The 143,808-nt window shown below is 41.2% G+C and overlaps 7 protein-coding genes and 1 long non-coding RNA gene across 15 annotated transcripts in view; 5 read left to right on the forward strand and 3 right to left on the reverse strand.

The window, feature by feature from the left end:
* The first annotated feature begins 14,930 nt into the window (after nucleotides 1–14,930).
* On the forward strand, nucleotides 14,931–32,248 carry LOC105027645. 2 transcript variants are annotated; one of them, XR_002196091.2, is made up of 3 exons: nucleotides 14,931–15,138; nucleotides 30,673–30,855; nucleotides 31,228–32,248. It is a non-coding gene; the product is annotated as an uncharacterized LOC105027645 (long non-coding RNA). The 2 variants fall into 2 exon arrangements; XR_829312.4 differs by lacking the exon at nucleotides 14,931–15,138 and adding an exon at nucleotides 25,623–25,936.
* A 307-nt stretch (nucleotides 32,249–32,555) lies between these two features.
* ache (acetylcholinesterase) lies at nucleotides 32,556–60,675 on the forward strand. Its single transcript, XM_010899815.4, has 11 exons — nucleotides 32,556–32,910; nucleotides 44,350–44,760; nucleotides 45,202–45,306; nucleotides 46,276–46,489; nucleotides 46,891–47,154; nucleotides 47,461–47,643; nucleotides 48,065–48,163; nucleotides 48,433–48,628; nucleotides 49,418–49,610; nucleotides 49,764–49,942; nucleotides 56,917–60,675. Exons 2-11 carry the CDS (start codon nucleotides 44,423–44,425, stop codon nucleotides 57,033–57,035), a joined length of 1,890 nt encoding a protein of 629 aa, XP_010898117.1. The 5' UTR covers nucleotides 32,556–32,910; nucleotides 44,350–44,422; the 3' UTR covers nucleotides 57,036–60,675.
* Nucleotides 60,676–63,367: 2,692 nt separating this feature from the next.
* On the forward strand, nucleotides 63,368–74,695 carry si:dkey-6n21.12 (cilia- and flagella-associated protein 251). Its single transcript, XM_020043600.3, has 7 exons — nucleotides 63,368–64,090; nucleotides 64,696–65,019; nucleotides 65,687–65,865; nucleotides 66,139–66,232; nucleotides 67,938–68,084; nucleotides 72,613–72,730; nucleotides 72,866–74,695. The coding sequence occupies exons 2-7, from the start codon at nucleotides 64,741–64,743 to the stop codon at nucleotides 72,964–72,966; spliced, it is 918 nt and encodes a 305-aa protein (XP_019899159.1). The 5' UTR covers nucleotides 63,368–64,090; nucleotides 64,696–64,740; the 3' UTR covers nucleotides 72,967–74,695.
* Nucleotides 74,696–78,229: 3,534 nt separating this feature from the next.
* Nucleotides 78,230–81,878, forward strand: si:dkey-6n21.13 (P2Y purinoceptor 3). Of its 3 annotated transcripts, none has more exons than XM_010899817.3 (2): nucleotides 78,230–78,504; nucleotides 79,952–81,878. In XM_010899817.3, exon 2 carries the CDS (start codon nucleotides 79,985–79,987, stop codon nucleotides 81,302–81,304), a length of 1,320 nt encoding a protein of 439 aa, XP_010898119.1. In that variant the 5' UTR covers nucleotides 78,230–78,504; nucleotides 79,952–79,984; the 3' UTR covers nucleotides 81,305–81,878. The 3 variants fall into 3 exon arrangements, with proteins under 3 accessions (XP_010898119.1, XP_010898121.1, XP_010898122.1); XM_010899819.3 differs by having other exon boundaries at nucleotides 79,955–81,878; XM_010899820.3 differs by lacking the exon at nucleotides 78,230–78,504 and adding an exon at nucleotides 79,730–79,811.
* A 14,230-nt stretch (nucleotides 81,879–96,108) lies between these two features.
* Nucleotides 96,109–101,451, reverse strand: zgc:92664 (uncharacterized protein LOC436695 homolog). Of its 5 annotated transcripts, none has more exons than XM_020043503.3 (6): nucleotides 101,363–101,451; nucleotides 98,921–99,015; nucleotides 98,131–98,232; nucleotides 97,414–97,637; nucleotides 97,201–97,308; nucleotides 96,109–96,908 (listed from the first exon to the last, which is right to left on the reverse strand). In XM_020043503.3, the coding sequence occupies exons 2-6, from the start codon at nucleotides 98,956–98,958 to the stop codon at nucleotides 96,844–96,846; spliced, it is 537 nt and encodes a 178-aa protein (XP_019899062.1). In that variant the 5' UTR covers nucleotides 98,959–99,015; nucleotides 101,363–101,451; the 3' UTR covers nucleotides 96,109–96,843. The 5 variants fall into 5 exon arrangements, with proteins under 5 accessions (XP_019899062.1, XP_010898123.1, XP_010898125.1 ...); XM_010899821.5 differs by lacking the exon at nucleotides 101,363–101,451 and adding an exon at nucleotides 99,527–99,865; XM_010899822.5 differs by lacking the exon at nucleotides 101,363–101,451 and adding an exon at nucleotides 99,527–99,863 and having other exon boundaries at nucleotides 96,110–96,908; nucleotides 97,201–97,305.
* Nucleotides 100,216–102,192, forward strand: LOC105027652 (ribonuclease kappa-A). The gene is made up of 3 exons (XM_010899826.5): nucleotides 100,216–100,481; nucleotides 100,875–100,957; nucleotides 101,394–102,192. Exons 1-3 carry the CDS (start codon nucleotides 100,404–100,406, stop codon nucleotides 101,536–101,538), a joined length of 306 nt encoding a protein of 101 aa, XP_010898128.1. The 5' UTR covers nucleotides 100,216–100,403; the 3' UTR covers nucleotides 101,539–102,192.
* Nucleotides 102,193–102,199: 7 nt separating this feature from the next.
* Nucleotides 102,200–119,094, reverse strand: alox12 (arachidonate 12-lipoxygenase). Its single transcript, XM_010899825.5, has 15 exons — nucleotides 118,729–119,094; nucleotides 112,676–112,822; nucleotides 112,383–112,584; nucleotides 111,891–111,969; nucleotides 110,836–110,958; nucleotides 110,503–110,609; nucleotides 109,779–109,951; nucleotides 109,323–109,466; nucleotides 108,933–109,136; nucleotides 108,576–108,662; nucleotides 108,199–108,368; nucleotides 107,748–107,869; nucleotides 106,752–106,852; nucleotides 105,242–105,412; nucleotides 102,200–104,954 (listed from the first exon to the last, which is right to left on the reverse strand). The coding sequence occupies exons 2-15, from the start codon at nucleotides 112,820–112,822 to the stop codon at nucleotides 104,775–104,777; spliced, it is 2,010 nt and encodes a 669-aa protein (XP_010898127.2). The 5' UTR covers nucleotides 118,729–119,094; the 3' UTR covers nucleotides 102,200–104,774.
* Nucleotides 119,095–123,913: 4,819 nt separating this feature from the next.
* The window catches only part of pelp1 (proline, glutamate and leucine rich protein 1), a 22,551-nt gene continuing 2,656 nt past the window's right edge, over nucleotides 123,914–143,808 (reverse strand). The window contains exons 4-17 of the mRNA XM_010899827.5: nucleotides 142,776–142,847; nucleotides 142,611–142,670; nucleotides 142,248–142,404; nucleotides 141,933–142,065; nucleotides 137,621–137,708; nucleotides 137,399–137,487; nucleotides 136,435–136,548; nucleotides 136,064–136,214; nucleotides 135,601–135,760; nucleotides 135,150–135,205; nucleotides 134,814–135,059; nucleotides 128,247–129,104; nucleotides 125,186–126,199; nucleotides 123,914–124,622 (exon numbers count right to left, since the gene is read on the reverse strand). Coding sequence (XP_010898129.2) covers nucleotides 124,524–124,622; nucleotides 125,186–126,199; nucleotides 128,247–129,104; nucleotides 134,814–135,059; nucleotides 135,150–135,205; nucleotides 135,601–135,760; nucleotides 136,064–136,214; nucleotides 136,435–136,548; nucleotides 137,399–137,487; nucleotides 137,621–137,708; nucleotides 141,933–142,065; nucleotides 142,248–142,404; nucleotides 142,611–142,670; nucleotides 142,776–142,847 — 3,297 coding nt within the window. The 3' untranslated portion in view covers nucleotides 123,914–124,523. The remainder of the gene's footprint in view (nucleotides 124,623–125,185; nucleotides 126,200–128,246; nucleotides 129,105–134,813; nucleotides 135,060–135,149; nucleotides 135,206–135,600; nucleotides 135,761–136,063; nucleotides 136,215–136,434; nucleotides 136,549–137,398; nucleotides 137,488–137,620; nucleotides 137,709–141,932; nucleotides 142,066–142,247; nucleotides 142,405–142,610; nucleotides 142,671–142,775; nucleotides 142,848–143,808) is intronic.

A 143,808-nucleotide genomic window follows, 5' to 3' on the forward strand; every position in this document is an offset into this window, starting at 1 on the left:
GAGCAGGCAAAACACATCTCTTATTTCTTATGGGATTCACATTCAACTGTAGGTCATAACAGAATGGCACAAACATAAAACAAAACATAGCAACAATGAAAATAATTAACTGACCCCTGTTCAAAAGTCTGCATACCCTTAGTTCTTAATACTGTGTATTGCTCCCTTTAGCATCAATGACAGTGTGCAGTCTTTTGTAATAGTTGTCTATGAGGCCTTGAATTCTTGCAGGTGGTATCAGTATCTAGACTGCTCAGTGCATCCACAGGAGTGTTAACAAACTCATTGACTATTTATACACAGACACTAATTGCAATTTAAAAACCACAGGTGTGGGAAAAATTAATTAAATGAATTGAAATTTTCACCTGTGTGTTGTGTGTCTGTAAGGCCAAACATTCAAGGGTATGTAAAGTTTTAATCAGGGCCATTTGGGTGATTTCTGTTATCATTGTGATTTAAAAAGGAGCCAAGCAACTATATGATTATAAATGGCTTCATATGTTCACTATCCTTCAGTAAAAGTATTTTCCGAAATCCCCTTACAGGAAAATCCCACTGGAATCCTGCAGGTTGTCCTACAGGATTTTGGGGCCACTTTCCTGTAGGACAGATCATCCAGGATCCTGCATAATAAATATCCTGACAGAATTCTAATAAATGGCCTCGAAATCCTGAATGAGATCCTGGAAATTTTGGATCCACTTTCCTGTAGCACAATTATTGTTGGATCCTGTTGGTAGAATCATGCAAATAATCTTCAAAATGTCCAGCAGGATATTTTCTCTAAGACTTAGGTGTTTTCACTAATAATTCAGTTTTCTTCTGCAGGATTTAAATGGGCATTACATTAAGTGGTGTTTTAAAGCAAATTTTCTGTACAACCTGCTTCCTAATCCTTAAGACACTTTCCTGTAGGACAAGATACATGCTTTAAAAAGAATAGACAGAAAGCAGATTGCATGGCAATTTTATTTTTTAATTGATAGTTTGACTATCAATTTAAATTCCAACACTGCATAAAATATGATTCCTAAGAGATTTGCCTGCATGGCTGTTCAGTGTTGACTGTGGTCTAGTGGGTCAGTGTCTGGAGAGGACAGGAAAGATATAAGGGCACAGTTTATAGAATATAATAGCACAAACTTTGTGTGTGAATGCGTGTGTGTGTGTTACCTTTGCATCATGGCACCTTAGTCTCAATGTTATTTATAGCCTTGGTCTGGGGAGGAGAGGAGAGAAATGAGACATGAAGACAGAAAATGTGTTTTTATATGTATGTGTTACCTTTGCATCATGGCCTGCTGTGATAGTTAATCTCACTTGTTCCTAGACTCGGTCTAATCTGGAGAGGAAATAAGATGGGCAGAGTTCATAAGATATAAACTGTGTGTTAATTTTTCTTTCTCTAAATGATCTGTCATGGTAGGCATTGTTCCAGGTAGATCATGGTACACAGTAGACTCGATCTAATCTGGAGAGGAAATAAGAGGGGCAGAGTTCATAAGATATAAACTGTGTGTTCATTTTTCCTTCTCTAAATGATCTGTCATGGTAGGCATTGTTTCAAGGTACATCATGGTACACAGTAGACTCGGTCTAAACTTGGGAGGAGGGTAGCGAGATAAGAGAGGCAGATGTAATAGTATGCAAGCTGTGTGTATAAGTATATGTAGCCATTTTCCCTCCTGGTGTCATGTGACTCGTTAGTGTTACAAGGTCCCAGGTGTGAATGGGTAGCAGGTGTGTTAAATTTGGTGTTATCGCTCTCACACCCCCTCATACTGGTCACTAAGTTCACTATGGCAACCTCATGGCAAGGAACTCTCTTAGGATCTGAAAAAAAGAATTGTTGCTCTACATAAAGATGGCCTAGGCTATAAGAAGATTGCCAAGACCCTGAAACTGATCTGCAACATGGTGGCCAAGACCATACAGCGGTTTATCAGGACAGGTTCCATTCAGAACAGGCCTCGCCATTGTCGACCAAAGAAGTTGAGTGCACATGCTCAGCGTCATATCAAGGTTGTTTTTGGGAAATAGATGTATGAGTGCTGCCAGCATTGCTGCAGAGGTTGAAGGGTGTGGGGTCAGCCTCTCAGTGCTCAGACCATACGCCGCACACTGCATCAAATTGGTCTGCAAGGCTGTCGTCCCAGAAGGAAGCCTCTTCTACTTCCTTGCTAAAAAAGCTGTGGGTATAGGTGATGGACTGGCCAAGCATGTCTCCAGACCTAAACCTCATTGAGCATCTGTGGGGCATCCTCAAACGGAAGGTGGAGGAGCGCAAGGTCTCTAACATCCACCAGCTCTGTGATGTCGTCATGGAGGAGTGGAAGAGGACTCCAGTGGCAACCAGTGAAGCTCTGGTGAACTCCATGCCCAAGAGGGTTAAGGCAGTTCTGGAAAATAATGGTGGCCACACAAAATATTGACACTTTAGGCCCAATTTGGACATTTTCACTTAGGGGTGTACTCACTTTTGGTTGGCCGTGTGTTGTGTTATTTTGAATGGACAATACATTTACACTGTTATACAAGCTGTACACTCACTACTTTACATTGTGTCATTTCTTCAGTGTTGTCACATGAAAAGATATAATCAAATATTAGCAAAAATGTGAGGGGTGTACTCACTTTTGTGAGATACTGTAAATGGGAAATGCAGAAGTCAAAGGATATAAACTGTATGTGTATAGTTGTTAGCTTCTCTTAATGTTCTCTTGTAGTATTCAGTGTTAATTCTTGTTGTTTTCAAAAAAAAAGTTCTTATTAAACCTTCAATTGTGATATTTTACAAAATTACTAATAAGCTGTCAGCTGATTGAAATTGGTAATGGGTAAACTAAACTACTAAGAACTGCTACAAAAGTACACACATTATTATTTTGGATATTATTTTATTATCCCTGGAAAATGTGCAATGGAAGAAAAGGGTGTGATTGTAGGGGAAGAAGTAGTTATATGCTCCACATCAGGTAAATGTCAAACATGCAGAATGTTGTTTCCTGGCGATCCTCCCCACACCTCAGCAGCTTGTCTGAAAAACACAGAAAATTTGTCAAAAAATCTGTCAAGTAGTCAAAAAAATACCTTTCTTAAAAACATGCTATACATGTCTTTACATTGACAGGATGTATGTACATTTACCTGCTAATTAATTACCTGTTGAGAGTTTTATGTTATTACATTATTCACATTTCCCTCATTGCAGCTCTGATTAATTTCTTTGGTATTTTCGGGGAACTTGTTTTGCAGTTCCTACATATCCATATTGGGACTAAGTAAAACATTTTATGAGTTGACAAATTGGTTTTGCCAGTGAGACAGATGTGCTTCATTACGGTCTAAACGTTACCTTTACCAATTATGAGTTGACCTTTTGCCTCATTGAGTGTCGGCTTGGGGGTAGTCCCTTTATTGGCATTGCCGTACTGGTATTTTGATGTCCATAGATTTTTGTTTTTAAACACATAACTGTTGGTGAATCAGGGAAAACCTCCAGGGTTGCCCCAGGAGGGAAATAGGCAGGCCAGAATCTTCAGTCTCCAGGGTTGGATTCCCACTGTATTTATTAAACAATTAACACAACACAGAGGAGAACTATACGATCACAAAGTAAAGCTAAGTCTTTTGAGCTCTTTAAAGGGACAGGAGGATGTGTGGTACAGACAGGGCATAATAAACTGTGAGAATTGATAGGAACATGTGTTGCACTTTTGAAGTGCATTCCCTTATCTAAACAAACTGCTGTGCCTCTGTGCATATAATGTGTATCTGCATTTCTGTGGGGAGTCCAGAGTGAGTGAAAACTATTGAGGACAGAACAAGCTGTGTGTCTGTATTCTCTAAGACTATGAATAAATCTCACTCTCAAGTGCTGACTGCGGTGCCGAGACCCTGTTATCAACTGGGAAGGTGATACTTTGTTCTTCATTTGAAGGTAGACAACTGCATTGTTCTACACGCAAGGCATTTCTTTACAGACTTCCTTGGTGGAGGCGTGCATTTGGGACATCCAAGAGCTGGGACCGCTGTTCTGTTGGGCACAGAGCCAATTATGCCTTGGTGAGTCCAAAACTAATAATGACCTACCAGAACACCATTGAGCTGAGTCTTATACATACAACTTAGGCCACTCTGGTGTAAAAAAAAAACTTTAGGTTGTAGGACGTTTCTCTCTTATGCATAAGAGGGAATTGTAAGCCCTATACCTTGGACACTTCGGTGTTAATCGAAATTTTGGGTTTCTGTTTTTTCTCATGGCTGTGTGGGGAAACTAATGCAATCAAAATCAACTTCAAATCAAAGCCAGGAGATTAGAAATTCTGGGAGTGGAGTTGGAAAAGCAGCCGCTGGAATTGGAAACACGAAAATGGAAACTCATTGCTCAGACTGTTGTGATGGAAATTCAAAGGTCCATCCAGTAAAACCCAGTCAGTGTGAGACAGAAACAAATCCTGTAGTACACAATAGCAGTATTTTTAAACCTGCGTGGAGAGAGAGAGATCACAGTAACCAGTGAAAAATCTCTGACGTGGGTAAGAAACTCTTCAGTACTTACAGTACTTATAGTCCTATCCATTCCTACCTCCTGTTGTGTTTCTTCCCCCATTCTGCAGTAAAGTGGTTTATTTCAGATCCTGGCTGGGGTGCCTCTAGGCATCTCTGTGCTAATGTTTCATTATCCCCATTCAGAGGCAGCTGCTCCCTATTGTCTCTCATTGTGGATCCTGTTTAAGTTGCTTCAGTTCTAATTTCATTTCTTGGTCATCGTTTTGAGTTGGCGGTCTGTTTTGCTACTCTTGAGTTCGTGGTTGTACTCTCCTTTTGTTGTTTTTCAGTTGTTTTACTTGGAAGAGAAACATTAAAAGATGTTCCCTAACTCTGCGCCTCCTGCCTATCCAACATCGTGACAGTTTACAACATCAACAACTCATGTTCTTCCTCTTCTTGTCCAAACACAGACTCTGTACTTTCCAATCAGCTCAATAAGCAATCAAAAATATACACTGTAAAATTCATTAATACATTAGCTTAGTAAATTTCCATCAGTTGTCCCAATATGCAAAACTACTGGAGTTAAAAAAACAGGTGAAGGAATTGTAAACATGCATAAGGCAAATCATTGATACAACTCTCCCAGTATGCAAACTCAGTTCATATCCCAATGTAGGGTTAGTGAGATCTGCTTCCTTCTCAGTTGTGTTATGAGATAATTTGCCCCTTTATGTCTGAGTTTCATGCAGGCTACTCACATTGCTACCATGCAACCCTTCCCTGCTACTTGGTTACTTCCTCCAGATATGACAGATAATTGGTTTTGTACACAGATGGCTCCAGCATGGTCGAGGTGTTGAATGAGGAAGCCCAGATGGGCAATGATGTGGAAATGGTAGCATTAACAGAAGCATGTGAGCGAGCGCACAATTTGGGAACGGATGGGAGATGGTTGAAAATTACATTTGAAATTAAAAGACAAAAATTTAAAAACAAAAATGGATTGCACTGACACCTTATGTTGCAGTTACACTGACAGTGACTTATGGGAGTTGACAAAATGCTGGAATCTTAATGCTTGACAATCTGCAGAGTCTACAGTATAGCGTTGCACAATTTAAGAGAATAGCTAAGGAACTAAAACAAGGACAGGTCAGACGAGCACCTGCAGAGCCTGGGCCTTTTACACACACCAATTAGGGTACATCAAACTACCCAAGTGCAAAGGCTTCAAAGAAGTGTTGGTTACAATAGACAAATTCTCTTTTTGGGTTGAAACATACCCTACCAACAACGGTACTGTTCATCACACAGCTAAAATCTTAGAGCGATCATCCCATGATGGAGTCTGCCTGATATACTTGATTCAGAGCAGGGGGGTATTCCATCAAGGCTGATAAAGGAAAATCCATGCTCCATCGCAGGCTTACTGTCAAGCTTAATTTAGCTGTGTCGCAAAGAATGTCCAACAGGCTGAAACAGAATCCCAAAAGATCGTTACGTATATTTTCTCACTCGCATCACTTTTGTCCTGTCCGTGTTCGGAAACATGTTCAGACTTTTTTCTGTCATTGTGACCAAGCATGAATTGACATGTTTAATTTATTTCCAATGAACATATCAATAGAAATAAACAAGTTACGAAAAGCATGTCTTACCACTGTCCCTGTCTTCAAAAGCCAATAGTTCATTGACATACAGTGGGGAGAACAAGTATTTGATACACTGAAGTCTGTAATTTTTATCATATGTACTCTTCAACTGTGAGTGACGGAATCTAAAACAAAAATCCTGAAAAATCACATTGTATGATTTGCTTTTTATTGCATGACATAAGTATTTGATACATCAGAAAAGCAGAACTTAATATTTGGTACAGAAAACTTTGTTTGCAATTACAGAGATCAAACATATCGCAATATATGGCCCCATCCATCATCCCCTCAATACGGTGCAGTCGTCCTGTCCCCTATGCAGAAAAGCATCCCCAAAGACTGATGTTTCCACCTCCATGCTTCACGGTTGGGATGGTGTTCTTGGGGTTGTACTCATCCTTCTTCTTCCTCCAAACACAGCGAGTGGAGTTTAGACCAAAAAGCTAAATTTTTGTCTCATCAGACCACATGACCTTCTCCCATTCCTCCTCTGGATCATCTAGATGGTAATTGACAAACTTCAGATGGGCCTGGACATGCGCTGGCTTGAGCAGGGGGACCTTGCGTGCGCTGCAGGATTTTAATCATGATGGCGTAGTGTGTTACTAATGGTTTTCTTTGAGACTGTGGTCCCAGCTCTCTTCAGGTCATTGACCAGGTCCTACTGTGTAGTTCTGTGCTGATCCCTTTACATTCCTCATGATCATTGACGCCCCACGAGGTGAGATCTTACATGGAGCCCCAGACCGAGGGAGATTGACCGTCATCTTGAATTTCTTCCATTTTCTAATAATTGCACCAACAGTGGTTGCCTTCTCACCAAGCTGCTTGCCTATTGTCCTGTAGCCCATCCCAGCGTTGTGCAGGTCTACAATGTTATCCCTGATGTCCTTACTCAGCTCTCTGGTCTTGGCCATTGTGGAGAGGTTGGAGTCTGTTTGATTGAGTGTGTGGACAGGTGTCTTCTATACAGGTAACAAGTTCAAAAAGGTGCAGTTAATACAGGTAATGAGTGGAGAATAAGAGGGCTTCTTAAAGAAAAACTAACAGGTCTGTGAGAGCCGGAATTATTACTGGTTGGTAGGTGATCAAATACTTATGTTATGCAATAAAATGCAAATTAATTATTCAAAACTCATACAATGTGATTTTCTGGATTTTTGTTTTAGATTCCGCCTCTCACAGTTGAAGTGTAGCTATGATAAAAATTACAGACATAGGAAAGCCTGCAAAATCGGCAGTGTATCAAATACTTTTTCTCCCCACTGTAGGCCTAGACTATGGCTGAATCTCAAATTACATACTATGTACTTCAAGTACAGGACGTACTTAGCGGATGATGGTAAAGTACGTACTGTTTAGTATATAGTAAGCTAGCATGCCAGTACTAGGACTGAATGGGATCTACATTGTCATAATGTTGTCCCAACATTACGTTCTGTCGCGCATTAATATCACGCTAAGTTTGAGCATTTTGCTAGACATCATTAAGCATATTGTGTTAAACTGACCAACATTTCTTATGAAGTTTACTTCCACCATGAATAGCATCTATGAACTGTATGGCTTTTGCCACTGGCCATTTTAAAAGCTTATAAGCCAGTAATACTAGTATCTTAGTGCTTGGAACAGTCATAAGAATTGAGCCATTGCTAGCAAGAATGAAGACCAACTTTACACTGTCAAAGTTTTTTAATTTCAGGGCACAAGAAAGTTTGACATTGATACAATAACTATCCATATACAGTAGGTGACGATAACTGACTTTTTTGTCAAGTGAAAAGACAAGAGAAACATGGAAACCCCTCCTCTTTCATTGCGCAAGTAGTTGTGGTGTACCGTATTACCCCAAAAAGCATGGATGCATACTTCGAAAATCCACCAGAAATAGTAGACCATCCGGGAACGTTTGGCAAACTATTTTCAGTGGACAGTGGTTTGAGACATACTAATCTTCTCCCATACTATTTTGGCATACTATATATTATGCAAGCATGCGATTTGAGATTCATACTACATAAACAGTAAATAAAGACCAGCGAGTTGCAACGAAATTATGGCATGTCCATTCCTCAACAACCTTGTGGATGAAGGCGCTCAGATTCTACACAAAGCGTTTACACCACCAGCCCCAAGGGTCTTCAGAGACAGAAGTTCTCTACTGTGCTTCCCTGATTAGTGTCTGTGGGAGAGGTGCAGGTTCAATAGGGCCAGCAAAGTTTACCTATGCAGTCTGCTGGAACCACACATAAGGAAGCACACTCATCATAGCCAAGTCTTGACCACAGTATCTGTCTGCATACTGTAGCTCAGCATTTCTTTGTATATGGGACATTCTTGTGCAGTGTTAGTGATGCAGATGGTATTGCGAAGGCAACTGCATGCCAGGAAATAAGGGTACATCTTGCTCTAAATCAGTACCAGAATATTTTTATAACATTCCCTGGTAATCTTGAAACACAAAGAATCAAGGAGGCATTTTATTCAGTTGCAGGTATGTGACAGGTAAAATGTATAGTAGCCTAAAGGTTGACAAGCCCCTGTTCTACCATAATCCTATTTTTCAGGCTTCCCCAATATTATAGGCACTATAGACTGTACCCATGTGCATGCCAGTCCCAATCTGGACCTATGGAGGCAGACTATGTCAATCTGAAATCTTTCCATTAGTGAAGGTCATTCTAGGCTTCATTACCATTCTTCTAGCAGCAGGATATTACGCTAGCAGTGCTAACTCAGATTATCTTTTTAAAAATAAAAGCCATCAATGAAAAATAAAGTCTGTAAATTTTATGTTTAAAGTCTGTTCCAATATTATTCTTGTCTGTTCTTTTTCACAGACTAGATTGTTAACTATATTGCCTTAAACATTTCTATGTATGGCTTTTATTGTGATAAAGAAAATCTAAGTGTTGCCAGCCTAATATCCTGCTGCTAAAATAACGCTAATCAAGCCTCGAACAGCCATCACTACTTTCCATACCCTAAACATACAGGCATCTACTCCTGTCCACACACTGTCAGGAAGAATAGTAATAAATGGATTTGGATGAAATGTACACATATGTGAAAATAGATAAAATAAGTTTGTATGTCAACACTGATTTATATCCTGTCACCTTGGCAGTTGTTCACAGAAATGTTAATTTCAATGTCAGCCTCACACAAAGTAGTAACTGTACTATATAGAGATAATGTTTCACTTTTCCTTATCAGCACAGAATTAGTGGAGAGTGCCTGCCTCAAGTGGAGCAGTTTAAGTATCTAGGGGTCTTGTTCACAAGTGAGGGAAGGATGGAACGGGAGATTGACAGACGGATCGGTGCAGCTTCTGCAGTAATGCAGTCGATGTATCGGTCTGTCGTGGTGAAGAAACGTAGATTGATTTACCAGTCAATCTACATTCCTACTCTCACCTATGGTCATGAGCTTTGGGTCATGACCGAAAGGACAAGATCCCGGATACAGGCGGCCGAAATGAGCTTTCTCCGCAGGGTGGCCGGGCGATCCCTTAGAGATAGGGTGAGAAGCTCGGTCACCCTGGAGGAGCTCAGAGTAGAGCTCTTTTCTGTTGAATATAGTTGTGTTATGTTAACATTGCACAAATATTGGAATAAAATGGCTCATATGGATAGTGAGCTATTAAAAAAGAGTGGTTTTGAAAGATAAATTCCTTTAAATTCACTGAAATGGAAAATGGCAAATCTAAGGGGCGTACCCTTGACAAGGAATGTCAGTGAACAAAAGGAAAGTGGTTTTAGAGGTCCATGTCATCTGGATTGGAAGCTATTAAAATGTGTTCATGTGAATTAGGTAATATAGTTGTAACAATGCATGACATTTTTAAATAAAATCCAGATAATGAATTTGAGAAAAAGAAGAGGTGTACCTTTCAGAAGAGAGATAACGGAACACAACACAATGGTTTTTGGATCTATAACTTACATGGATAGTGAGCTATTTAAAAAAGAGTGGTTTCGAAAGATAAACTCCTGTAATTTTACCGAAATCTGAAATGGCACATGTAAGGGGCGTACCCTAAACCAAGGAAGGTGAGTGAACAAAATCCAAGTGTATTTAGAGGTCCGTTTCATTTGGATTTTAAGCTATTAAAAATAGTTCATGTGAATTAGGTAATAGAGTTGTAATAATGCATGTAATAAAAAACAAATACAGATAATGATATTAGAAAAAAGAAGAGGTGTACCTTTCAGAATAGAGGTAATGGAACACACCTTGTTTGTAGGTGTCTATCTCATGTGGATATTGAGCTTTTAAAAACGTATTGTATAGAAGGATCAATTCTAATATTAGCATCGAAATGTAAATGAGCAAATCTAAAGGTCAGTGACCAACATACAAGTGGTTGTAGGTGTATATGTCACCTCTATAAGAATACATTATAAAATGAAATATATAAGGTCTAACAACCAAAATGTAGAAAATGTGAGTGTTGTTTAATTACACAGAAAGTGTCTGTACCTATGATTTTCCCTTAAAATCAGAGGGTGTACCTTGCTCTCTACACTCCTCCAGTTGTATATATTCCACTGTCGTCTATGTACGATCTTTTTTGGAAGAGGTATTGATGATCAAACTCAGAATATCTAACATAAAACCAAATTTACCCGGTCCAATTGAGAACCAAATTTAAAATGATGACCTGGCCAAAGGCATAAAAATTGGACAGCAAAAGATGAATGTAATAAAAACAAAGACAATCAATTAAACATGTACAGTGATGTTTGCTTGAGTTCAAGATGTTACACCAAATAAAGTGACACATATTCACTGACGGATCAGGTACAGGATGGCACTGATACTGTTCATCAGGTACCGGATGGCACTGATACTGTTCATCAGGTACAGGATGGCACTGATACTGTTCATCAGGTACAGGATGGCACTGATACTGTTCATCAGGTACAGGATGGCACTGATACGGTTCATCAGGTACAGGATGGCACTGATACGGTTCATCAGGTACCGGATGGCACTGATACTGTTCATCAGGTACCGGATGGCACTGATACTGTTCATCAGGTACAGGATGGCACTGATACTGTTCATCAGGTACAGGATGGCACTGATACTGTTCATCAGGTACAGGATGGCACTGATACTGTTCATCAGGTACAGGATGGCACTGATACTGTTCATCAGGTACAGGATGGCACTGATACTGTTCATCAGGTACAGGATGGCACTGATACTGTTCATCAGGTACAGGATGGCACTGATACTGTTCATCAGGTACAGGATGGCACTGATACGGTTCATCAGGTACCGGAAGGCACTGATACTGTTCATCAGGTACAGGATGGCACTGATACTGTTCATCAGGTACAGGAAGGCACTGATACTGTTCATCAGGTACAGGATGGCACTGATACTGTTCATCAGGTACAGGATGGCACTGATACTGTTCATCAGGTACAGGAAGGCACTGATACTGTTCATCAGGTACAGGATGGCACTGATACTGTTCATCAGGTACAGGAAGGCACTGATACGGTTGCTTAACATTTTATGCTGTTGTGTAGCCAGTCATATGTTTTTGTGAAAAGTTTTTTTTAACTTCCTAGCATAGTAATGAATAATTGTTTGCCCCCAGAAGTCCTCACAAATAAAGTAAAACAGCCACACACACACACACACATAAATATGAATAACACTTAAATACACATGTTATTGTTACTAATCCTTACCATAAAACTATTTTGGTCCACATTTATATGGTTAAAATCACACATCCACATTCGCATTATTCTAGAACCTACTAGTTTTGTCTTTTCATTAATCATCAAATCAGTCTGTTAATCATTAATGTGTTTATGGCATAACTAAAGTAGTATTGCTTCAATTCTTAACAAGTATGATTGGAAAGTCATGCTGATAGAGCTGGTCAATTGTAACATTTACTCACAGAACTACATTTAGTATTTGGTATTAATCACAATTAGTCATGGGAGATCTTGCAGTTAAATTGACTATATGTCCTAATAATATAACAGCCCCATAGTCACGTAGCTTGTGAGATAAGAATAAGTCCATGCCCACAATAAACCAGATCGTAAAGTGACCCACCCTCTCAGAGCCTTAAGATCCACCCTCATGTTCCTGAACTTTTCATCCCATTCCTTCTCATGTATGTCATGGAGATTCATTGAATGTGACCATGGAAATATGAAAATCGTCATTTAGATGTAAGCACATGATTGTGTAAAAACCTCAGAAACATCACGAACACATGCACGACCGTTACAGAACTTTGCGATTTAGGTCAATGTGCCTGGCTGTGCAGTACGTCAGATTCATGAAGAAGTTAAGGGTGGAGACAAGATTATCATAGTTCACCCTGGGACATTCAGAAAGAATTGACGTCACCAGGTCTATGCCATCAGTTTTGTAGTCAACCGACTAATTGTAAAGGCATGTGCAGTACATTTTTGTTTTTTTGTGACCAATGCAACAGGGAGTTGTTGATATTGTGAAATATGCTCTTGTATCCATGTACTGATCATTTAACAAAAAAATCCCCCCCAAAATCTTAATTTATGTAAGGTTCCTTTTTTTGTTTCTCCTGTTCTGTTTCTATTTCTTTGTTTTCACTTACATATTTTGTTTGGTGTTTCTTGGTTTTCAGTATCTAGTCATGTTTATCTATGTTAACCATTCTAGTGTTGTCCTCACTTTAGGCCTGTCTTTCATTATCTCAATTGGTTTCACCCGTTTTCTAATACGTTTCTATTAAGTTCAGTTCTGCATTCAGTTTCTTTGTGAGGTATTGTAGATTTTGTGCGCCTGTTAATCCTGTAAATTTGCCTACCAGTATTTAATCTTGACCTACTGTACTTGCCTGTTCGCCGATTTAGTACCACTGCCTGTTTCTCGATATTGAACCTTAGCCTACGTGTGTTTTGATTCCACGCCTGCTCCCTGATTTGTACCTTTGCCTTCTCTTTGGATTTCCTGTTCTTGACATATCCCGCCTTGACAACCATTTTCCTGCCTTACCCTATGGAACAAATAAACAACCAAAACCTGTTTCCAGCGTTCCATGACAATGTATCTGTGGGCTTAGAAGTTGGCCTTCCAGTCACGTCCCTTTAGTCAGGGTTGGTACACATGGTAGGGGATCAGATTAGTACAGCACTGAAATAGGGAGTAATATAGGACGCACACCCATGGACCAATGCCCCCCTCATGGGAATCAAACATACATCCCTGGTCATACAGGCAAATTGAAACTTAAACACCACTGGCAAACAGAAACTTAAAGAAATGACACTTGAACCTCACCTGTTGGGAAGGAGTTAATCTCAAGGAAGTATTTTGGGATTTAGGGTCAAGGTTTAGACATCAGACCTAGCTATCATAGGCAATAACCCAGTCATACTGCACAACGTGTTTGGTCGATACGTAGGACACTAGTTTATTGTTGTAGTATTGTCATTGTTATATGTAGGTTTGCACAGAGGAAAGTATATTACCGTTCCAAACTAGCAGAAACGCCACGTATTGATTTGATAAGTCAGTAGAGAAACCAGGCAGCATACAATTTCTTGGCATGGGTTCTGTTCCTTTGGGATAACTCACCACCATTGCACGAGTGTGTATAGAATACTGCTAATAACAACATTGCGATTGTAATATTATTACTAACAATATTTATGGGCAACAAAGGTATGCATTACCAATCCCCCGCCAGAAGGAAAGACGGAACCTATCAGCTAGTGGGTGGGTTTAGTGTAAGGTATAGAAGACAACCTGCAAAAGCAGCAGACTGAGTGAGTACCCTGACCGACTTAAATAGGCCACCATATTAGATGAGACTGCAGTAGGAAGGATCCCGACATCAGCTGACACATCGATGAGCCTTTCTCGGGTTTTAGTGACTGAATGTGCTGTGCTCATTTGTATTAGCGAATATCTATACCATGCTCTTATCGCATATGAAATATATACGGTGCCTTACAAAATTATTAAAACATCAGACCAAGTCCCTCAAATTACAAATTACGAATAGCACATTGGAATGAAATGTTGTTTTGTATTTTATTTTAAAACACTGATGCTCACAATCAATTATGTGGAATTCGTACCATTGTGTATTTGTAAAATATTTGAACCTTTTTTTGTTTCCTTATTAAATGATTTAGGGTTATTCACCATAGACTGTGTCATACTGCTGAATACAACCCAAAGAATGCCCTGTTTTATTAAGCCGGATTTAACTATACTTTCATCTGTGTTAGACATCATTTGCAGCACTTCTAATCTCGCTCTGCCATAAATGATTAATAGAGGGATGTCTTGATTACCGGAATGTCTAATCTACTGGGGTTCTAAAAATAGCCACTGTGTGTGGGTGTGTGTGTTTGCGTTTGTGTGTGTGTGTGAGTGTGTGTGTTTGGGTGAGTGTGTGTGAGTGTGTGTGTGTGTGGGGGGTCTGTTTATGTCTGTATGTCTTAAAAGGTTGGTTTCCATGGTATCCAAATGTAACCATCAAATGTGTCGCCAAAACAGACCGCTGGCCCACCCTTCTAGATGACATCATTCGTTGAAACAACACTGTTAAGAAGTTTCTTTATGAGAGTAAAAGCTTTATTTTGGCAAGATATACTATTTTATACAACCCCCAAACCCGGTTGTATAAAAACTGCTGGCCAATTGCATTGCCCTCTGCTGGAATGCTGGGCTGATCCATGAGTAAGACTAAAACCCTGCTAATTATGTGACTCTACTGCGTATCTTAGGTGCCCTACTGTGCAGTTCAGGGGCCCATAATGATTTATTTTTATTGAGTTCTGAAAACTGCTGTTCCAGAGACCTCAACAGGAGGTCTGGGGGCACATACAACCCTCAACTCAAACCGTGTCCGGCTCGGTGTGTTTTGAGGCCTGTTCATTTAACTCAGCTGGGACGGTGTAAATGTGATGCATTGGAAGGAAGGCAGAGGCAGTCAATACCATTAAACAAGGTAGGCCGCTGTCTATGGCCCCAGACGTCTTAGGGCTCCATGAAAAATCAAACTGAAATACAATTAAAAAAAATACGATAATACAATAAGTTTTTTGTATTAAATTTTTCTCTTAAAATCTGATTGTGTTGCTCAAAATGATCAAATTAAATCATGCCTTCTAATACATTATTTGTTTAATTAAAAATCATTAAAAATCGAAAATGCTACATTAATTTCTGTAGGCTAGTCAGTCGTTCACGAGTGTAAGACCGCGTAAGCGGAGCCAGCCTAGATGAGCAAATGTCTCTTACTGAGTGACTGAGTGAGTGACTACCCCTTGTAAAATAAGGTAGTGTTTAGAGTTTTTATTAAGGTTTTTATTGCAGATTCATATTGGGAACATGGTTATCAAAACAGGCAGCATACAGTATATAGGCTGACTGAGTAAATTGAAATACAATTGCATTGAAATTGTAAAAAGTATTCACAACGTTTCATAGACTGTGCAGAGCTGTGCTGTCTTTGACCTCAGCTAGGCTAAGATTCCAGTACAGATGTTCGTGAGACAAGATCATAAAAATAAAAATAAAATGTGTTCTTGTGTGTTCAGCAAGTCAACATGAGTTCCTTGTAAATGTTTTCCTCCATATAGGGTAATCGGCAGCTGATAAGGCTGGCTTTATGAACTCATTGGAAATCTGACCTGTAAAGTTGTAAATCCGATATTATCCACTGGTAAGACTCAGGAGTGGAATGGCCAAATTATAGTCTGCAAAATATATTTTATAATCTATCTAATCAATGCTATGCAGGTTACAGTCAACAATATTTATATTTCACCCAGGTAGTGACAGAAATTTTGGCATGCACGGTTGATATATATGCTTGGATGTTGTGCAGAAGCTCAACTATTTTCACTCACCTGTCCATTTTTGGATAACTTCTGAAAACATAGATTTTTTATGGTAAGTGTGGACAGCACCGCCCCATCTCCCCACACACCCAGTGTTGCCTGTTGTGAACTAATGGTTGAATCATAATTTTTTTTATTATTATTTTAACAGTCACTTTGCCAAGGGTTACTTCATTGAGTAAAGTGTACTTACTACTCCTGAGTTGTACAGTTGTCGCTACTTTAAGAGAAATGAACTAACTATTAGTCACTGTGAGTAAGGGCATCTGCCAAATGGCTAAGCAATAAAAAAAAAATATATATATATATATCTTTTAATTGTAAGTGAGTCAACTGGCATGTCATAGACAGTGAAATCCAGATGGTGACTAATCCTTTATTCAAACCAATACTTAAAAGTTAAGCAGTAAGTTATTTCTCCCTCATCAGTTGAAATAAACATCACTTTCTTTCAAAGATGTTAACTGCCATCTAGACAGCAAAACTAGCTCTACTTGACGGGGCTATGTAGAATCCTGCCTCAGATTTTTCCAAGATTGAATTTGAACAATAACACATCTTGTTCTCTCTTCCCTAAACTAAGCTAGTCCAGGGTGGTTAAGGTTTTGGAAAAAGTACTGCAAAAGTTTTAATTAGGCAAAAGTTAAGGCACTCTGAACTGAATTTGTTGTTTTCTTAAATCTTAAAACAATAACTACAGATGTCTTCTGGTTATGTATGCTTGTAGTTAAGCTAGAATTGTCCGCATATGGGACCCGACGGATGAATGGGGTACCACAGTGTTTCTTCTAATATATCCATTTTATTCATGTTGTGTCGATTAGCCTTTGATTTTCTGTAAAAAACTAAAGCAACCATGCTTTCTGTTTGAAATTATTAATGTGGTTCCTTTTAATCAACATATTTGAAAAAAAAATTGCCAATACTGTTAATGACATAGTTAAAGTGACTTATGGCCAGTAGAGACATCTAACCTCTATGTTGTCTCTATAGCTGATGGTGATGTCAGGTGTGTCTGCGTGTTTGTTTCTTTTATGACTGTGTTTCCAGGTGCATGGTGTAATATTAACAATAGGTAGTTAACATTAAATATATATATACTGTAAATATATGACAAAATGAGAAGAGGAAAGGAGCTGCATATATTTAATGGGATACAGAAGGGTGAGTGCAACATTCTATAAGTCACTTACAAGAACTGCTTGGAATGTAAAGTAATATCAGGCATCGGTCTATTCAGACTATTTGCACTGTTACTTATCGGAACCTTTATACTATCTCATGTCATTCGGAACCTTTATACTATCTCATGTCATTCTTGTAAAAGTTTGTCAGAAGGGCTTGACATTTAAAAAAACATTGGTCATTGAGGTTATTATTGTTGCTATAGCCTTATCAGAATGTGATTGTGAAAATAAACATTGTAAAATTGATAAGAGATGGAAGATGGACAGAAGAGAGAATTCTGTGGATTGACAAACATAGTCTGTGTGTGATGGCATCCTGTCATTTCAGGGCCTTTGGCCCCGGTTACTCTATCACATATCCACATCCATACTTTACAACATCACATATCCACATCCATACTTTACAACATCACATCCACATCCATACTTTACAACATCACATATCCACATCCATACTTTACAACATCACATATCCACATCCATACTTTACAACATCACATATCCACATCCATACTTTACAACATCACATATCCACATCCATACTTTACAACATCACATCCACATCCATACTTTACAACATCACATATCCACATCCATACTTTACAACATCACATATCCACATCCATACTTTACAACATCACATATCCACATCCATACTTTACAACATCACATATCCACATCCATACTTTACAACATCACATATCCACATCCATACTTTACAACATCACATCCACATCCATACTTTACAACATCACATATCCACATCCATACTTTACAACATCACATATCCACAACCATACTTTATCAGCAAAGTTGAGGAGCAGATGTTTGTCTTCATGACAGTGCAGGATTTCTTCTGGCAAGATTTTCAAAAAGCTTCTTGGCATGGTTGTCACGTGTTGTAGTTGTTTTGGAGACTTGGTGAACCCAAGATTTAAACAACTTCTGCAATTCTCCAACTAGGAACCCTGGAGAATTTTCAACAATCTTCTCTGTGCGTGGGGACAAAATAAACTTGTTTTGTATTCAAGGCAGGTAAATAAAATAATTTATGTAATAATTAATTATAGTTTTTACCCTAATAGGTGTTTCAGGCATGTAGCTAATTGCCTTTACCTAATTTATGAAGGTTCATTTTGTTTGTTTGTTTCTGTGACCTTCCCTATATGATAGATGACCAGGGCTGGACTCCATTCTCTATGTAGACAGCCGCTAAGCATGTGCCCTAGGTAATAACTGTAGTCAAGATTTTAATGCAGGTGGTCGGGAAATGTCATATTTTTATCAACATGACTACATTTTTGTGTCAGACTTTAACCTCATTGGTCAGACTTCTCTTGAAATGCCTTATTAGTCATATAAACTCTTTAGGGAGTTAGCTAACTCTGACCATCGCTCTCTATTGCTTGAGCAACTGCACTTGGAAGTACAGTAATCCCTGGGACGGTGGAATTATGTTTAATTTAATGACACTGTCTCACTATCTGCTTAATAAAAAGGTATAAGGAAGAACTGACAATCTGTCATTGATGTTGCCATGGAAGAATCACAAATACATCAGTCATGTATCACTGTTTCCTTCTTATCAGAAAGTGAGATGATAAAAATCCTATAAAAGAACTGTTCAGTTTATAAGAGGAAGAACATAAAGGGAATTCCTTGGAAAGAATATTAGAAGCCCATCTCAACGCGTATGTTTAGTTTTCATAGTTGTATTGTAAATGCACAAAATTAGTACATATTTAGTATAACTTAAAGAAATACATTTAAAAAAATTCAATTGTGATTTCTTCTGTTTTAATTAGCCATTAACTCACCTTTACATAGAAGGAGAATATATAAGATATATAAAATGTACACAAAATCGTACATTTGATTGTACATTTTCCAGCCACGTCTCCATGTACAAGCTTACTGTACTGACCTTGTCCCCAAGACCAATGTGCGCACACACCAAGAACCTTGAATGCTGCATTCATTACAAAGCGGGAAGTGGGAATTCACCATATAAGACTGGAAAGAACACATCGGAATGGCTGTCTATTGGGAACCAGTCGATTTCTAACGCATTCTAGTCCACAAATAATTTAGGATTTTCAATCATGATTCAGATCAGATTTGGTTTTTCCGTTTCTTTGCTAGAAGATTTCCCTTCCAGGATTTTCATAAGAACACGCCGTTCAATATGAACAGTAACAATATTGAATTGTTTCATCTCATAGAAGATATCTTTTTTTTGTCTAGAGATGTTGTAGAGTTAAAAAAAAGCTATGGGCACAAAAAAGTATTTGACAGTTAATTGTAATAAACAAAACATTATTAATGAAAAACAATCTACTAATGTATTTAGTTTTTTATATAGCTTATTCATATTTATTATGATTGACAGAGTTCGTTGGCGATTACCATATTAGTGTTTCTCACTTACAGTAATCATGGCTGAATGCTGATCAGCCACCAAGACCTGGCCTTCTGTGGACCCCAACAGATTGTGTTAGTCATTTAGTTGGGTAAAATCATTTATGCCATAAAATCTTAGGCCAAAATTTTTTCAAATTGTAGGACATGAATTGCAAAGTATGATTCTGTTTCTCTCTGCCTTCAGTCACACATTATGTTGGCTGTCCTGTATGTTGCCAAATGCTGCTCTCCTGTAGTAAAAAGAGGGATGTAGCTAGATAGCCTAGCAAATACAGTACCAGGACAGGGTGGCTGCTAAACCATTTTTGAGATGTTCATGGGAAATATACAAAGAAGGAAATACGGCTACATTTTCAGGAACAAAATGTAACCTGAGCATTCCCTTATAAAATACACACTCCTGCATTTGGCAGACAAGTTTCACTGTCCAAATGCTTTTCGAGTTCATTGTAAATCATCAGTATGTTGGCCAAAGTTTCTTGCAGGGCTTAAAGTGGGTATTCAGTGAATTGCTGTTTAACAAATAGGCCTATGCTCTGCATTGGCAGATAAATTAAAAATATAATTCTGTCAAATGTAAATTTTATACCATTGTTTAAGAGATTTGATTGCCCCTCCAACTTCACTTGACATCTGTTGAACCAGTCCGCTATTTGACCTTTCACGTCAGATTTCAGTAATTTGCTGTCCTTGACATCACTTAGTGTGTCTGTTGCGATTGAAAATTAATCACATTTCTTCTCCCATAAAAGCACAATATAGCCTATATTTTGTTATTAATTGATGTGTCTTACATGGTTTTAATATGCTACTGCTATTTGGTGGCACAATAAATAATAGACATTAGAATTGCAGGTTGCAGTACATTGCAATCATGAGCTGTAGGCTATGCATTTAACAAACAACGAATGTTTGACTACTGTACATTAAGGTCGCTTCCCACCTGTCTTGTGCAGTCCGGTTTCCTGTCCAGTTGGGCTATTTTTAATGACAGTGTGCGGGCAAAAATGGGCTTGGGCAGGTCGATTTACAGATAGGGTTGTATAGAAAAAATTGTGCCAGCTAGCTACAGTCCTGGCAAGCTTGTATAAAGAGTGGCGGAAGACAGTCAGACATGGAGCAGAAGTGAGGAGCACATCTCTGAGATGTTGGAGAAAGTTCACAAAAACTTCTAGGTGTCAGACATTTTTTATAGATGAATTGAAAGAGAGGTCTTCAGCGAACAGCATACATCGGTGCTGCATCACAGTTTTCAAGTAGCCTAAACTTAAAAGTTACAGCCCTGGGAATGAAAAGACAAGTTCTGTGTTGTTTGATGACCTTGATAAAAATATTGGTAGTATGTGGCCTACTGAGGTCATGATATACACATGTTGGCGGATAGCGCATACACTTGGGATTATTTACTGTCTAGGATATTGCTTTCCTAGTTTTGCACCAACTATTGAATCTTGCTATTGAGTGCCAACGTTTTTCATTAGAATTTGGGCAGTTTGAAACCACATCGGAGTAATTAGGATTTTTATAATCAATTTGGCGTTGATTCAGACTAAGCAATCTGACTAAGTGAGAAAGCAACCGAAGATAGCAATTGCCTCAATGAAGAGAGAATCCCCTAATTCTAATATTATTTCCATCGGTTGCTCTTGGCGTCCTTCATTAGCATGTTGATTAGGGGATGGCCACCACCCCCTGTGGCCATCTCCACCACTCCCTGTGGGCATCTCCACCACTCCCTGTAGTCATCTCCACCACTCCCTGTAGTCATCTCCACCACTCCCTGTAGTCATCTCCACCACTCCCTGTGGCCATCTCCACCACCCCCTGTGGCCATCTCCACCACTCCCTGTAGTCATCTCCACCACTCCCTGTAGTCATCTCCACCACTCCCTGTGGTCATCTCCACCACCCCCTGTGGCCATCTCCACCACCCCCTGTGGCCATCTCCACCACCCCCTGTGGCCATCTCCACCACTCCCTGTGGTCATCTCCACCACTCCCTGTGGGCATCTCCACCACTCCCTGTGGGCATCTCCACCACCCCCTGTGGCCATCTCCACCACTCCCTGTGGGCATCTCCACCACTCCCTGTAGTCATCTCCACCACTCCCTGTAGTCATCTCCACCACTCCCTGTGGTCATCTCCACCACCCCCTGTGGCCATCTCCACCACCCCCTGTGGCCATCTCCACCACCCCCTGTGGCCATCTCCACCACTCCCTGTGGCCATCTCCACCACTCCCTGTGGTCATCTCCACCACTCCCTGTGGGCATCTCCACCACTTCCTGTGGCCATCTCCGCCACTCCTTGTAGTCATCTCCACCACTCCCTGTGGGCATCTCCACCACTCCCTGTGGCCATCTCCACCACTCCCTGTGGCCATCTCCACCACTCCCTGTGGGCATCTCCACCACTCCCTGTGGCCATCTCCACCACTCCCTGTGGCCATCTCCACCACTCCCTGTGGGCATCTCCACCACTCCCTGTGGCCATCTCCACCACTCCCTGTGGCCATCTCCACCACTCCCTGTGGCCATCTCCACCACTCCCTGTGGCCATCTCCACCACTCCCTGTAGTCATCTCCACCACTCCCTGTAGTCATCTCCACCACCCCCTGTGGGCATCTCCACCACCCCCTGTGGCCATCTCCACCACCCCCTGTGGCCATCTCCACCACTCCCTGTGGCCATCTCCACCACTCCCTGTGGTCATCTCCACCACTCCCTGTGGGCATCTCCACCACTTCCTGTGGCCATCTCCGCCACTCCTTGTAGTCATCTCCACCACTCCCTGTGGGCATCTCCACCACTCCCTGTGGCCATCTCCACCACTCCCTGTGGCCATCTCCACCACTCCCTGTGGGCATCTCCACCACTCCCTGTGGCCATCTCCACCACTCCCTGTGGCCATCTCCACCACTCCCTGTGGCCATCTCCACCACTCCCTGTGGCCATCTCCACCACTCCCTGTGGCCATCTCCACCACTCCCTGTAGTCATCTCCACCACTCCCTGTGGCCATCTCCACCACTCCCTGTGGCCATCTCCACCACTCCCTGTAGTCATCTCCTGTTGCGGTTAATCTTTTCTAGTAGATGGCACTATCACTACTGTGAGGTGGGGGGGGGGGGGGTCCCTGTAGGAAGGAGAGAAACCCCATCCAATCTAACAGCTGGTGTTGACAGACACATTTTTTTAAGTTAGCTGGACTGCAATAATGGCATAATATTGAATGGACAGAAGGAAGGGGAGGAGGTAGGGAATCATTTTGAATATAGGGATAGAAGGGGGATGTTATTGGATGAAGGAAGACAGATGAAATGTCCTGTGATCGTTAAAAGATTGACTTTGGTCTACCTTTGGATTTTGGGTGCTAGGTGCACTGTCAACAATTGGCCAGGGGGTGGTGCTGTCAATCCCTTTATTATTTTGATGTCATAGGGTGAGTCGGTGCTACAGACTCCACTCCAGGCCCTACAGCCAGTCGCAGATGTTCACTGAGTACATGGCTGCTGAACTACATTGGAAGAGCCAAATGTAAAAGCCCAGAGTAATAGAAAAAAATATGGGAAGCACTCTCTGGTGTAAACAATTTCTCTAATTGATATTGAAAGATGTCTAATGATGTCTAGTATAGCCAATGTAGCTATGTGTCAATGTAAGTATTCTATTTTTCTGTGATTGTGTCTTTCTATGATTGTTCATGTACTTAAAAGTCTGCCTACCTGCTTATCTGTCTTTATGGGTCTGCACATTTTGTAGTTTCTGATGATTTTATTTCAGATATTTTCCCTGACAACAAGACCTCATCATTGTCCTTAATTTGTTTCATCAAGGATAGACAGGTAGGAAGGAGGACGCAGGACAGAGGACACAAGGTGCTTCGGCAAAAAGAGGGGGAGGGAAAGAGAGGTAGATGGAGCTGCAGACAGAAGAAAAGACAGAGTGGAAAGGAGGCAAGAGTAAGAGAGAGGGGTGGGGCGGGGTAAGGAGAGAGAACACAAATCAGAAAGGAGAGCCTAACAAAAAGACGTAGCGAGAGAGAGAGACAAAAAGAAAGCGAGGGAGAGGGAAAAGGGGAGCGAGTGCGACAGAAGGATGCAGAGAGGTGGTCAGGCCGAGCCAGCCAGCAGGAGCCAGAGAAAGAGATTGATGTATTCAGCCAATCAGCAGCGAAGCAGCAATTAGATAATGGCTCTGGGTCAGCACACTGGTGCTTTTAACCAACCCATTATAGATTAGCCTGAGAAAGCGCTTTCTCTCTTCCTTTCTCTTTCTCCTTCCCACCTTCCCTACTATTGCCTGGCTCTCCTTCCCTCTGACAAGGCTCTTTCTCTCCCTCCCACTCAGATTTTAGGGCCTCGGTGGAGCTTGCTGATGAGGACAGAACCACTAAGTACACACCCGGAGTATGTCTCTCCCTGGGAGACAAATGGCCAAAGTCGGACCTAAGAAAGCTTTTTCTCCCGCAATTCTCTCCCTAACTCCCTCTCTGCACTCTCTCCACTCTCTCCTGAAAAAACTTTCTCTCACACCTCTTGTTTTTGTCCAACATCCCACTCCAACATCCACTTACACATGGGTCAAATGTGTCCTGATAATCATATGTTGTTTGTGTTCTCTTTTTTCATTTTTGATGGGGATGTGATGTGTGTGCAGATGCATTTTCATTGTTGGTTTTCTCAGCTCTGTTGGGGGCAGTTTCTGTACAGATGAGCCTTGCCCTGGAATAAAATGCATTTAGTCCAGCATGTAGCTTAATCTTGGTAACCAGTCCTGATTCCGCTGCTGAATTCAAATATATTAGCACTAGAGCTCTCAAACAATTTCTTATTAAAATGAATGCCATGATTTTCTGTAGTTAATTAATTAATTGGCTTGAATTTGGATGTTTCCATCTAGAAAGCAAAGCGTCATGCCAGAGTCTGGAGGGGTTTGTGGTCTAAGTAATTGGCTTGTAGTGCTGTTCCACCACTGCGGCCGAGTGTTTGAATCCTAGTCGGTTCCCAGGGGTTACACTGGAAGATGTCTTTTGACCCTTCTGAAGCCGCTCGAGAGTTATTGCAAAAAGTGCAAGGACATAACTGAAAACTGGACCTTGTGAGTTTGGGACAAGATCATTTTTTTTTTTATTTGTTAAGTTTTCCATTTAAGAGGTTATGAATATAACATTGTCCATATCGCTAAATGCACATTTTGGAATATAGAGCTGGTGGGGAAACAATGTACCCCAAACGCATTGCACAGGCAAGTAGTTTCATGTGGCAGAGATAAAAATATCCACAAGAAAATGTAGAAAAAGAGTCCTGATATAATGTTCGAAAAACACTTCCCTGCAGACTCTAGTTTTATCACACCTGGACTTCTGCCCAGTTATGAGGTCAGGTGCTGCAAGGAATGACATACAGTTAGGTCCAGAAATAATTGGACACTGACACAAGTTTTGTTATTTTGGCTGTTTACCAAAATATATTCAAGTTACAGTTAAATAATTAATATGGGCTTAAAGTACAGTCTCTCAGGTTAAATTCAAAAGTATTCACATCCAAATTGGATGAAGGGTTTAGGATTTACAGCTCTCTAATATGTAGCCCCCTCTTTTTCAAGGGACCAAAAGTAATTGGACAACTGTTTCATGTGAGGGCTACTCCTTCATTATTTCTTCATCAGTTAAACAGGAAATATGGTCTGGAGTTGATTTCAGGTGTGGCTTTTGCATTTGGAAGCTGTTGCTGTGAACCCACAACATGCAGTCAAAGGAGCTCTCAATGCAACTGAAACAGGCCATCCTTATGTTGCAATATAAAAATCCATCAGAGAGATAGCAGGAACATTAGGAGTGGCCAAATCAACAGTTTGGTGCATTCTGAGAAAAAAGAACGCACTGGTGAGCTCTGCAACACAAAAAGTCCTGGATGTCCACGGAAGATAATAGTGGTGGATGATCGTAAGATCCTTTCCATGGTAAAGAAAAACCCCTTTCACAACATCCAAACAAGTGAAGAACACTCTAGGAGGTAGGCATATCATTATCCAAGTCTACCATGCAGATATGGCACTCTCTGCTACCTACCCCAGGTAAACTTAGGTTAAAAATAATATCTAACCAAAAAAAGGCATTAGTTTCATAACTGGTTCATAACTGTTCTCTCTGCTTACCCCTCCCGGAGCCTTCCTTCTCCCCTTCATAACCACACTGATGGGGCTTGGTTTCTTTTAGCTGCACCCTGTTGGGGCTGACTGGGCGAGCTGTGTTTTCAGTCCTCTCCAGGCATCACGCAGCGCTTCTAAGGAGGTGAGCTGCGTTCAAGATTCTCTCCCTATCATAGGCAACACCAACAGGCATGCTCTCCATGGTCCTGAACCTCTGCCGTTCACACAGTCTTTGGTTGTGACCCTCATAGGATAATAAATCAATACATACAAACCTGACAAGCTATTTAGCAGATAAACACATTTCAACAAAATTGTAATTTAAGACAGTTGGCATTGCACTTTTTGGGACATGATAAAAAATATTTACTAGTATCTCACTCTGTTGATTTTGGGATTAATGCTCTTATCTGGAAATCCCTCAACTGCACTTGAGTAGAAACTCTAGATTTTACACATTTTCTTCATTTACACCCCCCCCTCCCCCAATTAATTGCATTGTGCAATTTAGTACTATTACAATCTATTACAACTGGTATTTTGTTCATTTCTGTAACAACAACTCTTCCCCCCATAGACACTAGTCCACTCACTTATATTGATGGATTTCAGACCCCAACAAAAGGATCCAAACTGAAATAGAGAATGGTCACTAAAGACCCTTCCCCTAAAGACCCTTCCCCTAAAGACCCTTCCCTTAAAGACCCTTCCCTTAAAGACCCTTCTCCTAAAGACCCTTCTCCTAAAGACCCTTCCCCTAAAGACCCTTCTCCTAAAGACCCTTCCCCTAAAGACCCTTCTCCTAAAGACCCTTCTCCTAAAGACCCTTCCCCTAAAGACCCTTCCCCTAAAGACCCTTCCCCTAAAGACCCTTGCCTAAATGACAAGGTTCACGGTATCATGTAGATTTTCTGAGGGATGCTGCAGGTGCCTACTGTGTGAAAAATGTGTTACCAGTTTTGGAAAGATTAAAGCAGAAAATTCTTCTCCATTGTAGTCCATTGTGAAGTGCAAGGGTGCCAATATGTTTCACTGCATTTGTAACATAACCTTCTGCTGTGTGCTCTGTGGAGTTGAATACTAAAAGCTGTCTGGCATGGGCAGTGTGTCCTTCAGCGTAATTTGACATGATAGAGGACAGCCTGCATTGGTACAAAGTCAAGAGACTGGGAGAGAGGATGGTCATTTTAAAGAAACACACTTGCCCAAGTACCCACAATCTCTTTCTCTCCATCCCACATTCATCCTTCCCTTTCTCTGTCCATACCCTCTTCATCTTCTGCCTACTGTAATCTTAAAGCATTTCTTTTTCTCTACCTCTTCCTAAATGCTGATTTGGTCTTAGTGTGTTCTTACCTCCTCAGCGCTCTTTCCCTCAGTCCTCACTGACTTTAAGCCAGTCTCACTCTCTCCATCTCTGTGTATACTGCTCCCTCTCCTCGCTCCTATTTACCAGAAAGGGTATCAAACATTCACTTCCAAATCAGACATTTTAGAGGGGGCAATAAACATTTATTGCTGAAGTTGTCAACTGCATGGGGATGATAATTAAGTGTGTTGTATTTTACCTTTGTTGATCTACTCGGAAGAAGTTTTGTATGTCATCTTGTTGCCATTGTTGTATTAGCTAGAACAAATCAAGTAATTTTCTTTCAATAGACCAGTGTAAAAGGTGCTGTTAAGGGTTATGGTTTGGTTTAGCCTATTTATTACACTTTTTACTTAATGTATTAATTAACCGAATTAACGTATAACTGCATTGGCTAGTCACAGCTCCATAATCATGTTTTAAGATGTGTTGCTTGCTGACCGTCATTCCCTCCTCCCACACCAATCAATGCTTGCAAATTTCTTATTTAAATGTTTTCCTAGCGCTGACTTTGCTGATAGCTACTTTATTTAAGTATGGGATACTTATTATTACTGAGTTGCGAGGTTATCCCATGTAGTGATATTTAGATTAATGTAATAACTATAGTTAATACATGTCGCTGCTTGGTGGTGCAAACTGATGCAAAGTTATACATTATGGCTTAAAATGAAAAGCCTCCCTGGACAATCGTCTAGTAATGAAGTGGATCCTGTGTGAAGCCATTGCTTTTTCTCCCTCTCCCACTTTTGCTGCCTCAGTGGGTGTGTCTTAGTGTAATGGGTAATAGTTGTGATTGAGTTAAGCTGAATTAATAGCTGGGCTGAGGAAGAGGCTTTATATTTCAGCCAAAAAGGAGACACATAATCAATGACAACTGCGTTAGAAAAACCCAGAGAGCATTCACGGCCATCCACCTTGCACTGATTCCCTTCTGCACAACCTCAATCAGCCTGGAATTGGCCTTATTTCTATTGTCTCTTTATATCATTGTTGAATACTGATTTCTGATTGGCTTGAAGGGCATTCTATAGACCATGCATGATTTCCCTATAGTGCACAGATTCTCTGTACGGTTGAATTCACTGGCTATAATTGTTTGACCGTTGAGCATATTTAAGTCATATTTAAGACATTTTATTGGCGTTCTTCCAATGAACGTTAGGATGATCAATTGGCAAACTAAGCTAGCTTGATTACTAGGGCAGCTACTCTCATACAGTACATATATAGCATACATTTGGAATTCTGTCCTTATATGTTGTCTACTACTAGCAGCACCATACTATTAGTAGCTCCAAGTAAAATTATGTACTTAGTGATACATGGTGATGTTGATTCTGTAGCTGGCCAGTTAACTTGCTAGCTACTTCAGTGATGTTGTCACATTCCTACTGACAAATGAATACATTGCTAGAGGCACATGCTGTATGTTATGCTATGTGTATTTTCTGGAATACAATGCAAAACTGTGAATTATTTTCCAGAGAACACACAGTCTTTCATTAAATATCCCTTATATAACATCAACAGTTCTAGAATCTTCCACGTTTAAAAGGTTCTGCTGTTAGCATTTTAAAGAGGTATGGATTAACTCTGAATCAATGAATGGATCTGCAATTGAAATAGGAAATAGAGATTCTGAGATCCTATCTGCTCTATAACACCGCCAGACTGCCAGTAATGTTTTATAACACAATTGATCTGACCAGGAATAAATCATCTCCACCAGGGCCGCCAGCGGCATTTATGACCCACCTCTCAAACAGCATCCTATTTAGTGCACTTCATGGATATAGGCTACAATTCGGGACACACATCTGCTAAACTTTAATACCGTCATCATCAATGATCTTGTTCACAGAATAGCAACATGTTCTGCATTTTTGTGCGTATTATGCTTTTATCGATAGATGAAATTGGTAACCCAAGCTAGAGAGGTATGTAAGCACCAGAGGCAATGGCTTTGATCACCCAACACCTCATATTCATCAGAAGAGATTGCCAATGTGCTCATGTCAATCATTAAATACCACACTGAAAAGGACTTTGTCAGTAGTCAGTCAGGTTTTTACAACATCATGGTTACATTATAGTTTCTCAGTCACTTCCAGGCATATTTTAGGTTAGACTACAGTTTCTCAGTCACATACAGGCATATTTTCAGTTACATTACAGTTTCTCAGTCACTTCCAGGCATATTTTTGGTTACATTACAGTTTCTCAGTCACATACAGGCATATTTTTGGTTACATTACAGTTTCTCAGTCACGTACAGGCATATTTTCAGTTACATTACAGTTTCTCAGTCAGTTCCAGGCATATTTTTGGTTACATTACAGTTTCTCAGTCACATACAGGCATATTTTTGGTTACACTACAGTTTCTCAGTCACTTCCAGTCATATTTTTGGTTAGACTACAGTTTCTCAGTCACATACAGGCATGTTTTTGGTTAGATAACAGTTTTTCAGTCATGTGCAGGCATATTTTTGGTTACATTAGAGTTTCTCAGTAACGTGCAGGCAGATTTCTCATACAGATTTCTCTGTAACTGTGGTTAGAAGTACCAGTATCAGAACAACAACACATTTCTGGTAAATGAAACACTTTTGTGAGTCTTTGCCAACAAGATTCCAACTTTGTTCACTGTTCCAGCAGTCAGCAAAACATTTTGCACCAATTGTAAAAACATTTTCAGTAGTAATTCAAGTGACTGTTGAATTTATATGATCTTTTTTACAACATTGTGGTTATTCTGAGATTCAGGGAATGTATTTGGGTATTACTTGTACTTTGTAGTAACTTTGGGTCAAGCCTCAGGAATTTTCTACAATATTTCAACTATCCATTGTTTTGATGTGGGTTGAGGCCTATAGATTAATATCAGTCGTCTTTCTTTATTTTTATTCACCTTGTCGATGGAAATATGTATAAAAGGAGTATAGGAATCAGATCGTCTTGGTGAGATACACATGGAGATGGACATAATGTTTCCATCTTCGACAATCCTGCACCTACTGCACCTGCTGTACTTAACGAGACAAGTCCTTAATAGGGAATTGCCCATTGCAAAATTAGGGTGGGAGAAAAGTAATTGGGTACTCTTAAGACCCACAGAGTTTTGGGTCTTAAGAGTACTGTTTTGTTCTTGGAAGTTAGTGATGTTGGCTGAATGAAAATGTAACTGAAATATGAGAGTTAGGGGTTCCATGCTTTCATGTCTGTGCACTCACATGAATTCACAAGTGTGTGTTTCAGAAGGACAAGAATGTCATAATACTTAAGTGATGTGGCCCAAGGCATGCTTCAGGAATGGAGTAAGGCTGGCTTGATTACTTATAAGTGTGTGTGTGTGTGTGGGGGGTGGGGGTGGGGGGCTGGGGGGAGGGTAGGCTGGCAAGGCAAGTCTAGCACTCTCCTTAATTAGCAAATACATCTCTACTCTAAATCCCAAGCAACTCAGCAGTATGGACTAACCCAGTCCAACTCTCTTTCTTTTCTACCCAGACACCTATTTCGCATCAACGGAATGCCCCTCCCTCTCCTGCCCCATCTCAACATTTCTAAAGATTGATTGAAATGACATTCATCAGAGTGAGAGTGTGGTGAGGGAGAGAGAGAACACAACACGGTTACTGTAAAAGGTTACCAGCTCCACAGATCCATGGCAACCATCAGTCATGGCCAGAGGTATTGGCACACTTGCACTTCATCCATATAATGCACCATTTCTTCAAATAATAATGTTGAACTTTAAAAGCATTTTTGGTAAACACATATGTATTCCTTTTGGTCACAGTTGAACAAAACCAAGTAATCGAAATAATGTACTAAATCTTGTCTTATTCCACAAATAAATCCTAAAATGGCCCAGACAATATTTTTTGAACATTTTAAAAGTAGTTAGGAATAAATCCATTTTAAGCAGGTGACTCTCCTTTCCTTTAGAATTTATCTAGGCTGTGGTGAATTGCAGATTGCAATATGAAAATCTATTTAAATTCAACCAGTTTGAATAGAGAAAATAACTCATTCTCCTTTTTTGTTTCCCTCCACAATGAGCATGGAGAAAAGAAAGAACACATACACAGGATTGTAACCCAGCATGGGCAATATCAAGGCTACAAGTTTATCTGCAGAGACACTGATGTTCCTGTGTCCACTGTACACAATGTTATCAATAAAAGAAATTAGATGGAAGATCGCAGCGAAGGAATTATCAGATGGTGGAGAAAGCACCTCCATCAACTGCTACATAGATTTAAGCTGATCTTCATTCACAACACACACAAGTTTCTATTGGCACCACCCGTTGCCAACTCACTGAAAGAGGGTTGTGTGGTAGGAGACCCAGGAAGACCTCAACTCTGAGAGGAAGACATAAGAATGTTTGACTGCAATTTGCCAAAACTCACCTGAGCATGCCACAATCCTGGGACAATCTCCTTTGGACAGATGAGACCAAATCCTAACATTTTGGCAAAGCACACCATCTTAACATTTATAGAAAACAAAATGAAGCCTTCAAAGAAATGAATACCTTCCCCGCAGTCAAACATGGAGGAGGTTCAGTGATTCTTGGGATAGCTCTTTGGCACTGGGTGTTGAGAACGTGTGCATGGTATGATGAAAACAGGAGAAAAACGAGGCATTTTGAAGAGCAATGTCAAACCCTCTGTCAGAAAGCTGGGTCTCCCTTAAATGTCATAGGTGTTCCAGTAGGGCAGTGACCCCCCCAAATACTTAAAAAAGCACCCAAAAATGAAGACAAAATGCTGAACTGGTCTGAAGTGGCCATCAATGAGTCCACATCTAAATCATATTGAACAATTTGGGAGAGATCTGGAAACAGCAGTTGGGAGGCACCCTTCGAATCTGGGACAACTGGAACTATTTGAAAAACTGCCAATACAGAGGTGCAGGACGATCATCCATGGACATAGAAAGCACTTGATAGAAGGTTTTTTGCCAAATAATGTGCTACTGATTCATCTGTCTGTGTTGTCAATAATTTTGTCTATGCAATTTATTTTCATCTTCTGATTTCAACATATAAATAAGTTCTCTATCAAAAACAAAGGTTTTCTGATGTTTCTTTTTTCATTTCTAATTGTCCACTTGGACATATAAACAAATATGTCTCAATAAAAGGTCAATAAAGCCTGACAATTAAATGAACAGAGTCAAATTAATTTATAAAAGTGCTGGAACATAATATACATCTTAAATAGGAAATAGGAAATTTCCATAAAATGTTGTCTGTGTATTGGGAAACCATCCAGCTAACCAGAAGAGATGAGATGAGGAAGCTGCGTTTCTTCTCGCGAGAGTTTCTCTGAGACGCTTACTATTTCTATTTTCCTCTATTTGTGGAAGAGCTTTATCAGCTGCAGTCTCCCCCTGTCGTCATAACAGCATAGTACGGCTTAGACGCTACCTCTACTCAATAACCGGGAGCGAGAGAGAGAGAGAGATAGAGAGAGAGAGGGGGCACAATAAACAGAGAGACATCTAGGTCTGACAGCGAGGGCGAAGACCCTTATTTAAACGCGCGTCTTCCCAGCCCGACTGGAAACCCTTCCTCAGCCCCGTAACTGTGCTGGTGACATTAGGTTTAACGTCGTCTGGAGACAGTGACGGAAGGGAGGGGTGAAGCTTGCCTTTCGGGGGATTCCGCGGAACTGTGGCAGTAGCGGGTTGGTTTGGTTTTGATGACTGGAGGACCCACCACTCTTAACTAGTCAGGTAAGGCAACGGCCTGAGACTACCCGCGCGCTCGGCTCAAGCTCCGTGCGTGCAGCAGTGAAGGTGCATGTCTTTTTATTAGATTTTTTCGTCATGTGTCGATTTAGTCTCTCAGCCCTTTCAGTCGTTGGGTGAAATTCGAATGAAGATATTAATTCACCCGGGCAACATGATCATGAAATTAGCTATAGTGGGAAGGGGAGGTAGTGGGGTATGTACTGTCGCTGTTGCGTGTGTGACGCGCCTTCATGGCGAGACTGCGAGACGCATGTGTGTTGGTGTGTTTGTTGGTGTCCCTGTCCTCGCGCATATCTGTTTCGGTTCTGATTTTGCGTCTGTCGTATTTTCAATTGGTTTCTTACTGTAGTCTACAGTGGACGAGGTGTTTTCAACAAGGACACTGCATGTGAAACACAACACATTATTGTTGACTAGGCTTATTATTTTGATATATTGAAATGTGGCAAATTGTATTAAACCAATTGGATTAGAAACATGGCATTTGCACAAAAATTATCTATTATCTCCCCATTATTATTATGATGTATATTTTTGACTGACCTTGTCTACTTGCCTACTATATTGCCTACTATGTAGCCAATCCAGTTCCATGATATGATTGTAATTGCGTTATCAAACAACCATGGCAGCTTAGTCTAGCGCTACGGAGGACTTTCCTGGACACACACACACACACACCCACACACAAATAGCTTGATAATTCAGCGTCGTTGTGTAGCCTTGACTTTAGCGGGAGCCAGCCAGTGTAGGTGTTTGTGTGTGTGCGCGCACCTTGGTGTTGCATATTCACTGGTTCTGGCGTTGCTGTCAAAATACGATATCTTGCTTTGCTGCCATAAATTGAAATCTTCAGACCATACCTTTTTGAAGACCATCTATGTATTATCCAGATATACAGTACTCCAGATAGGCTAGTCTATGTTTAGGGATAGACCTAGCAACAAGGTCTCACGGTTTCACGTCAAAAACAACGCGTTTTAAAGTAACGTAAACCAAGGGCTTGCACTGAAGTTGTCAATCCCTTATAGCTGAGGCTGGACTACCCTGGGCTCTGGATTTTAGTTGTTTCATCCCAGTCAAAAGCAGTATCTTATTTTTAGGTAAGCGTGAAACACGTCATTATCCTACATTATTGGAAGCAGGACAAACTTCTAAAGTCGACATCTAAATCTAGTGACTCCCTAGGCCTAGACTGATTGATTGATAGATCCCCAATAAATAATATTTAAGTAGCAAGGGGCAGTTTGTGATTGTAGCATAGAAACAGCGTGCAAGAGTTAGGGGGCAGGAGCTAAATGTTTTTGACAAAAATGAAGTCTTGTTGTTTATCTCCACCGCCATCTGTCACCCTTGTTATACCCTTGCGCCTCAACTGTCCGTTTATAGACCCTAAAATTAACAAAAGACTCGCCCAGAAAATAGTGCAACTCTTAAAATATCCCATTGTTAGTGAGCCCGTCTGGCTTTGGTGTAAACCTAATGTGATGATTTTAATCAGGTGTGTGGTGCTGAGGCAAAAAGACAAAACATGACCCCATTCAAGTTGTCGCTCCCTACGACCAGGATTAAGACCTATTTCTATTGACCCCTCAAACTCAACTCTGGACCTTGAACCCAGTTCCACACTGTTTTTTCATCCCTCTAATCAGAATCAGATAGAGTTTTATTGCCAGGTAAGTTTAACAACAAACATGGAATTTGTTCTGGCCATTGCAACAATTAATTCAAAAGGAATAAGGGAAATAAAAACAAATAAGAACAGTGGACTGAGCATAAAAGTAGTAGACTGTTCGTCCCAGGTCCTAATAATCAGGGATTATTAGGCCCTGGGACGCCAGGTGGGTATAATTAATGATGAGTTAATACAGAAAGCCTACTAGTATAAACTATTCACATTACTGGCAGTAAAGTCTTTGAATAGACTTTACATCGCTTAACCACTTTGAGGTCTACTATGGTTTCATTTTGTAATTGCGGTCGTAAACAAAAGCCCGGTTTATTCATAGGACATCCTGCTTGTTTTGGTATTCTTCAATCACTCACCCCCACCCTAAAACATACAACTTGACTGGAATAATTTTTCTGCTGTTTATACAATCAAGATAAGCTTTCTCTGTCATTTACTGCACCAACCATTGCACTCTCAGGGGAAATGATAGGACTTAATGGAATTTTCCTCCTGCATGCCAGTGTTTAGTAGTATTTGTTGTGATGAGTGCGCTCTCTCATATTCAGATTCTGTTTGATTCTGTTCTACTACACGCTCACTCTGATCCATCCTCTTCCCATCACCAGCTTTATCATCAATAGAATAAGCCTAGACTGGACAACCAATACGCTCTTTGTAACACTATATCTCATTGTGTGGATGCCTTACTTCAATACCTGTGTGTGTGTGTGGTCAGGGTATGCATGTGTGCTCTGTGTGTTTGTCGGCTCTGTGTGCCTTTGTTGGTGTGTGCTCTGTGTGTCTGTGTGTGTGCTTTATGTGTGTTTGTGTGTGCTCTGAATGTGTAAAGCTGGAGTCTGGTGGCTGAAACATTAGCCGGCGAATCGCGAAACGGAAAATTCCAGCAATTCCCATGCCACTCATCAAACTGTCACCCACACTGACAGATCAGGGCGCACGTGTCACTAAAATGCATAAGCAACACTGTGTTTGTGTCCGTTTGTGTTTGTATATAAGCAAGTGTGTTTAGGTGTATGTGTGTGTAGGTATGTTTATGTGTATTTACATATTAATCACCATTAGGGTTTTGTCATTCAGTAAAGGATAACAAAGCAGTAGTGTGGTAGTAGTTTTTGTTATGGTAATAATGTATTAGTAGTCCTTAGTTGTAATAATTATAGTTGTAATAATTATAGTTGTAATAGTATTAGTAATCATTTTAATAGGATTGGTAGTTGCTAGCGTAGTAGTGTTAGTAGTAGTAGCTATAATGATAGGGGTAATATCTTCAGTAATAGTACTGAGGATGGTGGTTGTAGTAATAATAGAAGTAGTTTTGGTGGTTATGGTAGTAGTAGTGTTGATGTGCTAATAGAAGTAGAAGCAGTAGTAGATATCAGTATTGCAACAATTTTTTATTTAATGTCAGTTACAAAAAACTCAAATAGGATTCAACCAGGCGTCATTGCAAACAAGTATCACTAAAACGTCATCTATAGCAACATCATTTCTTTTTTGAAGCTATAGAGCAGTTTTTGAAGTATAGGTTATGCACAGAAGAGTTGGGTCTGCTTCATGTTTTCATTTGTATCGTGAAAAGCTTTGCAGTATTATTGGTATCATTGCAGTCTGTCTTTGTAGTCACCCTATATTATGTTGGTTAATACATGGCATTTCTAGCTCTTCAGTAGCCTCTATTGAATACAAACGTATATCTAGGAAAAAAAATGTAAGCACTTTGGGTGTGTTCATTTTTGTTTTAAACAAGTGAAACAAAAACAGGAATGCAACAAACAAAACATTAACAAATAAAAACAGAGGAAAGTGCCCCACTAACCCCTCCCCTCTACTGCTGGTACAAAGGGGCCCACCCATGAAGCCCCAAACTGGACACAAAAAGAGGAACGCATTCAAGGTATGATCTAGAATTTGACATATTACAGTATTGAATGGTCTAAATACGGGAGGTGACACGTTAGACATATTATTACTCAGCATTTTGCAAATTCTCTCCAAATAAAGGCCTATTTTTTTGCCAATTTGCTGAGCCATACTGAAACTGAATTTTTTTTTTCTTGGGGCTTAGATTGTCTGTTTAGGACCTTTGAAACTCACAGGATAATTAATAGCGGATCTGTGTCAAGCACAGACTCAAGGCTGTCCAAGAGGATCTCTTAGATTCCAGACCAGCAGCTCTACTGGTTAGAGCACAGAGCAGAGGACTGGTTGTGTGTTGCTCACTTGGTAAGAGCATGACACATATAACGCCGGGGGGGGGGGGGGGCAGTATGAAAATAATGAGTCGTTTTCCATACAGTGGGGAGAACAAGTATTTGATACACTGCCGATTTTGCAGGTTTTCCCACTTACAAAGCATGTAGAAGTCTGTAATTTTTATCATAGGTACACTTCAACTGTGAGTGATGGAATCTAAAACAAAAATCTAGAAAATCACATTGTATGATTTGTAAGTAATTAATTAGCATTTTATTGCATGACATAAGTATTTGATACATCAGAAAAGCAGAACTTAATATTTGGTACAGAAACCTTTGTTTGCACTTACAGAGATCATATGTTTCCTGTAGTTCTTGACCAGGTTTGCACACACTGCAGCAGGGATGTGGGCCCACTCCTCCATACAGACCTTCTCCAGATCTTTCAGGTTTCAGGGCTGTTACTGGCCAATACAGACTTTTAGCTTCCTCCAAAGATTTTCTATTGGGTTCAGGTCTGGAGACTGGCTAGTCCACTCCAGGACCTTGAGACGCTTCTTACGGAGCCACTCCTTAGTTGCCCTGGCTGTGTGTTTCGGGTCATTGTCATGCTGGAAGACCCAGCCACGACCCATCTTCAATGCTCTTACTGAGGGAAGGAGGTTGTTGGCTAAGATCTCGCGATACATGGCCCCATCCATCCTCCCCTCAATACGGTGCAGTCGTCCTGTCCCCTTTGCAGAAAAGCATCCCCAAAGAATGATGTTTCCATCTCCATGCTTCACGGTTGGGATGGTGTTCTTGAAGTTGTACTCATCACTCATCCTTCTTCTTCCTCCAAACACGGCGAGTGGAGTTTAGACCAAAAAGCTCTATTTTTGTCTCATCAGACCACATGACCTTCTCCCATTCCTCCTCTGGATCATCAAGATGGTCATTGGCAAATTTCAGACGGGCCTGGACATGCGCTGGCTTGAGCAGGGGGACCTTGCGTGCGCTGCAGGATTTTAATCCATGACGGCGTAATGTGTTACTAACTTTTCTTTGAGACTGTGGTCCCAGCTCTCTTCAGGTCGTTGACCAGGTCCTGCCGTGTAGTTCTGGGCTGATCCCTCACCTTCCTCATGATCATTGATGCCCCACGAGGTGAGATCTTGCATGGAGCCCCAGACCGAGGGAGATTGACCGTCATCTTGAACTCCTTCCATTTTCTAATAATTGCGCCAACAGTTGTTGCCTTCTCACCAAGGTGCTTGCCTATTGTCCTGTAGCCCATCTAAGCCTTGTGCAGGTCTACAGTTTTATAGAAGTTAATACAGGTAATGAGTGGAGAACAGGAGGGCTTTTTAAAGAAAAACTAACAGGTCTGTGAGAGCTTGAATTCTTACTGGTTGGTAGGTGATCAAATACTTATATCATGCAATAAAATGCAAATTAATTATTTAAATATCATACAATGTGATTTTCTGGATTTTGAAGTGTACCTATGATAAATATTACAGACCTCTACATGCTTTGTAAGTAGGAAAACCTGCAAAATCGGCAGTGTATCAAATACTTGTTCTCCCCACTGTTTGATGCATGCTAAATTATTCTAAATGTGAAGCTACTGTTCCCTCTGCTGTATGACACCTGTCATAGGACAGCGTACTATCTGGAAAGATCTAATGTAATTTGGTTGTGTAATAGTTTAATGTTTGTCGAATGTTGACTTTAAGATAATGTCTGGAGTTGATTCAGCTGATAAGAATGTATTGCAAGCTAGCCTCCCAGTCTGCTATGGGAATTTCATTGTGTAGCTCCTCCTTCTGTCCTGCATTGTTGGCATCTGCCATTGTGTGGTTTGACAGATAATATATGAGGGTATTTTCATCCATATTGAATAAGCCATTTAAAAATGACTGCACATTTTGTTCGTAGACTCCCCCCAGCCTTTAAGGTGCTTAAAAGAAAGAAGTCTCCTGGTATGACCACACCTCTTCTGGGTCTCTCTTTTATGGCGACCTGTAATAAATGACTCATCTAGACTAGGTGGTACTGCCCCCTGTCATTAGCCTGTGTGAAAAGTCACAGGGGAACCTATCTGACCAGGGTTCTTGCAATGCTTTAAGGTTAAGTTTGTGTCTTCTATTTCCTCAGGAAATTATCTCTGTAATTAGGGGTCTTTTGACCATTCTGACCAATATATACTTAGTGTTGTTAGATCAGCGTTTTTGTTTGTATGCCAATGACAGCATTATTTTTCTATCATCCACGGTCTGCACTGCATTGAACTATTTACCGGATCTATGTTATATTATAACAAGTGCTATGTTCATGGGTCATGTAAACATTATATTATTAAAATCGTATTAAAAATGAAAGTTATACATACTCCTAGGTCCCAGACTTTAGCTTTAACTGCTTTACCATTGAAATCAGCAAAGATGGAACACGTCCACTCTCTGAAATGTAGACATCGCCAAATTCACCACAGTTCTATACAACATGTCTCGCCAGACTGTCTGACACTGCTGGTACTGATGAGATATGAGGAAGAAGTTGTCTACTGATGACCCATTATGCTTTATTACGCTCTGACAAAAGTATGAAGTATAAGGAATTAGCAAGAGAAACTAACAGATCAATATTCTGAATAAATCACAGACTCAAAAAATAAAACCATTAGGTTTTCAGTATTTAATTTCTTAGATTCTGGTTTTATCCACTATCGAAAAGTAAGCTACAATCAGGCCAACAAAACATTTTGGTTAACTAGCTGTTATGGGCTACTGTTTGGTTACATTCACCACAGCCTTTCTGCACACAACACAGACGTGTGTACGCTGAAGCTAACATTGTGACATCTAGCTCAGCACCTTGAATAAACACTTGTTTCAAACACCACCTAGCCGGCGAAATAACTGCAGAAGGAAGAGAGCAGTAATTTCCTGTTTGCTTGTTAAGAGAAATTATAATGCCTACTGATACATTGCATTGCCTCCTCTTAGGCCAAAACACACAAACACTGCCAAATCAGAGGTTGGTATGTAATGAGATGCTCATGTCTCCACCCTCACAAGAAAAAGTGCCCCCACAGAAAGGCATCTGGCTTATTTTGGACAAACTTTCAAGAAAGTTAACCATCTCAATTTTGCTTCTTCCTCTCTCGCCTGATAGCACGCTGCAAGGTTTCTGCGCTATCCTAAAGCACACCACGTCCACTTTTGGTATCACAGCAAAATTACAGAAGTGGGAGGGAACAAAAATGCTATTTCAGAAAGTGGTCCATGAAAGTTAGGGCCTTGCCTGTTGGCAATAGTGATTTTGTCCCGGAAAGGGATTATTTCTTTGTCAGAATTGCCACACCTCTCAGTCAGGTATATAATGTCAAACAACATAGACTTCAAATGGGCTAGGATCCTGTCGCAACTGCCTTTACTTTTGAGACCCTTTGAGTTCCAAGTGGAGAAAGTAACCCTTGATCTCCTCCTATTTGTAGAAGAATCTTAACTAGTATGTATACAAATAGATATGTGCGTTTGCATTTAGCATAGTAGAGAATTCCCTCCAGTGAGCATTGTTCCCTATCTCCTTTTGCAGATGCCAAGATAGTGGAATATTTGTTCCTGGCCAATTGACACCACACTTAGTTGGGCGAGGAAGATTTGCGCTGGCATTTGACAGGAAAGTAGGGTAAGATAGAGATGACACTATTTGCTGAGGAAGCAGTGGGCCTGATACACACCCATGGTGCATCTGTGCAAACGTAACATTATTTCTCTGGTTATTTCTCTAGTTGTTTCTCTCTAGTTCAGCCAACACTTCCTCCAGCTGTCCAGTTTCTGTTGAATTATAATCTGTTGTACTTTTGAGATTGGAGATTTTCTGACCTTGCCATGCAGATATGGTGGCAAAAGCATACATTTTTCCTTTCTTAAATAGTAGTATTGAATTTCATCCTGAATTCTTGAATATTTTTAGTGCCGCAAAGAGAGGGCAGTTGTTAAGAGAGATGTTTTTGTTGGTTCTGATCATGGGTCTACCATGAATGCTTCTGGGTGACAGAGGCATCCGTTTAGGCATTTTTGCTGCTATTATTAGGCTTGTCAATAGACACGCCCACCATAAAGTTTTCACGCCCACCATAAAGTGTCAAAACAAACATTTACTACAAGAGAGAGGAAAAATAGTTCGAGCTTTTTCGGTAAAGAGTTCAGGAGCCGAATTCTTATGTGAGAATCAAGCACACAACGTCCCCCGGAATTCCAGTGTTTGTGGTATAAAGCCGTTATACCGCGGCTAATGGATGTGTCGTAAGCATGGCACAATACAGTCCTTGGATACCCCGCCTTGTGTCGTGCCTAAGAACAGCCCTTGGCCACGGTTTATTGGCCATATACCACACCCCCATGTACTTTATTGTTTAAATATAGCACAGTAATGGGGTTACACGTGCATCGCTATAACACGACTGTATGGGCCTGTGTACGGTCATTCTTGCTCCCTCAGAAGCAGTGCACCGTGTGGCTCCTATTGTCTCAGGTCAGATTACATTCATCCATTCATTACAATGGTACGTCTGCTGGACCAATGACAGTGGAGTGATGTCACCAGTGCCATTGCTGCTAGTGGCACTTGACCTTTCGTCCGTTGCGTCAAGGGGGATGGAGTCAGAGTGCACTGTAGTGAGTTGGGCTGAGGACTGGTCAGGAAAAGCCTAGAATTAAAGTGGAGGCAGGATACAATTGTGCCAAGGGAAATGGACAGAAGGAAAGACGGAGTGAGCAACACAGGAGGGAGAGAGACATGTTGATACAGACTGGAGAGAGGAGGATTAAAGGGATTCTTGTTTATATGTGACAGAGAATAAGGAAGTGGACAGAATCTCATCTATTCCAATTATCTGTAAAATAAACAAATATTGATTACTATGTATAGCTTTGTACGACTGTAAATAACCAACCTCCCAGCTTTGGAATAAAAAGTGCAGTATATATACTACAGTATATATAGAAAGTTGTTGCTATTGACTTCAAGTGCCCAGGAATTTGCCTGACTCTGAATACGTAGGTAAAAAGGCATCATTCCTAAAATCCGTGAATTATCCCTTTAATAAAGTACAGGGACCCAGGCATTACATTAGCGGAAAGAGCAGTGGATGGAGCGTAAAACAGAGTATGGAAGTAAGAGCGCTAGAGGGGGATGAAGAGAGAATCCGGGAGGTAGGAAGAGAGAGAGAAAGAGGGAGGGAGGGAGGGATAGGAGGCAGTATTCAGTGTGGGCCCAGCGTTTCCAAAGCAACCATGCCAGAGTTCACACTTAGCCTCAGGCAGAGAACGAGGAAGAGATGGAGTGAGCGAAAGAAGGAGACAGAGAGGTCGGGGGTGGACAGCGTTTGCGCGCGGATTTAATGTATATACGGCAGTGGCATAAGCCCCCACACTGAAACATATCCCCCTGTGAACTTCACACACAGATTCCAGGAGCTAATTCTAGAACAGACACCCCTCTGGCTCCTCTCATTCCCCTCTCACCCGTTCTTCCCCCCTCCCTTCCCCACTTCCGCCCCTCAGCTGTCCTTTCAGATATTAATAACTCAATTGAGACACCCCACCTGTGTCCTCAATGGCCCCCTATTCCCCTACTGTAAAGAGCACTACTTCTGCTAGAGCCCTATGGGGTTGTTGTCAAACATAGTGCACTAATTTAGTGTGGGACGCCATTTGGGAGGCTAACCGACCTGCATCATTTTAGTCTTCCTTTGGCGCTTCCCAGTAACTGCCTAGACTCTTCCCTAAGACACACACACCTTTGAGGATATACTGTGCATCCACACCCACATGCACACCCACATGCACACTCACATGCACACCCACATGCACACTCACATGCACACTCACATGCACACTCAAACACCCACACAACAGCCCGCATGAGCGAGCACATAAATTCATGAGCCCTCACTCCTCTCTCACCACTGTCTGTTTAATTTAAAGGGCTTTAATGGCATGGGAAGCACTTGTTTACATTGCCAAAGAAAGAGAAAAGAAGTAAGAAGTAAGAAAAGTAAGAGAAATGAATATAACCTAAGGAAACATTACACACACTAAAGCCATTTCCAATGTTATATTATTAGCTATTTACAGTTTAATAACAATGTACAAATAGGAATCAATGACTAGGGAAGATAAGTGAATATTAGTATGATTTAATGTATAATCAGAAGATTAATATTGGTTCTGTTCAGTGTTGTTTGTGCTCCACTGGTTGCCCTTTTCACATGGCAACGGCTCACAAATCGTGCTGCTGAGCAGAAACAGCCGTGTAGCAATAGATCTTTGTAGGTCTGTACGATCTGAGGAAATTATGTCTCCAATGTAGTCATGCATTTGGATGGAAGTTAGGTAGTGCAGCTCCGTTTCCACCTCTTTTCATGGGCTGTGTAGCCTGTCTTCTCTTCAGAGCCAAGTTTGCCTGTGGTGGCCTCTCTTCATAGCAAGTCCATCCTCAGTACACAATCGAATCTTCATTTTAAGTCTGTTACAGTCACAGATATTCATCTTTTTCTCTCTTCTCTCTGTCTCCCTCTGTCTTTACATCTTCTCTCTCCTTCTCTTTCTGTCTTCTGTCTCTTTCTCTCCTCTTTCAGCTTCCTCCAAAAAAAGTTTTTTCATCAAATCACTTAGCTGTCGGTGTCCGTGGTGCCTACTAATGAGGTTCTAAATCAAATCAAAATCAAATTGAAATAAATGTATTCAATCCAGTCTTTACTGTTTGTCTCGAGCATCTTTATATACGTTTTTGATCAAATCAATTAAAATAAATGACTCATCAGTCAATCAATCAGTGCCAAAGACAACAGGTAATGAAATACGGATGTGGGGGGCTGTGTAAAAATCCATGACCAATTCACCTACTCAGCTGAGTGTGTGTCTGTGTGTGGGGAGATCAGGAAAGAGGTGACACCACAAGAATAGAACTACATGCCGCAAAAACGGGAAGGAGAACAGAAATAGTCTACACGCGCACACACACAAGGTTGCAGTGGCAGTCATGCACCCCATCCCAAACTAATCCCGTCACTATGGCAACCACACAACACAAACCATCAACAACCTCCAACCTCACAGGTGTGTGTTTGTCAGCGTGTGTGTGTTTCTGAGACTTTGAAGAGACAAGCAAAGGTGCATACTGTCGGAGAACCACAGAAGTGATTGATGGTGTGATTTAGAGAACCTTTCAGTCGTATCAACACTGTCTGATTCATTTCACGCCTAAGAGTCAAGGGTCCACTGTAGTGTTGGGATTGTTTATTACTGTTTAAGTTCTGTCCTCGACATTGTCCCCTTCTCATCCCCTTCATGTCCGCCTCTTTCTGTCTACCTCTCCATCTCTTTCCCGCTCTCTCACTCGTTCTCTAACTCTCTCATTTGTGTCATCTGTTCCATGTCACTTTTAATAATATTTAGTTTCTCTCTTCCTTGCTCTCTCTCCCTACCTGTCTCTCTCCCTACCTGTCTCTCTTTCCTTTCCCCTCTTCCTCCTCTCCAGACCTGTGGGACTCCAGACAAAACAGAGACCACAAACCTCCTACTAGCTGACACCAAGAAACAGCAACAACATCATGAAGACCTACGCCACCTCCCTCCTTCCATTTCTCCTTCTCTCTCTCCTCGCCGCCCTGTCCTCCTCCCAGAGCGAACCCTCAGACCTCACCGTCACCACCAGGCTAGGCCGCGTGCGGGGCATCCGCTTACCGACGCCGGACCGGAATCACGTGACTGCTTTTCTTGGAGTCCCATTCGGCGAGCCCCCGATTGGCAAGAAGCGCTTCCGTAAGGCGGAGCCCAAGAAGCCGTGGTCTGGCGTGTTCGAAGCTACCTCCTATCCCAACGCCTGCTACCAATTTGTTGACACGTCTTTCCCCGGGTTCCAGGGATCAGAGATGTGGAACCCCAACAGGTTTACATTGACTTTTACATTGACGCTTTTCAGTGTTCTCAGATGTGGAACCCTGAGAGTAGCAAAGTGTACAGTTGTAAGCAATTTTCTGCATTTCAAATGGCCCTCAATTCTCTTTGTAGAGCTCTAGTTTAGACCAAGGGATGTGGCCATTTGTAACGCAATGTCATTTATTCATGTTCGCTTTTACTTCATTATTTTGTGTTTTCGCTGCCCTTTAATACTGTTTGGACTGTACCAGTTATGTTGGTAGCTAGCAAGGCCTCAGTATTTACTGAATAAACTCATGCTGTTTTTTTTCACGATCTTGATTTGATTCCAACTGGGTGATGAGAATAAAGTCCGATTTTATTTGATTCCAATGGGGATAAAAATAGTCAGATTTGATTTTGTTGCAACAGGGAAAGGAAAGTAAAGTTGGAATTGATTTGATTCCAACAGGGACATGAGTGAGGACTGTCTTTATCTCAACATCTGGGTCCCTACATCCCCTAAACCTCACAACCTCACAGTGATGGTTTGGATCTACGGAGGAGGTTTCTACAGGTATGTATTAGAGCAGTTATTATTATTTTAATATACTGTAGATGACTCACATTAAACCCATATAAGACTACGCAAACAAAGTATATTACATGTTAACTATGATTTCAAATAGGACTGATGCAAGAAAGCAACATGAATCAGCAAAATAGAATGGTATCATGAAGCAAATATATTCTTTGTAAATTGAGGAGACAGAGAAAAAAAAAGTCATTCAAACCGTTTTAATCCATTGATCTGTCCATTCAAAATCCATCATGGACTCATCCACTGACCAAACCAGACTGTGCCATCCAATCCGATGTAACCAGACTGTGCCATCCAATCCGATGTAACCAGACTGTGCCATCCAATCCGATGTAACCAGACTGTGCCATCCAATCCGATGTAACCAGACTGTGCCATCCAATCCGATGTAACCAGACTGTGCCATCCAATCCGATGTAACCAGACTGTGCCATCCAATCCGATGTAACCAGACTGTGCCATCCAATCCGATGTAACCAGACTGTGCCATCCAATCCGATGTAACCAGACTGTGCCATCCAATCCGATGTAACCAGACTGTGCCATCCAATCCGATGTAACCAGACTGTGCCATCCAATCCGATGTAACCAGCTAGCCTCCTCAGAGTGGGGATCACACCGTGGTGTGAGATCCTGAAGGGGCGCTGGGTCAGAGGGGGCCTACAAACCGAGTTTGACACTGAAAAGACTATCACAGGGATCATACTTCCATTTACGACGCAGCTTCAGGTTCCCATCAGTCGAAGTTTAACACGAGATCCAACACCTATACACTCTTGCTGTCTTGACACCAACGTTCATTTAGTCAGGAATTATGGTTACTGCATGGAAGACACCTCATCCATTAATATAGGGGATGGGCAAAACCCTTTTTTTTCCTGACTAACACACTGGGAGAATGAGCCTGGCCCCTAAAGGGATTGGTTGTATTGTATTTGTCTACAGCGGTTCCTCGTCCCTGGATGTGTATGACGGCCGCTACCTGGCTCACTCGGAGAAGGTGGTTGTGGTCTCCATGAACTATCGCATCGGGGCTTTTGGGTTCCTGGCTCTGCACGGTTCCCCGGAGGCCCCAGGGAACGTGGGTCTTCTGGACCAGCGCATGGCTCTCCAGTGGGTGCAGGATAACATCCAGTTCTTCGGGGGAAACCCCAAACAGGTGATAAATAGAAAGAGTGTGTGTGGGATCCAGGTCTGTGTGTACATGTTATAAACATTATAAAACCTGACAAAATGACCCCCACAAGTTTTTTTGGCAGGTCCCCTCAAAATGCAATTTCTAGCTTATAGATCAGGTTTAGGGTAAATCTTGGGTTACTTTTAGGATTTGTTATTACAGGTTAGGTTTAGCGTAAGGGTTTAGGGCTAGATTAAGTTTAGGGATAAAGGTTAGGTAATTGGGAGAAGAGGTTTAGGGATTGTGAATAGAAAATATGGATTTATGCCTTTCTAGTCCTCAGAAGGATAGAAATAGAACAATAAACGTGTGTGTTTTTGTATGAGCGACAGAGTGAGCGTTTACATGCTACAAATGTAAATATTGCTTTTATGAACCACAAGGTGACCATCTTTGGGGAGAGTGCCGGAGCGGTTTCCGTGGGCCTGCACCTCTTGTCTCCCGGCAGTCGGCCCACCTTCACCCGAGCCATTCTCCAGAGTGGAGCCCCTAACTGCCCCTGGGCTACTATAACACAAGACGAAGCCCACCGGCGGGCCACCCAGCTGGGGAAGCATGTCGGCTGCCCCTCCGGGGGTAACGATACGGAGCTGGTGGACTGCCTCCGCAACAAGCGCCCGCAGGAGCTCATTGACAAAGAGTGGCAGGTGCGTTCATCTGTTGATCTTTTTTGTTTCACCGTATGTTTCACATTTCTTTTCAGGATTTCTTTTTATCACTCATCTACTCAGTACATTTCCTGTTTTCTGTATATTTTACATGTGCGTGTAGGAATGGATTTATTGCCCTATATTATTTTTGTCTGTCTGTCTCTGTTAAGTATTTACACTCCTGTAAACCAGTCACGTTGAACATACGCATTCAGTTGATGTGTTGTACTAGATGTGTTATGTGTTATATACTTGGCCAAACTGGAATAAATCAACAGCGGCCATGTTCTCTGGTCTTTTCAGGTCATGCCGTGGCCAGCCATCTTCCGTTTCTCCTTCGTGCCTGTCATCGATGGCGTGGTCCTCCCAGACAACCCAGAGGCCATGCTCAGCTCAGGCAACTTCAAGGACACCCAAATCTTGTTGGGTGTCAACCAGGACGAGGGGTCCTTCTTCCTGCTTTACGGGGCACCTGGCTTCAGCAAGGTTGGTGTAAATATGAAGGACAGATATTATTAGGAAATTGTAAAGAGTGATTACCCGAGACCAAACTTTTAAACACATAGTAACTCAAAAAAGAGGGAGCGCTTCCCATAAATTGCACAAGAATAACAGATCACTTACTTTGCACTGAGGCCCACATGAGAAAATGTGGTGTTGTGTTTTGGCTAAAATGTCTTCATAAGAGCATACTCATGTGTGTGTTTGTAGGTTCGCACCTGTGTGTTTGTTTATACTTTTATGTGTGTGTGTTTGTAGGTTCGTGCCTGTGTGTGTGTGTGTTTGTACTTTTATATGTGTGTGTTTGTAGGTTCGTGCCTGTGTGTGTGTGTGTTTGTACTTTTATGTGTGTGTGTGTGTGCTACACGCTTGCATTTCAACCTAACCTTCCATCGCCTCTCCGCAGGACAACGAGTCACTGATCTCTCGAGAGGACTTCCTGGAAAGCGTGAAGCTCAGCGTTCCGCATGCCAACGCCATAGGCCAGGAAGCCGTGGTGCTTCAGGTAGGCAGGGCCGGTAGCCGAAAGGTGGTCTGGTCGGATCCCAGTTGGGCCAGACACTGACATAAATGGGAGTTGAACTGGCATGCTAAGAAGACCGAAATGGACAATCGGGGCAAAAACTAGGCTTAATGTTAGTTTCACCTACCCATTGGCTGATCTGGAATGTTCTAATCATGTACTCTAATGCAGTACTTGGTTACCAACGCAGAGGTATTGCATTAGATACATTTGACCGGATGGGTGTCTAATGAAGCTCTGTTACGTCGCAGTATACTGACTGGTTCGACGAGAACAACGGAGGAAAGAACCGAGATGCCCTGGACGACGTGGTCGGAGACCATAACGTCATCTGCCCACTGCAGCACTTCGCCAGGAGCTACGCCCAGTTTCATGCCGATCAGACCACCAACAACTGGCAACAGGCCGGCACCTCTGGGGGTGTGGTGAAGGATGGGAACTCACAAGGTAGGATTGGTTCATTCGTGGTTCTGTTAGTTGTTCTTTTGACATTACGCAAATGTTTGTTTCTTCATAATGACCCTTCAATATCCACTAAGAGGCAGTTCCCCATACACAGAAAAAGCCTAGTACAGGACTAAAATGTAACTTCTATGGGGATTTTCCATTGAGCTTGATTTTTTGTCAAGGACTAGGAATTATATGTGACTGGGAAACTGGATAAATGGAACAGGGCTAGAATAGTACATAGGAATGAGATAGATCACCTTAAACATTGCAATAGAAATAATCATCTAACATTTCTTTGGCAATTTCTAATTCCTCCCCCCGGCAAAAAAATCCTATTTCTGCCACAACATAATAACTTATTGATTGCTGCAGAGACTGTGGAAGACTAAATACATTGTTGCTAACCAGAACAATGTCATAAATGGATCAAATTCAGTTTTGTGTTTCATCCTGCGGAACAAAGGAATGTAGGTACAAGAAGGAAACTGCAATAACATTTCCAAAATGTTGACTGATTTAAAGGAAAGTAAAAGCTGGGCGATGGTTTTGCTTTGTGGTGTCTGGGTTTTTTTAATCTATGTTCGCATTTGTTATAAACATCATTCCATGTTATTCACATTCCTAATTGTTTATTCATTTTGTAACCTCTAATAAAATCTAACTGAAATCAAGTTTCTTACGAGATTTCAACACAAATGGGAACATATGGCGAAACATATTCAACACAGTGGAACATCTTGGTTTCACCGAACTATTTTACCCAATGCTCTCCTCCAATCCCTCTAGGTGGAGTGTATCTTTACCTGTTCGACCATCGTGCCTCTAATCTGGCCTGGCCGGAGTGGATGGGCGTTATCCACGGTTACGAGATTGAGTTTGTCTTCGGCCTGCCACTGGAGAAAAGACTCAACTACACGGCCGAGGAGGAGAAGCTGAGCCGACGCATGATGAGATACTGGGCCAACTTTGCACGCACAGGGTAGGAGCAAGGGGCAGGGCTGCTTTCTTCAGGCGAGGAGGATAGAGAGCGAGACCGCTCAAGGAATGTCACCACCCTGCTTGCGTGGGGTTGTTCTGCTTACCTCCCCCCTCTCCCCCTTCTCCCCCTGCACCTTCCCCCATGTCTCCACAGTAACCCCAACATCAACTTCGACGGCAGCGTGGATAGCAGGCGGAAATGGCCCCAGTTCACTAACAGCGAGCAGAAACATGTGGGTTTAAACACAGAACCCCTGAAGATCCACAAGGGCCTACGGAACCAGCTGTGTGCATTCTGGAACCGTTTCCTGCCACGCCTCCTCAATATCACAGGTAAGGTGTTCGCCACATGTGCACACACACAACGTCAGGGTAATATTTGTTAGGACACCCCTTCTCATTCAAGGGATTTTTATTTATTTTTTTACTATCTTCCACATTGTAGAATAGTAGTGAAGGCATTCAAACTATGAAATACCACATATGAAATAATTTAGTAACAAATCTAAATACATTTATATTTTAGATTCTTCAAAGGAGCCACCCTTTGCCTTGATGACAGCTTTGTACACTCTTGGCATTGTCTCAACCAGAGTGCCTTTCCAACAGTCTTGAAGGACTTCCCACATATGTTGGGCACTTGTTTGCTGCTTTTTATTCACTGCAGTCCAACTTATAACAAACCATCTCAATTTGGTTTTAGTCGGGTGATTGTGGAGGCTAGGCCATCTGATGAAACAGTCCATCGCTCTCCTTCTTGGTCTAGTAAGGATGGTGTATCGCTGCAGAATGGTGTGGTAGCCATGCTGGTTCCATGTGCCTTGAAATGTAAATAAATCACAGAAAGTGTGCCGGCAAAGCACACCACCACACCTCCTAAATGCTGCACGGTGGCAACCACAAATGCGGTGATCATCTGTTCACCCTCAAACCATCTCACAAAGACTCAGCAGTTGGACCAGAGGACAGATTTCTACTGGGCTAATGTCCATTTCTTGTGTTTCTTTGCCCAAGCAAGTCTCTTCTTTTTATTGGTGAACTTCAGTGCTGGTTTCTTTGCAACAATTTGACCATAAAGGCCTGATTCATGCAGTCTCCCCTGAATAGTTGATGTTGAGATTTGTTTGTTGCTTGAACTCTGTGAAGGTTACTACATGATTCCATGTGTTTTTCATAGTTGTGTAGTCTTCACTATTATTCTACAATGTGAACAATTTTAACTAAAGAAATACATTTGAAAATACGTATCTATGGATAAAAGCCTCTGCTAAGCAGTATCTACTGGTGTATGTGATATATGCATCGTGAATGTTTCTACCACTAAATGTGGGTATTGCATTGAAAACCATGAATTCATATTAAACTCATTACTAGGCGGCAAGTACAGACTCAAATGTTTTATACAGTGGATTAGTGGCTTGGAAATAAGCTAGGGGCAGATTACTGTCTTTTACATGGAAATAGGCCCTGAGACGTATTAAATGATCTGGGAGAGGAGAGCAGGCTGAAATCTCTTATGATCCATTATCTAACTGTCCAGTGTCCAAATAAGGGAAGAAAACTAAATTACTCACTAATAAGAAGAATGGTATAATAACTTGTAATAATCATAATAAAAATGAGGTTGTACAAAGACAAAAACAATCATTAAAGCAAATACGATTTTTTTGTCCTGTACAACTCTGAAGGTTTATAATTAATAACAGTGACCGCTACTGCACAACTACTAATAGAAGTAATAAATAGAAGTACCTAAAATATACACCAATCAGCCATAACATTATGACCACCTGCCTCATATTGTGTAGGTCTGTCTTTTGCCGCCAAAACAGCCCTGACCCGTCGAGGCATTAACTCCACTAGACCTCTGAAGGTCTTCAATCTTCATCCTCTTATTGGGTATCGGGTCGCAGGGACAGCAGCTCCAGCAGCTCCAGCAGGGGACCACAAACTTCCCATTCCCAAGCCACATTAGCCAGCTCTGACTGGGGGATCTTGAGGCGTTCCCAGGCCAGTGTTGAGATATAATCTCTCCACCTAGTCCTGGGCCTACCCCGAGGTCTCCTCCCAGCTGGACATGCCTGGAACACCTCCCTAGGGAGACGTCCTGGGGGCATCCTTACCAGATGCCCGAACCACCTCAACTGGCTCATTTCGATTCAAAGGAGCACCGTCTCTACTCCATGTTCCTCGCGGATGACTGAGCTTCTCACACATCTCTAAGGGAGACGCCAGCCACCCTTCTGAGAAAACCCATTTCAGCCGCTTGTACTCGCGATCTAGTTCTTTCGGGTCATGACGGAAGTGAAACCAAAACAGAAGCACACCTCTGAAGATGTGTTTTGGTATCTGGCACCAAGACAATAGCTGCAGATCCTTTAAGTCGTATAAGTTGCGAGGTAGAGCCTCCATGGATCTGAATTGTTTGTCCAACACATCTTACATATCTGGGGAATGTGGAGGCCAAGCCAACACCTTGAACTCGTTGTTGTGTTCCACAAACCATTCCTGAACCACTTTTGCTTTGTGGCAGGGCACATTATCCTGCTGAGGCCAATTCCATCAGGGAATTCCATTGCAATGAAAGGGTGCACATATTCTGCAACAATGCTTAGGTAGGTGGTAAGTGTCAAAGTAACATCCACATGAATGGCAGGACCCAAAGTTTCCCAACAGAACATTGCCCAAAGCATCACACTGCCTCCGCCGGCTTGCCTTCTTCCCATAGTGCATCCTGGTGCCATGTGTTCTCCAGGTAAGCGAAGCACACACACCCGGCCATCCACGTGATGTAAAAGGAAACGTGATTCATCAAACCAGGCCACCTACTTCCATTGCTACGTGGTCCAGTTTTGAAGCTAACGTGCCCTTTTTAGGTGCTTTGGCAATAGACAGGGGTCAGTATGGGCACCCTGACTGGTCTGCGGCTACGCAGCCCCATACGCAACAAAATGCAATGCACTGTGTGTTCTGACACCTTTCTATTAGTACCAGCCATTTGAGCTACAGTAGCTTGTCTGGTGGATCGGATCACATGGGCCAGCCTTCGCTCCCACTTGCATCAGTGAGCCTTGGCCGCCCATGACCCTGTCGCCGGTTCACCAGAACACTCCACAAGGGCTGCAGTTTTGGAGATGCTCTGACCCAGTCATCTAGCCATCACAATTTGGTCCTAGTCAAAGTCGCTCAGATCCTTACGCTTGCCCATTTTTCCTGCTTCTAACACATCAACTTCGAGGACAGAATGTTCACTTGCTGCCTAATATATCCTACCCACTGACAGGTGCCATGACAGGTCCCTGTCAGTGACAGGTACACTCCTCACATTTTTGTAAATATTTGATTATATCAATATTTGATTAAAGTAGTGAGTGTACAGCTTGTATAACAGTATAAATTTGCTGTCCCCTCAAAATACCTCAACACACAGCCATTAATGTCTAAACCGCAGGCAACAAAAGTGAGTACACCCCTAAGTGAAAATGGCCAAATTCGGCCCAAAGTGTTAATTTTTTTAACCCTCTTGAGCATGGAGTTCACCAGAGCTTCACAGGTTGACACTGGAGTCCTCTTCCACTCCTCCATGACGACATCACGGAGCTGGTGGATGTTAGAGACCTTGCGCTCCTCCACCTTCCATTTGAGGGTGCCCCTCAGATGCTCAATAGGGTTTAGACATGCTTGGCCAGTCCATTACCTTTACCATCAGCTTCTTTAGCAAGGCAGTGGTCCTCTTGGAGGTGTGTTTGGGGTCGTTATCATGTTGAAATACTGCCCAATCTCTGAGGGGATCATGCTCTGCTTTAGTATGTCACAGTACATGTTGGCATTCATGGTTCCCTCAATGAACTGTAGCTCCCCAGTGCCGGCAGCACTCATGCACCCCCAGACCATGACACTCCCACCCCCATGCTTGACTGTAGGCAAGACACACTTGTCTTTGTACTCCTCACCTGGTTGCCGCCACACACACTTGACACCATCTAAACCAAATGTTTATCTTGGTCTCATCAGACCACAGGACATGGTTCCAGTAATCCATGTCCTTAGTCTGCTTGTCTTCAGCAGACTGTTTGCAGGCTTTCTTGTGCATCATCTTTAGAAGAGGCTTTCTTCTGGGATGACAGGCATGCAGACCATTTTGTACGGCGAATGGTCTGAGCACTGACAGGCTGACTCCCCACACTTTCAACCTCTGCAGCAATGCTGGCAGCACTCATACGTCTATTTCCCAAAGACAACCTCTGGATATGACGCTGAGCATGTGCACTCAACTTCTTTGGTTGACCATGGCAAGGCCTGTTCTGAGTGGAATCTGTCCTGTTAAACCGCTGTATGGTCTTGGCCACCATGCTGCAGCTCAGTTTCAGGGTCTTGGCAATCTTCTTATAGCTTAGGCCATCATTATGTAGAGCAACAATTATGTTTCTCAAATCCTCATAGAGTTCTTTGCCATGTTGAACTTAAAGTATGAGTTTAGTGTCATAGCAATAACACCAAATTTAACACACCTGCTCCCTATTCACACCTGAGACCTTGTAACACTAATGAGTCACATGACACCAGGGAGGGAAAATGGCTAATTGGGCCCAATTTGGACATTTTCATTTAGGGGTGTACTCACTTTTATTGCCAGTGATTTAGACATTAATGGCTGTGTGTTGAGTTATAATGAGGGGACAGCAAATGTACACTGTTATACCAGCTGTACACTCACTACTTTACATTGTAGCAAAGTGTCATTTCCTCAGTGTTGTCACATGAAAAGGTATAATCAAATATTTACAGAAATGTGAGGGGTGCCCCAAGTCATCAAACCTACTCACTTGAGGAATTCTAGTCATAGATTATGCTCAAATAAACAAGATATTACAAATTCATCCCAAAATTGAAGGTTTAAAAATTATTTCACCAATCAAAACAACCCAGACTTCATCTTTAAGTTAGGTGGCATTTCATTTACAGTGACTTGAAATTGTGATCGCTTCCAAAGGCCATTTACAAAGCCCGGTATGGTTTGGTTTTGTCATCATGGAGTATTGTGTGTATGGGATTTGAAAGGAGCCTGAATACCTTTGAAAGGCACTCTATACAGGGACAGTTAAGAAGTTTCAAAAGTAGTTTACACTTTATTTTGAGAATTCCAATTTGTAGATGTTCAATAGATAGTAATACAGTCATCAAACTGTGTTGATACGCTACTGCTTGCTAGGTTTATAGTTAGGTTTAGAATAAGGTTTAGGGTAAGGTTTAAGGTTAGGATTAAGGTTAGGGTATGGGTTAGGGTTAGTACATAGTCAACTAAAATGTTACTGATAGTCAGTAGATAATTTGTAGAGCATCTACAGACACACTTTTGGGACTCTCAAAATGTAAAATGTGCGTCTTATAATGGCCAGTTGTTAATATAAATAGCAATTGTAAAGTAAGGTTTTGCATCTGTTTTCATGATGTCACAGTCTAGGATATGAAGTAGCGGTTGGCCTTTCTCAGGTCTTTCTGGTGGATAAAGTTAAAAAATTCTTAGATCTCTATGGTAAACCAAGTTTATAGTTAATTGTTATTCTTATTCAATCAATATGCTGTCCAAAACCTAATTAAAATATATAGTTAAACCCAGGTATTGCAAACAACCAGCAATGTACCTTGACTAGCATGATTGTTTAATTACCAGCTGTGGAGATAATTGTATCCTCTGTACCAAACAGCATGATACTGGACTTAGTTTGATTGAAAACCTATTTCTTAGCAAGAAACCACCTACAGTGGGGAATAGGTTTTAAATTAATCATGGAACCCATCTGGTCTATCCACTCCATGCTTAGTTCAGTTTCTCCTCACTATTTACAGCTTGCATCACGTGTGTTTTGTGATCTGATAAATGTCACACTGTATGCAAATATTTCTCTTATCAGTCCACTGTCTCCGCATTGTGACCAGATTAGCTTGTGCCTCCATTTATGCAAATGTTCTTTTAAAAATAATATGAATGTATTCATTTCAAGATCATTGCTGATTCCATAAGTAAACAGTGCTCAAAGATCTTTGAGAAGAGTTATGGGATGGGTTGAACAAGTTCTATCAGAGTTACTATTTTTGTCTGGTCTTGTCTGGTTGTGTTTCACATTTCTGTTGGTTAGTAGACGCTCATATCCAGAGTAACATACTGTTAGTGCTTTCACCTCAGCATAGGTAGATGGGACAACTACACAACTCGGTAAGATTGATTATATTTCACTCAATGAAGCAGCTGTCCACAAAGCCATTGTTAGAAGGAAGTAATATACAGAAGCGTTCATGCATCTTTTTTTGTTCTGTCCTTTTTGTGTTTTGAAAATGCTTGCCTATGACAAAGAAAACAGTGTTGATAGCCACACAATTAGCTGTGTGGGTGTGTGTGGGTGTTTTTGACAACTATGCAACTGGGACAAAAAATTTCCATTAAACTATGGTTTAATTAGAAAAGTTTAATAATTGGGACTTTTTTCCAGTCCATTGGGATTACTAGAAGTAGATTTTTTAGATTTAGATTTTGCGTGCCATTCAGATAGGAGTGTAACCATTTTTCATTGGACAGGTTCCAAATTCCAAACGTCACTGCATGTTACTGTTAGGGGTCACTTGTGCTACAGCCGGTTGGTCTTTTGACCGTTATGACCCATGACCCAAGTTCAGATAAACAGTGATGTTACTTCCCGTATCTTGAAATCAATCTTCATTTAAATAACACGTCTTACATTAAAGTGCATTCCAAGGTGTTCTACAAAACAAAATGAATATGGTAAAAACAGAATGTGTCTATACAAAATGAATATGGCAAAAACAGAATGTGTCTATACAAAATGAATATGGTAAAAACAGAATGTGTCTATACAAAATGAATATGGCAAAAACAGAATGTGTCTATACAAAATGAATATGGCAAAAACAGAATGTGTCTATACAAAATGAATATGGCAAAAACAGAATGTGTCTATACAAAATGAATATGGTAAAAACAGAATGTGTCTATACAAAATGAATATGGTAAAAACAGAATGTGTCTATACAAAATGAAGAGAAAGTATGTTAAGCCTTTTAAAAACAGGTCTCTCAGGTTCCTGACAGGGACATTGGTGACAGTCTTTCAATTCTAAAAATCGTATTGTCCTCATTTTCTCTCTCTCCCTTTATCTCTCTATCAACCTATTTTCTCTGTCTATCGCTCGTTTTCATTCTCACTACTCCCTGACCTCGATCCATTCGACTCTTTGTCTTTCCACTTTTCCCTTTTCAACACCCCCTCACCTGCTCCCTCTCCTCCTCAGATAACATAGACGAGGCGGAGCGTCAGTGGAAGGTCGAGTTCCATCGCTGGTCCTCCTACATGATGCATTGGAAGAGCCAGTTCGACCACTACAAGCAGGAGCGCTGCACTGACCTCTAAGACGAGAGAGAGGAAAGACCATGTCCGTCCATAGGTCCCTGTCATTCTTCATGTGATACGATATGTTGAGGCTCACACTGTAACGCCACTTAGGCTAAGCAGTGGATTCCCTTCTCCACCGTTTCTCTGCACTCTCATAAATCACATATTGGTTTTCAGTTTGTTTGGTTCCCATTGTGGGGGTTAGGTCCGTGAGCTGACAACCAGTCAGCATCAGATAAGGAAATAGTAATAGGAGTTATGGAAGGAGCCGGTCATTGATGAACTGTGTGAATAGGTGAAATGGTGAACGCTTCGACGGTGGGTCATGACTGTTCCTCTCTGTAGACTCTGACTGTGTGTGTGTGTGTGTGTGTCTGTCTGTACAGGTATAACTGTACTTGTGGGGATAAAAAATTCCTGTAATTATAGTTAAGTAAGAAAAAAACGACCGTGCAGAGATTTTTTTCCAGAAAGAAGGCTATGTTAGGTTTAGAGGTTAGTTCAAGGGGAAAATGTAGAGTTTATTTAGGGTTAGAATCATGTTAAGAGTCAGGATTAGGGGATGGTTTTCAGGTTAATGAGTATGGTAGTCCCTACAAGTACAGAATGACAAAGGTTTGTGTGTGAGTGCGTGTGCTACGTCTTATCCTTTCGGTCCCTCTCAGTCTTTTTGTTAACTTATTTTTCAGTCGACACAAACCTTGCTGTCGGCTATTTTATATGATCTTTATTTAAAAAAGCTACTACCATTACTGTTCCACTGTCAGTCCATGTGTCTGTTCCCTTGTAGTTCGTACTGTACATTTCGCAGATCCCCCGTCCCTCACTCCGGCTGTATTAGGGAGGCGATCGGTTGTCCGTGTGGACTCTTAAATCACACCCTATTCCCTACACAGTGTACTACAGCCCCCCTGGTTGAAAGTAGCACACCAAATATGACATAGGGTGTGATTTGGGACATGTTCTTTCTTCTTCTGCGCCTCACCTGGGCACCTCTGCCCTATCTAGTGTGCTGTACCAGGGTAGTGGCTCCCAACCTTTTTCAGTTACTGTACCACAAACAGAATTCTGCTCTGCTGGGTGTACCCCCTCATGTTACTTTTGCTATTATGGTGTTGAGTGTTTTCTCAAAAATTCCCTGTGGAGAGGCCAAGTACCCCCAGGGGTCCTAGTACCCCTGGTTGGGAACCACTGTCTAGGGGAAGGATGGTGATTTGGGATGTTGTCTTTGTCCATGTGGGTCCACAACTGAAGCCGAAAACCACTGATCAACTTGGAATCTGGAGCCATGTATATATCCCTGTGCTGGGTAGGAAAATATCGTCACTGAAACAAACCGTAGGGCCGTGTGTGTGTGTGTGTTAAACTCCATGCGGCCCTGCAGTATTTGTGGCACATGTTGCTTGTGTCCTTCTTGGCGATCGTTGAAATGTTGCTTGAACGTAGGTCTTCTGTGCACGTCTTTCAATCCACTTGTCAGAGCGTGAGAGCGATGGCGTATGAACTTTGTATGGCGTAATATCCACATACCTCTGTAAATCATCTTTACGTCACTAGTCCCTGGTGCATGCCAGTCCCTCTCATCGTTGTCCCGGCAACAGAGTGCAGTGTGAGTGTGAGTGTGTGTGTTTGTCTGTGTTGGCGCGTGCGTACTGATACAGTCTCCGTGCCAAAGGCCGACGTGTCTCGTTCCCCTCCTCCCTCCTACCATCCCTCTCTCCTTTACTCCTATCCATCATTCTCTCCTCTCCACCTCCCCCTCTCTCCTCTCCACCTCCCCCTCTCTCCCCCCCACCTCTCCGCTCACCCCGTCCCTCCATCATCCCCAGGAGGACAGGCGTTCTCGTTAGTCTAATGGAGGCTGAAGTAATTCACTCAGCGTGTGCGCGCGGCCGCGTGAGTAATTCACTCAGAGCTCCGGTGAAACGACAGGGCGCTGCGTCAGCCATTTACCAGACTGACATCCCTGGCTTGGTTGTACCGATGCAGAGACTGCGGCTGACGGAGGGAGAGAGAGAGAGAGATGGCGAGATCAGGAAGAAAAATATGAAGAAAGGGAGAAAAGTGCGATGGAGAGAGAGAAAGAGAAAGAGAATGGAAGACAAAGTCAGTAAGAGGAAGACAGGGAGGGGGAGGCAGGGGGAGAGAAAGAAGGACAGGAAAAGAAAACACATGCTCTGTTTCTGTCTGCCAAGGTTGTTTATCATTAACTGTGACATTTACTGTACTGTCCACTTGCCTTTCGCAGTCATTTGTATATTCAGTTGCAGGCTTCTCGGTTTAAATCATCTAGAGATGGTAAAAAATTAACAAGGGACTGTCTCTTCATCACGTCATGTTGACACAGTTCCAGGTTTGGTTGCTTTCAGGGGTGGTGTGTGTTGTGTTGTATGTTCCATCTATTTGTCCTTTTGTCCACCTCTAAATGTTTGCTTTTCTTTTGTATGTGTCCCTGTTCCTGCCTGTCTTTATTCACCTGGGCTTGTATCTGTCCATTCATCTGTGTATACAATATTTATGTGACGTCACGCTTGTATGATGTCATTCTGTGATGTCATTTATTTGAACCGGCATTCATTGACACAGAAGAGATCAGGATCAGCCTGATTGGTCAGCAGGTATCCCAGTGAAGTATTATGATTGGTTTATTTACCAGGCATGTACAACTCCTATTTAACGACTGGAGTAGAGTAGTCTAGCTTTAAAAGTAAAAGTAATATAAAAAATAGTTACATATATTGAAAATGATTTAAAGTGAAAGACTATCTGTAATTCTTTAGATACTGTGTGAGTACTAAATGGCACTCACTTCCCCATATAGTCTACTACTTGGTCAAAAGTAGTGTACAACATTAGGGAATAAAATGCCATTTAGGACATATCCACTTTGTTTGAATGAAAAGAATGCATGTGTGAATGGATTGGCTGTGTGATTGATCTAATGATGAGTGACAGCTGCTCAAGCCCATCTTTTCCAATAACAGGGCCGGCTTCCCCTTTTTCCTCCAATGTTATCCCTTTGTGCATGTCCTGAGAAACCACTCCCCTCAGAATTCTAGTCCAAATTGATTACAGTTATTTTCTGTAAAACTACACCCCATGAAGTACTGATTTGCATTTAGATTATTATTACGATTATTTTGACTGTTATTATACAATTATTATAGCTTTGACATTACAGTTGATGTTAGCAATAATATAACACATCAATATATAAATATATTTGATATTTAAATGCAAAGATATTTAATTGGATGATGAGGATGATGACGAGAAAGATTTATATCATCGCTATTTAAAATATAAGGGAGGTTATATTTGGACAAAGCAATATAATAAATATATAAAGAGTGCCATATTTTTTTTTATTGTTTTATTATTCTTATTGTTTTTCAATGAATAGTATTACTTCAGTACTACTACAGAATACCGTATAAACAAAGCATAGTATTTACCGTATAGAGTATATACTATATACAGTATACTACTAGAGTACTAATAAGGTACTATTAAAGTACTACTACTCCTGCATCATCATTTGTTACAGTCGCTAGTACTTTAAATAATACATTAGAATGGCTTTTGTAGACGTATGTATTCATGAATGCCAGCTTGTTGTTTGTCAAATTGCAACAAAATAAAGACACCTCGCTGCTTACCTGTTCTTTCAATTCAGTTTTCTCTCTTCCTCTGTCGCTTTCTCAATCTCTCAAACCTTTCATACAGCTAATCATATTAAGAGAACATAGAAATGTATAGAAATTATATTATAAACCTCCCCGAATGCTGACTGACTGAAGTTGTGGTGCTCAGAGCCTTTGGAAAACATTCTGAGACCCCATCACTTTCTCTGCATCTGTTGTGTTATAGACTTTATTTACAATTGACAAAAAAAAAATTCTCATCTACCTACAAACAATACCCAATAATAAAAATACGTTTTTAGATATTTTTGCCAATAAAAAAAAGATATAACTCATGCACATAAGTATTCATATCCTTTATTCAGTACTTTGTAGCAGTGAATACATTTTCAAGTGTTCTTGGGTATCCCTATACCAGCTTTGCACACATGGATTTGGACAGATGCTCTCACTATCTGTTGGGACTGGATGGGGAACTGCAATTTTCAGTTCTTTGCACCGATGTTGAATGGGGTTCAAGTCCATCTTTGGCTGGGATATTCAAATATATTCACAAACTTGTTCCAAAGCCACTCCATTATTCTCAGGTTTTGAACCAAAGAACTTACTTCATCAGTCTGTTTTTGTTCTGAGAAATTTAGGCTATTCCATGCGAGAAATTGCCAAGAAACTTAAGATCTCTTACAATGCTGTGTACTACTAGAAAGAGGAGTGGGAGGCCCCAGTGCACAACTAAGAAAGAGGACAAATATATTGGTGTCTTGTTTGAGAAACAGAGGCCTCACAGGTCCTCAACTGGCAGCTTCGTTACGTAATACTCACAAAACACCAGTCTCAATGTCAACAGTGAAGAGGAGACTCTGGGATGCTGGCCTTCTAGGCAGAGTGCAAAGAAAAAGCCATATCTCAGACTGGCCAATAAAAAGAAAAGAATAATATGAGCAGAAGAACACAGACACTGGAAAGAAGGAGATTGGAAAAAAGTGTTATGGACAGAGTAATCTAAGTTTGAAGTGTTCGGATCACAAAGGACATTCATGAGACTCAGACCAAATTAAAAGATGCTGGAGGAGTGCTTGACTCCATCTGCCAAGCATGATGGAGGCAATGTGATGGTCTGGGTTGCTTTGGTGGGCAAGTAGGAGAATTGTACAGGGTAAATAGAACCTTGAAGAAGGAAGGCTATCACTCCATTTTGCAACGCCATGCCATACCCTGTGTTCTGCAGTTGATTGGAGCCAATTTCGTTCTACAACAGGACAATGACAAAAAGCACAGCTCCAAACTAAGCAATACCTATTTAGGGAAGAAGCAGTCAGCTGGTATTCTGTCTATAATGGAGTGGCTAATACAGTCACAGGATCTCAACCCTATTGAGCAGTGGTGGGAGCAGCTTGACCATATGCTACGTAAGAAGTGCCCATCAAGCCAATCCAACCTGTGGTGCTTCAGGAAGCATGGGGTGAAATCTATTCAGATTACCTCAACAAGTTGACAGCTAAAATGCAAGGCTGTAATTGCTGAAAATTGAGGATTATTTGGCAAAAGCAAAAATGTTAAGACAGTTATTATTTAAATTGAAAATCATTATTTCTAACCTTGTTAATTACTATATTTCCAATTCATTTAGCAGTATTTCCTATTCAGACTCGTTTCATGTATGTTTTCATGAAAAACAAGGACATTTCAAAGTGACTCCAAAATTTGACTTCAAAACGGTGAAAACGCTATATTTTGTATCATGTGACCATAGCAACCAATTCCAGTCAAGCTCCAATTCATCTTTTGTTTGTGTATGCTGCGTTCTAGTTGCGTTCTAGCAGCCCTTGTCTTTATCAGAGGTTGCGTTTCCGAGTGTGATGTTCCATTGGAAATAACCCGTTCTGTTCACCACAACCATGCGCCTGTCTCCAACTCATACCCACCGTGACAGTTTTTCCTTATTTATACATTTTACAGGGATTGTTGACTTTAAATTAAAGAATCCCACCCATAAACAACAACACAACGTCCTCCTCAATGCCAAACAACATAGAGAATACTAGCTGCTACTGTATAAAGCGATTATAAAAAGATGACTCCAGGATAGAATGACTAAGGGGGCATTTGTTTTATATAAATGAGGGTGCATATCTAATCATGTATCATTTGCTGTGTTTATGGGGAAACAAAATTCGGAAGGTGGGCACAAAACGGGGCCCCCTCCCCCCTGATTACATGTCATACGAACTTGGACCGACAAGAAAGTTTAAATGGGGTTTTCTCGTGATATACGGTAGTATTACAGTAAAAATCTTTCATATGGTCCCTTTAATTATGTAACAATAAATTACCAAATATCGTACAGTGGCTACCCATCGTGCATGTTTTTAAAGGAGTGTCTTGGTTTTGCCACAAGAGAGCGGTGCATGCACACATAACGCATAATGGCTTGAGGAATAGCTCCATCTTCAGGCTTTAAACTGGGAAACTGTGTTCCTCTTGTGACGTCGGTGATTAAATAGGGGCAACACTGCAGCAGGCATCGTAAATCATCTCCACCACAGCGACATAATGACATAAAAATAATCCCTTTGTTTTAGAGGGTTTTGCCTAATAACAGTTAATTATTAATGTATTCTTATTTATGGAAGAGATATTTGTTTAAGAAATATTTGAGTTGTAGCGACAAGCAATAGTTCAAAAGCCTACGTGAATTAGCCTACCTCAACTATTTGTATTCGAACTATTTGTAGTTGCAGTTCTATTTGCAGTTAAATTAATGTAGAATTCCTCTGTCATCCACTTGTACGGTACTTTAGTGCTTAACTTGCCAACTATTGCGGCTTCCAAGTTACTAAACTGGGTATTATCGAAACTAACGTCATTAACAGTACGGTATAGTCTTATAAACCCCCATCAATCAGAGTAAAAAGTTAGCCAATCAAATCGTACTTCTACCAATTTCAGTAGTCCAAAAATGACTGAAATACGACACCTGGCAATTTTTGTTACTTCTTCCGCTAGTCTGTCTCCACCCCTCCTCTTTGTATGTCCTTACCCAAAAGCCGTGAAATTCCTGAAGGTTTACACTTTTGTTTCGATTGTTTTGGCGCAAGAATTCGTGGATGTCTCGGGAGACGCTTGGCTAACCCGCTAAATAACACTGAGCAGCTAAATTAAATTTACTGGCACTGGTTGTATTTAAATCATAGTCGCGAAAACACGTCGGATAGTTGCAGTTCGTCTCCCTCCGGTTAGATAATGTGTGTTCTAGACGTTATTGGGACTGGGGTAGGAAAACAAGGGTGAAAAGGAAGGAAGGAAGGAAAGTAGGAAGGAGAATAAAGGGACACTAGGATTTTTTCGCTCAAGTAACGATATGTGGAGCCAAATATACTCTCCCAAAGTTTGACAGCAAAACTTTTCTTTTTATTCCCCGGGAAATTGGTAAGTGATTCCAATAGCAATTGGGATATGATTGATCACTGACTAACTTTAAAATACACTATGTTATTTATATGATATAGGCAAGGCAAGGCGATCCATCGAAACGTGTCATGGGTTACTTTTACTTATCTTCGTCTGGGTATATGATGTCCATAGGCTAGTAGCCAGCCTCAGTCTTCGGGGGGGGGAACTTATCTGTAACTTTAGTATTTTTCATTCATATTCTGCCATTTGCTTTGCACTACACATTTCAGGGTGAAGTTTGGATTGCCATATATCCATTGGTAACTTACTGTAGGCTATAATACACTGGTAACATTTAAAGTTAAACATTCATATATTGTTTCTGGGTGTTTCCATATAATACAAACAAATTATTTTCACTTGATTACTCAAATACTAGTCCTAAAGCATATCAATCTGAATTATGTTATACTTCAGAGTAAAATATCAACCCTGCATATCATTTTGAAGTTAAGGTGGTGTATAAGGTAGTATATTGTCATAAAAGCTTATTAACGAGTGGGTTTTAATTTCATAAAAGTTATATTGAGTATTATTTATACAAGACAATATGATTTATAATTCTCTTGTACCCCCAAGAGTTGAGTGAAGTTTACCCACCCTGGCACTCTCTATTATTGTCATAAATGATGGAGGGGGAGAAGGAGAGAGAGAGGGAGCGGGGAGAAGAGAAGGAGAATGATGAGACTGAGGAAGAGGAGAAAGAGAGCAATGAGGCTGAACGGGAAGATGAAGATTATGAAGAGAAATATGACGAAGATGCGGAGGGAGCAGCGTTGGTGTGGCAGGAGGGCTTGTACGGTGAGGATGACCTGGGCCTACCCATAATGCACTGGGAGGCGCTGAGTCTACGTATTGCCGAGCTGGAGAAACAGGAAGAGGAAAAGCGAGTGAAGAAAACTAAGGTCAGAGGTCAAAATTATATTCCATCAGTGTTTGGTTTATTGCTGAGAATGGCTGTTTGCAGACGGGTAGAGGGGAGAAAAATGAACAGGGGAAAATAAAGGAGATAAATGAACAAAGGTCATAACTGAAGGCTGTCTGTTCAAATCAATCAATCAATTTAATTTTATAAAGCAGTTTTTACATCAGAAGTTGTCACAAACACCCAGCCTGAAACTGCAAAGAGCAAGCAACAAGAAGGTTGATGCGCAGTGGCTAGGAAAAACTCCCTAAATGGGTCGAAACTTAGGAAGAAACCTAGAGAGTAGCCAGGCTCAGAGTGGTGGCCAGTTCTCTTCTAGCTCTGCCGGGTGGACATTTTAAGAGTACAAATTGTAAATATTAATAAATGCATGTGTCTTACTTTTAGTTATGTTACTATCCAATTGTAATATAGAACTAAACAGCATAGGTGTCTGTGAATATCAGTCAAATGTTCTAGCCAGTGGCTAAATGTGTGATAAAATAGGTTCTACCACAGCTGAACAATACAACGGTTACTTTATTTATCCATCCGTCAAAAGACCTCTTTAACTAATGAGACCTGGCCATGATTGAAGCCCATAAATAACACTAAACCTACTCTTCTATCTTGCCGTGTCTAAAACCTGCCGCCTTACTAACTTCCAGTCTTCCAGTGTACTTGAACGCGGGAAGAAGTTGTCAGCAAGCCGGCCAGAAGAGCGAGAGAGGGGGAAGACGCTGTCCATGGGCCGACTAGGAGAAAGGGAACTAGGTAGGAGCAAGGAGAGCTGCGACGACATGGACGAGGAGGACTGTGACAGCCGCGTGACATCCCTGACCTCTCGGTACGAATAATGATGTTGTCTTCATACTTAATGTTGTGTAAAATATGGCACAAATAGTATAACTCCGTACCCAGGCAGCAGGTGGTGCAATGGCCCTGGCATTGATAAGCAGTATTGCCGGTCCCTTTGGGAGCTATCTTTGTGGTAACATGTTGGAATGTTGGACTGATTCTCATCTCAGTATGTTTTCCCCTGAGATTACAATACACTTGTGTCATAAGTGGGATTTGTTCTGTGACGCTAAGGAAAAATGTAATGTTTTTACCTCCTCAGTCTCTCAAATCAGATGAACCTTCAGCTGTGCTTCATCAATGACAGTGGGAGCGAAGAAGATGATGAGGATTCTGGCAAAAGAGTTGGTGCAAAAGTAAGCACCTTCCAGTATTGCTTGCCTCCCTTTACTCAACCTAACCTGGGCTTGAACCAAGGACCCTCTTCACAAATCAACAACATCTATGAAGCACTCAGGAACAACTACTCAAAGGCTTCAGATCAGTTTGAAGCGCTAATATCCATTTTGCACCAGTTTCATACACTGACACACACAGATAAGGGCTCGACAATAACAATGGCCCCGGGGCAGTAAAAAGTCAAGTTGGGACTAATAAAACTAACAAGTCTATGTCCCAATCGGGCCATTGAAAGAAGAAAAAAAACAATTGCAATATAAACTCTGCATCCTCCAGTTGTTTCGTAATCTGGCACACGCACAAATAACTACCTTGCAGTAGGGATGTGCGATACCACACATTCTGGGTTAGTTCCAATACCAAGTAATACAGGGCCAGAATCACCAATATAGATTCCAATACCAATACTTTTTATTATTAAAAATGGCTTATGTACTTTTATGTATCGATGTTTTTGTAAGTTCAAGGCTAGAACCGACGAAATGTGGGTCTTTTTAAAGGTACTGAAAATGTTTGCTAACTGTCACTGACCAACAATGCCAAACAGCATCTTTGTGAATCTCAAATCGCATACTACATACAAGTATGTGTTTCACGGATGATTGAGGTACGTTCTGTTTAGTATGTAGTAAGCTAGTATGCCAGTATTGGGACTAACTACCTCATCATAAAATTTCATTTCAACATTAGAACATTTTGTCGCGGATGAACATCACATAAAGTTTGAGTGTTTAGTTAGGCACCATCCAGCATTGTGTTGACCTGACTAACTTTTCTTATGAAGTTTACTTCCAACACAAATAGCATCTATGAAGGATATGGCCGTTGCCACTGGTCATAACACTAGTATCTTACCACTTAGTCATAATAATTGAGCAATTGTTAGCGAGACTGAAGACAATCTTTACACTGCCAAAGCAATTTCATTTCATGGCACAACAATGTTCGTTTCTCTTTCATACTTGAATGACATTTGCTACAATAACTCATTATAGTTGACCATAACTGACTTTTTCATCAAATGAAAAGACAAGAGAATCGTTTAAACCCCTTCTCTTTTACTGCGCTAGAGGTTGTGGTCTATATTACCCAAAAAGCATGCACAGGTGAATAGTTTGAAAATCCACCACAAATGATAGACCATCCGGGAACTTTTGGAATACTGTTTTCAATGTACTAGGGTTTGAGACATACTAAGTTTTTTCGCATACTGATCTGGCATATTATATAGAATGAACGAGTTAGTGTTTTGTTTAAAAGTTAAATGTTTTGTTGATTATCTTATACATTTTTATAATTCGAAATGAGATGAATATATACAGAATGCATTTAATGAAGGATTAAACATGGCAAGTAACAATGCTATTTGGTTATATGTTGTAACATTAAATTACAACTTTTGGAACGAGGGACAGTAAAAAAATTTGTGGGGCCAGTAAGTTTCAAACCCACTGGCTCCGCTGGGCTGGTGGCAAACCTTTTTTTAATGTTTAGCCCTGTAAATATACACAAACAGAAGATAAGGCCAGTTAGCAGAGTGCTACAGCTCCTATAAATGGAAAAAGTAAAAGTTGTTCTGGATATATCAGTCCATTGACAATTTATTGTATTCCATATCTTGATTTTGAAGCTCTGTCCATTTTGTTTTGTTTTCTCCTTCAGAATTCCACAATGGCTTGTAAGAATGTCTCCAATGTGCAAGTGCCACAGCAGTCCCAGGCTCCACCCCCAGCCAAGAGCAAATCATCAGGCTTCAAGGCAGCACTGAGAGCACTCAGAAACAAGCTGAGGACAGAGCAGAAACAGGAGGTGAGGGAGGGAATCCTAGGAATAATGTTGAATTCCAATGCACCCTCTAGTTCTCTTGCATGAAAAGTGTCAATGTATACTGTAGTATTACTAGATGTAAGAGCCAGTTTGATAAGGTGTCTGTTCACTAGTTGTCTGTTTGGGTCACTTCTCACCACTTGAGAGCAGTGTCACTTGGGTTATGGGTCAGGAGTATAAGGTCAAAGTGGTAGTTACTACTAAACTGGGTAGTAGTCATGCATGGTTGAATTCTGAGATACACATGGTTATTTAGTTTGCACTAGTAATTACAAAAGGTCCAAATGGCCTCTTCATGCATAAGTGAAATTAACAGTTTTTTAAGTGGTAATGATGTCATGTCCAGATGTAGATATACTGTCAGAGGATGTTTCCACTAAATACAGTTGTGCTCAAGAGTTTACATACCCTTGGAGTATTGGTAATTCTCCACATACACATGAGTAAGCAGGCAAAACATGTCATTTATTTCTTATGGGATTCTCATTCAACTGTAGGTCATAACAGAATGGCACAAACATAAAACATAACATGGCAACAAAGGGAAAAAAATGAACTGACCCCTGTTCAAAAGTCTGCATACCCTTATTTCTTAATAGTGTGTATTGCCCCATTTAGCATCAATGACAGCGTGCAGTCTTTTGTAAATATTGTCTATGAGGCCCCAAATTCTTGCAGGTGGTATAGCTGCCCATTCGTAACCTAGGCTTTTTTATGGCATTGGCACAGTAAAGGGTTCTTTCTGGCAGCTTGACCAGGCAGCTCATTTTTGTTCAAGTATCATCGTATTGTGCTCCTTGAAACAACCACACCGTCTTTTTCCAGTTTACCTGTGGGTTTTTCTTCGTTTCCTGAACAATTCTTCTGGCAGTTTTGGCTGAAATCTTTCTTGGTCTACCTGACCTTGTCTTGGTATCAATAGATCCCCGAATGTTCCACTTCTCAGTATGAAGGATTTACTGCCGCATGCTTGTAGGGAGGATTTGATCTGGTAAAGTGAATAAGCAACAGCGAAATGTCTTCCATTCGGAAAGGAAACAAGACCCAAATAACCAAGTAATTGGGACAAACCTTACTTAAGAGAGAGCTCTTCAGCTGCACAGGTGTATGAATATGGATGTTTTCAAGATAACTATGGCAGAGCGACCAGACTCAATGTGCCATACCGATTCAGTTTACAACCCCTTCAACTTTTTTGTCGCCATTACCTTGGCCTGGAAAGCCACTGCAGCAGGCTATGTCGTGAAGGTGACATTGGTTGGTACCCTATGCTCTCTGGTGGAAGTGGATGGGGCGTTTTGCTGACCTTCAGAAAGTGGTGGAGCTCCAAGTGGATGAGTTCATCAATCCAAACACTTTGGACAGCCCAGGCATGACCAGTGAAATCCTACGGTCCAGCATCTGCCTTGAGGTTGGAAAATAACAGCAAGGCATACACCTTTCGTTCACACTTGAAGAGGGCAGAGGTTACCCTTTCAAGAAAATGTTGATGCTTTATCTCACATGTAGTGTTAGCTATTGGAGTTGAGCGATTGCTAATTAGGGAGGTACTGCTCCAGCTGGATTTGTTGAGATTTTGGTCAGAGCACAATGGTACTGAAATACATTAATTAAAAGGGAGGAGAAAAGCAAATACCAATATTCATGGTGGTCATAAAATGATTCACTGAGGTTCCTTATTTGCAGTACCCTGCTGATGAAGCTTCTAGAGGCCCATCAGTCGACAACTTTCTTACATGCTAGAGAGAATTTTCTCTTTGACCTGGAGTGTGGCCAAAGCGTATGTGTGACGGTCAAGTGCTACCACCAGTCCCCTGACAAATCTCGATCTGGAAGCGTCTCAAATCTGTGGCCTGGTTCCTAAAGTATGCCTACCTCTTCGGACGCTAGAAAGGATTACTCAAACACAGTTTGTCAAAGTGGAATAAGAGATGCGAAAGACCCGTAAGTCAATGACTCAGTCGTTGATTATGTGTTTTCCTTCCAAAACAGAATCTGATAAGTCAACAGGAAAGATTATTTAGAAGAATAGGTATTTTCTCTTTTTGCACTGACTTTGCAAACATACCACAGCTATTCGATTTAAGGAAGGTTAACTTACTACTCTGGAGTTGGGTGGTTGTTTTACTTAGCTATAAGGTTAAATCATCGCTGAATAAGATTATCTTCTAAAGTACTAAAATTTAAAAATGTATGAATTAAGTGGATAATTGAAACAGTTTTGTATTAATATAGTATAGTATTCGTTGTGCTGTCTATAATATAGTACTCAATGTGTGTGTTTTTATGGGGACTGTCCGGGGTGAAGGTGATTAACCGGAACAGTGGTGACTGGATGGCTGGTGACGTAGACCTCAGGAACAGTGGTGCCTAGATGGCTGGTGACGTAGACCTCCGGAACAGTGGTGCCTAGATGGCTGGTGACGTAGACCTCAGGAACAGTGGTGCCTAGATGGCTGGTGACGTAGACCTCAGGAACAGTGGTGCCTAGATGGCTGGTGACGTAGACCTCCGGAACAGTGGTGCCTAGATGGCTGGTGACGTAGACCTCCGGAACAGTGGTGCCTAGATGGCTGGTGACGTAGACCTCAGGAACAGTGGTGCCTAGATGGCTGGTGACGTAGACCTCAGGAACAGTGGTGCCTAGATGGCTGGTGACGTAGACCTCCGGAACAGTGGAGCAACGGGGAGCACCTGCTCCGGGGGGTTCGTGACATCGAGTGACCAAACTAGCGAATGACTATGAAACCTTGTGAACTAAAGACACACCAGGATACCAAACACCCCGAGAGAGTGTGTAAAACCACACAGTTTCTCCTCACAAAGAAAACAATTGGGATTGGAAACGGGCCTAAAACAATCACTTCCAGCTCTTTTGCTAGAGCTGGACGCGACCAGCACAAGACCACCGAGGCAGTTTTGAATGTGCACTTTTGATTGCGCAAATGAAGAAACACTATAACTTGTGGGAAATGTTCATCAAATCCATTTGTATTAAAATTTCAGAAATAGTGTTTATCTAAAAACACAATTAAAGACAGAATTGGTGGAATGGCAGAAAGCATTGAGTATTAACAGGGGGGAAAAAATGGATGAAACGTCCATGGTTATGGGAGTGGCTAGGCTTATTGTGTGTATTTGGTTCATCAGCTTAAAACCAGACATACATAATGTCAGTAAATCTAAACACAACCACACAGGGAGAAGATATTTTTTGTGTGGTTGATAAATACTTCACAAAACGCAACCTTCCCTCGAAGTATGTATGTAGTTGCATGCTGTACTGAATGGGGCCAACGTAGGCCAGTGTTATGGAATGCAAGGAGGCGGTGGATGCATTTGTGGATAAAATTGAATACAGAAAAACCAAAAGAAAGGAAAGCTTCAGCAGTTTCCATTACTGCTGAAACATTCTGGGGGGCAGTTTACCTATTGCTTTGGTCGGAGAATTCACCCACCACAAGGAGAGGCTACAGAAGATGAACTCACTGTTCTCAGATGTTGTTGAATACGTATCCAAGGACTAATGGGGGATGGACTGGTTTCTTGCAAAAGAAGAGGACGTGGAGTACCTCCATGTTGATGAAAAGCTCTTGGAACTCCAAGCAAATTCTCTATTAAAGTGATAGAGAACTGTGGACTTCCTCGAACATTGATGCAAACAATTTTGGCTTGTGAAAGGAGCAAACTTCGCTCCAAAGCCGACAATTCATGTGACAAATCATTTTGTCCCTCCCCCCACATATCTACAATGACATTTGACATTGTTTCACAAACACTAAGGCTTCGTTATAGTGAAGAAGCCTGCTATCCTGTTTTGGGATTAAAAATAAACTGCAATCTAAGTCCTTATGGTAACTAACTATTCAGGGCTATTTCAAAAAGTAATAATAAGACATAATAACAATGTTAATTTATGCTGGGTGCATGTGTGTTTGGGGGGCATGACATTTCTCAAACATAAAGTAGGTCACCCTGTGGGGAAAAGGTTGCAAACCTCTATAATGTCTTAAATCTAGAATTATGTCTTGCATTTGAGATACATTTCCTCTCTCTGCCACATCCCAAAGCTTTTACTAAAAAACTAAATCTCATAGCGTATTATTTCAACTACCCATAGTGCCTTGGAAGTATGTATATGACAGTGTATTGTGAAATAGGGGTCTTTGGCCATTCCTGCTTTACTGTATTTTGCCATAACCGGGAAATTTCTTCACGTAGCAGATCTATTCTGGGGTCATACACTATCTGTAATAAACAAAACTATAATTGGTATATTAACCACTTTATTGCAGAATACTATAGACTTCTACAGTTATTATTACAGAATTCTATAGTCAAATGTTGTCCTTCTTAATTGGGCCTATCCTGTAGTTCTGAATGGAAGGTTTAAGTCATATGTTGCTTGCTTCACCATGTCATCAGATACAACCCCACATGCTTACAGATGTAGCTTGAATACAGAGACTGCAGTTAATTGTACTATCCTTCACTCTGACTTTTCTCCCAGGGCCCAGTGCGTTGTGATCAACTGCTGAAGAATAGAAGGCTAGATCATAACAACCTACAAGCCTTCAGTCTAAAAGAGCTCAACGCCCTGAGAAACTCTCTCAACAAGGCTATACAAGGTTACCTATATTATGTAGAGGTCTTGTATTAGCCCATTTCTCACCATTTTCAGTCTAAACGCTGCAAAACAGGATTTAATTTCATAATAAACCTTTCCATTTATATTGTTACATTTTGTGTGTCTCTCCTATCAGATCTCAGCACAGAGCTGGTTGTTCACCTTCAGACTCGTGACCAACTGAGGACGGAACAAGATGCCATGCTACTAGAGGTGCAGGATATGACATCGCTCTAACAGGATATTCCATTTCACTTTTGTTGGAGAAACAGGATATTACATTGCTCTTATTAGGACATGACATCATACTTAAACGATATGACATAGGTCAGTTTAAGGGACAGGATTTGACGTCATCTTCCAGCAGACCATAAAACAACCAGGTTTGAAGAAGCTTTTCAGATATCCTCCAAGGGAGCAAGTGATCCTCTCTAAGGTGTAGTCTGTAGAAGAGGGCTTCTCACCCTACACCATCCTTTGAATCTTAAAGGTTCTACAGTAATGAGAACCTCTTAGAGACATCCTGAAATCTTCCAAGCTTACCTTGTTTTGCTACGCGGATTTCATCTGGCTAAGATTGGAGGACTTATGTCACCTCACCATTTATTCAGACCAATCAGTGTCCCCTGATGAAATTTGGGCATGGTTTAGTTCATGATGAATGCAAAACGTCATTGTTGACAGACTGCATGGGTCGCCATCTCATTACTCAAGTTGTTTTTTGCCTAATGTGCCTTTCCCCAGAAAAATAGAATGTGCTTGTTTTTTGTTTTTTTTCCCAACAAATGCTGCACAGTGTGGCTTCTGTTTTCTGATTGGTTGAAAGTGGTCCAGGCACTTTCAAATTGGTTTTGTGCAATGCCTCACAGGCAAAATGGCTTCAGTTTTACCTCTTCCTGACTGGTAGTACAACAGTAATTACCAAGCTATAGTTATCCTAACATTAAATGGAACCCTGGTGTCAGTGAGGTCATAGTCATTTAATGACGGACTGTCACCGCTGCTTTAAACCAACAAATCCAATCACTGTGAAGAAACTGAATCACTCCTAAATGCTTTTTTTTGATTGAAATGCACAGTGTTTATTTCTATTTTAATTCCCGAGGGCAAAACCGGTAGAAAAGACATCATCTTTACGATTATTCTGACGTCTTTCTAACCATTTTTGCACTACATGTTTTTACAATGGGAAATCCAATGTGTATGTCTCAACTGTTCATATTTTAGTGGGGAAATAACTGGCATACTACAAGGGATTATTTTTAAGCTGCTAACGCTGCCTGGTCTAACTCTGTCAATTGTCATCCACATTTGAAAATGTCATGGTTGTTTGGCAGCACATTATTTGTTCTAATGGATGTCAGAATAGTTTTTGCTATGGAGTATTGTGACGTAGAGTTGAAAGTGTTGTTGTTGTCGTCAGTGTGCATTTTATTGTCTTCTCTTCTGCTGCATGTTTCATTGTATGCATGGCGAGCGTCAAATTAGTCAGTCATGGAAAAATACTTTCTTAGCCAGCTATGCTCACCCAGCTATGTGAGCGGAGCTTAGCTCAATGACTAAGGTCTATTACTAAAGGGAAATAAAAAGGGAATGAAATGATATACATCAACCTTCCTACTGTTGGTGATAATAGCCGAGCCAGCTGATAAGGTTGGTATTGCTGTCAACGGTTCTGTACAGGTTCAGCACACACAGGAAGCTTTAGGCTGTTCTTGAAACAGCTGAACTACTAGCACCTCGTATTTCCTACTGCTTCAACTCCTGCTCCTCTTTAAAATGTCAAAAGCTCAATAGTGGAGGTCCTATACATCTACTCCACCAGCACCCAAAATGACACCAATTTACAACCAAGTCAAGCACTGGCGTTTGGATTAGTTTACATGAGTGAAATGGAAGTAACTTTTGATGTTCTTTTTCTACAATAATTTTCCATTGAATAAAAAGGTTGACATTGATACCATAATGCTGGGCGTCTTCGTAACTTTATATGTACCGGGGATTCCGGTGATTATTGATACCTGGGAAAACAAAAACGAATGTCAAATGTATTGAATGTATTATTCAGTTATATTGTTTTATTCTGATACAGTTTCTCCAAAAAAAAAAAAAAGAAAAGATATTCCAACAAATGGTACTGTGTAGACTTTGCTAAAAGGCTTTGGCATTGCCATTAGAAACCTGTGCTTTGGTCAGATGCCGTGGTCATAATTTCCCCATCTATATTAGCATACATTATAGATCAGCAGTGGAATTAGTTTATTTACAGTAATTTTTGCACTTCTTTTACAAAAGTGTATGTAAATGTCAGTGTTTTATCACCAATGTTTGGTTGTATTTCTGTATCCATGAATGGATTAAGGGTGCATGTAATATTTAAGAAAATGCCTTGCAGAAGGATTCAAGCCCTTGACCAGTCCTCTCATTGTACTGAATTACAAACCGTTCAATGACATTTTGTTTTGATATTTTGAAACACTGACACTCCATATCAATTACTGTAAGGTGACATAGGTTTTATGTTGGGACACATTTGTAAGAATTATTTTGGAAATATGTTGTATTCAACACCTACCCTTAATATTTGGCAGAGCCACCTTTTGCCACAATGACAGTTTTAAGTACTGTGTTTTGGTACCAGCTTTGTCCAAAGTAGAGTAATTTTTGTCTATTGTAATTGGGAGATTTGCTCCAGGTTGTTCAGTTCAATTATACAAGGCTTGTGTACTAAGGTTTCAAATAGTGCAATGGATTCTCCATGGGACTGAGGTTAGGATTTATACATACAGTTAGGTCCGGAAATAATTGGACACTGATACAAGTTTTATTTTGGCTGTTAACCAAAATATATTCAAGTTACAGTTAAATAATGAATATGAGCTTAAAGTCTCTCAGCTTTAAGGTGAGGGTATTCACATCCAAACTGGATGAAGGGTTTAGGAATTACATATGTAGTAATTTTAATATGTAGTAATTGGACAATTGACTCAAAAGCTGTTTCATGGACAGATGTGGGCTGTTCCTTTATTATTCCTTCATTAATTAAGCAGGTAAAAGATCTGGAGTTGATTCCAGGTGTGGCATTCACATTTGGAAGCTGTTGCTGTGAACCCACAACATGCGGTCAATGCAAAACAAAAATCCATCAGAGAGATAGCAGGATCATTAGGAGTGGCCAAATCAACAGTTTGGTAACATTCTGGAGAAAAAAAGAATGCACTGGTGAGCTCTGCAACACAAATGCCTGGACATCCATGTAAGACAACCGTGGTGGATGATCGTAGCATCCTTTCCATGGTAAAGAAAAACCACTTGACAACATCCAGTCAAGTGAAGAACGCTCCAGGAGGTAGGCATATCATTATCCAAGTCTAACATAAAGAGAAGACCTCACAAGCAAATACAGAGGGTTCACCACAAAGTGCAAACCATTCATAAACCTCAAGACTAGAAACGCCATATTAGATATTGCCAAATAACATCTAAACAAGCCAGCCCAGTTCTGGAACAGCGTTATTTGGGCAGATGAAGATCAACCTGTAGCAGAATGACGGGAAGAAAAAAGTATGAAGGCTTGGAACGACTCATTATGCCGAGCACACCACATCATTTATAAAACACAGTGGAGGCAGTGTGATGGCATGGGCATGCATGGCTTCCAATGGCACTGGATCACTAGTGTTCATTGATGATGTGACAGAAGACAGAAGCAGCCGGATGAATTCTGAAGTGTATAAGGATATATTGTCTGCTCAAATTAAACTAAATTCAAAGAAGTTTATTGAATGGCGCTTCATTTTATAGATGGACAATGACCCAAAAGAATGCAAAAGCAACCTAGGAGTTTTTTAAGGCAAAGAAGTGGAATATTCTGCAATGGCTGAGTCAATTCAATTACCTGATCTCAATCCAATCATGCATGCATTTCACTTGCTGAAGACAAAACTTAAGGCAGAAAGACCCATGAACAAACAACAACTGAAGACAGCTGCAGTAAAGGCCTGGCAAAGCATCACAAATGGGGAAACCCAGCATTTGGTGATGTCCATGCGTTCCAGACTTCAAGCAGTCATTGCCTGCAAAGGATTCTTGACAAAATATAAAAAATAAACATTTTATTTATGATTGTGTTAATTTGTCCAATTACATTTGGGCCCTGAAATATGGGGACTGTGTATGATAATGGTTGCAATTCCTAAACGTTTCATGCAATATTTTTGTTCAACTCCTTGAATTAAGCTGAAAGTCTGCACTTCAATTGCATCTCCGTTGCTCCAGTTCACATTCATTGTGGTGCAAACAGAGACAAAATTACGAAAATTGTGTCTGTGTCTTAATATTTCTTGACCCAACTGTAGATTTAGGACATTCACCTTTTTGTTCTTGAGCCACTTCAGTGTTGCGCTGTCCTTGGGGTCACTATCTTTCTAAACGGTACATTTCCTCTCAGTTTGGTTTTCTCAGTTTGGTGGTGAGAAGCTTCCGTTTCCTGATCCAACTGTTCTCACTGGGTTATCCAAAGAGGTGGATATAATTTTGTACCCTTTTCCTAATCTATACATCTTTATTACTCTGTCAATTACTTCTGTAGAATGCTTGGTCTTAATTTTTCTTCAGGTTCCCTGTTTGACCAATGATACTTCAACAGGGAAGTATGATTGATGAAAAACCCAACAGAGGGGTTTTCGTCCAGAAATCTGATGACAAATTGAATGGTTCACAGATGAAGGCTAATGGTAAGGTAACTGTGTCCTCATTAGGGACATTTCTTTCATCTATGTAATCTGAGAGTTCCACAGCACAGGAATTGAATACTTATTCAAGAAACATATTTAAATTTTTCTTCTTACAAATATTTCCCAACCAATGTCACTTCACAATAAGTGATTTTATATGGCAGCGTTTTAAAATAAATCTGACTACTTTTGCTAGGCACTGTACATTATGTACAGCATTTAGCAGAGATGTAAATGTATATAATATGTGTGTTCTTGTTTTACTATAAGTCTGAGGACCCCACAAGGAAAGTTAAACAATGACAATCGAACCTTGTGGAGATGTTTAACTGTCCCCAAATTTAATTTTAGGTTTAGGGGTTAGGTTTTAAATAAAAAGTTACAATCAGAGTTAGGCTAAGGGATTCTATTTTAAAGTCATCAAACAGTTCCAATTAAAGTGAAAATGCTGTTCTGCAAATGGATGACGTTTGCTGAACAGCATTTTCACTTTGGCCAGAAGACACAAACCATGCACGCCAGTGGTGGTGGTAAGTTCAATGCCCATGCAGAAAAGAAACCTATACCGACTGTCCAATATGGCACTGGAACTTTGATGTCATGGAGCTATTTTGCTGTGCGTGCATGCATGTGCCCTGGTTAGAGTTTAGCCTTAGCCAAACGTTTAGATCAGCAGAAAGGGAGGAAGGGGGAGAGAGGAAGAGGGAGGGAGGGAGGGATTGTGACACAGCTAGAGACACAAGGGCAGACAGAGATGCGTTGGAGGAGCCAAAAAAAGTATCGAAAGGAGGTAGAGAGTGAACGACTGAAGGTGACTCATACAGTGAAAGAGAGAGCCTGGTCCTTTGCATCTGCAGCCCTCCTAGTTTATAGAAAAATCATTGTAGATATACTATAAAATGTTTGAAAAATAGATCTGAAAATAAAACCATGTAATTACCAGGATATCAAGTACTTTTTTGTTTTTTATTTTCTCTTTTTTTTCTGACATTGGATAACAAGCGGGCGCTACGTACAGATCAGAACCTATTATCAACAGGTAAGTCCTTTATGTTGGTCACTACGCTAACCGATTGGAGATATTTGGGCATTTATGTTCTGTTTACGGAGAAAATCATACATTTATCTCATTTCATGACACTAACTATATCTGCCATGCTTTTCTACAGTTACAAACACATGTCACACACACACACAGTACCAGTGAAACATTGTAATTTACTCATTATCTGTTTTGGAGACATGTATTTAGAGAGTGAACTCTTACAAAACATTTCAAGTAACAATATTTGACTGTGGTATTTTAGATTTACCTTTAGTTAATCTGAATAGAATAACCGTAGTAAAAATATATATATTGGTTACAATATTTGCAACCTACTGCAATAATACTTTCAAACTGAAATCTTATTTGGTATGGGCAACCTTTTGAATTTTATAGTGTTCTAAATATAGACATTCAGTTGCATTGCACTGTTTAAATGTCTCAACTCTAAATAAATGGCTCTGATCCATTAATTAAAAGCTCAGATGGAGTAATGCCACATAGATAGGAGGGAGCTGTAGAGTGTATTGTAACAAACCCAGATTAACTGGAATTTAATCTTTCATCTTTTAATCCTTCATTTTTTTGGACCTGTTGTTGCCCATAGCACCTGTATTTACTTAAATCTTCTATACGTGTGAAGTGATGGTGATTGTTGATTATACACATACACATTTTGTGTAGTCACCTGCTTGTGTTTTCTATTGCATTTTGGGTAAGGTCGGAGGTTGGTCATGACTGGGCACGTTCAAAGGATCAGGTGGTGACAATGATACTAAAGGTTGAATGACTTGAGTGACTTTAGTAGTAGATAGTGGATTTAGACAGAAAACTGGAAAGGAATGAAACGAAAGATAAACATGGTGGAGGGATGGATGGAATAAATGAATTATTGGATGGATGGATGGATGAATATGGAGTTATTGGAGGGTGAAAGGGACTGAAATTAAAGATGCGGAGGGATGAATGGAAGAACAGACACATATTCAGAGGGGAAGTGTAGTTACTGATTGATGAGTTAATGGAGTGCGAAGAGACTGAATCAGCAGCATATAGCTGTACAGGAGGGCAAAACACACACACACACAGGAAGGCAAACAACCCTGGAGATTGTGTAAGGGGCTGAGGGGAGTCACCGGACAGTAAACGGGAGGGAGAAGTACACAGGGAAGACCCTGGTGGATATTAAAATGATGACGAAGACCATTTGATTCACAATAAAACATTACCATTTTAGTCATTCAGCAGACGCTCTTATCCAGAACGATGTACATCTAGTGTATTCACGTTAAGATAGCTAGGTGGGACAACAGTACAACTCAGTTGAAGAACTCCAGACATCAACATGATTTACAATGTCAAGTGTAATTCGATAATTTATTATTTCCAGACGCAATGATCCGAATAGGTCATTCTAATCATCATTTCTCTTTCTTTCCAGGAGTAGTGGAATGGGAAGCATCCAAACATAACTATGACAATGACAAAGACAAATGCCCCTGCTCTCAATGAGGACGACTTCATCGTGGTAGGAGTACACCGCCTTTTCAACTCCACATCCGTCGATCCTTCGCTTCATCCTTCCTGTAGTATCGACGAGTCCTACAAGTATATCTTCCTTCCTCTCTGCTACTCCTTCACCTTCCTCTTCTCCATCTCCCTCAACTCCATCATTCTCTGGCGCTCCTTCAGACGCACCAAGCGCTGGAACGCCTCTCTCATCTACATGGTCAACCTTGCTTCAACGGACTTCATGTATGGGTTGTCACTCCCCTTTCTGGTGGCTAGCTATGTGATGCGTGACCAGTGGATCTTCGGGGACTTCATGTGCCGATTGGTCCGTTTTCTGTTCTATTTCAACCTGTACTGTTCGATATTCTTCCTGACGTGTATATCTGTACATCGCTACCTGGGGATATGTCATCCTATGAGGACCATCACATTGGAGACCAAGAGAGCGGTCAAAGGAACATGTGTGTTGGTGTGGGTGGTCGTCTTTGCTCTTACATGTCCTATCTTCCGGTTCGCCCAAACGAGCCTCGTGATGAGAGGCTTAGGTGGTGAGGCAATGGCAATCAATGGCAATAACACTGGAACCGGGGGGGTGGAGACTTATCAAAACTGTTGGGATGATGCCATCGATAAGGAGTTCCAAGACTATGTTCCGTATGGAATCATCCTCCATCTTCTAGGGTTCTTCCTCCCGTTCTCTATCATCGCTTGGTGTTACTCGCATGTGGTTCTCACCATTTTCCGGACACTGCACTCCCAGCCCCAGCCACGGGGCAGGGCAGAGGACGGAGGAGGTGGGGGACGTGGAGGAGGAGCAAAAAGGAATGGAGCCGGAGTTGTAGGTGGAGGACTTCAGGGTGGAGAAGAGGGGGCGTCGATAGTTCTCGGCGCCCATTCTCCGTATGCCCACCGACGCCGGAAATCCATCAAGACCATCATCACCATAACCCTCCTCTTTGCCCTCTGTTTCTTCCCTTTCCACGTCACCAGGACCATTTTCCTCATCCGGAAAGTGACAAAGGGTGTCCCGTGTCACACCATGACGATGGTGTCCATGTGCTATAAGATCACCAGGCCACTGGCGTCATTCAACGCTTGGCTTAATGCCCTCCTTTACTTCCTCACCAAGGAGAAAGGGGCTGGCACCCCCTGTTGCCAACCCCCAGACACTACCTCCAACAACCAGCAGCACGGGCTCCTTTGGCCCCTGAGGATGCTGGGAAGAGTGGGGGAAGGCGAAAGGGGTGAGGAGGGGGGTGTGGTCAACAATTGGCAGGCTTAGGATAGGTGGTTGGCTCCACAGTGGTTCTTAAACTCTTTCAGCTCAATACTCAAATGAGATCCTGGACCCAAATCGCCCTTCGCACAATTATGAAATATTATGTAATGAATTTTCTCATAACTCGCGACCCATAAATTTAGAAACCCTGTGTGATGGCGCACATTTTGTATAGTCCATGTTTTTTTTTCAAAGGTAGACTTTTGTGAAAAATATATATGGTTGGGTGTTGAATTCAGAATGTGGAAACAACCATTTTAACGCAAAGGAGCATTAGAGCCAATCATTAGAGATAATCATACTATCATTGGTACATAACGAATGCTGATGAATGCATCAAGATGATGATACTACTGTACCATTAAAACTTTGATGAACTTAGCTACTGTGGCTAGTGAAAGCATACCAACCCCTTGCAGTCTTCACATTTTGCTGCCTTTTCTTCTCCAATTTAATGTAATTTCAAACTAAATGTACTGATCAAATTTGTTGGATATGCATTATGTTCCCTTGAATCTTGTTTTTCAATCTGAAAGAGGTTATATGCATTGCTAGAACCTCATTTTGCTATGGGATGTAGAGAACATTTACATTTTCATTTATTCTCATTCTTATTCAGAGTGACTAAAAGTTTAATATATTTGAAATTAATTCAGAGTATTACAGGTACTAAAATGCTAGTTCCAGTTATGTATTATAAGTAGATAAAGTATATAATGTAAGTAAATAAGTGGGTCCATTTTAACACACATACATATATTTAACTTGTACTTAAATACTATTTTAATTTATTTAGTTTATTAAAGTACAACTTAAGTGGTTCCAAAATAATAAACTTCAAGTATACTGTTTTTGTGGCTTAGCGTTATAGATATACAACTGAATATTTCAGGAATATCATGCACTTACCTGCACTTACCTGTTAAAACATTATAAAAACAGGTATTTTTAGGTGCATATGAATAGGATTTTTTAAGGATGCATTCTTGGTCAATATTCCACTTGGATATTCCACTTCCCAATCACAGATTTTTAGCTAGTGCTGGTTAAAATTGTCTTAAGTTTGTAGTTGCTGGAATCATCTAACATCAACTGTTCATTTTATTTCTAGTTTATGAAGACATGCAATAAAGTTCTAATTTAATGCCTTTGGAAAGCACTCAGGCCCATTAATTTTCTCCACATTTTGTTGTTATAGACTTTGCCATCAACCTACACACAATGCCCCACAATGACAAAGCAAAAACATTTTTAGAAATGCATGTCAATTTATTGAAAATAAAAAAATGAAATACCTCATGTACATAAGTGCTGTATTTAGCTGATTTATTTAGTACTTTGTTGTAGCACCTTTAGCAGTGATCACAGCTTCGAATCTTCTTCATTCTTCTTTGCAGATCCTCTGAAGCTCTGTCAGATTGCATGAGGAACGTTGGTGTACAGTGATCATCAGGTGTCTCTATAGATGTTAACTGGGGTTTAAGTCTGCCACCCAAGGACATTCACAGACTTATACAAAAGCTCCAGCATTGTCTTGGCTGGGTGTTTCGAGTAGTTGTCTTCTCAAAGATTAATCTTCACCCCAAGTCTGAGGCCCTGTGCACTCTGGACCATTCAATTCAATCAAGACCATTCTCACAGTCCCTTCTGCTGACAAGCATCCTCATAGCATGATGCTCCCACCACCATGCATGGACACTGTTGGACAGTCAGGTGATGAGTGATACTTTTCAGCGGGCTTAGTGCTTGGCATTCATATCTAATACTTTGAGAGAATATTTTCCCCCATGCTCTCAGGCATTTCACGTGCCTTTTACTGGCTTCGGTCTAACAACACTACCATAAAGGCATGATTGATCGAGTGCGGCAGATATGTGTGTCCTTCTACCATTTTCTCTCATCTCTGCAGAAAAACCCTGAAGCTCTGTTAGTGTCCATTGGGTCCTTGGTGACCTCCCTTACCAATACTCTTCTTGCCTGGTTACTTTGGTTGGTTGGATGGCCAACTCTAGGAAACGTCTTTGTTGTTCCAAACTTCTTCCATTTCACAATAATGGAACCCACTTTATTTCTTTTTAAACTTCCATAGATCGATGCCTCGGCCACAATAATCAGAGGTCTAGGAAAATTGCTTGGCCCGGGTCCACGATGAAATGACTGAGGGGGCAATTTTTATCAATGGGGGGGCATATCTTATTCATATACCATTTGCAGAGTTGTGGGGACAAGCCCAGAGGCACACAAATTATATCTGAGGGAGCAATGCCCGGCTTTGCCTCTCCATAGATCTGGGCCTGCTTGGACATCATGGCTTGGTTTTTGCCCTGGCATGTATTTTGAAGTGTTGGACCTTATGTAGACAGGTGGGTGCCTTTCTAAATCATGTCCTGAACTAAACTGCCAAAGGTGGAATACAATCAAGTTCTAGGCACACCTTAAAGAGAATCAAAGAACATAGGATGCACCTGAGCTCCATTTTGAGTGTCATGGCAAAGGGTCTGAATAGTTATGTACATGAGAATGTCAGTTTCTTATTTCTTATTTGAATTTCTACAGATTTATTTTGGCAAAATAAATATAATAAATTATGAAATAAGCTGATAACACAACAAATAGTGGAGAACATGAAAGGGTCTGAATACTTTCCAAAGGCACTGCTTGTTTTTAATGATCTGAAATGTTTCTGTAATGTGGGAGATTTAAAGTAGGTTGTGCAAATCGGTGAGGGGAAAAATCAATATGATCCCCATTGATAATTAAGGAGGCAGCAAAATGTGATGGTTGTGTAGACTTTCAAGAGCTGTGTAGCCTTTCAATAACAGCTGTATAGCCTAACGTTGTTTGAGGGTTTAATGCATATAACTTGAGTGGAAGGGCAAACAAAACTCAAAGACAGAATTGATGACAGCCCTTGACAAAAACTGTATCAGGGACTATTTTGTGTCTATCTTGTGTCTGCCATTTTGGAAGTTTGTTATGACTGAATTAAATATGTTTAATGTAACCTATTCTCTAATGAGTTTGTGTTCTTACATTTGTGTGACTTTATGTGTCTGTGAGTGTGTTTGAGAAAAAAAGGTAATGTGTTAATAAACAGTGGATTAGCAATAATGTTAATTATCTCCCTATATATCTGAACACAACCCAAAGGTCAGCCTAACTAATGTGGTGCAGAGTGTTAAAACCCAAACACACATTTCTTTAATGCCCTTAAATCTGACAAACAAACTTCACTCATTAATAAAAACAAAGAACTTGATTTAACATGGGAGGGCATTCTACATTCTAGAATCTAGACCATAGTGATGTCACAAGAATTTAAGAACTAATGGCCAGGGATTAAGGCTGTTCATGAAAAATTCTACATCAGTGGAGATTTCCATTGTGCTTATTTTTTGTGTGTGCACAAGCTTATAATGCAGTCACTGGATACAGCAAAATGCTTCAAAAGGGCACTAAATAAACTACACAACCATGTCATGTCTCTAAGGTCTATTAAGTTATGTCAATGGAAAAACACTTTGCAATTTCTACTATTATGACCTTAAATGTTTATCACAAAACCCAGGGATCGGAACTCATTTCTAAATCTGCGCATTGCCAGTGTCGTGTAAAAGACCCCACTAAAACATTTGTCTTTAGATTTTTATGTGGAGATGGTTTAGAAAATGGGTTTGCGGTGGGGAATTCGACCACTGCAGTACGTATGGCTCAATTATGCAACTAGACAAAGCCAAATAAACCTCTAAAATGGAACTTTGACTGAAACAACGGTCTGCATAATACTTCAACACTAAAAGTGGAAAATGGGTGTAACATTCTAAAAAAACTAAATATCCCTTTAAGACGTCTCTGATAGACCTGCTCTAATCCATCCCTCCGTTTCCTTGAATGACAGTGTGTTAAGACTGATGGACCGTAAAGACCTAAGAATGTTGTTGCCTTCAGTTCGGAGCTCTGGGTAAATTATTAAGCTATTATTTGGGTTGAGTAAGTACATAGAATCTGCTGTATGGATGGAAACCTACTTGTGTAAACATATTTTTAATAAACAATTTATCTATGGTAGTTCCTACTGTTGACTATACCCTATGGTAACAACTACAGTGGGGAGAACAAGTATTTGATACACAGCCGATTTTGTAGGTTTTCCCACTTACAAAGCATGTCTGTAATTTTTATCATAGGTACTCTTCAACTGTGAGTGACGGAATCTAAAACAAAAATCCAGTAAGTAATTAATTTGCATTTTATTGCATGACATAAGTATTTGATACATCAGAAAAGCAGAACTTAATATTTGGTACAGAAACCTGTTTGCAATTACAGAGATCATTCGTTTCCTGTAGTTCTTGACCAGGTTTGCACACACTGCACTAGGGATGTGGGCCCACTCCTCCATACAGACCTTCTCCAGATCCTTCAGGGCTGTCACTGAGCAATACGGACTTTCAACTCCCTCCAAAGATTTTCTATTGGGTTCAGGTCTGGAGACTGGCTAGGCCACTTCAGGACCTTGAGATGCTTCTTATGGAGCCACTCCTTAGTTGCCCTGGCTGTGTGTTTCTGGTCGTTGTCAAGACCCAGCCACGACCCATCTTCAATGCTCTTACTGAGGGAAGGAGATTGTTGGCCAAGATCTCACGATCCATGGCCCCATCCATCCTCCCCTCAATACGGTGCAGTTGTCCTGTCCCCTTTGCAGAAAAGCATCCCCAAAGAATGATGTTTCCACCTCCATGCTTCACGGTTGGGATGGTGTTCTTGGGGTTGTACTCATCCTTCTTCCTCCAAACACAGCGAGTGGAGTTTAGACCAAAAAGCAAAATGTTTGTCTCATCAGACCACATGACCTTCTCCCATTCCTCCTCTGGATCATCCAGATGGTCATTGGCAAACTTCAGACAGGCCTGGACATGCACTAGCTTGAGCAGGGGGACCTTATATGTGCTGCAGGATTTTAATCCATGACGGCGTAGTGTTACTAATGGTTTTCTTTGAGACTGTGGTCCCAGCTCTCTTCAGGTCATTGACCAGGTCCTGCCGTGTAGTTCTGTGCTGATCCCTCACATTCCTCATGATCATTGATGCCCCACGAGGTGAGATCTTACATGGAGCCCCAGACCGAGGGAGATTGACCGTCATCTTGAATTTCTTCCATTTTCTAATAATTGCACCAACAGTGGTTGCCTTCTCACCAAGCTGCTTGCCTATTGTCCTGTAGCCCATCCCAGCCTTGTGCAGGTCTACAATTTTATCCCTGATGTCCTTACACAGCTCTCTGGTCTTGGCCATTGTGGAGAAGTTGGAGTCTGTTTGATTGAGTGTGTGGACAGGTGTCTTTTATACAGGTAACGAGTTCAAACAGGTGCAGTTAATACAGGTAATGAGTGGAGAACCGGAGGGCTTCTTAAAGAAAAATGAACAGGTCTGTGAGAGCCGGAATTCTTACTGGTTGGTAGGTGATCAAATACTTATGTCATGCAATAAAATGCAAATTAATTATTTAAAAATCATACAATGTGATTTTCTGGATATTTTCTCACAGTTGAAATGTACCTATGATAAAAAATTACAGACCTCTACATGCTTTGTAAGTAGGAAAACCTGCTAAATCGGCAGTGTTTCAAATATATGTTCTTCCCACTGTATATACTCCTATTTTATCTTTTTTAATTAGATAATTGGCTCATCACAGAGACTCATCACAGAGACCTACTATAGTGGACTGTTAGAGGTCTGAGTCAATCTTTCCCTGCCCTCCATGAACAAAAAGTGAATATGTGCCCAAGTGTCCCATCATGAAAACACAGTATGATTTTATATACTCATAATGGTGCAAATATATTTCTTTTTATGAGGGAAAGGCATCCAAAAAACATGAGATAGCTTAAAGACAAACATTTAGCAGGCACGGTCTGAAATTAAGAGCTTAGTTTCATCACACACACACAACTATAGAACACAAACAAAAGTATATTTTGAAGACAGTTGTATTATTATGTATCTGAAATGCGTATTGCATATGATATGGTGGTTAAACAAATAGTTTACAATACATTAGTCAAAGGCGTTCCATATCCTCTTGCATGGACCTATCTACATCAGTCAACCCATGAACTCCTGAAGTCAAACTACAGGGGGCGGCAAACCCTTTCCCGGCTTGAAAATTCAAAACCAAACCGATTATGTCATTTCCCGTGCTGCACTACGAGTAGGACAATCTTTGACGGTTATTAAAATTAAACAAAATAATAATATAAATTCATAGGAGCAATGTTAAGCAAAGATGAATAGCAATATGGATTAGGGCAACGATTACACACTACATGCATTTTGTTAAAAATTATAATTCGACCGTTTACATTTATATTAATTTTTTTCCCCTTTTCTCCGTGTCACCAGTGTGTGTAGATCTGCCGAGGCGAGGCATTGGCGCCATTTTCAAACTTCTGCTGCAAGAGAATGAATGTCAGGGTTGAAAAACATTTAACGAATTCATTTATATTTTCAAAATAGCATTTATACAGGAATTATTTATTTTTTGCATTAATTATTTCTTCATGGACAAGGAAGTATTTTCTCAAGGTAAGCATTTTACCCTACCTTTAGCAGGCTAACGTTAACGTTAGTTGAATTATTAGCTTGCAAGCTCACTTAACTCGTTAGCGAGGTAGAATTAAGTCAGACACATACTGTAGCCAAGTTACATTTTCAACCGAGTTTTGTGGACCGGTAACTTTTATCAACCTACTGTCCACCAAATATAATTGGTCAACATTCAGAATGCTTTTTCGCATAAAAAACTGTTCAGTGTCTAGTTAGTTGGAATGGCAAGCTAACAACTCGCCTAGTAGATTACTTGGGTGGCTAGTTAGCTGTTTCTTTGGTGGCATAGCTATGTTTAACTGACACTGATAGCTAACTAGTTTGAAAACGTTATTGAATTTTGTTTGACATGGAAGCACGATTGATACGACTTGCAGACAAATATATTTAAACACGGCCAATGTCGGTAAGAATAATTCGACGTTGATACCTCGTCGTTAAAATAACGTAATTAATAGAAGTTACTGGTATAGTAATTATTTTATTTCGATAGGACAGAACTTCGCTACGTCGGCGTCACACCCCCGTTTCAATGCTAGTGCCATAGGTTTGCTCCGCGGACCCCTCCCCAAAATCGGCTGAATGCAACCCCCCTCGATAATGTACTCCACCCCCCATTTGTTCAAATAAATGATTAGTTCGCTGACGTTGACCTAAAAAGTATTATTCAAAAGAACCTGATTCGGTCAGTTTGAAAAAAGTTCAGAAAATCACTCAATTTAATAACATTTGTAGAATAAAATAGTCAGATTTGTGTAGGAAGAATCGCAACAATATCTGTCTGAATCAGCATTTTCTTGTCGACCCAACAAACGTACTGTGACATCTAAACACTATACGGAATGTCAAATAAATACCGCTAGATAACTTAGACAAACGCGAAATGTTACATAAGATTTTTACATGTTGCGTTGACGATTTTAACTAACAGATTCGTGCTCTCAGTTTGCTTGATTTATAAAGCTTGCAACAGTGTTATCTTCGATGTAGATATTACAGCTAACTGGGATTGTAGCTGACGACAGCTACCTGACTGTCTCTTTGCCCTTCATTTGACCATCAAGATTTTATTTAACCCGTAAATAATGTTTCAATCGGTACAACATTTGAACATTTCTGTCACTCACCCTATTCTTGACCCAAGTTCACATTTTAAGATTGTATTGGTAAATAGAGATATTGAATTTTATTTAAAATATCTACAAAATATTCAGAAAAATGCCTAGGAAGAGAGGTAGAATAGGTAATTGTAAAGATTATAATTGATACTCAAGACAGACGCCACCGTATCTAACTAGGTGCGTGTGTAACTGCGTCATCGATGCCACGTACTGTACTTGCCACTGTAAAACAAATGCTTCACTTTGTTGCGTTTTAAATGTTCGAATAGTCATTAATTCCTGGTATGTGATGTGCTTTTTGTATAAGCAAAGATGTCGAGCATTGTCAGTGTATATTTCTAATGCAGTTTTGGTGAAGAAAAATGTATACAGAGCACTATATAGAAAAAGAGAGGAAATAGTCACCCAAATTAAGCTTCCTAGGTTTTGAAAATGTATCACCGTACCTCACAATATACTAATCCACTGTGTACATGCCATACAAAATCTTTCAGTTGAAACTATATTCTAAGGGATGATTAGTAAAGTGTGATTAGTATTTCTGAAGTAAGGCTAAAATGTTGCCATTTATTATAACTAAAACATCTTACCAGTATTTGTAATCTAATGCAGTGCATGTATGTGTTTGTGCATGTGTGCATTGGTTTGTTAGTTTGTGGATGCTTGCATTCCCAAACCTACACAGTAATACTTATAATCTAACTTAGTCCTTTAAGATTTGATAAACCACTATGTATTCAGGCGAAGACATTGCAATGAAACAGGTGTTCTTTCAAATTAATCTTGATCAAATGCATGACACATTGCGTATTAATTGTATTTATTTCTGGTATTAACACATCAGAATGTAAGAGAAAAAATAATTGCTCTGTTATGTCCCCTATTCACACGGCCACGTTATTTCCTGGTGACTATCCGACAAGTCAGTACTTTTTATGAAGCATCTGTGTCACAGTACGTTTTTAAGAGGTTTGGGTGTATTACATCTAAACCTGTTTTCCCATTGGAGTTGATTTGGGTTGTGTGCTTGGCTTGCTAAGTGTAGGATTTTGGACCTGATATTTCTGAGGTTGGATAAATTGGCTACATCATCTTAGCTTACACCCTGAGGCATACTGGTAGGCTAGAAATGATTTTCTGTCGCTCTAGATTCATTTGTGTTTGCCAGTTGAATGTTTTGGGGTTCTTTTTGAATCGTGAATGTAATGATTAAGCTTTTGTACTGGTTCGTGTTGTCTACAGTTACCAAAATAACCAGACAGAAGGTGCCTTTCAGAGGTGTTTAGACTCTGCTAAGTCAACTATGAGATGTTTAGCTTTAGAATCAGCAACTCATAATTGTGTGTGAAGTCTAAACATTCTATTTATGATTCTGGTATTTGAGGCCTTTGTCTTTATTTTCGTAATGTGTGTGCGCGTTTGCGTGTGCGTGCGTGTGTGTGCGTGGACGGTTGAGGCCCTCTGTCTCTGGTAAAACTATCTGCAGATCCACAACTCTGTTTTCTCCACTTTGTGTGCTTGCTCTCTTCCTTCCACTCCACACTGATGTGATCCCAGTCAAAATATTTCATTGCTGCTTTTCTGTTTGAACGACCATGTTGGCCGGACACCCCAAAGGTCAGTGAGACTCAAGTTTTTTTTTTTACAAATATTTTTTCTATTGTTTCCCCCTCTTTTCACTCGCCCGCTCGTCCTTTTCTTTGCTGCTAAATACAAAAAATGGAACTTGGGCCAAGCCTGGAAAGTCGTATGTCTTTCTTCTTCTTTTTTTTGTCCAGCACAGGAGATGTTCATTTGTGGTTTGTGGCTTATTACTCTTTGCTATGAGAACTTTGAATTGTCGCTTTGGCAAAACGCACCACACAAATGTGCAACGACACTTTCCTTAATTTTTATTTCCCTCTGCTTTTCCGCAGTCTAGCCTGTTCCCTTTCCACCCCTTCTCCCTCCCTCTCTCTCTCTTTCTCTCTTTCTCTCCCTGTTGGCGGAGTGAAAGCCTTGGCAAAATGACAAGAAACCGAAGCGAGCGGCGGCTGCTGCCTTCACTGGCGCAGACTAGACAAAAACATACCCTCGCAAATCAATTTTTTCCCGCCAGACCTTTACCCCCACAACCCCCAAATTTCACACCCGTCTCCCCTGATACCTTGTCAATGCCCTGATTTTTTTTCAGATTTTTGGGCGGCTCCGAAAATGTTGATTTTTATTGTAGAAAGTGATGCCGAGGGAAAAAGACTAACAGCTCGCCTTGCCTTTTTATGCCTACTAAGTTCCCCAAGCCTCCTCACTAGCTTCAGCGTAGAGCGGAGAGAGACTGCACACAGCACAGCACAGGAGCCTGCCCTGGGGCCTGGTGGAGGTGAATAAGGGAGGGAGGGGGGACTGGGACTATGGTTTGGGGTGTACTAGGGGTGGCATTTTTCTTATTGTTTAATGTCTATTTATCAAAGAAGACCCACTGAGGTCAGAATAATGCAATACCTTAGAAATTAAAAAAAAATCTATTTTTTTATTATTATTAGAGTGACCTGATTGAATAGAGGGGTAGTTTGAGGTAAAGGGATACTGGAGGGACAAGGTTTTTGGGGCACATTTAGGACTGGTTTTATACCCTTCCCTCTAGGAAGGGAGCTGCCAAAGCTGCTTCTTGGGGGGGGGGGGGGGTTGTTTTTTAATTGGGCTATGGTTGTTGGGTTATTTTCCAATTAAATGTTTGGTTTTTCCTTTTCATTATTTGTAGTTATTAGTGATGCAAATTTCCTTGAGTAATGTGCTTTTTTTCTCTCCTTGTTTTCCTTTAGAGTCAGTCTGGAGCTATTGGTAAAGTTGAGAGAGGGTGTAGATAAGAGTGTGTAGAGAGAGTACATTGGCCTTCAGCACATTTGAAGAGGTGCATCAATATAATGAGAACTGGGCAGCTACACACAAGGTGTGGGCTAGATTATATTCGAAGAGGGTGTTCTGATTGTCATTGGCCCACCTACTTTCTTTTTAAATTATTTTAAACGAAGACCCAAGGTAAGTGAATGCCTTTTCTCTCTCTCTCTTCTGTTTCAGGTCTGCTACCCCATACGTCTTGCTCTCCCTCCCTGTTCCTCTTTCTGCTCCATTCCCTCCCTTCTTTTCCTTCTGCAACCGCTCTCTGCCTCACTCTTTCTCGTTCGTTCTCTCTCTCGCACCCCCCCACCCCCACCCCACCCCCCGCTTGCTCTTTCTGAATGAGCCTATCTGGCAATAGAGGCCGAAATGAGTGCTTGCTGCCTTAGTTCTGACGTTATCACTGGCATTTTTAAATGTATAATAAAGCTTGTATTGTCAGCCTGCTTTTCCTGAATTAATAACAAATGTTGTTGTGTGGCACTAGTCTGTGCATTATGCTTGCATACTTCATTTTTGTTTTTTCCATGGTTTAGAATGTGTATTTGCATGAAAAGTTATGAATTTGGTTTGCCATTAATCAATATTGCCTTGTTTTAGTCTGGCCTTTCCAGCTTGCTATTTGAATTTTTATTTTTCCCTTCAACATTGTAGGCATAAAACGGTGGTGATTTTGTTTAAAGTGTTAAAATATGGTCAATTAGCGTTAATTAAGTTAGTATTAATTAATATGAATCACATCCAAGTGAAACGTTTCATTTTGTTCTACTTTATGCCTACTTTAAGCCAACTTCTCTAAGTTTAAAGTTTAAGCACACCACATACGGTAGTGGGTGTGTGCTAGATCTCCACCCCCGTTACTCCTAAAAAAAATGTTTTTCTCAGTTAATTCAACTAGGACTCTAATTAAACTAGGGCTTTTTTTCTTTACTATCTGGTAATACTTGGTGCTTTTTGTTAATTTTTTCGCATTTCAGTAATTAGCCTATTTGTCCCTTCTCTCTCAATTACTAGACCACTGAACAGATTCCAAATATGTCTTGATGAAACTAATAACCTATTATAATTTATGTATTAGTTGTTCCTTGTCTGTGTTCTGCACCTAGAATCATATCAGCTTTATTTAGGGACGAGATCAAAAGTATTAAACTAAAACTACTGTGGTGCTGCTGTTTCTTAATAACATAAAAAATGCACATTAGTTTGTATGGTACTATTCTCAAATGTAAATTTAATAAAAGCATGTGTGTAATTTCAGCCAGATTCGAGAGCCACATCAATTCTATAACTCCTAGTGCCAAAAACCGACCCCTTGTTGCATCCACACAGTCCTCATGCCTCCTCTTCCCTCTAGTTCTTCACCCCTCCCCTCTCTCTCATCCCTCTCTCCCTCTTTGAGGTGTGTTTCTTGTGGTTGCTATGTTAGCTGGAGCTCAGGTGCATCGCTGCTTGTCAATGTCACATCTCTCTTTAATTTCTCTCTAATTTCTCCTTTCTTCTCTCTGTTGTTTCTACCTTTTTCACTTACTTTCTCTCTCTCTCTCACTCTCTCTCTCTCTCTCTCTCTCTCTCACACACACACACACACACACACACACACACGCAGTCATGTTTGAAGGTAATCTTGTCTTAAAGACAGTGAATTACAACGAAGCCCAAACACATTCAATTAATCCCTGCTGCCCAGGGACATTTTCAATTAGCTTTTATTGTGGTGATGTCTGTAATTTTTATTATTAAATTATAATTCCATGAATTAGGATAATTTGCAGTTCTTAGTGTTACTGGCCTTTTCTCTTTTTCCTTAAATCTTTTTTTAACCAGAGATTTAAACCTTTCCTTCCTGTTTTTACTTTTGGGATAGGTGTATTTTTAAGGGCCTTCATGAGAAGCACTGGTATTCTGTATAGTTTAGAATTCACTCTGTTTTTTATTTTATTTAAATGGCACAATTTGCACCCATAATTTATTCTATAAATCAAAGTATTTTTGTTGATTTGTAACATTATTTAGGGGACTCTTTAGAGCGGTCTGCAGCACATTATTTTTTAGGGGGTGGGGGGGGGGGGTATGGGTAATAATGTTAATATTACTTTGTCTTAACAGTATCTTCTGTTTAGTAACCATTCCAATTACTTTTATAACATCAGAATTATTTTTTATGTAAGGGGATGTTTTGTTGGAATTTGCATAGATTTGTCATCTGCTGTCTTGTCTTGTTGTATAATGTTTGTAAAACTTAGAAGAAAATGTTAATGTTTAATGTTCAGTGTTAAATATTGAGATTCATTCACAAATAGTATTTTTATAAGTATCTTTTGACATACTAGGGTTCTTTATTTCCGTTAGAATTAGTATTTGAAGGATACATATATGCACCGGGTGTATTTGGTGTAGATAAATGTCAGGAAAATGTCTTCACTCAACTTCTCTTTTGTCTTCATCTTCATCCACCATTTTGTCCACTTGACCACCGTCCATTTTGTGTTTTCAAAAAATTAAGTATAAAAATGGATTAAAATTGCAGTATAATTTAAATTCCGATCAATTACATTGAATTCAGGAGGTTAATCCTTATTGCATTTGCCAAGAAAATAATTTCACTGTTTTCTCAATAAAAATATTCTTATTCAAGCACAACTACTGTTCTAAGACTCACAACTTGTTTTTTTTTTGTTTTTGTTTTTTAAAGCTCTTAAAGCAATTTGCCACCAGAGTTTAAAAATGAAAATGAATGAATATGCTATGGAATATGTATAGTTGTGTAGAACCTGCTTAAATCTTTTGCACTCAAGGAATATCATGTCAGTATGTTAAGGTTAATTATGTCTTACTTTTTTCTATACAGCTCTTTACAATGGATAATCATCTCTCTTCCATCTCCGGAGTGCCCTTTAGCAGCACATCATGTTTTGCAGGTATCTAGAAACAACTCCAAATCATTTTGTGCTGCCACTGGGAGCCCTTGGAATTGCGCCCTATCCAAAAGAACCGTTGTGCCATTCTGATTACCATTCTGACTGATATCAGTGTTCCAGTCCGAAAGAAGACTCCTTATCTGCACTGGCAGGTTGTCAGCTTTGTTTGTATAACTTACAATTTTGTCAGCTTACCACTTTTACTGTTAGCTCAGTGTCATGTTTTTTTTTTAAATGTTTTCTTTTTTAGCTTGAATTTCCACTTTAAATAGTTTTACTTTTTTCAATATGTAACTGTTTTGGAGGAAATATTAGTGCACAGAATGTTGTGTTCCAGTGGTTTTTAGTAATTTGTGATGACAAAATAACGATCGAGACAGTGAATTTGAAGTTATCTGAAGACCATTATTGCAGATTTCCCTCACTGCCCTAATAGGCATTGCTTCCTAATTACTGGAACCTTTAACTTCACCCAGTGGGGCCTGCAGGCCATCCAGGCTGTTACTCTCCTGCAGTATGCCTAGCTACAGACTAATGGGTTTTGGTGTGCCTAGTTGTCTCTCCAGGACAGTGCCTGTTTGACTGAGGCTTCTCAGCATGCCTGGTAGTCTCCAGACTAAGGCCGGGTGGTCGACTTGGCTGGTCTCTCTTAGTCCCAAGTGTCTGTCAGTTGGCCTGGCTGTTAGGCCGTCTGTCCCTTGGTCGACCTGCTGGTCTCTCCTCGCCCCAGTGTGTCTGGCGGTAGCAGCACATCATTACTGGTAGCTGGCCTGTCTCTGGGCTGCCAGTATGGCTTGTGCTGCTACAGTCAGCCACACGCTTGACTTCAGTACATCTTCATCCATGCCTTAAAGCCTGAAGCTGAAGCAGCATCCATTCCTGTAATTTTATGTACTGACATTTTTCTTTCTGTCAGTGTGGAAAAATAAGCCATGTTAAAGTAGTATCATTATGTTGTGGCTGTCTCTTGTTCTTTTGGTTTGCTGTCATTGCTTTTAGGCACAATTAACTTTTCATGTGTGTGTGTGTGTGTGTGTGTGTGTGTGTGTGTGTGTGTGTGTGTGTGTGTGTGTGTGTGTGTGTGTGTGTGTGTGTGTGTGTGTGTGTGTGTGTGTGTGTGTGTGTGTGTGTGTGTGTGTGTGTGTGTGTGTGTGTGTGTGTGTGTGTGTGTGTGTGTGTGTGTGTGTGTGTGTGTGTGTGTGTGTGTGTGGCTGATTCAATTTATATAGAATCTAATTCCAAGAAAGACTACAGTGTGACATTATTAAATAAAAGACTACATTTGTTTTATTAAAAAGTATTTTATTCATAATTCAGCCAATCACTTAATTGATCATCCCAGTCATCAGAAAGCAGGCTTCTTCCTAACCCAATGTTGGTAACAGGCATTACCAAGAAAGATAGGTGGGTGGGTCTTGTTAAAAAAAAAAATACATTGCCACCTTATTGTATTCAGAAAGGAAAATGCTGTACATTAAACTAGATTCATAATCAATTCCTATGCTTTGACACAACTGAGTGCTCTAACTTTATTTCAGTATTTTCCAGTGGGTTTAATAAATAACCCCCAACACATGGGTTTGTAACTCCATGATTCACTATACAAAAGTTATAATGGGCCATCAAAATCATAAAAATACTGTGGGTATCCATATCATAGTTAATGTAGGCACCATGATGGTGGAAAAATCTAAACTACAGTCCTGACTATAGCTGCATAGACTTGCAGCAGCTTCTTGCATGGTGATAAATTGGGTAATAACAAAAAAAAAAGGATAAATTTACATCCATCAACATATTCATCCTTAGCCCTGAGCAGAAGCCGTTAATGGGGATAAGGATGCCATTTCCAATTAAGAACTGCAAAGACGATCCGAAGACAGCTGTTGTCCACAGGTGAGATGCCTGGACTGTCTTCAATAGCTCCCTTAATCCCCATCTAGTCAAAAGCTGAGCACTGTAGGAAATAGGGTGCCGTTTTAGATGCTGACATCTACTGAAGTTCAAAGGTAAGAGGTCAACGAGAGAGGAGTGGTAGGTCACTAGAGTTCATGATGAGGCTGGAGTCAAGGTTCAGGTTATCTGAAGAAAAGAAAAAGGTGGGATAATTTACATAGCGACAACATATAATGTATGTTTTTTTTAATCTTCAGGAAGTTATATGGTGTATTTTCTTCATGATCCAAGCTAAGCTCTAAGTTCTGTCTAGCGCAAATTACTTTAATTTGAACTTTACAAAAATACAGTTATGATCTGAAGTTTTCATGTCTAGTAAAAACAAATTGCAACCAGTGAGTCTTGGTTCCACTCTTCAATCAATTCAAAAGACTGCTTTGCCAAAACTGGTAAACTGAATAGAAAAGCCAATTCTCACCCTGATCAAAATTGATTTTCTTGGAGTTGGATCCCTCTCCCAGTCCCTCTATGTCCACCAGGTCAGAATTTACATCAGAGTCATTAAGAGCACTCAAGGTCACATCTGCTAAAACATTACAATAAGTAAAAGGAAAGTATGATCAGGTAGAAATGCCATTAAAGTGTAAAAACAAATTTGATTTGTAGATGTGATCCATCCATCTCCACTCACCTGAGGTCTTCTGTTTCTTCATGGTGGGAGGGGCCACAGTCACACTGCCCTGGAGACCAGCTGTTACAACAACCTGTGAGGTTGGCACGGCAATGACAGTTGGTGTAGCCGTGGTAGCCATGTTGACACTAGTCTTCTTAATTGTCTTCTTTGGGGAGTCTGTGGAGATAGGCATCCCACTCTCGTCATACAGCTTCCTCTTGACCGTAGTTTTAATCTGGGCCCTGGGAAGATGAACAGCATGAGGACGGATCAGATTAGCCAGTGTTAAAACCAGTAACCTGTCACCAAATACTATTACAAATAATTTTTTAGCACCAATTGACAAACAGATGGGCATGTGGGTTAATATATTAAAATGGTACGTTTTAATACTAGTAAGATTTGAAGGGCTTGTGTCACTCAGTCTCCCATTACTTTTGAGAAAGTTTTGAAAACAGGTCTTGTTGGACATGTCACTAAAATAAGTGGTGAATGGTTGAAAGAGATTAACGGGTGAAGGTCCAAGACCAGATGAAAATGAAAGACTAAAGTAAAGGCAAGATTGGGTTAATAATGAGTTGGTAGAGCATGACGCTTCCAATGCCAGGACTGCGGGTTCCATTCCTATATATGCAGTCATAACTGTCAAGATGCTTTGGATAAGACTGTATGCTAAATGGCAAATGGAAGAGATGCAGAGAAAGGGGAGAGACCAAGACGGGAGAGTGTCCTTACACAGTGCGCTCCTTGATGACAGAGCTGAGAGAGTTCAGGTCATCACCAAACCTCACCACGGCCGATCTCAGCTGCTCAATCTCAGTGTCCGTCCACTTAGCTCTGCAACGACACACAGGGGCGTGTTTCAGATCCACTGGGCTACATTGCAGTTGGACTGCACAAATTGCAGAATCCCTGATTAACAAATCATCTTGCATCTGCATAGCTAACTATTATGTTTTGTAGATTTATCAATATACCCAATCAGTGAACTGGGATTAATGTTCTGGAACTTGGGCAGTGACAGACTGCATTTCCATTACCAATTCTGAAAAAAATATCTTCTCTGAAAAAAACTGATACATGTCTGGTCAAAAGACCAATTAGTGGATTAAATATCAGATTTAGGCAACCTGGGTATGGCCATGTCTTCCAGAGCCACAAAGTCAATTATGCCTATTTCAAAAATGTATCTTAATATAATTTGATTTTAATTCGTACAATACACACACCACCACCCTACAACTAACTAGCTTTTAAGCCCAAATTCTTAGTGGCTGTGTTATCTAATGGAAAGGGGGGGGGGGGGGGGGGTGTAGTAATGATGCAGCAACGCTTCCTCTGAATATTTTTTTGGGGGGCAGGGGTATTCAAGAGAGAGCACAGCTGTGTATTAGAGAGTATACTACCAAGTGACACAAGCCCAACCGAGTCATGATCAGTAGATAGACATATGGTCAACCTAGACTTGGAACTCCTCATCCCTACATGGGTTCTAACCCAGTGTCTGTGCACGTGCTCCCCTCACCCGGCAGGGCTGGAGTCGGCCACAGGATGCAGTTGCATGGTCAGCTCCCCCAGCTTCGTAAAAGCAGCTCCTGCTGCTGAGAAGATCTCCCCAACCTGTGAAGTGAAAACAGAAATGTAGCCAAACATACAGACATTTCAATTAACTTAAATTTACCTCAATGGCCGAAATGTGAATTAAGTTTGTGTATCTTAATCGCCTGTAAGTACGAGGCAATGCCTAATGATATATCCTCCGATACCGGATTTGTTAAACTTTTCCAATGTTTGCGTTTCCTATGGTTTTAATGCTAAATTAATGTTAATTTTAATGAAGACAGCGACACCACCTGGTGCCTTTAATCCACATACAAGTTAAAAAAAAATAAGACATGAAGCGCACAACTTCCCCAAACTTTTATTTCTGCCCAAGGCGCTTGACTTTACATAGAGAATGTAAAAAAAACATTAGTAATAGCCAACACAGTAAACCGGATATTTCTCGTTGGAATACCTCACTGAAATTTAGTTTGAGCTAAATTAGCTTATGCCGGGAATAGAGAACAGATAGTAGTCAATATTTGCAACAGAGTGCACACACATCTGCAAATCAACGAGAATAACCTACCTTCGTTGAGGCTGAAGTCATCTTTTAAGAGCGGAATAATTATATGTATACTCTGTTAAGGGATGCTAGCTTGCTATATTAGCTTCAGGTTAGCTAGCTAGCTTATTTGCACTAGACCGACAAAGGAAGCCTTTGTCCGCGTACTACAAAATCTTGCTGTATTCGTGTTTGCAGCCCGCCAATGGCTTCAAGGGACCCGTTACATTTTATTATCAAGGATCTTATATTTACTGTATAAATATCTGTATTATTTACCTACAAATAAATAACACAAAAATAAACCATATCAATGGAACGGAAGTCCTAACGTGCTCTATTAAATCCTTATCGCTGATTGGTCCAAAATGTACACGACGTTTTCGCAATTGGTACAAATTCAAAAGCTCCAGTAGCTTTCTGTCTTCAATGCTCCATATTTGCATTTAACAAATTAAAAAGTAAAATAAATATTGCAATGTCATTCCGCTGATGGGGAAGAGAAAATATGAAATATGTCGTTAAACGTAATACATTAAAAATAATTGTCTACAGTCGTTTTTAAGTTTGTCCATTAAACTATTTTTGTAGGAAAAAATAAAATAAGTTGAACTCATTTGGTGCATATAAAAGTACATTTTACATCCATATATTTCGAACGTTTTTGAGAACGTTTCTTTTTTGTTGCGGAACTGTAGATGAAAACGTTTTTCCGGAATCCATAAGTCACCTGACATAGTGGTGATTCTCGAGCCTCTCGGAAGTATTTGTTGGAGAAGTATCTTGAACAAATGGACTAACAGTTGCCAAAGTTATTACTGCTTACAATTTAAGTTGGGAACTACTAATATTATCGTAATGATAAGTGCTTAGTTTAAGTCGCTATTTGATTCTTTAAACGATGGTTTCGTGTTTATTTTGCGGTCCAAAGTTGGCCGCCTGCGGTATTGTCATTAGTATCTGGGGAGTCATAATGTTGGTAAGATAGCTGAAACTTTTAACTTGAAGTAGCTGCATTCGTTTTAAGTTACTCGTGTACCTTGCAAGTGATTATAAAAACGTATATGTATGGTTAAAGTTGTTAGTTAATTTAATCCATATCAATTACATTGTGTCCGATATGAGCTGATTGCAAATCGCTAAGTAGCTACCTAGTTAAGTCACATGAGTTTGGCTAACTTGGACCCGATGTGAAATACTAGACTTACACTGTTTAACATATTTGCAGTGAAAGGAACTCAGATGTTTAATTATTTGTCTTTAGGCTGATTGCTTAACTTGCAAAATGTTTATTTCAGAATACACTGTACAACTGTTATGACAATTTGTAATGTCCTATTGATCAATAATCTGATTCTCTCTTCTCTATTAGGCAATGTTGGGTATTTTCTTCACCACCCATTCTGCTGTGCTGATTGAGGATGTTCCTTTTAATGATGACGACATGCACAATGAGTGAGTTTGTACACTCACAGTCTCTGGGCACCTCTGACTCACAATGGAGGAATAGGAATAGCTTCAGAAATGTCTCACACTCATGAGATGGATGAGTCTGTGGCATGAGGGTGGTAAAAGGGTGCAGGTCTATTCTCAACAGGGTTGGGGTCAAGTCAAAATAAAAGTTAACTAAACTATTACAATTTATCATTATCAAAAAGCATAGAAGAGAAATTGGAATACCAGAGTACTTCCTATTTGATTGGAATTAAAATGGAGTTGACTCCCAAACCTGCTTGCCTTTTTCTCAAAACACATTGGAGACAAAGATCAGAGTGGAGGAACTGTGAACCTTCTCCAAATAAGGCTGAGAAGGAAGGAATGCCGGAGAAGATGTAAAGAATCACAAGGAAAGACATCCACCTAATGTTTTTCACTCCCTCCTCTCTCGCAGTCAAAATCCTCCACAGACCATCTACGAGCTGTACAACAAGGTCGGCTACAACTGTTTCATCGCAGCTGGTGTCTATGTGCTGGTGGCCGCTCTCTCCTTCTGCCAGATCAAGCTGAACAAGCGCAAGGAGTACATGGTCCACTAGCACCATCTGCTGAACTGGAGGGCCTCAACACTTGTCTGGAGAAAAGTGTGTGGTGTTGGTCCAAATTAATGGTAGTGTTTATTGTGTAACTGCTTAAGACTTTAAGCCTGTACTTGTACATTTTACTTAATGGAAATATCTGGGATTAATGCATTGGCAGGATAGTTTCCACCTCTATTAAATCAAAATGTGAGTTACCATACTCCTTTCGTCCTCTCTTTGATGGTCTGAGGGAAGGACCAAAGGAGTAGGTAATTTATATTCTCCTCATTGTGCACACAAAAAGATTGTAGAAATGCAAATATGGAACTCTGAGCTACTCTAATTTCTGATTGCAAGTCAGCCCATGTCCGTGTGGACTGTTTGTGTTAATTACAAACACTGCTGTTATTTATGTACTAAAATCAAATCACGTTTTTATTATAGCCACTCCCTGTTCATTTCCTGTGCCTGTCAAATTATTTTGTTGTTATAAGCCAGATTGATGCCTTAGCCTGTTTGGAAGCTGCTAGAATATTCTTGCTGAATCTACTGTGTCTCAGTATGTTCTGTATCTCTGCCTTCCCATTGAAAAGGTGGCTATAGTTTTCTATCAGATATAGATAACTTACGGTTGGCAACAATAATCATGTTATAAAATCTAATTGAAAAGAAGTTGAGGTGATTTTTCTCTTTAATTGAAATCATTTTACTTGAATATCATTCATCTGATTTAGCCAGTAGTACTCGGATCACAATCTTTCAAAACCATCTAACAAGCACAAATGTTATATTTTATTTCTAGAGGAAAAACATTATATATATTATAATATTAAAAGTCACATTATTATAAATAGTGCAGTCATTTATCATAGTATTCATCTTTGTTAGACTCCATTCTGGCTACACAAAAGCACTTTATTAGAATTTACCCAACCCATTGAGATCAAAGCAGAGGAAGCCAGGTAGGTTATTACCATGCACAGCACATTCAGTAAATGGTTAGGGTTACGGTAATCTTCTGGACAGACGACGTCAACATAAGTCTGACCACTGCAAGCATTCATTCAATCCTGCCACTGCAATGTTTACCCAAAATTCATATTTACAGTTTTCCTCCTGTGCCTACATTTCTTCTGAAAAGTGAAAGCACACCTGTGTGAGGGGTCACCCTGGTAGGAATGTAGGTTCTTATTCAGCACCCAAGACCAATTTAGGTTAATTGGGCCGATGTGTGAATAAAAATTACTGTTTAAATATGGAGATCACAGCAGTCTTATAATTCTGACCGATTTTTGTTAATTTTGGCAATGTTTACTGGAGAACCATCGTTACAGTTTTTTAAAATCACTTTGGCACTAATTTCAGAACCTTGACGTAATTTTTCAAAACTCTAGACACAAAACTCAATCAAAAATCAAAATGCACATTTTTCAAAACTAACACTTTTTTCAATTGTTTGGATACAATACACAAAACTAAGATTATTTGTTCATTTAACAAAAATCACCTGTTCAATATGACAACTTAACATGAAAGTACGACTATTTCAAAAGGCAATTCACACATTATATTTCAGATGAGTGTCTGTTCATTTCATTACAATGATCCAACTATCAATTGATACAACTGCTCAAAATGAAAACTGTTGCATTACTTTTAAAAACAGACAAACAATATTCCATGTTTAGATCCACAATGAAGACGTTTAACAATGTGGAATCCATAGGTTCGCTGACTATTGCACGCATGCTGAAAAGGCACCAGGTCTTTAAAACAACTTTACTGTGTGCCTTTTGAAAGAAATGCAGACAGAGTGAAGCAAATGAGGACTGAGTATGTTCAGTTTCAAGATGGCTGTTGTAATCAAATTCCCTAAAAATTCTGCATTGTACAGTAATCAGTAAATCTCTTTCCAAAATGTATTTTTGGAGGGTGATGGGGCTGGATGCTGATTAATATATTTGGATGAGGCAGGCTTTAACCTGGCCAAGACAAGGAGGAGAGATTGAAATGTCATTGGCCAGCGGGCAACCGAGCAAGTCCCTGGACAACATGGGGCCAACATTACCATGTGTGCGGCTATATCAGAAGACGGTGTGGTGGGACGCAGACCTCGTATTGGATCATATAATGCAGCTCTCCTTGTAACCTTCCTTGATGAGCTCGATCAGGTCTGTAGAGCTGATGGCGTGACCTGTGTCATTGTGTGGGACTATGTCAGGTTCCACCATGCTCATATGGTGCAAGCATGGTTTCAGGCCCATGCACAATTTACCACCCTGTATTTACCCCCATACTCTCCTATCCTTAACCCGATTGAGGATTTTTTCTCCACATGGAGATGGAAGGTTTATGATAGGTGCCCTCATGAACAAGTCACTCTTCTCCAGGCCATGGATGACACATGCAATGATATCACGGCAGACCAGTGTCAGGCTTAGAATCGCCATGCCCGAAGGTTTTTAACAAGATGTTTGGCTAATGAAATTGTGATGTAGATGAGAACCTGTGGCCAAATCCACAGGACAGAGTTGATGAAAATGTAGAAGTACAGTAATCACTGCTATGTTTTGCTTTTTACAGTACAAGCAAGGAAGTTGAGGAACACAGCATTTGATGTTTTACAGTACTTTCTTTTCTATTTCATAGCTAAATATTTTGCTTTGATTCAAATTAACCTTTGTTGTGATTGTACTGTATTGTTTTTCATCAATATATTTCAGATTTTGTTCAATGATTCCACTGTGTCTTTAGTATTCTCTATACTACTGCAGTAATATTACAGGGATGTATTTACATCTAGTACCATAATGAAACATGTATCACCTATTTTGTACTACAATATTTATTAATTGTACGAACAATGACACAGTGAAACTATCGGTTGCTTGTGTTTGGGTGATCTAAATTAACGTTTCAATGGTATTTCACAATGCATTTGTTTTCTTTAAAGATATGAATGCATAATGCAATGTTTTGAACATTAGACAGCCTGTGTTACAAGTGATGACCGTTTTGAGTTTTGTGTCTAGAGTTTTGAAAAATGACATCAAGGTTCTGAAATTAGTACCAAAGTGATTGTAAAAAACTGTAACAGGCTTTTCTCAGCAAGAGGTGGGCCTCAGTAGAAAGGTCACGATGAGCATCCAACATTGAGGTCTATTATCTATAGCTGGGCCATGCAGGAGAGAGAGGTAGGGCGTGTGGGATGCATACATGGCCTTGAGGATCTGTACTAAAGTTCTGTTATTCATTTATATAGTGATGCTGTTCTCAATGCGGCTGGGGAGCAGGAAGAGGTAGGGCAGCTCCAGACCTTCGTTTTGCTTCAGGATGTGATCCTCTATCTCCTTCAGCTCTTGTCTGAAACTGTCAATCACCTTCTGGGCCTTAGCCTCTGTGAAGTACTCCTCTGGATACTGACCCAAAGGGACCTGGTGGAGCAGGGATTCAGGGAAAGGAGAGGGAGGGATGAAGAGAAAAGGTGTCAAGGGTGGTGGGAGAGGGTTGTTTTCAACTTGGCGCAAACAGGAGAAGCCATTTAGAAACTGAAAGAAAGTGTTTGGGGGTACTAGCATGGTTTTCAAAAAAGTCAGTAGCTACTCCCAAATTGGATGATGTTCATTAATCAGCACTGTTGTTAACGGTTTCCTGGAGGCTTTTCTAACCAAATTTCAGTGCATTGACTGGAGGTCTGTGGGATCAGGGAATGCAAACTCACTGCGTCAGGTTGGGGCCGTCCCAGGTGCCAAGTGATCGCCATCTCCAAACAGGTTTGGCTGACATCAGGGAGGGTGTCCATGATCATCTCCATGGTAACGGCATCTTTGTCGGTCGGGGGTGGGTGTCGCATGGTACACGGGGTGTTGGGTACCCAAGCACACCAGTCGAACTGTTAGAGATGCATAGAAATAGTCTGGGTACTACAAAGTGTTTGTTACGGTTAGGTAACGCCAATGGTTATGATTAGGTAACGATTTTCATGTTAGGGTTAAGGTTAGGAGTAAAGTTAGACCAAAAAAAGGTTATGGTTTGGTAATGCTCCTGTTTGGTAAAGGTAATGAAGAACACTTCTGCCCTTAGTGGCTGGACTAAACATACTGGAGCGTGGTATGATAATGAAGGGCATTTGCATATCCATTAGGTGCAGATGTTGGTTTTAGTGAATGTGTATGTCCAACCATGTGGCAATACAATATGACCAAAAGACACCAGACCATCACACTTATGAGCTTGTTAGATATCAAACTGTGGGCATTAATATCAAAGATGAACATTCACTGGAACAAAGGGGCCTAGCCCAAACTATGTTACACAGCCCCAGACCAATATCCCTCCTCACCAAACTTTACAGTAGGCCCTAAGCATTCCAGTAGGTAGCGTTCTTCTGGCATCCGTCACACCCAGATTCAGCCATCACACTGCCAGATAGTGAAGTGTGAATCATCACTTCAGAGAACATGCTTCTACTGCTCCAGAGTCCAGTGGCTGTGTGCCTTATACCATTCCAGCCAACGCTTGGCATTGGGCATGTTGATGTGAGGGTTGTGTACAACATGCAGCTGCTCTGCCATTTTGTGAAGCTCCTGACGCACAGTTCTTTACTAATGTTGCTTCCAGAGGCAGTTTGGACCTCTGTGGTAAGTAAAGCAACAGATGATAGATTATTTTTACGGTTGGCCCTGCTCTGGGAGTTTGTGTGGTCTACCACTTAGTGACTGGACTTTTGTTGCTCCTAGATGCTTCCACTTCACAATTGTAGCACTTACAGTTAACCCTGGCAGATCTAGTAGGGCAGAAATGTAAACTGACTTGTGGCATTCAATGACAGTGCCATGAATAAAGTCAGAACTCTCAGTACTAGTAGGATGGGTGTCCACATACTTTAGGTCATATAGTGTATATTTCTGCATGGTATACATGCGGCATGGCATGTGATACTGGGGTGCTCTTACAGCAGTATATTGCTAAAGAAAAGCTACAGGAAAGTTCTAGTATGATTACGGTATGTCGTTTTTTATTGACTCCATGAGACCTGAAATCTGACAGTCTTGAGTGAAATCAGAAATAACAACAGGAGTCTGCAGAAGTGTGAGTCAAGACGGAAGTCCATTTTCAAGCGACATAAGTGCGATTCAAAGGTTTTAAATATAATAGATGATAGTGAATTCTTAGTCGTCACACATAATTATAAGAAAACCAACATAAGCGCGTGTACGGCTATGTAGTACCTGTCCATTGTTGGTAGCTGCATGTTGGGCCGTGCTGGTGAAGATGACGACACTCAGTAGTGTGATCAGCTCTTCTCTGGTTTTCAGTTTGTTGGACAAACCTGAGAGAAACGGAAAACATGAAACAGTTACCATTAACTAGTACTACAACTTATGCATATTATGCCAATCATTTAGCACTGGTATCGTTCTTTGAAACATTTAAACACATACTAATGAAATGATTGGGACCTGGTGTGAATGATAGAAGACATGTGACAGGAAAAAAGTGCGGGATGTGTTTGTGAGTGACGGGAACAGGAGATTCACCGAACGGTGGCGCTGAACCTCACCGTACCGTGACAATGGCACACTTTTTGTAGACGCTATTGAATATAAAAAATTTGCACAAATATTTCGAAACAATTAAAAATGTAGATTGTAGCCCATTCTCCCCCGAGTCCGAATATAACACTTTTGTTGTCATGGCACACTTTTTGTAGATGCTATTGCATTTTGAAGGGTAAACTAAAAAATTTGCTAAACATTTTGAAAAAATAAAAGCAGTAGATTAAAGCCCATCCCCCCACGTGTCCGAATATAAAAATTGATGTTGTCATGGCACACTTTTTGTAGACACTATTGAATTTTAATATCATTATAAAAAATTATATTTTGGAAAAACAAAAAAAATATACAAAATCTTTGATGGATACATTGAAAAGTGTGGATTGTAGTTCACCTTCACCTGATCAAGAACCCATACTTTTTATTGTCCTACATTAGTTGCTTTTGATGGGTGAATATGAATGTCCACTATAAAACTAACTTTACCTCGCTCATGTGCATGTAGGTATCGTGCAAGTTGTAGACAAATTCTAATCTGGTGTGAGCAAGAGACAAATTTGAACTTAATGTTTAGAGAAAAATAATTCTCACACGAGAAATTAGCCAAAACAATTGAGAAAAACTGTTATGAATCCCATTTAATTGGAAGAAGCTGGAAGGTGAACTGACCAAACTTCGGGATGTCAACGAAGCCCTCATCAACCACGTCCTTAATCCAAAGCTGCAGCTCAGAGTCCTCCGCCACGTCCCGGTCCAGAGGGTAGTACAGGAGTATCATCCCTTTAACAAAACTGGGGAGGGAGTGGAACGCATTCATGTGACAAGTTCTCCCATCACAAACCTAGCACAACCAGTTATCCCTACATATTTTGGATATCTGGCACAGGATTCAAATGAATAATTTGTCTATTTTTTTCTATTTCTTGGACAAAATCTAGATGTATTTTTTTAATGGGTACGACAGAAATTTGAAATGAAAACTTTATTTGTGCTTCATTGAGTTCTTCTTGTTTAAATCGATCAACTTAGAACCAAAGACAATGTTCCTAACCAGAGCCAGTGTTCCTAACCAGAGCCAGTGTTCAGTTGCAACGCGTGGACATGGTGTTGGTGTTTCTACCTGTGAATGGCGTCCCACAGCAGCAGGCAGTGATCCCTGTAGAAGTAGTTTTTCATGCTGGTGGTTCCACGCAGATGGAAGTCTAATTTGGGGTTGAGCGATTTGTATGTCAGGAGCTTGTACTCCTTCTGAGACAGGATCAGCAGGCCATCCCCTCCCGTAGACACCACCTACGAGGGGGGAAAGAGCTCTTCATCATGTATTCATTGCCATCATCATATTTGTATTTATTCTGCGTTGTGCACATATGCACACCTGTAATCCAAGTGCGTTGTTGGGTTTTCATTTACCCACGATAAACGTCAATCCATTGCACACACATGGTTTCCAGATACAAGTCACAGCCTTAAGGAGGATAATTAGTATTGTGGGCGTACCCTCTTGAAGATACCATCAGGAGAGACGAGCTGACTGCGCCCCCTGCAGTTGATCTCCAGAGTGTAGCGCAGGTGAGGAGCCAGGAGCTGCAATAGAGACGGAGAAAGGTGTGACAGTGGCACATGCACACACCTAACCCCTAATCCCTGAACCCAACACTAGCTGCAATTATAAATATGACCCTAAACCGAACCCCTTACACAGAAATAGCCTTTTTCCAATTGTGGACCAACTAACAAACCTTGTTGGGACAGAATTGTCAGTGTTACCATCTTTGTGGGGACTACTTGTATTCATGTATAGTAAAACCAGAATCATGCAAACACACACACATAAATGCCACACACACACCCTACCTTATATATGGGGTGTACAGCTGGCAGCTGACGCTTTGTGGCCACACAGAAAACCTCTACAAACAGGTGAGTTCTCAACAGGTGGGACAGCAGCTGGAACACCTGGAACTCAGAGTTACGCACCCAGATCTTGGCCAATAGCCAGGCTAGGGGCGGGTCTTTGGGCAAGAAGATGGGTGTGTCCAAGCCAGGAGTCTGCGCTAGCTGGGTACAGAGGTAGAATAGCAAGAGATTAAGGACATACACTAAGGTGTATTTCCTATCATTGCTTTATATTGGTGTCCCAGCTAGTTATTTTAAGATGACATAACATACTGTTTTTCACTATGGATAAAAGTGCCTGATAAATTACAAATATGGCTAAGAGATTTGGATCAGTTTGTGTCCTACCTGTATGGCGATAGGTATGATACCCTGGTCTGGGTGTTCATACAGCAGACAGATGGGGGACGAGATGTACTGGGGCTTTCCTCTGATCACATTTGGAGGAACTCCATCCATGACAGAATAGTCCACTAGGTATATGTTTCCATCCTGATGAGAAAGGGAGTGGGGAGATCATCTGTGGAGGCACTTCAGGTTTAAGGTCAGATTCAACCTATGGTTAAAACAAGGCTTAATTTGAGATTTGAGGCCTAGTTAGGGGTTTAACCAGGATGTTGAAGTTAGGGTTGAGGTTAGGAGGGAATATGAATGTTGACATTAAACTGGGGTTGTGGTAGTGTCTAATCTATTCCGGTCATGCCAGTCTTTCCCCAAGGGATCCTGGTCCAATGTAGTGTATTATAAGTGGAGTAGGAATCTGAACAAATGAAGGGCACAACCAGAAAAGAGGAGGGACCCTACCTTGAGTTCCTTCTCTAGGGTGGTTCTTGGGGCCAAAGAGCCCTGCACCATGTCTCCGGACACAGGGAAGTTTTTCGGAAGTTTCTTGCAGCGCTGGATCATGCGGGGATTTGAACCGTTCAGACACTGGTAGCCAAAGAACCAGTCCTCCTTCCAATGCTCCATACAGTACTCTGAATCCATAGGGAGAATCAATCAACCACGGGATGAATATATTGTGTGAATCTATCAATAATCAGTTAAAGAGTAACATAATTGTACTAATGAAATTAAGGTAGGACTTCATCTTTTTAAGCTTTATAATACATTTATAAACAGTAATGTAATTATTATTAAGACTGTTAATATACAGTAGGTCCTTATAAACCAATTATTAACATTAAAAATGCCATTGCTGTTATTATAATTGTTACATTAATAGTAATTAATATATTTGCTCTGATAATGAAGATACACGTTGGTAATATTAGAATATTAGTCATTGGCCATATGCATTGAAGGACAAATCTTTGTTAATGACTGAAAATACTACATTCTGAATGAGTCACACATTGTTGCAAGTTTTTTTAAACTCACTTCCCTAATGTCTAAGGCTGTGAAATGGGAAGAGGCCGCTATAGAAAGTGTTGGTCCATTCCAAAGAGCCAATGCAACTTCAGCACAGTGACGGGTTGTACTGAGTCTACATTTAGAGCAACCTGGTTAATGTGACACTGCACTCTACCTGCTATGGGGCTTTTGAGCTTCCAGAAGCATCGTTTGAAGTCATCCAGATCGCACCATGACCTTCCAAACCTGATGGCCAGCTTCTTCAGAGACAGCTCTATCAGACTGAGGGGAGAGAGAGTCGTCCAACACCCTGAGCATAGTTTCTTAAAAATGAGGAAGTTCTTTTTGGACAAGGTCATTTTTTTAATGTAGGGTGGGAATATGACATTTTGGGATTGTCTGTGTGAAAAGGCACAACGTCTTTGTGAAATAATAATCACACAGAAAGGGAGTGTTTGGGCTTTTGCGCGCACGTACACATGTGGGTGTGCGTTTGTGTGTGACTCACGCATAGTGTAAGGATCTCTCAAAGTCACTCCTCTTCTCATTGTCGAAGCGTACATCCTGATGCAAGTCTGCCTCAGTCTTGGCGTCAATACACTTAGGAATGCCGGGAGCCCACACACACCACCTGGACCAACACACAGGGCATCGGGCCAGAGATGTCCTTGGTCATTAGAGGTTCAGAGCTATTTAAACAGTTTTGTTTACCGGCTCAAATAAAGCTTCTCTTTAGTGTTATCATCCTGCAGGACGCTCTGAACACAACTGACTTTCACCTTTTATTTCTGGCTGTTTTCACCAACTATGAATGACAGCACTTTCAGAGTTTTGTTTGCATGAAATGGCGTGATAAAACTATTGGGACAATACATCTCAAAGCAAATGTACGAGGTATAAGGTTAGAATTCAATCGCATTCAATAACTGCATTCAATTTGCGACCTATTGACATCACCAAATTCTTGCCATCATCTTTCGAGATGTTATTATTGAAGAGACCTGTGTATTCTTTCCACAGAAAATACCCATTTATTGCATTGATGCTTCCTTCGCAGAACCGGAGTTACATACAAAAACACTGAAATGTCTTATATTTAGCAGTTGCCATCTGGAGAGTGCTTTCCATATCAATCCTACAAATTTAACTGTAGCTTTTGAACAATACTATCAGCTGTAATGACCCCTACAATTAAAGATATGAGCTCTCCGTTGCCCTATAATGGAAACACGGTTTCCATAAGGCACGGTAAAAGGGAGTGTGGCTAAATTGAGATTGAAAGTAATGCATGTCTTTTTTTCTACACTTAATGATTTCTTGATGAACTTCCCTAACACTTTCCAATACCAGTGATGCATCTGAGTAACTACATACCATTGAGCTAAACCCTTCAGATTTCAACTTGGTTTACTTTGCTAGTACCTTGTACAAAGCATTTGAGAAACCCTGTCATAGAGGACTGTAGGAATGCAGCCCATTCTCTGGGTTATGGTAAAGGACTGTAACTGCAAGCGTTTTGGCATGCGTGTAGACATGGCGCAATATCTCCATGAAGAAACTAACCTGTATATTGTCTGTCTCTCCTGTAGTTCTGCTTTTCGGTGAGCCAGTAGCAGAGAAGTGTCATCACTTAGTTTTTTTGCTAATAAAGAGAGAGATAGAAGACGAGAGACAGTTCAGAGAATTACCAACCAATCCCCTCCTGTCATTTCAAAACAAACAATTTAGGAGACTCAAGTCTCAAAAGTCAAACATAAACAAATGCATAATTAGTCTAGCTTATTGCGTCTTTTGTATGAAACGGCACAGTTAAAAACACTGTGGATACTTAGGAATAAAAACACTTTTGTGGGGAAGATTTCAGAAATGAAAATAAAGACTGCAGTCACGTTGTCATCTAACCCCCTCTGAAACTGTCCTTTACCTTTTGTTTGACCAAATCTTGGACATAGATCTAGAATCAGCCTTGTCGTCCCAAAACCCAACCTTTATTGCTCATGGGAAAACACCAAACAGACTAGGGGTCATTATCGAGGGGTGACCGCTTTCTTTTACCTGTGCCTTCTCGAATCTCCACCTTGATATCTCCTATGAGCCAGCGGTAGCAGGGAAAGGTGAGAACTGCAGCGCCCCCAGGTGGCTCCACAATGACATAGCGACAGAACCAGTTGTCCTCCACCCAGTAACGCTGTTTCTCCAGCCGAACCAAGAGGAGAGGTCCCAGAGGGGCGGGACTACATACCTTATAGTCATCCACCTGGGGGGTGAGAGGCAGGGGACATTTCAGTGGTAACCTTGACTGAAATGTGCAGGTTAGGAGCCCAAAAGCACAGGACAGCACCACTCACCGCTCCTCTACAGAAGTCCAGTCCAGGGTTGTCTAGTAACGTTTTCTCACTCTCTCCGTTCTCTCCAACCAACGTTATGTATATGTAGTTATTCGTTCCAGAATATTCAGAGGTGCCGGTAGCAACAGTCACTTTGTACTCCTCCATCTAACGCAAAGACACGGAAAACAAGTATTGGAGATTTTGATATATACTTATGTAATCAATGTAATCAATTAATGTATCAATCACACTCATACAACTAATCAGTATGGTAATCTGTATAATCATCAATATACAATGTGTCCTACATAATCACCAATATGTGTCCTACAATGGAAGTAATCAGAGCACCACTGGATGTATTAGATTTGAGGGCCTGAGGGCCCTGTTACTTTATGGAGTTTTCAAGGCCTGCGCCACCAATATTTAACAATGATGGTTTGTTGGGTGACTTCCTGAATGATAAGTAATAACGGTGGCGGGTCAAAGAAGATCCGCCCAAAGAATTAGCATAGTGGGATGGCCAGGTAGTGTTATACAAGATGGTACTGTATAAAATTAAGTGTCTGAGGTTGGAAAGACAGTTGTTCTGCAGACCAACTCGGCTTTTTTGAATCTTCATTAAAGTCTATTTTGGATTCACAAGTTCCAAAGTCTTTGCATCTTTTTAGTCTGGAGATCTGAAGTTTCTTCCACGACACAAGCAGTGGAAATGTTGAATAAATGACTTTGTGGCCATCTGTGTATTTACCTATTGAGACCTGCTGTTGTTGCCTTCAGGCTGAGACTTGTGAAGGCTAATTCTACTACTACTGCAAAAAGAGTGATTCTTTACCAGGTCGGGAGAAAATGAGCACTAAAAAGATGCACTAAAACACACATGCATAGGGGTTGTAAATCAACACACAGCTCAGGTAAAGACTTGAGGAAGGTAAAGTCTCCCACGTGAAAGCATCTTGGGCATGTACGGACGTGTAACATCATGAGAAGGTACAACGCCTAGAAAAACACTGCCTTAAAGCTCATCAACCAGCATGGCATGAGGAAACAGGTCTTTACAACTCTCTAACTTCTAAAAAACACACTTGTAAAAAAGCACCACAAAATATATCTGAAAGACATTCAGAGCATATTTTAATTGTATTAATATTTTAAGTATTCCAGTCACATATTATAGGTATACTAAAGTAAAGAAATAAGTACATTTTAACACACTGAAGAATACTTTTTACTATTTAAAAATGACTTAGGAGTGCTTAAAACATACCATTTTAAAGGTAGTAAAGTACAGCATGAGTAAAATAAATACACTAACTTTAATGATTTTCTGGCCTACTATGGTTCTGCTTGTGGTGGACAACATTTAGGGAAAGAAAACACAATCTAGGCGACATACAAAGCACCCAGGACCACAGTGGACTCCATCAGCGTCAAATGGATGACATTTGGAAGCATCAAGACTTTTCATAGAGCTGGCATTTCAGCCAAAGTAAGCAACTGGGCAAGAACGGCCTTGCTCACAAAGCCACTCCTGAGTAAGAAGCATATGACATACCTGACACACTAAGTGTATGAGGAAAAAGATGCCTTTTAAAAAAACTTTTAGGTCACAATGCCAAGCATTAGGTTTGGCAAAAACAAGTCACTGCTCATCAATTACCTGGCTACTACTATCCTTGCTGTGAAGCATGGTGGTGGGAGCATCATGCTACGTGGATGCTTCTCAACAATCAGGAACTGGTTAACTTGTCAGAATTTAGGGATGGATGAACAGAGCAAAATACAGACTGGCTTTTGTCAAAAACCTGACCCATAGCACACAGGACTGTTTTGAATATTTGTCTTTCAGCACAAATACTAAAGCACACAGCCAAGACAATGCTGCAGTGGCTTGTGGAAGTGTGTGAATGTCCTTGAGGGAGCCAGCCCAAGCCCAGACTTTACCCCATTGAACATCTGAGGAGAGAAATGGAGATCACAGTTGACTGACTCCTCCAATCTGACTGAGCTTGAGAGGATCTACAAGGAAGAATGTGTGAAACTGCCGAAATCTAGGAGTGCAAAGCTGATAGACACATAGGCCTATGCAAGAAGACCTTAAGCTATATGATTGTTGCCAAAGTTGCTACTACAGAGAAGAAAGAAAAAATCATGATTGTCATTGATTTTGTCATTGTGGTGTTTCATTTGTAGACTAATGGAGAAAATAAATAGACTTCATTTATAATAATCTGTCATGCCATTTTAACTATTTGAAGTCGGTCAAGCCATGTCCATACCATATTAATATCACATTGACTTAGCTTCACCAAATGAAACCCTTTTCTCTACATAAAGTGCTACTGTACATTGGAGTTCTTTACATGTAATGTTAACAAATTCAGTCTGAATGAACATTTTGTATCTTTGAGTCTTGAAACTGGCAAGCAAACCTCAACATTCAGACATGCACTACTTTTAAATCCTCACATGCACCCTTAATGACTTCTCTAAGAGAATGATAACTGTTTATCTGTGAGGTATACAGCCAGAAGCCTTGCAACAACCTCAACTTCCAGACATGCACTACTTTTGAATCCTTGAAACGCAACATCAACATTCACTGCTCAAAGGTTGTAGCCCGGCATTCATAACCAAGTTGGGTTAGGGTCAGAAGTCTTCATCACTAGTTGGATGCATTCACATGCTTCAGACATGTAGAGAAGCGCAGATTGGCTTATGGCCAAGAAGCAGTGTCAAGCAAAAGCTAAACCAACAAGAGTATCAAAAAAACATAGCAATAGATGACATTTAGATTGCTCAAATCTAAATCGCCTGAGTTTTCTTACTCGTTTACCCCAGTTTGCGGTATGTGTCATGTTGGTCTTTTATCAGACACTCGTAACCAGAGCGACTACAGTAGCGTGCACATACATTCTCCTAGTGCCTCCCGCTGTGAGAAATCAAACCCACAACTACTGAGCGGCAATTGCCAAGCTCCGCCACAAACTGAGCTACACAGCACCACACGCTTAGGTGGCATTTGCAGAAGACTTACTAGTTAGTGAAGCGGTAGAGCCTGTTTTAAATCCCAAAATCCTTTGGGTTGTGCTAGGGTTAAAGGAGGTTCCGTTTAACGGAATGAAGAACTGTAAGAAGTGGAAATCACACTCACCATCCCACCTGTCAGAAGCAGTGAACATTTGCCTTGGGGAGAACTAAGAGTTTGGGTGTTTTGGTGTTTGCTTACTCCACCTGTGCACAGTGTTACACATATATTTAGGGTCACTCCAGCCTGTGTAGGCTTTCTTTAAAATTGTCAGGTGGCCTGGGATGTTCCAGCGGTCCAAACCATCGCCCCAGACCCACCACACTACACCACACCATGGGTTCCATCCTTGGACCACTGCCATTTCTGCACAATGTCTCCCCAGTCACTTGCACTTTTTCTCCCTCCATTAATAAAAACATAAAATTACTATAAAAAAAAAGAAATCTGAATTAGTATATACAGATGTGCTCAAAAGTTTGCATATCCTTGGAGAACTGGTAATATATGTATAATTTGTAAAGAAAACATGATTGAGAAGGCAAAACACATCTTATTTCTTATGGGATACATATTCAACTGTATGTCATAACAGAATGGCACAATTATAAAACAAAACCTGGCAGCAAATATATTTTTTTTTACTGACTCCTGTTCTGCAGGAGTCAAGTCTGCATACCCTTAGTTCTTAATAATGTGTATTGCCCCTTTAGCATCAATGACAGCATGCAGTCTTTTGTAATAGTTGTCTATGAGGCCCCGAATTCTTGCAGGTGGTATAGCTACTCATGTCTTATCAAAATGCCTCCAGGTCATGCAAAGTGTTTGGTCATTTTAAATTAACCGGATGTTTGAAATCTCACTGGAGTGGCTCGATGATATTAAGGTAAGGAGACTGTGATGGCCACTCCAGATCCTTCACCTTTTTCTGCTGTAACCACTGGAGGGTCAACTTGGCCTTGTGCTTAGAATCATTGTCATGCTGGAAAGTCCAAGTGCGTCCCATGCACAGCTTTCATGCAGACGAATGCAAATTGTCTGCCAGTATTTAATGATAACATGCTGCATTCATCTTACCATACATTTTCACAAGATTCCCTTTGCCTTCAGAGCTCACACACCCCCAAAACATCAGTGAGCCACTACCATGCTTCACAGTGGGGATGGTATTCATTTCACTATAGGCTTTTTTGACCCCTCTCCAAACATAACACTTATGGTTGTGACCATAAAGCTCTATTTTGGTTTTGTAACTCCAAATTACAATATGCCAGAAGCTGTGAGGCGTGTCAAGGTGATGTTGGGCATATTGTAAATCGTATATCTCCTGAGGTTACCTGTGGGTTTTCCTTTGTATCCTCAACAATTCTTCTGGCAGTTTCGGCTGAAATCTTTCTTGGTCTACCTGTCCTTGGCTTCGTATCAAGAGATCTCCAAATGTTCCATTTCTTATTAAGTGATTGAACAGTACTGACTGGCATTTGCAAGGCTTTGGATATGTTTTTATATTCTTTTCCATCTTTATAAAGTTCCATTACTTTGTTAAGCAGGTAATGGTACCTTTTGACAGTTCTTTTCTGCTCCCCATGGCTCAGTATCTAGACTGCTCAGTGCATCCACATGAGAGCAAACAAACTCATTGACTATTCATACACAGACACTAATTGCAATTTAAAAAGCCACAGGTGTGGGAAATTCAACTTTAATTGCCATTTTCACCTGTGTGTGTCACCTTGTATGTCTTTAACAAGGCCAAACATTCAAGGGTATGTAAACTTTTCATCAAGGCCATTTGGGTGATTTCTGTTATAATTATAATTTAAAAAGGAGACAAACAACTATGTTATAATAAATGGATTAATATGATCACTATTCTTAAAGAAAATTGTTTTTTGGCATGATCAGTCATATTTTCAAAATAAAAGCAAGAATTTCACAATTTCTGCCAGGGTATGCAAACTTATGAGCACAACTGTCTGAGATGTGTCTTAAACAGTTAGGTTAGTAAGAATTGTGTATTTACATTTTCCATCTAAAGGCCTAAGGCCTAAAAATCACAGAAGTTATTTTTGGCAAATGAAGACAATAACACCTTGTTTTGTTTGCGTGTTACTTAAATTCCATTATGACATTCTGAAAGGTAACCCAATCCATTAAGCCTTTGGAATTCACTGTGAGAATGGTGCCAGCTAGCAAGTGGAAAACCTGGACTAGTGGCTAGGGTCATACAAGATTGTGTTTAAGGTTCAAAAGGTTTCAGCTCGCCGGTGTTAACTGCTATTCCTTCAAATGAGTCCCTCAGACAAACGACTGTGGTAAAATTTATAAAATATTCAGAAACAAAGTCGGTTGACATTCCCAGCGTCAACTTGATTATAAGAAAGATAACAGCGTATCACATTACCTGTTCTAGAGACCACAACAGATTTCGTCACTGTTAACCACACTGTTATAGAAACAGACATTCTTTGGAAATGTTTATTAATTTTTTACACAGAAACTTTTAGAAAGCTATTGGCAAATAATGGCAAGTTCCCAATAATGGATGACTACAGTATATTCTGAAATCTGTCTACGCAAGATTGAAAACACACCATAAAGCCAAATTCTATCGCTTTATAATCTGATTCTGGACCATATTTCTGCACTGTATTTGTATAAATATTTCAACTGTGCCATAAAATGTAAGTTAAAATTACTTTTACAACAAAAACATGCAAATACAAATTTTTATTCTCCACAAACATATCCATAATTCACATTTACTAATGCTGCTGGATTGTTTCCTTTCTGTCGAAAACTGGCTGCCAGTACAGTAATTTACTGAAACAAAGTTCCAACATCATTCAAAATATTCTACAATTTCAAACCTTTCATTTCAGAGCTTTGGCATTCCCTTAGGTTAGTAATTCAAATAATTAAATAGTAATTTATTGCAGTATAAGTTATGCAATCAGTTGCAGACAAAATTGCATTCATATCCATTCAGAATAAGTTTTTAAATGGTTAATCAGATATTGAAAATGAAAAAGGGAGAACTTACCACACTGCTGTTATAGGAGAAGAAACAGAATGTCCACTTCTGGCTCCAGAAACTTTTCTCTACACCCCTCTCTCTCTCTCTCTCTCTCTCTCTCTCTCTCTCTCTCTCTCTCTCAGTCACACTTTTTCTGTGTCTAACTCTTTCCTCTACCCCTTCCTTCGCTCGTTGTGTGCTAATTTGTTTTCTCTGTACAGAGCAACCCTCTCTCTTCACTTCCTTCTCTTTCAAAGGTTACACAGAGGAAACTGTAAATAGGTTCAGTTATCCAACAACAGTTAGCTACATTTTGAAATAGAGTAATTTACACTCTCACTACCTGTCCACATTTTCATTGCTAATGACTTGGGCTCGCTTGCTCCCTCCCCCTCAGCCCCTTGCTCACTCTCGACCCCTCCCGTCTCTCATAATATCCTTCAGTCATGTCTACATGCTGTCCTCCCTCCTTTCTCTGTTCAGCAACAAGGAAGTAAACTGCATTAACCTCATTGAAACCCAACAGCAAGATAAAACTGATAAAAATACCGCCATACAAGGTTTCATGCAAAACCTAGTCTACAATATGTAAACCAACCAACAAATGCCTGTAATGAAGGTATACCCTTGAGTCAATGGTTTAACACTACATTCTCCTCAGACAACATTTATGAAGAATACTAACACTGAAGTTGACAGAAAAATAAGACCTTTAGTACAAATGAGATTGTCAAATGCATGCTTCTTGACGACTTTCTTTATAGCCTTAACACTTCAAAGAGATATGGTCTGAGCAAGCGTTAGATACTGTCCAAACGCATATTGTCCAACAGAGATGTCGAATAGACATAGGCAAGCTACCATCCCCTGAAACAGATTGAGTTATGTTCTGAATGATCATCTTTCTCTGAATGCTTTAAAGAATGCAGTTGTCTCCATTCAACAAGCCTTGGGACAGCTAGGCATTCTGTGCTCTGTACCCCAACTTATATGGTAGTCAACAATATGTGACATTCTTCTTCTGACCTAGATCCACCCAACCAGACTCAACAGAGAGTGAAAACAAGTCAGACACACCCAGAGTGGGCAGCACACTAATGTGAAAAGGTCAAATACACACGCTTGAAATGTTTTATGTACTTGGACACATGAATAACTGAGCTAAATTCCAACCACATTCACCAATGAATGGAACCAAATTTTTACACAAAAGATAGCAATAAAATAAACAGAAATGCAATTTCTTCATGTGGAAATAGGACATACAGCACTACATTCACCATCAACTACAATGGCAAAAATTTGAATCAGGTGCATCAAAACAGGTGCAAATTAATAGAACATAATTACAGAGTAACATGGGAGTGTCCAGTCTTCCATAAAGATTTAGAAAGTTGGTCTCGTTTGGTCTTACCCTATTCTGTTAGGTCCGAAAATAATTGGACACTGATGCAAGTTTTGTTATTTTGGCTGTTTACCAAAATATATTCAAGTTACAGTTAATAAATTAATATGGGCTGAATATGTATGCATATACAAGTGGAATGAATCAGTGTGCAATTAATGCAAATGCATTACATATGGCAATTCTAAATGTGCAGTGGAAAACTCTCAAAATTACAGAAAATGTACAGGTATTAAGTATAATGTATGTACAAGTGAGAAATAGTTGTAGCACTTTTCAATGGCATTCTGAATTTGCAATCGAGGCAAATCGAAGGAGTAGGGCAGCATGTGCAACTGAAATGCAGTGATAGCAGCAATGAGGTTCCCGAAATAGACACGTCTGTGACAATTGAAAATGCAAGTACAGTGGCAGTTCTAAATGTGCAGTGAGGGCAGGTTTAAGCAGCAATGTGAACTGAATGTGAACTGAAAAATCTTATCAGACTAGTCCAGAGGGCGGGCATAGTTAGTGATAGGAAGTCATTGAGTTCAACAAGGTTGCAGAAGATGGAAAGAAACTGTTCTTGAGCACGCTGCTGCGAGAACGGAGAGACCTGTACCATCTGCCTGACGGTAGAAGGGCAAACAGATTGTGGCATGAGTGTGAAGAGTCCCTGGTGATGCCTCGTGCCCTACGCAGACACCACTTGTGCTGGAAGTCTACGATGGCAGGAAGCTGGGCACCAGTGATGTGCTGGGCGGTTTTCACCACCTGTTGCAGGGCCTTCAGGTCGGCTATGGAACAACCACCAAACCACACTGTGGCTGTTGGTCAGAATGCTCTCGATTGTGTAGCGGTAGAAGTTCACAAGGATCTTGGACGACAGGCAGGCCTTCTTCAGCCTCAAAATATACAGGTGCTGCCACACCTTTTTGACCAGGGCTGAGGTATTGGGGGACCAGGAGAGGTCCTCGGAGATGTGGACACTCAGGAATTTGAAGCTCCACTTCAGTGCCATCGATGAGAACTGGGGCGTGACGGCAGCCTTCAGATGTAATCCACAATGAGCTCCTTGGTTTTCTTTGCATTGAGGGCCAGGTTGTTATCACCGCACAAAGCCGCCAGGCACTTGACCTCCTCCCTGTAGGCTGACTCATCATTCAATCAATAAAATGTATTTATAAAGCCCTTTCTACAACAGCAGTTGTCGGAAAGTGCTTTCACAGAAACACCTGGCCTTAAACCCCAAAGAGCAAACAACAGTAGTGTTGAATTTCAGTGGCTTGGAAAAACTCCCTAAGGCCAAATTTTAAGAAGAAACCTAGAGAGGACCCAGGCTCAGAGGGGTGACCAGTCCTTTTCTGGCTGTGCCGGGTGAGATATTAAGAGTCCAATAGGAATAATTAATAAATGCATGTGGGCTAAATCCAGAGTCTATTTAAATTTAGACTATGTCAGATGTATGACCAGATGGACAAGGACAGGGACAGCAACGGGCCCCCAAACCAGGTACTCCACAGGTGTGGACCAGGACCTCATGTCCTCCTAAAGGATAAAATGGGAGGAGACTGGGAAAATTCAGAAAATGCATTCCTCATATCAACAACAATTTATAGTGGAGAAGGAGAACTTAGCAGGAATGAGAACTGACCCAATTCCCCAGCACAATAGTATAGCAGCGTAGGACCTTAGAACTGAGACAGTCATTGCCACTGATCAAGCCTACCACAGTGGTGTCGTCTGCAAACTTGACGATGGTGTTGGACCTGTGTACAGGAATGCAATCATGGATGAGGAGGGAGATCAGCATGCAGCCTTGCGGAACACCAGTGTTCAGGATCAGGGTGGAGGAGGTGAAGTTGTCTAACCTGACAGACTGTGGTCTGTTCCTTAGGAAGTCCAAAGTCCAGTTGCAGAGAGATGGGCTGATCCCCAGGTCATGGTTGACCAGCCTAGAGGGGATGACTGTGTGGAATGCTGAGCTAAAGTCTATGAACAGCATTATCACATAGGTGTTAGTTTTGTCAAGGTAGGTCAAGTAAGAGTGTAAAGCTGTGGAGATGGCATCCTCTGTAGACCTGTTTGACCGGTAGGCAAACTAGTACGGATCCAGTGTTGGGGGAGGCAGGACTTGAGGTGGGCCAGAACTAGTCTTTCGAAGCACTTCATGATCGTGAGGGTGTGTGTGACAGGTTGAAAGTGTTTGGGTTACAAGTTAAAGGACTGAGTCCCCATGTTTGGATGAGAAAAGGAATGTGTTAAGAGAGGGATTTGGTGTTTGCCTAGGGGGCATCCTTGACCGGCACTAGTGGATTAGAGGGTTACTTGTAAATCAGTAAATCTGAATAATATCCCTTTAGTGTCTATCTGTTGTTTGTCCAGACATTCTGACTCATCCGGACCTGTATGTGTTAACACATTATGCAAAGATCAAAAGACCTAACCAAAACCCTCAGAAGAGAGACTCAATGCCAGTGAGTCTGGTTGGAGATAAAGCAATTCGAAGTACATCCTTCCACTGTCCCGACAGATCATCTCATAATGGAGAAAATTACTGACCACTGGAATTCTAGACAGCACAGGTCATCGCACCGAATTCAGCCCAAGACCTGCCTACCTGTCAGTGAGTCAGGTATGTGCACTGCTCAGATTGAGCCCTTACCTGGGCACTCTCCTGCTGGCCTAGTGGGCACATGGAAAAAGGCAGGGGCCATCTGTGCACAAACCGGCACAAAGGTTTTCATCCTCCTTGGACTGCATAAGGTCTAAATGGTTTCAGATGTTTGCCACCAATCAACACGCAAGTCCATAACATCAAAGTGAAACATAAAATTTGCAAATTGATCTAAACTAATTACAATAATGAAACAGAAAATAAATGCCCACATAAATATCACTCCCCTTTGCTATGAAAACCCTGAATAAGCTGTGGTGCAACCAAATACCTTCAGAAGTCACATAATTAGTTACCTGGAGTCCACCTGTGTGCAAGTAAGATTTTTCACATGATGAGGTTTGATTTCACATGATTTCAGTTTAAATCATGGCAGTTCAGAGCACAGCAAAACCTATTATTAAGAAATTGAGAGAGTATTGCACAATTTACTGCTTCACTATTGAATTCTACCGAAATGCTGTTGGGGAACATGAATAGGGCGGTGCAAGAAAGCCCTCAAACATGAAACAGCGGAAGCAGTACTGTGAAGAGTGGGCAGAAATTCCCCCCGGGTGATTCAAGAAACTGATTTCTTGTTGATTTTTGATTAACAAACTGTTGCCAAGTATAATTTTGCAGTGTCATTTCTTCAATAAGGTTGCCAAAGCAGTGAAGTATACATATCTGCATGTCCAGCCAGACTGGTGTCATCACAATTTATTATGAACAACGGCTCAACTCTTGGGCAATCCTGTTCCCACAGACCTCCTTCCAGCAAATAAGGAGAATTAATCACTGTCAAAACAGTACTAACAAGTGTCTGCCGATACTCTTAACAAACAGCACCAAGTTGGTTTGAGTAACAAGTGGCTTCACAGTCAGACTTGCCCTGTTTCTTTTCGTGAGGATTTGTGTTATGTTGGATAGACCAACACTACAACCACCATAGAACAACTGAATCCAAAAACAGCACCGATGAAACCTCTGCTCCATGAAATTCTGTATTTCAAATTAGAGCCACTTGCAACTCTAAACACATTTATTTTACCTTAGATAGTTACACCCTCAATTGCATTGCAAAAATGCACAATTTTATCCCTTCCCAAAAGGAAACATGCCCCAAAACATGTTCCAGAAACATCTATACAATACAAACTTTTGACAGTTGCTTCCACGTTTGTCTTTCACGTTTATTTCTTTTATAACAAAAGATGGAAGAACACAAAAAAATACATTGGAAATACCGCATATAATGACCCAAAACAAAATAACATGGTTGTTAGGTGACCAACACTACACTATTTCTAGCTTACTACAATCAATAACCGCAGCCTACCACACCCAAGAACTGACGAGCTGAAAAGTATTTCAATCAATCACTTGACCAAATAAATCTTTATGGTAAATGTAAACTAATCTAATGGTCCAAAGACGTCCAGAGAGGGGGTATTACTAATGCACTAGACAAACCGAAGTCTTTGTGAAAGATCAATTTCCAACATCTAAAAGAGTGTGGAAGTCATTTGTAGTTGAAACTAACAAGTTATACAGAGGTTGGTAGGCTGCGTTTTCACTGGCATTCCAATTTAGATCGTTTGCCTGATTATTTGTTATTGATCTGATTGGTTGAAAGACAGATTAGAGGCCAAAGAAGACCACCAGTGTTGTTTTCTCCTCCCAACAATGTCTAAGCCGTAGGTAGGTAATTAGGGAACGCACAAGGGATACAAACTGAAACGTTCAGATTGTTTTTGGGGATCAAAGGTCATCGGGCCTTGTTTAGGACGGGCCGCTGGAGGCAGAAGGCCCGTTCTCCTCGTCGTCCGGAGGGCACGCGACAAAGTCCGCTAACATGGACGCCATTGCTTCTTCATCCAGCTGAGAGACAGAGATGAAGTGATGGGGAAGGGATAGGTAGCGGGGGAGAGAGAGGGGGAGAGAAGGCCAAGGCCAAGAGACACAAAAAAAAAACAGAGCAGAGAGGCCTGTTAGGTAACTTGTTGACTGAAAAACATGTTCGACATTCGGCTACCCTGCAGGCATGAACCCAGATCATTTGTATCTAAAACCAGGCCATTTGAATACGTACAAAGAGGGTATGCTGTGTTAATAGGCAAGTTGTTTCTGCTTGGCTCAGTGCCCGGAGTGTGTGGACATTTCACTTGGGCACCAATGAAATGATTGGGCAAACTCTGCCCAATCAAAGAAATCAGGCCATGAAACCCACGCCAAGTAACAAATGTGCAGTTTATAATTAATAGTTCAAAACGCTGTGTAATAATTGTACAGACATGTTTTAAGGTGTGTGTGTGTTTAGTGCCAACCACCCACCTGGGGTACAGAAAACGCTAGAAACACAAGGGTTGAATGGTACTGAAAGACAAAGAGCAGTAAAATGGTTGTATAGACATGCTTTTAAGCATTTCGAGTGATTTTCTTACCTTCTTCTTTTCTGTACCATGTCCCATTCCTTCTTCCTCTCCTTCCCTCTTCCTCTTAATTCCCTTCCCATCCTCCTCTTCATCTCCCTCTCCTTTCCCTCCCTCTTCACCTCCTTTCTCCCCTTCAGAAGCCCCCCCCTCTGTCTCGCCCAGAGCCACAACCGACCCGGTTTCCTGTCTAATTTCATTTTCGCCGCCCTGTTTGGATGTCTCTCCCTCCTGATTGGGTGGCTGCGCGCCACTGCCCACTTCCAGGACAGGCTCCGCCTCCAGCGAGTGCAGTGGGGCAGCCCCTTCTTCGGAATGGGGCGGTCCCTCCAGCCGAATGGCTCCAGCCTGCTCCTGCCCCCTGACTTCTGGCCCGTCACCACCCACCGCTTCATCGCAGAGCTCCTCCGCCTCCTCCAGGGCTCCGCCGGTAACGCAGAGAATCTGGGGCATTGTGGGGTCATTCATTCCTTCACCGTCATCCTCCTCCTCCTCCTCCTCCCGGTCTTCCTCTAGCACCCCGATGCTCTCCACTTCCTGTGCCTTTATCCCCTCCTCCCCGAACGCTCGTCTGTCTGTGTCCAGCTCCTCTATCCCTCCATCGCCCTCTCTCTCCACCCGGAAACCCCCCATCCCCACTTCCTCCGCAGACCCCCGGAGCACCTCCCCTTCCTCTCTCCCTGCCGCGGCCATCCGTCTCCTCCCATCCCTGTCCGACGGCCGAATTTCCCCCTCCTCTTCCTCCTCCTCGTCTTCCATCTCCTCCCCCTCCTCGTAATCAAAGTCTTCCCCATCGTAAAACTCCTCGTCCTCATCGTCGGGGAAGTCGCTCCCTTCCTCCTCCTCTTCGTCCTCCATCCCTTCCTCGTCTTCCTCTTCCTCTCCCAGTTCGTCTTCATCCTCCATCTCTTCATCCTCTTCCTCCTCCTCATCGGAGCTGTTGATGTTGATGACAGCGGGATCCTCTTCGCTGGCCTGCTGTAGAGCTCTGCTGGACTGGGCTAGCTGGTTCTGGAGCTGCTGCATCTGCTCATTAAGAGTCAACAGTTAGACCAATGTATTTAAAAGGGGCAATATATTGATATACCACTTTTTGGTTCTAAAGTAAAAAAGTTTAGTTCATGTGAAAAAACAAGCTAAATTCTAATGTCTTCCACTCGCTGTAGCACCTAAAACAATGAAAAATATCCAGACTGCCTCAACACTAGCTGCCTGAGGAGATGGTTATGATCATTTATAGTATTTTAATTATGACAATGTTTAAAGGAGCTCTTAAGAAAAAGATACCAGAGATTTGAATGGGGATAATGTGTTTCTTCATAAGAATCCCCAAAACAAACTTGGTTTACTTCAATGTTGGTAGACGTGAGACAGCACATGGCAAGACAAACAAAGGGGACTGTAGAAACAACACAATTCACCCCATATCAGTGAGAATGACAGATTTGTAAGTAAGATGTTTATGTACAGTTGTGTTTAAAACATGTAATTTATTTCTAATGGGATTCACATTCAACTGTAGGTCATAACAGAATGGCAGAATTATAAAACAAAACATGGCAACAATGAAAACATTTGTACTGACCCCTGTGCAAAAGTCTGCTTACTCTTAGTTCTTAATACTGTGTATTGCCCCCTTTATCATCAATTACAGCATGCAGTCTTTTGTAATAGCTGTCTATGAGGCCGCAAATTCTTGCAGGTGGTATAGCTGCCCATTCGTCTTGGCAAAATGCCTCCAGGTCAGGCAAAGTCTTTGGTTGTATGTATGAACCGCACGTTTGAGATCTCACTTAAAGTGGCCTGATGATATTAAGGTCAGGAGACTGTGATGGCCACTCCAGAACCTTCACCATTTTCTGCTGTAACCACTGGAGGGTCAACTTGGCCTTGTTGTGCTGGAAAGTCCAAGAGCATCCCAATACGCAGCTTTTGTGCAGAAGAATGCAGATTGTCTGCCAGTATTTTCTGATAACATGCTGCATTCATCTTGGCATTAACTTTCACAAGACATGCCTTTAGAGCTCACACACCCACAAACCATCAGTGAGCCACCACCTTGCTTCACAGTGGGGATGGTATTCTGTTCACTATTGACCTCTCTCCAAATATAGCGCTTACGGTTGTGAAGAGGTTAACCATAACCATAAGCTATGGTTATGTAAAGCTTTATTTTTATCTCATCACTCCAAATGACAGTGCGTCAGAAGCTGTGAGGCGTGTCAAGATGTTGTCAGGCATATTGTAACTAGGCTTTTTTGTGGCATTGGTGCAGTAAAGGCTTCTTACTGGTAACTGGACCAGGCAGCTCATATTTGTTCAAGTATCCTCGTATTGTGCTCCTTGAAACAACCACCCCGTCTTTTTCCAAAGCAGCCTGTATTTCTCCTGAGGTTACCTGTGGGTTTTTGTTTCCCGAACAATTCTTCTGGCTGTTTGGGCTGAAATCTTGCTTGGTCTACCTGACCTTGGCTTGATATCAAGAGATACCCAAATTTCCACTTCTTCTTAAGTGATTGAACAGTACTGACTGGCATTTGCAAGGCTTTGGATATCTTTTTATATCCTTTTCCATCTTTTTATACTTTTCCATCTTTATATACTCCATTACCTTGTTACGCAGGTCTTTTGACAGTTCTTTTCTGCTCCCCATGGCTCAGTATCTAGTCTGTTAAGTGCATCCACATGAGAGCTAACAAACTCATTTACTATTTATACACAGACATATTGCGATTTAAAAAGCCACAGGTGTGGGAAATTCAACTTTAATTGCCATTTTCACCTGTGTGTGTCACCTTGTCTGTCTGTAACAAGGCCCAACATTCAAGGGTATGTAAACTTTTGATCAAGGCCATTTGGGTGATTTCTGTTATCATTATTATTTAAAAAGGAGCCAAACAACTATGTGATAATAAATGGCTTCATATGATCACTATACTTAAATAAAAGACAGTTTTTTTGCATGATCAGTCATATTTGTATAAATCAATGCCAAATTTACTGCCAGGGTATGCAAACTGATGAGCACAACTGTAGATTTGGTTGTGTCATCCACAAAATTAAAAGGTTTTACCTGTATGGGGAGACCCAGCGGTGTGGGTTGGCCTTGTGCTGGAGGCTGGCCCTGGAGCAACATCTGCTGGAGCTGGGCTCCAGGAAGGGAGTCAGTGCCAACTCCCAACCCAGTCGAGGGTGCACCGAGCTGGGTCACGCCAATGGAGTTGATGGGTGGCACCAGAGACACTAATGGGGCTGGGGGAAATGAATTGATTGTGGAGTTTGTGGTGGAGGAGGGGAGGAGAGGGTGAGGAAGGGAGGTGGATGGGAGGTCATTGGGGAGGGGCAGAGAGATGTCTCCACCCGGGTCGCCTCCTGGAATGGGCATGGGGAGGGTGGCACCCCCTTGTGGTAAAGAAGACCCAGGGGGTGTGACCACGGCGGTGGTGCCGTCTTGGCTATCTAACGCCAGCATCCCCCGCGGCACGATGACCACGCTATCGTCAGAGTCGCTGTCTAGCGAGATCTCCACGTCCTCGGACTCCTCTTTGTCGTAACGGATGAAGACAGGTCTCTTGCCCTCCTGGAGCCCCAGTCCGGGCAGTTCGCCGTGATGGGGGGAAGGGAGCAGGTCTCCGGGGGTAGAGCAGTGGCCAGAGAGCCCTGGGGGAACCAGGGGGAGGTGGTTGTCCAGGGACCCTAGGAGGGAAGCCGCACCCATGCCCAGGTGGTGACGGCCAGGAAAGGAGGATCCGGGGGTGGGTCCCCCCAGGAGGGTGGGGAGGGTAGGGCCAGAAGTCTGGGACTGGTTGAGGAGGGGGGCGGCAGGGGTGGGTTTGAGAGTGAGAGGCGGCAGAGGGAGAGAGAGGGAGGGGGTGCGCGGGTGGAGGAGGGAGTTGCATATTGTCAGGGCCTCTGCACAGAAAGAAGAAACCTGGAGGGATTGGGAGAGAAGAAAATCTAGGTGAACAAATTCATTTGAAAACCATTTCATCCATGCAGTAGGTCCACGCACATATGCGCCAAAAATTTTTCAATGGAATATCTACATAGGTGTACATAGGCCCATTATCATCAACCATCACACCTGTGTTCCAATGACACATTGTGTTTGCTAATCCAAGCTGATCATTTTAAAAGGCTCATTGATCATTAGAAAACCCTTTTGCAATTATGTTAGCACAGCAGGAAACGGTTTTGCAGATTAAAGAAGCAATAAAACTTTTTTAAATTTGTCAGTCTATTCTAGTGAATGCGACAGCACACACAAATTGCCAACTGAAGATCTCGTACAACTCCCTTCACAGAACAGGACAAACTGGTTCTAACCAGAATGGAAAGAGTGGGAGACTCCGATGCACAACTGAGCAAGATGACAAATACATGAAACAAGACACCTCACAGGTCCTCAACTGGCAGCTTCATTAAATAGTACCCGCAAAACACCAGTTTCAGTGTCAAGAGTGAAGAGGCGACTCCGGGATGCTGGCCATCTAGGCAGCTGCAAAGAAAAAGCCTAAATCTCAAACTGGCCAATAAAAAGAAAAGATTAAGACAGGAAAATAACACAGACACTGGACAGAGGAATATTGTAAAAAGTGTTATGGACAGACAAATCTAAGTTTTATCACAAAAAAGAACACAGACCAAATGAAAAGATGCTGGAGTGCTTGATGCCATCTGTCAAGCATGGTGGAGGCAATGTGATGGTCTGGGGGTGCTTTGGTGGTGGTAAAGTGAGAGATTTGTACAGGGTAATAAGGATCATGAAGAAGGAAGGCAATCACTCCATTTTGCAACTCCATGGACAGCACTTTTGTTGCCAATTTCCTCCTACAACAGGACAATGACCCAAATCACAGCTCCAAACTAAGCAAGAACTATTTAGGGAAGAAGCGGTCAACTGGTATTCTGTCTATAATGGAGTGGCCAGCACAGTCACCAGATCTCAACCCTATTAAGCTGTTGTGGGAGCAGCTTGAGTGTATGGTACGAAGTGCGCATCAAGCCAATCAAACTTGTGGGAGGTGCTTCTGGAATCATGTGGTGAAATCTCTTCAGATTTCCTAAACAAATTGACAGCTACAACCCCGTCCCCAAAATTTTTTTAAACGATGTGTAAAATGGAAATAAAAACAGAACACATATGTGTAAATTATTTAAACCCAATATGTTATAGGCAATAGTACAAAAACAACATATCAATGTAGAAACTGAAAATGTGTATTGTTCCTTGAAAAATACAGCTCCGGATTTTTCTTTTACCACTGGCCTTTTTATTTCTTTCCAAAAAAGTTGAAAAGGAAGGTTTTGAGTGAGGAAAAAAAAAAAAAAGAGTTAAAATTAAGAGACCACTGCAAATTGAACACTTCTGTTCCTCACTCAAAAATTTCCTTTTCAACTTTTTTGGAAAGGAAAGAAAAAGGCGCAGTGGTCTCAAGTGTGCCTCCAGGATCAGGTTTGAAAAACACTGCATTTGTGCACATGGCATGGGTGACTTGCCCATCTGTGAAGGCACCATTAATGCTGAACAATACATAGTTTTGGAGCAACATATGCTGCCATCCAGACAACGTCTTTTTCAGGGAAGGACTTGCTTATTTCAACAAGACAATGCCAAACCACATTCTGCACATATTACAACAGCATGAGCTAAATTGGCCTCCCTGGAGTCCAGACCTGTCACCCATTGAAAACATTTGACGCATTATGAAACCAGAAATATGATAAAGGAGACCCTGAACTGTTGAGCAGCTGAACTCCTATATGAAGTAAGAATGTACAACTTATTTTAAACGTGTTGCTGACATCATATTCAAAATGGGCATATATTTTTCAAAAAATTATATTATTTCTATGGTTCAACATTTTGTTTTCTTTGTACTATTTTCAATGAATTAAAATATATTAAATTATTTGCACATCACAGAGTTGTTTTAATTAGCCTTTTATGCTGCGTCCCAACTTTTTTGGAAATTGGTTTGTAGAATGATCAAAGGTCTGCAAGGCTGTAATTGCTGCAAATTGAGGATTCTTTGAGTTTTAAGTACACAATTATTTCAATTAAAGATAATTTAATATCTTTGACCATGTCAATTTCTATATTTCCTATTCAAACTCAATTCATGTAAGTTTTTCTAAGTGACCCCAAACTTTTAAACGCTTTTGTATGCAATATTTACACTGCAGGAACATGCAATATTTTGAAAGATGTCAGTCTTGCGTAATGTCTGTTTCATTGTTTATTCCAGGTTCTCTCTCGTGGCTACTTCCTTCACACACCAAGCCCCGTCCTCAGCCAAGTACACAGTGCAGCTCCTCCTAGCTGTTAGATTCACTATACATTTGCCTGGCATTCCGTTCCAGTCAATAAATTGTTCCAAACAAGAGAAAGGCTGCCTGCTACTCTGCTCATCAATTATTACTTTAATGTCTGTAATTCCAAATGTTTTGATCTATATCATGCTAAAAAGCACAACATACATTTAAAAAAAAAAAAAAGAAGAAAGAATGAATATCTTGTTGTGCAGCTGCAATAAATTCCGTTTGCAATATGGACCACATTTCAGTGTCATTGCTCTTAAACTGAAACACACATGGTTGGGCTGCAGTGTGTTTTGTGTATATCAGTATGTTCCTATTTGAAGTGGAACAGATGAGGACATGTTTACTTGGGTCCTTAAACCCAGATGGTAAATTCAAACAACTGTCTCTGCCACTGACAGTCATTCAATAACCTCTCAGTTCTCTTCCTGTGTCTATGTGGGGTAACAGGTTTAACACACAGTGTACTTTCCTGCCCCTTTCTCGATTGAGAAAACTGATCCGAAAATACATTTAGTGATTGATCAGAAAAAAAGCAGTATGGCGAATAACAGCTGGAGGCATGCTATTTAAGTGAGAAGGAAACCTTTTTCTCCATTGACAGGGGCACTGGACAATTCTTAAACACTATAGATAATGCCAGGATTAAAATAAATAATTACGAATAATACGAGAGGAAATTAGACACTACAACTAAACTTGCCACCCCCTCAGCTTTACCAGTAACTTAGAATTCCTTCTTGCCTCTGAAATTTTGTCACTTGTCAGATTATTCACAATCTGTATTCATGGTATATGCACATGGTAAATTAACTGTCCTCAAACATGTATTATTACTTGCAGTAAAAGTAAGCCACAGTGGGCTGTGAAATTGGAAAGCACCATCTAGGTTTGGTGGGCGTGGGGTGTTGCTTGACACCCTGCAGATGATTGGGCGATTGTGGGCTGGGTTTTAGCTGCGATGAAGCAGGGTCCTTAAAGCAGAAGGACTTAACTTTCAAAACAGGAAGTATTTCGGCCTAATCTTCAGCCAGAAATCTTGGCTGTCGTTGGTTTGACGTCAATTCACTCTTAAAGCCCCACATGTTATCTGTGCACTTCATAAAAAAGAAAATCACAATTCAACCAGATGAGTTGACAGACATTTTGTTTAATTTTAGTATCTAATTAAAATAATTGTATCTGATGTAGCATAAACATGGAAACGTGAGAATAGCCAGCTACTAGTCTAAACTCGCCCTGTTAATCTTTTCCCATTACAGTTCTACTGGCTTGGCTAGTAAATAAAGCAAACAACATGTACAGACGGCGAGCTGCTGAAATGTATCTAATGTAGTATACATACGGAAACGTGAGAATAGCTACTGTACCTACTTTTCTAAACTCGCCCTGGTAATGTTTTCCGATGACAGTACTACTACCACCTGGGCTAGTAAACAAAGCAAACAGCACGTACAGACGGCAGCTTGCCTCTTTATCCACAGAAAGTTAGTTAGTTAAACAAATTGGCCAATCGTTTTTGCTTGGTAATTAGTTATAGCCAATTACTAACAACAGTATGAGGTTATTCTAGGCAGCTTACATAGTCATTGCAGGCAAGCTGATGTTATTAGAAGCTGGTGGTAGTAGTAGCAAAACCTACGAACAATGTCTGCTGGATAGATGGACAGTCAATAAATATAGCCATGTCTGCTCTGTGTATATAGCTAGTGTTACGCATGCAGGTACCCTGTATGTGCATTTGTGTTTTTCCCCTCCTTCTGCCCTAAACACAGGTGTCCCTTATGTTCCTGATTGTTGTCGTTGGAGTTTCCCAACGGGCAGTCATCAGTGCATCTTCTGACTGCTGAGGTGGACCAATCAGTGGACACTTCTCCTGATTGCACCACCTGTTCCATTTATCCATTACCCAATCATATCACACATTTTAAAACCCAATCAGTTGTTTCTCCTAGAGAGAGATTATTTTTGCTTCGTCACACGATTACATACATATCCTTTTGATAGACAGACACTTCTTTTGTTCATTCATACCCCACATAGTTTTAGCGCATGCATCTCACTTGGTCCCGCTGTGGTGTTTTGCGTGGTGTTTGCTGTTGTCTAGTCCAGTGTTCGCTGTTTAGTTCCTTTTTAAACTGTGTGATTTGTATGTATATGGGAAAAGGGGTTGTTTAGCAAGTTGTCCTTGGGCATAACCAACCCACAGGAAACCTGTCTACATACACTAGTTCCAACCGAGCGGACCGCCCACTGTATTTGTATAGTTTGGTAGGGAGCTAAACGGTTCTTGAGACAGACAAGTTCAGTTTAGGGGTTCTGACTTGGTTTCATTCCTTGGGTCCGGCTCAGCCCCTATTCCCCAAACCATTTACCGTGCGTTTGTAATAAACGTTTTACATCTGGTAGCTTTGGTTGTCTGTGTCTTTTGTTCTCACTTCTCCTTTACACTAACACAATTTGCATGAGATTTGTTAAGGGTCTCAGTACCATCCTCCCTTGACTTCTAGAGCCACAGGGTTCGTAACAGCTAGCCACATTTACACCAATAGGTTCATGCAAAAAGGTTCAGTTTATCCGTCCCTATGACTGTGTTCTGTCTCTCTGACCAGGTTCATTTTATCCATCCCTAGGACGGTTGCCTGTCTGACCAAGTTCATTTTATCCGTCCCTAGGACTGTGTTCTGTCTGTCTGACCAGGTTAATTTTATCCGTCCCTAGGACTGTCTGTCTGACCAGGTTCATTTTATCCGTCCCTAGGACTGTTGTCTGACCAGCTTCATTTTATCCGTCTCTAGGACTGTTATCTGTCTGACCAGGTTCATTTTATCCGTCTCTAGGACTGTGTTGTCTGTCTGACCAGGTTCATTTTATCCGTCTCTAGGACTGTGTTGTCTGTCTGACCAGGTTCATTTTATCCGTCTCTAGGACTGTGTTCTGTCTGACCAGGTTCATTTTATCCGTCTCTAGGACTGTGTTCTGTCTGACCAGGTTCATTTTATCCGTCTCTAGGACTGTTGTCTGACCAGGTTCATTTTATCCGTCTCTAGGACTGTGTTGTCTGTCTGACCAGGTTTATTTTATCCGTCTCTAGGACTGTGTTCTGTCTGACCAGGTTCATTTTATCCGTCTCTAGGACTGTGTTCTGTCTGACCAGCTTCATTTTATCCGTCTCTAGGACTGTGTTCTGTCTGACCAGGTTCATTTTATCCGTCTCTAGGACTGTGTTCTGTCTGACCAGGTTCATTTTATCCGTCTCTAGGACTGTTGTCTGACCAGGTTCATTTTATCCGTCTCTAGGACTGTGTGTATTTCTCACCTTGAGGCTTCTATCCCTCCGTCCGTGGCTCAATACTGACACGGTGCAGGTGAGTGGTGGAGGCCATCGGGGTGGGGGCGCCAGGACAAGGGCGAGCAGCAGACTGTACAACTCCCTTCGAGGCTGGGGGCTCCCGTACTGGCCGCTAACTCCGCCGGCCCCCGCCCCGGTCACGCCGTCGCACCCGCTGGCACCATGTTGCTGCTGCAGACGCACGCAGAGCGGGAGGACGACGTCGTGAAGACGCTACGGGGGAGGAGGGGTAAGCAACATGGTTAACCAGCACAGGGATTCTATGCGTACGCAAGCGGGCGCAGGGCGGGAGGAACAACTGACCTTGTGAATGTCTTCCTTCAGTAGAGATCCACTGGTTAGTATGATCTGTCTAAGTGCTGTAGAGAGCAAGAGGCAGAGACAGGTTTTAATGACACTCTCTCAACACATATTGGCCCAGACCCTAAGCGTCAAGGCTTTCGTTCCGAGTTAACCGACATTACAACACAGCAAGTTGAAATGTCGTTGTCCTGTGACTGACTGTAATTATGAAACCAGGATTGGTCAGTAACTGGTAACAGTAACAGACTATCCTTGACTATCCAAGTAAGGTTCAACTGAAATTCGTCCAAACAAATAGTCGACACATATTTGTATTATTCCATTGCCAACAGAACATCCGAGAGGTTTTAATAAATTGCACCATGGGAAGATGTTTGGGACTTCTTGACTAAAACATCTTGGTTTATCCAGAGTTCATTGACCAAACAGTCGACCCACCCTGCCCTCTCACCTCTGAGTGCAGATAGACAGGTGTCCTGATTTGCCAGCGAGTCTCCTTTCCTCTGGAGCGAGGCCCCGCCGCCGTCGCTCATAGCCAACCCGGGCTTCCGGCTTTTGGGGCAGGGCTTGCTGGAAACCAGATCTGCGACAGCCGACTGGCCAGTGCGAAGCTGTAGAGAGGGAGAGGAGTGCCAAGGGAGAAAAGGAGAAAACCAGTGTTACTTCTATTATTTTGTATTTGTTTTTCAAAGCTTGTAAAAATTTACTTCATAAGTAAACGGATGTGAAGAAACTGTGGTGAAATGTGGAGATGGTTATTGATCCAGGGAGCCACGTTACCACAGGACCATGCCTCCGCACGAACCAACACTTTCCCACCACATCCCAAGAAATAGGGTGCCATTTTGGACATCCCCTTGGTTGAGATCCTCCAAAGGTTTCTCTGTTGTCAACAAACAACTGCATCCTCTTACCCTGACAGAGTCCGCCCCTGGCATGATGTCACCCAGCAGGTGGGCAAATAGGAGTTCTGAGTGGGTGGGGCTTCCCTGCAGAATACTGGCAGAGGCTCCTGCCACTCTGACCCAGAGTTCTAAGGTACGGTACACGGACACTCGCACTGCACTATGGATAAAAGGAGCAAGAAATTATAACCCATGAAAAACAGGTCTACGTGCTTGCACGTGATGTATAGCACGCAGTGTGTCTGTTACCTGCCTTTTTCTGCTGTACCAAGCTGGTTTCAGGGATGCAATGTGTTTTTATGCGCGCAACTCTTATTGTGTGTGTGTGTGTTTGTGTATATTTGCATACATTAGTTTGTGTGAGGTTATGTTTTTGTTACCTGAATGCTCTCTGCTGTCCCAGGCTGGTTTCAGGTTGCGGGGTCCAGGCAGAGAGTGTTTGGGAGAACAGTCGCTGCAACACACTGGAGTACTGAACCAACCCGCTGCCAACACTGAGACACAAGAGGAGAATCCCTGGTCCATCAGTCCAATTACTAATAAAACAACCACTTAAAAGGTGCACTCTGAAGAATCCAGCCTCTAATGTTCAGGCTACCTTAAGACTGAATTGAAACAATAACACTGTCTATAACTCCCCTTCCCGAACAGAATAGTATGAAGTGGGCCTAGAATGTCTTAGGGTCAGGGATTGTACTGCAAATGTTTAAAGCTAGTATGAGGACTACAAGTCAATGCAAACCAATAGATGGACCGGCAAGCATGTTAACACGGGGAATATCTCAGGTACAGTACAGAAATATAAAATTTGGCCCATTTAACTGATAATGTTCCACAGACTCCGTCTTTCCCAAGACAGTCAACTAGGTCTTTTCTGGGCCAAACGTCTTGACATTTCCCAATATATTTGTTAGACACGGTGTGACTACACAGTGGCAGCGGCGGGGTTCGGAGTCAGGCCTGGGACCAGGCTAACTCCGTGGGGGTTCGGAGTCAGGCCTGGGACCAGGCTAACTCCGTGGGGGTTCGGAGTCAGGCCTGGGACCAGGCTAACTCCGTGGGGGTTCGGAGTCAGGCCTGGGACCAGGCTAACTCCGTGGGGGTTCGGAGTCAGGCCTGGGACCAGGCTAACTCCGTGGGGGTTCGGAGTCAGGCCTGGGACCAGGCTAACTCCGTGGGGGTTCGGAGTCAGGCCTGGGACCAGGCTAACTCCGTGGGGGTTCGGAGTCAGGCCTGGGACCAGGCTAACTCCGTGGGGGTTCGGAGTCAGGCCTGGGACCAGGCTAACTCAGTGGGGGTTCGGAGTCAGGCCTGGGACCAGGCTAACTCTGTGGGGGTACTCACGCTGTGATGAGTGCATGCAGCACCTCCAGGGTGTCCTTGTGAACGGCGGGCAACACCAGCAGCTTTACACACCCGTCCCCCGTCACGTTCTGCCGACACAGACACAGAATGTTAACGACACGAGAGGCAGAGCGAGAGACACAGAGAGAGAGGGTGAGGGAGACACAGAGAGAGAGGGAGACACAGAGAGAGAGGGTGAGGGAGAGGGAGGAATGAACTCACGATACTCTTGGAGCTGACAGCCAGGGCGCGGCACACTAGGTTAAGCACTTGCTGTAACGGTAGACGGACTGCAGACGCCGGGTCAATGCTGAGGGAGACCGAGAGAGAGAACAAAACCGTGACCAGGCACAGGCTCGGTGAGAAAGGTAAACAGAGGAAAACCCGGCTCCCTACGGAGGAAAGCACAGCAGAACCTGAGACAGACCAATTTCCTGCCAAAATTCTATATATATGCGCACACACACGACAAAGGAAAACTGGGTTTTATCGCTGTCGCAACCTTTGGTCTGTATTTTTAAAAGGTCCAGTTTAGAGGACATCCTTTGGGAAGGTACCAGCCTAATGTTAATGCAACAGACAGTATTATAAGACAACCCAACCCAAGCTCTGTAAACTAATTTAAGATTGATTGCCCAGATCACACTGTACTAGTAAACTTATATTCATCGAGCAAATGTAGTCTGACTGTACAGGTAGTTATGGTGGCTCTCAAAAGTATTCACCCCCCTTTCTTCAGTTAATTATGTTGTAACATGACAGTATTACAAGTCTATACTAAACAGCATGTGTAAATTATGCCTTATTGTGGAAGAAGAAGGTCTGCACTTACCCTCACTGCTGGTGGCTGATATGGGTTTTTAATACCAAGATACAGTGGGGAGAACAGGTATTTGATACCTGCAAAATTGGTAGTGTTTTCCTACTTATAAAGCATGTAGAGGTCTGTCACTTCAACTGTGAGAGACAGAATCTAAAACAAAAACTCAGAAAATCACATGGTATGATTTTTAAATAATTAATTAGCATTTTATTGCATGACATAAGTATTTGATCACCTACCAACCAGTAAGAATTCAAGCTCTCACAGACCTGTTAGCTTTTCTTTAAGAAGCCCTCCTGTTCTCCACTCATTACCTGTATTAATTGCACCTGTTTGAACTCGTTACCTGTATAAAAGACACCTGTCCACACACTCAATCAAACAGACTCCAACCTCTCCACAATGGCCAAGACCAAAGAGCTGTGTAAGGACATCAGGGATAAAATTGTAGACCGGCACAAGGCTGGGATTGGCTACAGGACAATAGGCAAGCAGCTTGGTGAGAAGGCAACAACTATTGGCGCAATTATTAGAAAATGGAAGAAGTTCAAGATGACGGTCAATCTCCCTCTGTCTGGGGTTCCATGCAAGATCTCAACTTGTGGGGCATCAATGATCATGATGAGGGATCAGCCCAGAACTACATGGCAAGACCTGGTCAATGACCTGAAGAGAGCTGGGACCACAGTCTCAAAAAAAATTATTAAAATCCTGCAGCGCACGCAAGGTCCCCCTGCTCAAGCCAGCGCATGTCCAGGCCCATCTGAAGTTTGCCAATGACCATCTGGATGATCCAGAGGAGGAATGGGAGAAGGTCATGTGGTCTGATGAGACAAAAATAGAGCTTTTTGGTCTAAACTCCACTCGCTGTGTTTGGAGGAAGAAAAAGGATAAGTACAACCCCAAGAACACCATCCCAACCATGAAGCATGTTGGTGGAAACATAATTCTTTGGACGACTGCATCATGTTGAGGGGAGGATGGATGGGGCCATGTATCGCGAGATCTTGGCCAACAACCTCCTTCCCTCAGTAAGAGCATTGAAAATGGGTCGTGGCTGGGTCTTCCAGCATGACAACGACCCGAAACACACAGCCAGGGCAACTAAGGAGTGGCTCCGTAAGAAGCATCTCAAGGTCCTGGACTGGCCTAGCCAGTGTCCAGACCTGAACCCAAAAGAAAATCTTTGGAGGGAGTCTGTATTGCCCAGCGACAGCCACAAAACCTGAAGGATCTGGAGAAGGTCTGTATGGAGGAGTGGGCCAAAATCCCGGCTGCAGTGTGTGCAAACCTGGTCAAGAACTACAGGAAACGTATGATCTCTGTTATTGCAAACAAAGGTTTCTGTACCAAATATTAAGTTCTGCTTTTCTGATGTATCAAATACTTATGTCATGCAATAAAATACAAATTAATTACTTATAAATCATACAACGTGATTTTCTGGATTTTTGTTGAAGAGGTTGAAGAGTACCTATGATAAAAATTGCAGACCTCTACATGCTTTGTAAGTGGGAAAACCAGCAAAATCGGCAGTGTATCAAATACTTGTACTCCCCACTGTATCTGTAGGTGATGACATACTCCAACTCACACACAATCACTCAGATGTTTACAGATGTATTGTTTGTGATTATTTCAGCCTGCAGTACTAAAGATGGCCCCACAACGCTGGATTATGTAACTCAACAGACCGTGATGAAACACGAGCCTAAAGAGAGTAGTTAAATAATGACGATGCCAGTAGCAGTAGTACTGATGACACTACTGGTAATAGTGTGAGTAGGCTGAGGTATTAGTGGTATTAATTATATTAATTGTAATAGTAGGGATTTTATGTTGTCTTTGAACAATTTTCTACTGAATATACTGGAGGGTTTGAATGATTTCCATATCACAACTTTCTTGGAAACAGGGTTGTATTAACTTTTTAATTATTTTTTATTTAGTTATTAGTATTTCAACAAATATTAACCTATTTATTTTAGTCATATTTTGTATATCATTACAAAAACATGCTTACTGTAAACTTTGCAAAAGCTATACAGTGTTTCTCATGCTAATAAAGCATTTTGAATGTGACAGCCAGATAAACATAGTCATTTACAAAGTATTTGGAAAGCATTCGGGCAACTACAATTTTTGTAAATGTAGTTACATGACAACTTTATTCTAAAATGGATTAAATAGATTTTTTTCTCATCAATCTATACACAATACCCCATAATGACAGAGCAAAAAACTGTTTAGAATTATTTCAACTTTGCTATGACACTCACAATTGAGCTCAGGTGAATCTCATGTTTCTACAACGTGATTGGAGTCCACCTGTGGTAAAATCAATCGACTGGCATCATAAAGGCACATATGTCTATATAAGGTCCAACAATTGACTGCATGTCAGAGCAAAAACTAAGCCATTAGTTTGAACAGATTGTCTGTATAACTCCGAGCCAGGATTGTGAGTAGTAATGGGAAATCAAGGGTTTCTGAAGCTTTTGTCAAATTGGGCTGAAAAACATAATTCAATCAAGGCTTTTTGAACTCACTTCCCATCACGTTCTACATGTATATAGATGTTTTTTTCCATATTATCCGACAAGACTACGTGGTTAGGCATGCGCGTTGCAAAGGGGAATAAGAATGCAAGGTTTACATCCCACATTCTTCTTGCCTTTACAGCTAGCTCTTTTAAACTGCCGAAGCCTGCATTTCCCAAGAGGCTTTGGAAAAAGCCCAACTGGACGTCAACAATCACATGGTATTATTACACATCAGTGTTGCATCGGCAAGCCTCTGCACTTTCACGTCAATCAGACTGGGTTGACATTTCGAAGCAAGCCCCGGAGTGTCGGTATGCGCATCCCATGACTAGCACTGGGGCAGGGATCTGGGAAAGTCCACCAAAAGATATCTGCAGTACTGAACGTTCCCAGGAACTCAGCAGCATTCATCACTCTTAAATGGAAAAACATTGGAACTACCAACATCCTTCCGTAAGCTGGCCACCCAGACTAACTGAGCAATCTGACCAAGAACCCGATGGTCACTCTGGCAGAGGTCAATCACTTGCCAAAATGCCTCTTAATTACTTAATTATCTGGGCTGATGAATCCAAGGCTGGTCTTTGGCCTGAATTCCAAGCATCACATCTGGAGGAAACCAGGCACTGCTCATCACCTGGCCAAAACAATCCCTACACTGAAGCATGGTGGTGGCAGCATAATGCAGTGGGGATGTTTTTTCAGTGGCAGGGACCAAGTGACTAGGCTGGACTGAGGGAAAGGTTAATAAAGCTGAGGGAAAGGTTAACAGAAAGGTTCTGGATGAAAATATGCCCCCGAGCGCTCAGGACCTCAGACTGGGGTAGATGTTCACCTTGCAACAGGACAACGACCATAAGCACACAGCCAAGACAAGCTGGAGTGACTTCAGGACACGTCTATCAATGTCCTTCAGTGGCCAGGCCAGATGCCGAATTTCAATCTGATCGAACATCTCTGGACACCAGAAATTGACGATACAGTGCTTAAGAAAATGCAGATAGAAAGTGCAGATAGAAACTCCCTTAACAAAAGGTAGAAAAAAAGTGAAGGATCTCAGAATACTTTTGCAAATGCACTGTACATTTTCATTTGTCTTCAGACATTCAACTGATTTACAGCAGCGACTTACAGTGGTATGTAGATGAACGAATAAAAGTGTCCCTACCAGAGCGTGTGTTTAAGAGCCAGACAGACAGCTCGGTATCGGTGTCGTAGCTGGAGCAGGAGCAGGGGGTCCGTATCATCCAGTGGAGGGTAGGGCAGCTCCACCCCTGGCCCTTCGTACTGCACTGTCCCTTCTGGATCACCACAGGGCAGCAAGAAAAAAACTTCACTAAGCAGAAAATCCACTTTCTTGTAGAACAGGAAAGAAAAGCATTTTGCTCTCTTCATGATTTCTTTGTATCAACAAAACAAATTTGCACAGAGACCTGGAAATATCAGTCACTTGATATAAAATGTCAATCAAAACATTCCTTACCTGATTCAGAGCCCTGGTAAAGCTGTGCCAGCAGGCCATTGGCCGAGGCTAGCAGACAGTGAAGCTGATTGGTCCATCCTTCTGCTCTTCGTCCGCCTCCTCCTCTCTCCAATACTCCACCAAGACAGGGCAGACGACCGTAACACTCACATGCTAACTGGAGACGGACATAGAGAAGGATGAGATCGAAGAAAGAGATTGCGAGAGAATGAGAAGAAAGATCGAGGAAAGGAGAGAGAATAAAAGTAGAAAACAACCGATTTAGACAGAGAGGTGAAGGAGTTGATTAACCAATAAAGTTATATAACAACAAACATTTATGAAGAGAGATTTAACATGGAACAAAGGAAACTCATTACTAACCTCTTGTACTTTAGGGTTGGCACTGTCCATTTTGGATAGGAAATAGGCACCAAGTTTGTCCTAAGAAGACAATATGCCATACAAGCTCAAACAATAACAGCCTTGAACAAACTATGATGAACTAAAAAGTATAATATCTGTAACGTAATAAACAACTGTTCTCACCCTCAAGGAGCCACAGGCACGAGGGTAAAATATCATGCAGGCAGTCATCCCCTCCATGGCAGCTAGATGACACTGACACACACACACACACCGATTTACTGAGCAGCAATTTAGCAGATGCTCTTACCCAGAGAGACTATTTTTACGGTTCCATGTTGTAGAATATATCAAAACCATGAATTAAAACATGGAATCATGTAGTAACCAAAAAAGATATGTAGTGTTAAAAAGATAGAAAATCTATTTCATATTGTAGATTCTTTAATGTAGCAACCCGTTGCCTTGATGACAGCTTTGCACACACTTTGCATTCTTTCAACCAGCTGCATCAGTCACCTGGAAAGCATTTCAATTAACAGGTGTGCCTTGTTAAAAGTTAGTTTGTGGAATTTCTTTCCTTTTTCATGTTTTTGACCCAATCAGTTGTGTTGTGACAAGGTTGGGTTGGTACACAGACCACCATTCTGTCTGTACTGTAGTAGTCCATATTATATCAAGAACAGCTCAAATAAACAAAGAGAATCAACAGCCCATCATTACTTTTAGAAATGAAAGGCAGTCAATCCAGAAAGTTCCAACAACTTTGAAAGTTTCTTCAAGTGCAGTCAAAAAAAAACATCAAATGCTATGATGAAACTGTCCGTCATGACGAGATCCATCAGAAAGCAAAATCCAGACTTACTTCTGTTGCAGAGGATGAGTTCATTAGTCACCAGCCTCAGAAATCAGCAATAAAAATCCACCTCAGAGTGCAGCCTAAATAAATGCTACATAGAGTGAATCAGGCTTTTATGGTGGAATTGCTGCAAAGAAACTAATACTGATGGACAAGCATTTTGAACCGATACGCCATCCAATCTGGTTTGTGCTGTGGTAAACTATCATTTGTTTTTAAATAGGACAATGACCCAAAACACTTCTATTCAATAGGACAATGACACAAACCCTGGGCTAGGATAGCGATTGTACTGCATCACATGACCTGGCCTCCACAACCTCAAATGCGATAGTTTTGAATGATTTGGACCACAGA

Source organism: Esox lucius, chromosome 24 (assembly GCF_011004845.1).
Source record: "Esox lucius isolate fEsoLuc1 chromosome 24, fEsoLuc1.pri, whole genome shotgun sequence".
NCBI lineage: Eukaryota > Metazoa > Chordata > Actinopteri > Esociformes > Esocidae > Esox > Esox lucius.

What these genes read in the sequence shown, in the direction of transcription:
- ache (XM_010899815.4), top strand. Translation starts at nt 44,423, where the DNA reads ATGAAGACCTACGCCACCTCCCTCCTTCCATTTCTCCTTCTCTCTCTC. An exon ending in TCGGGGGAAACCCCAAACAG is followed by an intron (nt 46,490 to 46,890) that starts GTGATAAATAGA and finishes ATGAACCACAAG; the next exon opens with GTGACCATCTTTGGGGAGAG. An exon ending in AGGAAGCCGTGGTGCTTCAG is followed by an intron (nt 48,164 to 48,432) that starts GTAGGCAGGGCC and finishes GTTACGTCGCAG; the next exon opens with TATACTGACTGGTTCGACGA.
- zgc:92664 (XM_010899821.5), bottom strand. Translation starts at nt 99,547, where the DNA reads ATGACTTCAGCCTCAACGAAG. An exon ending in GCCGACTCCAGCCCTGCCGG is followed by an intron (nt 98,233 to 98,920) that starts GTGAGGGGAGCA and finishes GTGTCGTTGCAG; the next exon opens with AGCTAAGTGGACGGACACTG. An exon ending in GAAAATCAATTTTGATCAGG is followed by an intron (nt 96,909 to 97,200) that starts GTGAGAATTGGC and finishes TCTTTTCTTCAG; the next exon opens with ATAACCTGAACCTTGACTCC.
- LOC105027652 (XM_010899826.5), top strand. Translation starts at nt 100,404, where the DNA reads ATGGTTTCGTGTTTATTTTGCGGTCCAAAGTTGGCCGCCTGCGGTATT. An exon ending in TCTGGGGAGTCATAATGTTG is followed by an intron (nt 100,482 to 100,874) that starts GTAAGATAGCTG and finishes CTTCTCTATTAG; the next exon opens with GCAATGTTGGGTATTTTCTT. An exon ending in GATGACGACATGCACAATGA is followed by an intron (nt 100,958 to 101,393) that starts GTGAGTTTGTAC and finishes CCTCTCTCGCAG; the next exon opens with TCAAAATCCTCCACAGACCA.
- alox12 (XM_010899825.5), bottom strand. Translation starts at nt 112,822, where the DNA reads ATGGAGGAGTACAAAGTGACTGTTGCTACCGGCACCTCTGAATATTCT. An exon ending in GAGAGATCCTTACACTATGC is followed by an intron (nt 110,610 to 110,835) that starts GTGAGTCACACA and finishes CTCTCCCCTCAG; the next exon opens with TCTGATAGAGCTGTCTCTGA. An exon ending in CTGTGGGACGCCATTCACAG is followed by an intron (nt 107,870 to 108,198) that starts GTAGAAACACCA and finishes CTCCCTCCCCAG; the next exon opens with TTTTGTTAAAGGGATGATAC.
- si:dkey-6n21.12 (XM_020043600.3), top strand. Translation starts at nt 64,741, where the DNA reads ATGATGGAGGGGGAGAAGGAGAGAGAGAGGGAGCGGGGAGAAGAGAAG. An exon ending in GTGACATCCCTGACCTCTCG is followed by an intron (nt 65,866 to 66,138) that starts GTACGAATAATG and finishes TTACCTCCTCAG; the next exon opens with TCTCTCAAATCAGATGAACC. An exon ending in GGACAGAGCAGAAACAGGAG is followed by an intron (nt 68,085 to 72,612) that starts GTGAGGGAGGGA and finishes CTTTTCTCCCAG; the next exon opens with GGCCCAGTGCGTTGTGATCA.
- si:dkey-6n21.13 (XM_010899817.3), top strand. Translation starts at nt 79,985, where the DNA reads ATGACAATGACAAAGACAAATGCCCCTGCTCTCAATGAGGACGACTTC.